Source organism: Blennius ocellaris, assembly GCF_963422515.1.
Source record: "Blennius ocellaris genome assembly, chromosome: 16".
NCBI lineage: Eukaryota > Metazoa > Chordata > Actinopteri > Blenniiformes > Blenniidae > Blennius > Blennius ocellaris.
The window spans coordinates 7,713,027-7,817,594 of NC_137665.1; the positions used below are offsets into that span (position 1 = coordinate 7,713,027).

Sequence of the window (104,568 nt, forward strand, 5' to 3'; positions counted from 1 at the left end):
GTCTCTATATCATGGATTATTAGAAAACAAGCAAATCCTTTGTAAAATCAGATGTTCACAAGCCTATGTCGTCAGAATTATGTGATTTAATGTGATTGTTTGGGCACCCACAGGCAAAAATAAAAATCAGCGCCTCTAACCCCAGATGGAAAACAAGCTCAGGGCTCCACTGAGTCTGTGTGACGCTGAGCTTTTTTTGCTTGTTTTAAATATGAAGTACCTGGTCTGGTCATGTCATAGTCTTGAGGCAATCCATTTTCAATAAAAACTGCAAGGGTTCAATTGGATAGTAATTCCCAAATGTATGCATCATTAACTTCAGAAAAAAATACCATGATTTTTGTCTGTGTTCACTATTAATCTTAATTTTAGTAAACTAATCTGTAAAATGTTATATTTATCTAAAGTTACTCTAGGATATGCAAGAAGCTCAGTCTGAGTGCATAAACAGCATTTTAAAACATGTCGGTCACCAAACTGGAGCTCATTGCAGACTTTGGGTTTGCTGTGAGCAGAGATGATTTCTCCTGTCAAGGGGGCAATGAATGAACTATGTGGAACACGTTCTATCCTCCAACTTTTCCTGTGCCTACTGGACCTTTCATCCTCATTCAGTCTGTCCACAGTCAGAAAGAAGGACTTGGAGAGGGGAGAAACATGGGGGGGGGGGGACTCTGAAAATATTGGAGCAGCTGATCCCACATGCAACCAGGGACACTTGGCAAGAGTCAGGGATTATTATTATCTCTTTCATGTTACAGGAAAATGCTGAAAGCTTCAGGCAAAGTGTAGGAAAAACACTTCATGTAATCCATGTAAATCATTTTGTCCCCTCATCTTCTACAGTTGTATCACATTTGTGTGAAAGTCTTCTTGTCAATTGACACGAGAACTGCCACTAATTCCAAAGCGACCTTTTGACTTGTCACTGAATCTTTTGACAAAGTGATACCTTGAAAATCAGTCAGTGATTATCCTCCAAAAAGGAACAGTTCTGCCACCCGGTGGACATATGATACCATTACAGGCAGTCTTTATGAATTGATTTCTTTCCGCAGTGGTGGGTGATACCTGGTGTAGCAGCGTGTTAGAGTTCTGTTAGCAAAACTAAGACATTTTAGTTTCTGGAACTTCACACACTCGTCCTAACACACACACACACACGTGCGTTTGTGTCTCTGCCCATGCAGGAATGAACTGAGTACGTCTTCGCTTGACCCTGCTGCTCCTCCCATCAACACCCTCAGTTCAGTTATCCATTCACTCTTTACCTGCATGGCTTCAACCATTTGCAGTTGGGGATTATTGATTTACTTTTGAAATCTTTGTAACACATCGAGGTTTAAACGTTTTTTTGAGGACTATCAAAATAAAGACCCACCACACATAAAAAAAAGCAACTGAATGCCTTCATGCTATTTTTTTTGAAGAAGCGGAGGCAAATTGTGACAGCGGACATTAAAATAAAAGAGACAAAAAGTCTTAATGAACCATCACTAACTTTCTGTATCACATGACAAATGTCATCAGTCAGGATTACCAAAAGCTCCTGAAAACATCTCAAACACTGTTCATATACATAACTCACAATAAGGACAAAAGTCTTAATATCATTTAAGTTTTGCTCAATGCAGAACGAAGACTATGCAGCATCGATTGCACACATCATACTCCTTTTGCATGCTGGAACCATTCAGGTCACTTATAATCTCAAACAACTTCTGCACAATGAGCAAAAGAGTCCATAATATCCTTCTGACCGCAGGTTAACTCCGTTTCCATTTATTATTCCATTTGTTTCAGTTGGTCTATATTTTTCCTTTTTATCATTGGTGGTGCTATTAATTTCCTTTAACCTTCAAGTGCTAATAAAGTGTATATCTGAAAACAACCCCGCGTACAAAGCCACAAGTATTTATCAAGAGGACAAAAACAAAAACTATGGACTCTGAAATGTGCTGTCAATGGCTTTATGTTTAGTTAAAATTACAAAAACAATTACACAAACAATACAAACAATATGCATAAATATATCTAGGATCATTATATTATTTAAATTGGGAAATAATATCTATAAATACATGTTGTAATTTCACACAACGCAGGTAGCAGCTTTGCTACGACATACACCAAAGCAAACAGAGGGTGACTTGTGCAGTAATACATTTCAGTGGTCGGGTAAGCATGTAAGTCAGTTAATCAGCAGAAGGCAAAACTTTAGAACCCAGAATGACCTGAGCTTCCTGGCCTCATGAGGGAAATCATCTCAGTGTGTTCTCCTTAGAAAATAGCCAATCGCGTAAAAAGGTGAGGAATAAAAGCTCGGAGACCCGGTCGTCTTGGGCGTGCACACTGAAGAGCGGCACCCCGAGTGCCAGCTGGTGGTGACTGCTGTGAGCGTGAAGTGCTTGCAGGGCTTTATTATTGCAGGATGAAAGCTGGTTGAATTAGATGCCTTGATTGTGCGTGCTTCTTTCATCCTTTCACTCGGTTTAAGCGTGAGTTGGGGGGGGGGGGGGGGGGGGGGGGGGGGGGCTTGTGAGGTTCAGCTTGGTTAGTGTCTCATTGTCAGATGCACCCTCACTCATGTGATCGACTCCATATAATTCACTGCAAATAGGCAGAGAAGGGTTTCTTGCACACTGTGTATGGACTGTGGGAATTTAAAGCACATTTTGCACCAATAAATGTTTAATGCTCCGAACATCATTAAACCACTTTCGCCAACTTTTATACGATTTCACGTTTGGGTATAAAGCTATCCTGGCCATACATACGCGGTCTTCTGGGGAAGGTATTACTTGGGCAGCTCAAAAACATGCGGACTCCCAAAAAGCGTGACGGTAAGAAAGCAGAAGGAAATGAAGGCACAGAGGTGCATTTGCATTTCAAACGCACTCTGGTGGCTGTTCAAGGACTCGAGCAGGTCGTTGGTTAGTTTAAAGGACAAAACACGGCACCGCATGTAGTCACTTTTACCTTAAAATGAATGAGTAAATGTGGCATTGTTTAGATTTACCTTCATGGCATCTCAAAAACATATAGTTCCAAACAAAATACACCTATGTAAGGAAAGTACTGATGGTCGGCTTTTGCAGCTGGTAAAACCTTCGACAGCAGGACAGTGACACAGTTCACCTTTGATTAGCACTAAAGGGGCTGGAAAAATAAACAGCTTGATCAGAAACTACCACAAATGCTGGTTTTGGTTTGTTTTTGTTTTGTTTTTTTCAGAATGCAGACCAAGCCTGTTGAGGCTGCACAAAGTATTACAATGTTCTCATCATTTGCAACACGACTGAATTGCAAAGTATATTTCCATGCACGGTGCATTAATGCCGACAGATTTGGCCAATTAGATGGCCAACAAACTCGACTTCCCTCAATTGAGGCGACAACAAACCGTATTTCACATGTCAATGACTGCCCTGCTTCTGAAGTGCTGCTGGTTGGCACTGCAGATGGGCATCTGAAAAATATATAAATACAATTTTCAAAAGAGGGTCCAAGACTGGAAAAGAGCATATTAACATCACATAATCAAATGTTTGTTTATATATTATCACAGATCATATATTTAACTGGTATCGTGCAGCCCTATCTGTCGTCAGCCAATTCAAATCTGTGGATTGCCGTGAACTGATGTCAGTCCTGCTATAGAGGAACATCCACAACAAGAAGCTAAACTTCTCATCCGGTCCTACAAGCTGCTGTGCAGCGAAATCACGCCAACTCTGACGAAAAGAAGTACTTTCTGAGGAGGCGACACGACGGAGTCGAGGTTGACACAACAGATGAAGACAAAAGGTCACAGGTACAAAAGTACTGTCGACACAGGCATATCTGACTAGAAACTACTAAATAACCCAAAATAAAACATAAAAAGTGCAATATGAAAAAATTATCGATGTTAAAAATGTGTATCCTTCCACCTGCTTCAGATGAAAACCAGTGGTCTCAAACATGTCTCAAAGTGTCCACTCAGCTTAGATCCACTGTAGTCAGCAGCAGCGAGTTCTCAGAAACAAAGACAGCCAGATGAGACGACCTCGGGAAAATATCAGCTATTGTCAAAAAACCTGACTCATTCAATCAGAAAGAACCCCCCCCCCCCCCCCCAAAAAAAAAAAAAACAACTTTAAGATAAAGGAGCATATTATCCTCAGTACAAAAGTTAAAGAACTCAGTTGGACTTATGCATTGATGTGCTCGAGGTATTTTCATGTTGTATGTGGCTTAATCGCTTAGCACTGCAGGACTTTATATTTCAGACTACCTAGTATTTACGTCTTCAAAATGTAAAATAACGCGTCAGAGCTTCAAATGTACTCTACACAATACTTCACCGAATGAGCTTATGTGTTGCAATTATCAACAGACTTAACAAACCTCACGAGACATGAACCTCGCCGACAGTGATTTCCTCCCTAAGAATAGTCAGTTAATAATTTGAAATAGGAAAGAAAAGTAAAGACGTCGGTGCGAGACCTCTCACTGACTGACTACAGTGGAAGTGACCTCAGAAACACTCTGCTGCTCTTTCAGTTTAGACGTTCCTCCCCCCATTGATGACGTTCCCTCCTGGAGGGGCGATGTGAATGGAGTCCAGAATGGGCCGCAGGATTTGGCCGAACGGCCTGCAGAGGGAGAGGAAACATTCCGTTTATTGGTTGATGTTAAAACACATTTTTGTCAGATCACTTTTAATTTAGAACTGGAGAATTTCAAGGCTTCAGTGCGACACTGAACACAGCCATGTGCTCAACTTGGGGGAAAACACAAGAGCTGCAGGTTTTCTGCCGCCTCAACTTTTGGACTTGGTTGTGATATTGTACTCGTTCTTTCAGGGAAGCTTACTTGACTTTTTGTTGGTGATTGTAAACACAAAGCTCTTCCAAACTGGGAACATGCCGACCTCTGACCTATATGCATGTCATGTGATCTCGGTTGCCTGGCTACAGGTATCCTTTTAGCATGAATCAGAACAAGAATTACCCTTTAAAGTCTAAAAATATCATTAAACCTCATACATTTGTCGGTGCATAATAGTGGGAATTATAGCTGCCTGAATATATTTTTGTAAAGGTTTACTTGTATATTATAAATATCTCTTTGTAGGCTTCGAGGTAAGAACAGCGACTTTTAATATTTTAGCAGCTGGTTATGCATATTTATTCAGCACTTTTGATAACTGGTAGAAACATACTGCACGAATCTGCTTTGACTGGCCTTGTGATGTCTAAAAAGATAATGAAGTAAACAAAAAGCAGCTCAGTGCTTTGTCAGACACAGACATAGATTAATTTTGTCTGTGTCTGAGTTTTACGTAACTTAACAGTAGAGAACACTTTAATCTTTTGCTTTGAAAGACTTCTGAGACCGCGTGTTGCTCATTTAGAGAAGAACCGGGTGTGCAGGCAGGGTGTTTCTCACTCACGTGGAGAGGACTTCAGAAGGAAGGTCCGTGATGTAGGAGGGGATGGAGTTGCCCGTCAGGAACTGAGCCACCTCATTGGTGAAAGTGTTGCAGTTGTGCTCAAATAGACGATACCGGTCGCCCCTGGACCAAGAGAACCACAGAAGACAGTCACCGTCTGGATACTCACTCGTATGAGGCGAAAAAGAAAATGTGTGTGCTTTGGAACTAAAAAAAAAACATTCCCAATATAAATTTAGACATCGGTTGCTTTGTGAGAAGGAGGAGGTAAGGAGCCGTTACTCAACCTGTATGTGCTTTCTCCGAGAGAGGAGAGGTAATCCATGAAGATCTCCTCGGATACTTCGGTTTCTCCCAGCTCCACCACCGTGTCTGGAGGACCCAGCATGGTACCACCCTGAAAAAACACACACCAGAGCAACTCAAGTTTCCCAGGGGAGCATACAGAAACTAGTATGAAGAGGCCAGAGCAACAATTGAACTCTATCAAGCGCAATGACAATAAAAATCTGTCACACAGTTCCATTCAGCCACTGTTTCAATTTTGCTTCAGTCAAGTTGCATTATTTGTCTGATAGTAATGATCCTTCAACAACGTGATGTGTTCTCCATGCAGGCCTGTTCAATGAAACCAGAGGACCTTGTGTGGTCTGCAGGCCACACAATCCCTCGGTCTGATGCAGAGAAACACTGAAGCGGCTCACAAGAATAGATAATCTCCCATAAATTGGAAATTACCCTCTAATAAAAGCACAGCGTTATCTGGTCTGAGCACTAGAAACTGAAGCGAAAAATGCATCCTTGTTGACTTCTTACCGGTGAACAGCTGGAGATCCCCTCCCCTCCGAAGAAGAACTCATCACCATATGCCACTATAGCCGTGTGCCTGGAAGAAAGCAACTCTATTAACCCTTCAATGAGCCAGTGAGTACTTTGGGGAACTTTCACATTTCTTGCAATTTCTTCTGAACTGCTACATTGACTGCAATCGGATAATTGATGGTTGAATAGATGTGGTAAACCGTTTTTAAAAAGCACTTATACTCTCAAGGTTCCAAACAACACTGACTTCCATTGTGTTCCTTTGGGAGTCCATATTTTAAAGTCAGCAGATCCCCAAATAACACATGTCACTGGGAAATTCATCTTATTTGGATATAAGCTTAATCTATACATTTCATTTATTCGAGTTTGAGACCTTCCAAGAAATTTAAATTGAAAGAAGTCACATAAAAAGATTTTCATTTCGACTTAAACAGCTGTATTTCCACACTGTGTTTCAATGATTGTTGTCTAAACAGTCAACGACAATATTAAATTACATCCCATTGCCTTTTTAATCAAATAAATCCCGGCAAATTACTCGACTCAAACAAGTTGCAGTCAATAAATACTACATATAAAAACAAAGACAAAAGGACCAGGAGATGCCCACACACAACGTGAGGAGCAATGCTGACACAAACCAGGAGCTCAGACTTACCAAATACCGTCCAGCTGTTTTCCTGTAAACATGAAGAGAAAACATGATAAGAAAACGGTGGAGGAGGAGGAGGAGGAGGAAGAGATAGCAGCTGATCATATAACCCCCACAGTAAACTGACAGGTTGATAACGACGATTTTTGAATGATTTAATCTTTTTTTCTTTTTTTTTGACACAAACGCAAAAGGCTTGCCCATTTACTGCCAAAACCAATGAAACTAAAAGCACCGAAATCAGGAAAAGCCAAAGTCATTGCCCTGCAGGCTAAGCGCTGCTTCAACCGGCGGAATGTGTTTATGTCACTATGTTGCCGAGGCCAGCCTACATCCCTCTACTTACCTAACATGATGGGACTGAGGCTCCGGGCCATCCCTCTGGAGAGATCATAAATATACAGCTGTATGCCGTATCGTGGAACATTCTTATCCATAATTCAAAGCGTATTGCTTAAAATGTTTCTGTTAGCAAGCGACGCTACGGACGTCCAGCCGTAAGTAAGGTGGGGGCTCAGTGTCAGAGCGAGTGACGTCACCACGTATAAATACATGTGCAGGACCGTTTCCGGTGCTTTCAAAATAACACAAACACGACATGAAGCCCCGATAAAACCATCAACGATATTGACCTTATTCTGGAAGTTTGCGTGAGGTAAATCTTATTTTGAAGATCATCCTTTAGTTTCGTTTCCCTCCCCTAACTCTACATGACTTGACAGTATTTCAATAAAACTCGTTGATTTAGAATATTCCAGAGGATATTTTGTGCATTCCTCTTTTTTGATCTCATTTTAACTGCTTTTATGTCTTCCATGAAGTGCCTCTCCCGTCCAATATGACTGGGACGTTTTTCGCAGTTTTTTTGTGATTTATTTGGAAACGACAAGGCGAATCGTTGACAAAAATCTTAAATATCATAGCAACATATTCACGAACATTCCGTAATTTTTAATAGGATTTTTGTGCCTGTGGCTCCAGTTGTGCCGGACTACTTACTCACAGAGAGAAATGGCAGAAAAACAGTAATAATTATAACAATAATAATAATAATAATAATATTAATAATATTATTAATAATAATAATAATAATAGGTGTACATCTCTTATACACCACAGGTGGCGATAGTGATCTTCCAACAGTGGCGGGCCTCCGTCTTTTCCGCAGGCAGAAGAAGCTAGAGCTCCGTGTGTGGACATAAATAGTTTGTGGTGAGCAGCAGCAGCTGACATCAGACAGTGAGAAATGGCTGCCACCGGAGTTCTTCCCTTCATACGGGGAGTGGACCTCAGTGGGAATGATTTCAAAGTAAGCATTTTAAGCACTTTTTTGTCGTTTCTACTCAAGCGGCTGTTTAATAACTTATACGTCTGTCACCGCATGAAGCGTAAGACCGAGCGGATGAAGCCTGAGCTAATATAAAAGACTCGCGTAGCTTTTTACGCCACTAGCATTGGGCGTTAGCCAGTTGTTAGAGTGACAAATTATCAGTCTATTATCAATCTTGGCTATCAACGTAATATCTGATGTTTTTCTTCGTTAAAACAGTTTAGTATTTCTCTTAGTTTGATTTCACGTTGTACAGTTGGTAACGTAGCGTCTATTCTCATCGTCACGAATGCTAGTTCCTTCAGGTTCACTGTGGCTAGCTGTAGCTGTCCTGGTCAAAAAACACAAGTTTCGTTCCCGATCGTCATCATCATTGTTTGGTGTGTTTGAGTTAAGATGATATTGTGGCCAAAACAGTGTGAAGCTGGTGTCACTAACTGAGTGCAGCCATCCTTGTAGAGGTCTCTTATTGTGGGTCACCTCCCGGACGGGCTCAGCAGCCCTGCTGGCAACACTGACAGCTGAACTCCTCTGGCATGACTCAAACAGACACGGCTATTCGTGTACTTAACCCAGGCCGCCAAGTGAATTTAAAAACGTTACAGTATGTATCTGCACCAGTTTATCTGTGATCGAGCGAATGGCTGCTGATTCATGTCTGTTCACAGCCAGTGTGGATGACTTCATTTCCTCTTATTGTTCCCACCGAGTCACTGTAAAGAAATGAATGATTTCTTATCTCCTCCTGTGCAAAAAAGTTTACACTGGGATAGACTCTTCGACTCTGAGTCACCATGTTTCTGCTTAGTTGTGTAGCTGGTTTGTATATCTGTGAAGTCATCTCCACCAGGTTTTATTAAGTGTTTAAATTAATGCACTGATCTAACATTTGTATAAAATGTTTTCCTGCTTATGTAATCAAATTTTCAGATGACTCAGAATTCAGACTTTACAGTTTCACATATACAAATGTCATGTACTATCCAAATATTTGACTACTGCTTTGGGTGATCATGTATTTCTTTACCCCCTCAAACTGCCCATCTGTACTTTCAGGGTGGATATTTCCCCCAGCATGTCAAGTGCATGAGCAGTCTGCGATGGCTGAAACTGAACAGGACAGGGCTGTGTTACCTCCCAGAGGAGCTGGCCTCTCTGCAAAAACTGGTGAGATATTCAAGCCCATTTGTTAGTTTTTAGCGCTGCTATACGTTAGGGTATGACTCGTTCAAGTGGGTGTCACTCGCTGGATTTTATCAAGTTTTCAAAACAAGTTCACTGTGGAGCATTTGTTGGAGTTGCAGGGACTAGAATATGTTTTCTTTGCCTAATCGAGTGTGCGTTCATGAATATAACCTTTGCGTTTCTTTCTCCAGGAGCATCTTTCAGTTAGTCACAACAGTCTCACTACCTTACATGGAGAGCTGTCCAGTTTACCAAACTTGAGGGTAACACACACACACACACACACACACACACACACACACACACACACACACACACACACACACACACACACACACAATGTGTGAGCTTGTCCTAACGGTTTCCTAACATGGATTCATTCTATGTGCAGGCTGTGGTGGCCAGAGCAAACAACTTGAAAAACTCTGGAGTTCCTGATGACATCTTTCAGCTTGATGACCTCTCTGTGCTGGTACACACTCATTTAGTCATGTCTTATCTGTTTACCATCCTTAAAAAAAACAACTCTTTTTACATTTTTGTTATTCAAATTATTACACAACCTTTCTTGTTGTCCACTGTTTTTAGGTTATGCTGTATGTCAGATGTTCTAGTCTTTAATGAGCCTCTGTCTTACCTCCCTCTCGTAGGACTTGAGCTACAACCAGTTGTCGGAGATCCCCCGGGACTTGGAGAACAGCAGGAACATGCTGGTGCTAAATCTGAGCCACAACAGTATTGACGCTATACCCAACCAGCTGTTCATCAACCTGACCGACTTATTGTATTTGGACCTGAGTGACAACAAGCTGGATAGTCTGCCGCCACAGATGAGGCGCCTGGTGCATCTACAGACTCTCATTCTGAACAACAATCCACTGATGCATGCTCAGCTGCGGTAAAATGACTATCTTTCATTTTTAGGCACCTTTTACCAAGATAGTCAGAAATTGTTTGCTTGCAAGTTAGGTCTTAAATGAAGGGCTACAGTCACTGTGTCTGTGTGCATGTGTGTCTGAACAGTCAGCTCCCAGCAATGGTGGCCCTGCAGACTCTGCACCTGAGGAACACCCAGAGGACCCAGAGTAACATGCCCACCAGCCTGGAGGGACTGACTCACTTAGCAGGTAACGCCGCAGAAACTCTCCACCGTCAACTTTGTACACACACCTGTTGTCGAGTTTCTGATCGTCATCTGTCTCTCTTCCAGATGTGGACCTGTCGTGCAACGACCTGACTCGGGTACCGGAGTGCCTCTATTCACTGAGCAGTCTAAAGAGACTCAACCTGAGCACCAATCAGATTTCTGAACTCTCCCTGTGCATCGACCAGTGGACCCAGCTGGAGACGCTCAACCTGAGCCGCAACCAGCTCACCTCACTGCCTGTAGGAGCACCGACCACACAGCTGTTTCTCTCCGTTAGCCTTTATCAGATATTTAGTTTACCTAACTGAAGTTGGAGTGGTGGAAACAATAATCATTCAATACTTTGTTCACTGAAGTGATCTTACAAATCTGATTGATTTTGAAAATCCCAAACCTGGGGAAAACAGTCAACAATGTGTTTCTTTGAGTGCCGAGAATCCCTGTCCAATTTTTCTTTGTGTATATTTGACCAGTCTGCCATCTGTAAGCTGTCCAAACTGAAGAAGCTGTATGTAAACTCCAATAAACTGGACTTCGACGGGGTTCCACCCGGCGTGGGCAAACTGTCCAGCCTCACGGAGTTCATGGCCGCTAACAACAACCTGGAACTCATTCCTGAAGGGCTCTGCCGGTGAGCGCCGTGTTCACGAGGCTTGCACATTGTACTAATTCAATGATCATGTCATCAGATTAACTTATGTGTTTGTTGTCCAGGTGTGGCAAGCTGAAGAAGCTGGTGCTTAATAAAAACCGGCTGGTAACGCTACCGGAGGCCATCCACTACCTAACCGATCTGGAGGTAAAACACTTGAGACGTACTGACATAATATTGAAACTTTTACTTGCACGTCCACTGCGATTAAAAAGAGAGAATTGATGCCAGTTTGGAAAGATTTCACATCGCAATACTCGTCTTCACGACTCTGTCTGTAGATGCTCGATGTTCGTGAGAACCCAAACCTGGTGATGCCTCCCAAACCAGTTGACCGAGGAGCCGAGTGGTACAACATCGACTTCTCCCTCCAGAACCAGCTGCGTCTGGCCGGAGCCTCACCCGCCACCGTAGCAGCCGCAGGCGGAGGTACGCCAGTTTGTGTCCATTTGTGTAAAGGTTTCTCTCTGAGCATAGTGGTAAGCAACCTGCAGCCTCCATTCACGTAGTGGTACGATTCCAGTCTGTACCTTTTGTGCACCGACGTGTAGGAGCCAGCCCCCGGGATCACCTCGCGAGAAAGATGCGGTTAAGGAGACGGAAGGACTGCTCTCAGGATGACCAGGCCAAGCAGGTGCTGAAGGGCATGAGCGACGTCGCTCAGGAGAAGAAAAACTTGGAGGTAAGACATTATTTTCCAGAGCGGCGCTCAAGAAGGTTGGATATTTGGATATACGTGTTGATTTTTGCAGGAGAATGGAGACTTGAAATACGGTGATCTGAAAACTCGGCGCTGGGACAAGAGTCTGGAAAAATCTCATCTGGATTACTCCGAGTTCTTCTTGGAAGACATTGGGCAGGTAAACTCTCTGCGTGTGAACAAGTTTCTCCAACATTGGCTGTAGAAAACACAAGCATGTATTGATAGTCAATTTCTATCATTCTGTTTTATTGCGTTATTCAAGGTTCCGGGCCTAGCAGTGTGGCAGATAGAAAACTTCATTCCTACGCAAGTGGATGAAACTTTCCACGGCAAGTTCTATGAGGCTGATTGCTACATCATCCTCAAGGTAACACATCGTACCTGCGATGAATTACTACACACATTTTCTGAACTCTATTCTGACTAAATGAAAGTGATTTAAATGCAACAGCTTCGGGAACATGTTTTTATAGTTGTGCTTGAGCAGCATCCCTCTGGTTTCAATTACAGACCTTTTTGGACGACAACGGGGCGTTGAACTGGCACATCTACTACTGGATCGGTCAGGACGCCACACTAGACAAGAAGGCCGGCTCTGCCATTCACGCCGTCAACCTGAGGAACTTCCTCGGAGCGGAGTGCAGAACGATCCGCGAGGAGATGGGAGACGAGAGCGAGGAGTTCAGCGCTGTATGTTGAAATATTTAAGGTCCATTCAAACTCATGAGCCAGAGGACAAGTAGATATACACTACATTTTCTTGATAAATAATTGAAATATTCCTGGTGTTTACGGTAAAATAGCTGTCTTCTGTGCTTTACAGTTTAAAAAAAACAAAAAAAACAAGTGTTATTGTATTGATTGAATGTGGTATGGAAACAAGTGTCTATGTGCATCACAGCCAGTCAGCTGCTGCTGTTTCTTGTGTGCAGGTGTTCAACAATGACATCTCCTACATTGAGGGAGGAACAGCCAGCGGATTCTACACTGTGGAGGATTCGCAATATTCCGTCAGGTAGACAAAAGCTCTCCTGTTGAATGTCTCACTTAATCTTCTCCATTTGCTTATTTTATTACACAGAAATATCTTTTGGGTTTTTTTTTTTTCCTCTGTTCATTAGGTTGTACAGAGTCTACGGGAAGAAAAACATTAAACTGGAATCTGTACCTCTGAAGGCCTCCTCCCTCGACCCACGGTGATTCCGACTCGGCAAAACCCTCCAACATGAACGCTCTGCCATCGAAAGTCACTTTCATGCCTAACGCCCTGCTTTCTCGTTCTCCGTAGTTTCATTTTCCTGTTGGACACGGGGCTGGAAATCTTCATCTGGCGAGGGGGAAATGCGACTCTCAGCGGCACCACGAAAGCCAGGTGAGACGCTCCACGGTGGTGCCGCTCGTTTTTGGAAGTCGGTAACTCGTTTTCCACGTTTGTAACAAAATTGAAACGAGCTCATGATTGTCACCCCGCAGGTTGTTTGCCGAGAAGATCAACAAGAACGAACGTAAAGGGAAGGCTGAGATCACGACCCTCATGCAGAACCAGGAGCCTCCAGGGTTCTGGGAGGTTCTGGGAGGACAACCAGAGGAGATCAAGAAACACGTACCGGATGACTTCTCTCCGATAAGACCTAAACTCTACAAGGTAAATGATTTGTCATGAGTCATAAATGAGCATTGCCCAAAACCGTTTATAAAACGTGGTTGTAAATTCGGCAAAAGGAATGTTAACGCATCAGATTTCAATTCATAGTAATGCGTTTAATTTCCAGTTCCAGGCGAGAAGCCATGATTCATGAGTGTTTTCATTGTCCTGCAGGTGGGCCTGGGCCTGGGCTACCTGGAGCTGCCTCAGATCAACTACAAGCTGTCAGTGGAGCACAAAGATCAAAAGGTCAAACTGGACACTCTCCCAGAGCTCAGGCTGGTACGTTTCCTACACGAAGGAAAGGGTTCATGACGTCTTTGTGTTTTGTTTTGTTTTTTTAACCGCCCTCCTCCCATCTCTCCGCAGGTGCAGTCTCTGCTGGACACAAAGTGTGTGTACATCCTGGACTGCTGGTCGGACGTCTTCATCTGGATCGGGCGGAAGTCTCCCCGCCTGGTCCGAGCCGCCGCCTTAAAGCTGGGACAGGAGATCTGCTCCATGCTGCACCGGCCCAAACACGTGTGCGTCACCCGCAACCTCGAGGGCACCGAGGGCCAGGTAGTGATTCCCGCCGCACCCGAGAGATTCACACTTGGCGTGTCTCTCCCCCATCTTGAATTGTGTTCCTTTTCATTCTCAGGTCTTCAAGTCAAAGTTCAAAAACTGGGACGATGTGTTGAAAGTGGATTACACCAGAGCAGCCGAGACCGTCCAGCAAAAGGACAACCTGCAGGGCAAGGTTAACGAATTGGCTCAATCTGAACACACTGTTTTTAAAGTTAATAGTCTTGATTTCTGTGCGCAGCCTGGAGACGTTCAATCTGTTCTCTGTCCTCTCAGGTGAAGAAGGACTCTGAGCAGAAAGACCAGATGAAAGCCGACCTCACGGCTCTGTTTCTTCCCAGACAGCCCGCCATGCCGCTCACCGAGGTCACAACACACACACACACACACACACACACACACACACACACACACACACACACACACACACACACTGTGCTACCATAGACTTGAATATGAAGCACAATGAAAACATTTTATCTTCTCTGTGCAGGCAGAGCAGCTGATGGAGGAATGGAACGAGGATCTGGACGGCATGGAGGGATTCGTGCTGGAGGGGAAGAAGTTTGCTCGCCTGCCGGAGGAGGAGTTTGGTCACTTCTTCACACAGGATTGTTACGTCTTCCTCTGCAGGTACTGCACTGTGTGGCTTTAAGAACAAAAAGTAAAATGGAATAAAGCGCTCCATCTTATATTAATCTGTGTGCTTTTATAGATACTGGGTGCCTGTGGAGTATGAGGAGGATGAGAAGGAGAAGGAGAAGAAGGAGGGAGAAGGCGGTGGAGGAGGTGGAAAAGATGAGGGGGAGGAAGACAAACAGGCCGAGGAGGACTTCCAGTGTGTGGTCTACTTCTGGCAGGGCCGGCAGGCCTCCAACATGGGCTGGCTCACCTTCACCTTCTCCCTGCAGAAGAAGTTTGAGAGTCTTTTCCCCGGAAAACTGAAGGTATAAATAAACAAACATCCGCCGGTCGCTCCTGGTGAGTGTGTCGAACGTCCAATAACTCGACGCCGTTGTGGTGTTTTAGGTGGTGCGAATGACCCAGCAGCAGGAAAACCTCAAGTTCCTGTCGCACTTCAAGAGGAAGTTCATCATTCACAAAGGGAAGCGGAAACAAAAGACGGACTCCGCTCAGCCGTCGCTCTACCACATTCGCACCAATGGCAGCGCACTTTGTACCCGGTGCGCTCACACACAAGCACAACATTGTCCTCCAACGGTGTCTTTCCGGTCTCTTGAGTTAAATTGTACATTTTCTCCCCACAGAACCATTCAGATCGGTACAGATTCCAGCAATCTCAACTCCGAGTTCTGCTTCATCCTGAAGGTTTGTTTCTCACCATCGAGAGATTCTAAGACCAAGTCCGACTCCCGTGGAGTGACCGGTACTCGTCTGTTCCCCGCAGGTACCGTTTGAAAGCACAGACAATCAGGGCATCGTTTACACCTGGGTGGGCCGAGCCGCCGACCCCGACGAGGCCAAACTGGCCGAGGACGTCATGAACAGCATGTTTGACGACACGTACAGCAAGCAGGTGAGGGAGTGTTCACGCGCACTGCATTCCAGCTCAGGAGCTGCGTTGCATGTCAATTTATTCAACGGTGGGAAAGAATCTGAAAAATCCAGACTTATTGAATTGGAAGTGTTCACGTGGCACCAATTCAAGTCGGGATTGCTTGTGTAGCAGCAGGGAACTCGCATGATTTATTCACGCCACTTCACGTCTCGCTATTCGGCTGCTCTCAGCTCTCGCCCGTCAGCACGAACACTGAAAGAAAAGTGGCGAGAAAAAAAAACCTCTTTGAGTTAATTTGAAAAAGTTGCCCTGATGGAAGAGACAGAAATGACTTCCAAGATGTCGCCTCACCGTCGGCACTCTGTAGATGGTGCCGACATCCCCGCTTTTTTTTATACATGAATAAATAATCAGGATCCAGACAACTGATCTTAAAGTGGGGAATGTCCCTTGTTTTCTTTGCTTATGGGAGCCGAACCTATCTGCGTTTCTCAGGTGATAAACGAGGGGGAGGAGCCAGAGAACTTCTTCTGGGTTGGGATTGGTTCCCAGAAGCAGTACGACGAAGACGCCGAGTACATGAAACACGCTCGCCTCTTCAGGTGAGGACACTTAAGTCGTCACGTCACCGCGGTTTAAAAGTAGTGCAGCGTCTCATCGAGCGCCCCGGCTTTTCTTCTCCTCAGGTGTTCTAATGAGAAAGGTTATTTCTCCGTGTCGGAGAAATGCTCCGACTTCTGCCAGGACGACCTGGCTGACGACGACATCATGTTGCTGGACAACGGCAACGAGGTAACGGCGCTTCGCGGCAGCGCTTTCAGAGTTCAGGATCTGGTATTTGTGCGTGACCGACGTGAGTGTTTGTGTTCCAGGTGTACATGTGGGTGGGCACTCAGACCAGCCAGGTGGAGATCAAACTCAGCCTGAAAGCCTGTCAGGTGGGTGAGAAGCCGAGCTTTTAGTCGTACTTGCGTCTCTGTGCCGGGTTGACGTGGACCTGACGCGTCTCTCCCGCTCCTCCAGGTTTACATCCAGCACATGCGCTCCAAGGAGGCGGAGCAGCAGAGGAAGCTGCGGCTGGTGAGGAAAGGGAACGAGCCTCACTGCTTCACGCGCTGCTTCCACGCCTGGGGGGCGTTCAAAACCCCGCCCTCTTAGGACGGGACGCACGTCCGATTGGATTTCGCTGCCATGTAATTTGCCGTTAAAGTAGACGACGACGACGTCCTTTGCCTTCCCCAGCTTTATCTGAAACGCCATCGCAGTGAGCAGGTTATTTTGTATTTCCGCCGCCTAAACAGAGAAATGAGATTAGCACAACATCCTGAAGCGCTGCTACCTGTCCACCAGTACAATATCAACTTTTTCTACAGGCTGTTTGAGCCTCAATATTTCTGTCGAATGGCGAGTGTTCAGAGATAAATGAGATTGGAGCTGCTTCCCTCAACATATCGGTGTGTTTGGCTGCTTTCACGTGCTGCAGACTTGATGGCAGAATTGTTCTATCATGCTTTGTGTTTCGGTGGAGGCAGATGAATGCAGATACAAGATTTTTACAGTTTATTCTTCTTTGAGGGACTGAACAGAAAATCGCACTATAATTCTTTTTTTTTTTCCTGAGGAATGTTTGTTTATATATCTATTTTTGTCATAGTATGGATGGATGGAGTGGTTGTTGGTGTCCCCCTCCCTCGTGCGTCTTTACTTTCCCACAGTCACTTTCAGCTTCAGCTTCTGCACTGACTCAACAGAAAAATGACACTTGGTTTTGGGAGACTGCTTTCAATAGAAAATCTTACCGGACATGACTTATTTTTAGCCATAACATTTAGACAGTCGCATTTATTTGGCCAAAGAAGTGTTGTGGAAGTCGAGGTTGGAAATGTTGTCTGTTTAAATGTGCAATCAGTGGAGCTGAAACTCTAGAACTATACTGTATTCTTCTATATTACAGGCTGCTTTCAACTTGTCAAATCGTTTATTTTCTGGAGAGAACAGGAAAGCGCTTGTATCAAAAACAGCATATTTGCGAAGTAAATGCATGATATTTAAACTCCCATCAGGTTTGAAGATTCAGTTTTCTTTTAAGTGCGTTTCTCTTTTTTGAAAAAAAAAAAAAAAGCCTTTTAATGGGAGATAGTCTGCATCCTTTGGAGAAATATCCTGATAAGTGAAAAGGACTTCTAGTTCTGTTGTCATTAAACCACTTGGAGAACAGCAGCAATAGCCAGCCCTCTTCCGAGTAGATACCTGCTGCAGACCGCAGGCTCTGCATGTCGGTCCGAGCAAAATGTCCACGTACTCAACGGCTGCATCATTTTTGTTACTTCCATTATGTTTTGTTTTTTTGTGGGGTTAATCGTATGCCTGTCGGTGTGTTTGAGGCCTGCACACATATCGGTGTGTGTGTTTGAATATGTGCACGTGCTCCTGATGCCACATGCAGATGCTTTATTTATGTATTTTATATTAAAATAAAATTTCACGCCACATCTCGTCTTGAGCTTCTTAATCTCCATCTACACATTTGCAACGCTGGTTTGATCGAATGCCTCTTACATTATTACAGAACACCTAAACTGACTTGCTAGTCATTTTGTTTTAAATGAAATTAAACTTAAATGACTGTCTGGGTATACTAGATTGGTTTGGCCTTTTTCCTTCATCGGTCAACAGGAAGATAATTTTCTTTTCAGTCGCTGCAGACAACCTACGAAATATGCACCAACTTAACTTCATCACAGATTATCACTGCACTGGACGGTTCGTTTGCCAATTACATAGAACCGTAATTATGAGTGCAGATTAATGTAGAATTACATTTTATACCTTGTTGGTTCCACATCCTGGACATACCACACACACGTACACAACCCCAGGATATCATACAAACAACTAAACAGAAGTAAAGGCTTAGTATTTATATACAGTATAGAAGTATATATAGTGCATGTGGAAAGTATTCACACTGCTAGATGGACCATTTTCCCATCAAAATCTATCACCTTTATACATTTTATTGTTGTGAAATGTCTTTGATGTAAACTATCTCAATTTGGAAATGTGACTCAACTAGTACCTTAAAGGGTTGCCATGTGACTAAACCCACCACAAAAATGTCAATGCTTTGGTCGCCATGGTGATTTGTAGCATCAGTGCCCAAAAGTTTTATTACACTGACTGAATTATCCCTGACGGTTTGTTTTTAAGTTGAAGGTTTACATCTCTGGACTTAAAGAGATCAAACTTGGAACTATGTTAAACCTTTATTTTCCTCCTAAACACTGAAGATGGAGCCTCATGCAGAGAGTAAATAATTTTATTAACATTCACAATTTTTCCATCCAAAATGCTAAATGACCCAATTAATAAATTTCTACACACAAGTCTGGATGACATAATAGAAACAAAATCGTCTGAACCGTGGGGATTAAAAAGGTAAATTGTGCCAGATGTCGCATGAAAGGGTTAATTACATGGTATCGATCAAGAAAAAAAAAGCTACAGTACAAAAAAAAAAAAGGCATTAACATGTTTCCTATCTGTTGCACTACGAGTTAGTGAGGCGTTTTAGATTTGGGGGCTTGTTTAGGCTGAAGAAGCTGGAGGGGAGGGGCACAGGTTCCCGGCTCAAATGTTTTGTTCTATCATTGGTTCACCGTTACAAACCTGTCTTGTGTCCTCAGATTATATTTATATATATCTATATATACCGTATAGATGTATTCTGACACGCCTCTAAATGGGGGCGAAAACAGTGAGGATGGAAACTGTGTGTAGCCAATAACATCCCTCCTTCAGACTGACCTTGGCTGCCATGCAACACTTCCCTGAGTCCTGTAAAGATTCCTGCGCCAGATGATGAAATGTGACGGCTCGTCCTTCACCTTCCAAACTCAAACATGGTTCCCCCAGCAGGCCGCTGAGCCACTCATTTCTCTGGAACTGTACCCACAAAAATACAACTTCACATTCCTTATTGGCACTTAATTCTCCTGGGTCACGTTAAAAAAAAAAATCAGCCGCATGGTGAAGAGCCGACTTCATGCATTACTCCCGTGACTTCCCCAGCGAGCGCCCGTTCACCGGCCACCTTGTTTATACATGAAGACATTTTTAAGACGGATAAAAATATTTCACCCGATTCTGCTCTGATCTCAAAATGCATCCTGATCCACAGCTGGTCCCTTTTAAAGTCACAGCGAGAGGTTGTTTTTTTTTTTTTTCCTCCCCCTCCCACTATATTCATCTTTAAAATATCTTTTCTCTCTTCAAAAGCCATACAAAACATATTTAACAAAGCTTCAGTCTTTGCGATACAAAACACCTTCATTGTCCCTTTACAGAGTTTTTACTTTTCCCACCCAGACTCTCTCAAAAATACTTTTCTGTGTGCGATCCTCTCGATTCACGTTAACGATCCTTCAAGTGATGGGAGCACAAATGTCAGTTCTGACTGTGAGGAAGCCTCCCGCTCGTGACTGGAGACAAAAAAATAAAAGTCACCACCGAGCCTCCTGCGTCGAGCGGGAAGAAAGTTGGACTTGTGTTCGGCTCCAAGGCCGTCCAGTTGTCATGATGTTTACGCGAAGCTCCGTTTCTCCACATGGGAGCAAAATGTCACATTAGCCAAGTAGTTATTTAAAAAAAAAAAAAAAGCTGAAACTGTTCTTCCAGTGGGAGAATCACAACAGGGGGTCTCTCTTTTCTTTTTAACATTTTTGAGTTCATGGTAAGACTTTTCCCTGGCGAACAGGAGAGTGCAGAGTGCTGTCCGGGGCTCCACAGTGGGCTGATGGGAGAAGTTTGTGGTCCAGCACTGAAATCCAGTCCATCAGAGACCACCTGAGCCCCTCACTGGAACACACAAGACAGGAAAGCATAAGTGCAACAGGCCACATGCAATTCAATTCACACTAGATTTGAACAAACCTAAAGAAGAAAGTAATTACTGGAAGTCCTAAAACTTTAGTCAACAATCTTTGGCATGTCAAACATACAGGAGTCAAAATATTTAGCTCCTAAACCATGAAACAGTTGTAGTAAAAACTGAATCCTTTCCAGTTTCCCTTGCATCTTCACCAAGCGCCACCAGGGGGCAGCATACGTTTAAAATGTGAAAGGGCTGAGCTGACAAACAACAAGCCAATAATAATAATAATCAGTTTAGAAGTGGTGAGAATAACACCAAATGTTTTCTTTAGACTCCGGCTCACTCGCAACCCTTCACTCAGCCGCTGCGTACTGGACGGGGCAAAAGCGCGAGTAACGGGGTCCAAAAGAACAGGAACCAGTGAAGAAACCCAGCGAGCGTCTCTGAAGTACAGAGCAAAGCAGTGAGTGTGTTCAGAGCGAAGGGGAAAGAGTGAGCAGGGTTTGTTGGTGGAATGCAGCTCAGACAGAACAACTCTTTGAAGTGTGCCACACTCTGGACTGGCTCCATTAGAAACAGGTGCGTGTGTGTGTGTGTGTCCAGCATGCACTGAACCAGAGAGCTCATGCATCTGCTCAGAAATGTGCATTTACTTGAAAGGACTCAAGACTTTTACTCACCTGTTCAGTTGATGAGGATGCCAGGCGAGCGTCCCTCCTCTTCCTTTATGTTCTTCAGGTTGTTCTCCGCCTCGTCTACAGTTCTGTTGAACACAAACCAACTTCTGCTCCTTAGCGGGGACAAACGAGACGGCTAATTAAAACGGTGTGTGTGCGTGTGTGTGCTCACGTTAGAAAATCCCTGACGTCCTCCACGGTGAGCTCTCCCGTCGAGTCGAGGGTGAGATCAGCACAGCTGAGGGGCGAGTCCAGCGGCGTGTCCAGGACGGGGGAGGAGAGGGAGCTGGGAGTCTCGGCTTGACCTATGGAGGTGGAGGAGCAGACGGCCACGAAACACCTTTTAGCTTCCAGTGCGTCTCTGTGTTTCGCTGGTGATCTGTCCGGGGTGTGCCCTGAACTCTGCTCAACACTCGCCGGACGATGCTCCAGCCCCTGCAACCCTCATCTGGACACAGATGATTGGCAGGTTGACTGAGGCAACATCTGGCTGCAGGACGAAAGATGTCGGAGAAGTTCAAGTCAGAGCTACTTCGATGAGTCGGAGGAATTTCTGCAAACCCATTGTTTCACTTTTTCATTTCATGCACACCGTTTGCTGCTTCCACTGGAGCACACTGCATGGCAGCTGTTCCATTTTGTGTGTATTTATGTGTAAATGAGTGAAGTACTTCGAGACTATCGAGTGGAAAAATCATCATATTAGAGAGGTTCATGTATCGTTGAACTTGCAGTTATTTGTATCCTGGTAAATGACTAATAGCTGGATGAGAAGTAGGGCGCCTCCAGAGGAGCAGTGCTGAAGGTCTGCTGGTGTCTGGATCATAGTTTCCTCCAAGTTAAAGCTATACAATTCAAAATTTCTCAGTTTGTTTTGTCAATACTCAAAGCTTTGCGAATCTCAACACTCCTCCTGTAGAGTTCCTTTCGGTGAGTGTTTTGTGACGGACGTAGAGGCCAGTGTGAGACGAGTGGGAACGCCTGTTCTTAGAGCTTGAAAATGAAAATGAAAATTCCTTCTGCTGCCTGCATTAAAAGTTGTTGATAACAGTCAGGTGAAAGCCCGACTGGTCTCCACAACAACCAGTGTTTCCTGCCCGGGCAGGAGGTGTTGGGCATACTGAATGGTTGCCATGGAGATGAGCGGGATCCCGTGAGGCCTGGTCGGGGTTTTAAGAGGCTCAGAGAGAGGAGTGATAGACGGAGAAATACCATGAGGATAGAAAAACGAGGGGGAGGAGAAAGTTGGTGTGTGTGTGTGTGTGTGTGTGTGTGTGTGTGTGTGTGTGTGTGTGTGTGTGTGTGTGTGTGTGTGTGTGTGTGTGTGTGTGTGTGTGTGTGTGTGTGTGTGTGTGTGTGTGTGTGTGTGTGTGTGTGTGTGTGTGTGTGTGTGTGTGTGTGTGTGTGTGTGTGTGTGTGTGTGTGTGTGTGTGTGTGTGTGTGTGTGTGTGTGTGTGTGTGTGTGTGTGTGTGTGTGTGTGTGTGTGTGTGTGTGTGTTCAGATCTACCCTCAGCGTGACCCATCTGGTTCCTGTGGGTTCCATTGGCCTGCGGCAGCGTCACCGTACCATCGCTGCAGAGACACACGAGTACGCACCATTTATTTTGGCAGCGGACGGAGTATAATACAGCAATAAGCACATGAGTATGATTTCTTGGGTTTCGCAGGCTCCCTGGGCGAGCAGTAACGCAAGAGGAAGCAGCGCGAACAGCAGGTTTAGTGGTTTCCATTGTCATGTCCAGGAAATCAAAGAGTCTCTGACAGGATTTCACTTGGCCCACTGGATAAGTAAAGTTATGTAAAAACTAAGAGCTTTAAACCATCTATGATTCAGTTTCCACCCCCCCCCCCCCCCCACCCCCCTTGTAATATATAATTTACAACATATTCTGATAATGGATACACCTAATATTTCATCACTGGGTTTTTTTCCCCATACTTCACCATCTAAGAAATCTGCTATTCTGACTATCGATTCTGTGAATTACCTGGCGAGTGTGAACTCCAGCGGCCGGTCCAGCTGCACGGAGCACAGCGGCTCAGTGAGGACTTTAGCAGACAGGGAGAACCTCTCGTACTCCGAAGGACTGATCAGGTAAAACCCTGCAGAAAACAACACACACAGAAGCTTGCTGAAAACTGCGGTTCTGGGCTCTCGTTTCCAAACCGCTCAGCCTTGAAACACCGTTCCTGCAGAAGGAGCCGTCAGTGACAGAGCTGAATAAATTATTGCTGCCCTTCGGCTTTTCATTCTATAATCGATTAGGTACACAATTCTGTTGAAGCCAGACAAAATCTTGTGTCAAACTGTATTACATATATATACACACATACATAGAAATAGAGATGATTGTTAAATAATCAATTTGGGCTTTCAACTGCAACATTGTGAAACTTGTTGTTCTCACCCTGTCCATTCTTTGTGAAAACACAGGATGCAATGCCACTGATGTCCTCTTTACGAATGCAGTCATATCGCACCTGAAGAGAAAGATGTGGGGGGGGGGGGGGGGGGGGAGCAAAGAATCACTGTTCCTGCTTTGCTCATTTTCAGACATACACAGGGTGGCACACATGATTCCAGACTTTCAGCCGTACCTGTGGTCGGAGGGCAGGTATGTTGAAGAGGTGCATGTCTCCGAGGTTGGTGAGACAGACGAGTGTGTGTTCACTGTAGTCCTCCTGCACTGTGGAGCTGAAGACCACCAGAGCCACTTTCCTCACCCGACAGCCTTCATGTGCTGTCAGCTTGAACTTGGTCTTGGCACTCACTTTAGGGAGGGAGAACACCTTCAGAAAGTGGAGAAGAAAAAGAAAGCAGGGACTTAAAACTTGTTGCAGCATAGATTCTTCAGCACTACTCCTAATGTGACTCGGGTGTTTCTCTCATTTCACTTTTACTTATTCCACCCATACTATGAATGCAGAAATTCATCTTCCCGTCTGTTAAAAAGTAAAAACGGTCTTCACCTTGAGCTGTTCTTCTGATGCAATGAGGACAGAGTGGGCGTTGGTCATCTCGGGTGCGATGGCGAGGTCCTGGGATGCTTCATAGGGGTCAGGTAAAGGTTTCCCCCGACCGTCCAACACCGAGATGGACACCACAGGAGCTCTGTGCATCAGCTGGATTTCTTTACCCAACACTGCCTCCACACACATGCTGCTCTCGCTGGCTCCGCCCCTCTCGCACGCACGTCCAGAGACCACGCCGGGCACCTCCAGAGCGTAGGCGTACACGCTGCCCGAGTTGGTACCAGGCCCACAGTGTGGGGCCATGGTGTGTACCTGAGGGTGTCCGAGGAATACAACGAGAATTATTTCCTCACAAAACACATTTTTGGCAAACAAAAACATTTGATGACAACACTGATGAGTTGGTAACACACCGTCACGCAGGAAGGTGTCTGCGAAGCACAGACATCGAACCACTCCCGACAGCGAGTCATCAGCCGACCGAGGCTCAATCCTTCTCTGTATCGGCGCAACTTCTTCCTGCTCTGCCAGAGCGGCATTGGCCTCTTGTACCTGCGTTCAACAAGCATTTTCATTTTTAAAAGATAAACTCTGACGCACAGAGATGATTCTGTGTGACAAAAACACTGGTCGGTTGTCAAGACTCTCACCTTGCTGGTGGGTGTAGTGATGGTGCGCTTCTTTCCGGAAACCCGACTTTTGCGGATGCGTCTGAAGCTCTGTCGGAGGGACTTTTTCAAGGACTTCACTCTGGACAGTGGACCCTCCATTGCCAAGGAGTCGTTGGGGTGCAGGGTGCATCTAAGGAAGCAAAAAAAAAACACCAAGCATTGGTAGATTAGCTTTGGCTGTCGAACAGCATTTTGACAATTTATGTCTGGTTTAATGAAACGTTATGTGATCGAAACAAGAGAAACATGAAACAACTTTATAGCCAAGAAAATGTATATAATTCATGATAAATAAAAAGTATCTAAATAAGGAGGAAAGTGATAAAAGATGATAAGGGGATTCAAAAACTGCCAAAAAGCTGAGAAATAGAGTTTTGCGCACATAAAGTAGCCATCACAGTAGAAGCCATGATTCCTCAATATGATCTTCAATTCAAAGAAAGATTTACCAGCATAACATGGAGTAATCTCAAAATAGAAGAACTGACATACTGAGAGTTGTATTGATTGGGATCCTTACAGCCAAGAAAACAAACGAAAGAAATTCAAGTCACTGTATTAGAAATCTTGTTAACATCCACAAAATATTCATGTGCCCTCCGATCGTGAAAGCGTGCAGTATAAATCCTTGAAGTGTTTTTCCTGCTAACCTGGCCAGCACGGCATTCCGTCTGTGGTAGTCGAACAGACCGAAACCGTGACTCGTCCCGAAAGCGATCAGGTTCCACTCGGCATGCAGCGCCACTGCCGTCACCGAGGCTGGAGGCAGGCACTGCACCAGCACCAGCGGCTGGAAGCCAGGGGGGAAGGGGGCGGGTTTAAGGCGCGGCTCCAGCCTGTCGTGGCCCTTCCAGGTGAAGCCCTCCCTGTCCTGCAGCAGATCAACCACCGACACGTCCACCATGTGGTCCGAACGCTCGTCGCTCAGACCCAACACAATCACCTGGAAAGACACAGTGAAGACAGATGCGTTGGGGCCCGGCATATATTCATACACACTGAACAAAACACAAAGAGATCACTTTATCTGATAAATGTTGTCACAGTGTGGGTGTTTAAATAACTTCAGTGTTTAAACGTGTGTGTGTGTGTGTGTGTGTGTGGCTGTTACCTGTCCAGCAGTTCCAGCCACCAGCAGCTTGTTGCTGTATTTGCACAGACTGATCTTCTGGATGCCGAGCCTGGGGTCATCACTGTACGGGTCAAAACAGCCCACCTAAACACACAAAGGATGAAAACATAAAATGAAATGAACAAAAAAAAACTACACACACACACACATCTTTATAGTTTATTTGGAGGAAATGATGCCGGTGCACAATCTAATGCACCAATATCAATTTCAGTGTCAACAACAAATGAGGCTGAAATTCCATTTGTATTACCATTATTCTTGTCACTCACATTCCCACTATGACTCACTTATTTTTTTTTTCCAGTTTCTCTCATTTTAAAGACTGCTCAAGTTAGTTCCGTTACATAACTTGTTGATTAAGTTACTCTTGTGGTAGTTTATGTCAGTCTTTGTTACAAGTCTGTTGAGGACATTTATATCTAGGAATGTCAGTATGGTCACCGTCTATTCGAGTCTCCCTTTCATTTCCACTCTGCCTGTGCATCACGGTGATGTACACCAGCAACGCCAAACATATTTCAATGAAGACAGCACGAGGAGGAGAATTCCAGTATCCTCCCTTGCAGAGCAAACCTGTTCAGACTCAGTGACAAGTTTTCTCACATCGTATGTCTTAGCTGCTAAATAGAACAAGCGCGGCCACCGGTGTCCCTGTGGGAAAGTATTGACGCATCAGTATACAAACACACACACACACATCTTATTCATGTTATCATATAAACTCTCCACCTCTGACTTCCCAAGATTAGCCTTTTCTCAGTTAGAGGCTGGCTATATCTCTTTACTAACCCACTTTGTCCTCATACACGCTCGGTAAACATGGGCATTAATCTTTCACACAGTAGAAATTCCACACAATCCCCCTCACATGGGAGCTGTGTCCTTGGCGAAACAAGAAGTAGAAGTCTGTCACAAAAATGCACATACATGCACAAAGAGAGAGGGAGAGAGAGAGACTGGACTGATAAGTCTGGTTTTCATTACAGCCGAGAAAAAAAGGGAAAGGCTCCTCATCCCATATGAGAGCCGCATTCCTGAACATGCAGCTCTGTTACCACAGGATACATGGGCAGATGAGGAAATGTCGGGGAGGGAGTCGGTGTGAAAAGTAGACGAGAAGCAAAGAAGGATCGGTACTAATTATACCTCCTCATTTGGATCCACAGATAATAAATGCTCATCCCGATCATACGCTGGGAAATATTTCTCACAGGAGAATCATTATTTACATATTCATAAAGCTTAATGTCCCATCCTCTTTTGCCGCCGACTGAAGCCAAATGGCTCAGCCAGATCGCTGAGTTTTATAAATCAGCTCATTTAAATGCAATTCGGCACAGAAAACTGATCGTTAGGCCAGAGTGCGACTGCCGTTCAATTACAGCTCAGATTTTATACAAGAACAATGGGGTAGGCCAGCCAGAGATCCAAACACATGAAAACAATCAAATGAGAAAATTAGGCTGCACATGTAGTAACAGAGTGCATGAGACAGATTGCTTTCATTCTCACAGCCTTTAAAGTGCGACCCCGAGTCTGAACGGGGAAAGGAAACACTTTAATTCTCCTGGGCTACGTTCACACTGCAGACAAATGACCCAAATATGACCTTTTTCCTCTCGAATATGACCTATACATAATTTTTTTATGACCATTTCAACATAACAAATCTCTTTTTTTCCCCTCCCAGAACCAGTTCACTTTCATTTGTGTTCCGTTTGGTTTATACCGAAGCAACCCCGTAATGAATGGTTATATCGCATTTCATCCAACTTTTACATCATTTAAGTGAGACAGGCCAACTCCACAAAAGGATATTGTTCAAATGTGTTCTTTCTCTGGATTTTCTTTCATTAAGTATTTGGTCATGATTTTGTCAGCTCACATTTCAGAGCGACTAAACAATTGATGCAAATGCACAGTGACATGTACAATCCATATTTCATGTACCTTCATAAACACAGCTGGCTGCATGAGACTGCATGTCCTTCATAGAGATCACATCAGGGCCGTAAACTACACACACACACACACACGAGAGCCTGATGCACGATTCCCTACCTTCCTGAAAGGAGGCCATTCCTCCTCCTGCTGCATGTCGGGGTCGTTTCCAGGATCCTGAGGGTCGTCAGTGGGGTCGCAGTCCGTATGGAAGACGTTGGCTGTGCCGAGTTTGTACAGCGGCGTAAGAGCGACGCCTGAAGCGTCCCAGAAACGCACGGTGCCGTCCTCATGACTGTAATGGGATCATTTTGAATCAGGAAAAGGGAAAATGCTGATGTCAAGCATGCATAATGTGTAACATTGCAGCATTTTATGATAAAAAATAATTTAGAACCTCTAGATGATTAAAAACCTTAAAAAAAAAAAACCTGGATTCTCTCAATTTCACACCATTTATATTTTTGCACAGCACAATTTTGTTTAAGCTTCAATCAATTAATTTACATAACTTTAACTGAATGTGGAACATGAACAACATCCTTAACAGTTTTGGGAGCCTTTTTCCTATTGTCACATCAGAACCAGGTCACCTTTAGTGATCCAACCCGACTAGAAAGTATCAGATGACATCAGAACAACCTGTAGTGTGTGTATGTGTGTATTCGCGTGCGGATACCCAGTCAGTAGTAGCTCTTGCTGTTTGGGTGGAGGCGCCAGATTCTTCCCGCCACAGATGGGCCAGCTCTGCACAAACAGAAAAAGATTGAAGAGGAGAAAAAAAAAATCTACATCCTTAGTTTACACCGTTGCAGTGGCACTTGTGTGTGGCCTCACACTGATGGAGACATGATTTATGAATGCAACAGCTGGGTGCCATGTTTCCGTGTGTGTGTGTGTGTGTGTGTGTGTGTGTGTGTGTGTGTGTCACCCTGCCACTAATCAAACAGCTGATCTAAGCTACAAAGCCTCTGCGAAGCCTTTAACGGCCTACACCTGCTCCTAAAGTTCACACCAGCAGTCAGATAGTCACATTCCTGTTTGTTTCCTCTCCTCGTTGTTGACATTGTGACAGTTCAGGCCACAGAATGATCCATTAGCGCCATCAAATCAATTCAAAACATGACCTTGTAGTTATATGGACTACTTTGACAAGTAACAATAATTTGAGATGAAGCCAAATGAAACCCTCCTCCTGTACGATCAAGTTATCTGGCTCCTGTCCATATTATTCAATGTGTTTTCAGGTTAAGCTGCTTACATGTATTTTGGATTTTCTGTAATTGGATATTCATGTTGCTGAGTATAAACCAATTTGCTGAATAATCTTGTTCTCAGAGCCTTGCCAAAAGATGTTTTTTCTTTAGTTACTTCAGTTAAAAGGGTACAAACACATTTCTGGTCTCCAAGGGAGCCACCCGAAAACGAATTATTACAAATCAGCTGATTTGGAGTCACTTACCCTGTGTGTGTGCTGGCGGCCCTGCTGCGCTTTGCCAGCGTTGACCAGCCGCTCCCACAGCTTCGGGGGGACACTGGAGATGTGACAGGAGCAGGTGATGGCTGAGGAGTGAAGAGGAGCAAGGTATGGCGTAGGGAGAGAGGGCCACCCGGGTGTTTGGAGATCAATAACAACCAGCTCCTCTTCTAATAACACCACCAAAGCTGATGGGTCGTCAAACTCTGAGGAGGACAGGCAGAATATGAGAGATTCTTCTCGGACACACAAGAGAAATACAAGGTGGGAACGTTTGATGCTGATCAGGTCTTCACCTTTCTCCTGCTCCACGCTGTGGACGGTGAAGAAGTCAATGACTCGAGACGTGAAGTCCAGAGTGATGTGATCCTTGTCCTGTTGGATGGTCAGACAGTGACGGTCGCCATAGCTGGCTCGGGGCATTCCCCCGCTGTATAAAACGACTGGGGAACTGCCGGGAGAAACGCAAACAGTGTGAAAAGTATTCAAATTAGTTCAATGAATGTTATAACTCTGTTGCACAAACTGATTTGGTGATTCTATTATTGCATTCTTTTGTGTCGAGTCATCTATTTTAATGAAGATAGTATCGGTTTCTCCTTTTAACAGAAGGAGTACCTAAACACTCCTCATTTAGTCCAGACAGCATATCTCGGTGAGTTCCAAGCGGTCATGAAACACTCACCCAGTCTGTGTCGTCCTCCACAGGATCTTATTGATGGCTTTACAGGGGAACGGACCTGTGACAGACAATGACAGAGTGAGATGGTAAAATAAAGCACCAGTTGGTTGTGAGATATGTGAAAATCTTTTTTTTTTTTATGTTTGAAGCTATCATTCTACAAACTATATTCTAGATGATCCCATCACATCATACACCAGACCTGGAAACAATGTCTAAATAAGTGACGAATGCACACATGTAAAGTGTGTGACTCATATTCACTTCTCACCGTATGGGATGGTGGAAGACACTGGCTGTGGGCTGCAGGCGTTGCCGCTGGTAACAGACCAAACCGAATAGCCGCCGTCGTTATGAGAACTGACAAATAAGTTTCCCGAACGCTCCCACACAAGGCTCTCCAGCTGCTGCAGTCACAAAGACGCACAAGTACACGTGAGCGTGTGACAAAGCAGCACAATCAAAGCTAAGATTCCTCAAACAATATTAAACTGTCAAAACCAGCCTCTGCAGTCCAATTCTGTGTGCAGAGAGTATACTGTGAGTACCATCGATCTGCAGCTATTTTTACTCTCTAACCCCCGGGGGTACCTGTTTTCCCAGGAAGAGCTGGTCAGCGTGTCGAGTGCTCAGATCCCACAGGACCACCAGGCCTCGGCTGTAGCCAATCAGAATCTTCCCCGACTGCTGAGGATGTTCCTGAAGAGACTCCACCGGCCCCAAAGATTTCCCACACCTGTAATCGTCTGGCAAGCTGGAACAAAACATTACGCATTATCCCAAAGCTGTCGTCTTACCTGCAATCCTGGAGAGCATAAACTGTCATCATGTCCAGGTCAAAACAAGGTGAGGAAATTTTCTAAGAAGAAGAATTCTCCCATTTAAGTCACTGATTTAGATAAGTTTTATACAAACTAATAAATATAAGTGAAGTAATGAGGTATACGGTTTGAATTTTAGTTTCACAGTCCCCCTGGATTAAAGAATACAGTTCACAAGCCTCTCTACAAGCTCCCTAAGGGTTGAACAGCTCAGCTAAGAGTAAACTTCCAGGGCTACTTTCATTTGCATTTGAACTCAAGGCATGAAGTGGAAATTAGGCAAAAGTGCATCAGGTCAAAGGATCAGTCCCAAATCTTGAGTTGATGATGGGGAGCAAATATAGTTCAGTGAGGACAGAGGTTGTCACAGATACGACTTCATCACCAGCAGAGCAAAACAGAGACAAAAAGCTTCGCGCTCAAACAACTCAAAGCAAAACTCAAGGTGTTAAAACATGTATGAAATAATCTAAACTATCTGTATAAGCCAAGACGACAGCAGAGGCACCACAACAACAATAACGACAACAACAGTGAAATCAACAACATGATGGAGCTCAGCTGCTGGAGCTTGTGAGCTAGACATTCCTCTGAGGCAGCAGAAGAATGTGGAGCAGGACACACCCTCGAGATGTTTGAGGATTCCCTCAGTGAAGGACTGGGGAAAAGAAATTTGGGTAAGAAATCCTGGAGAGAAGAAGCGATGAGGGAAAATAAAAATTGGGAGAAGGAAAAGCAGCACTACTGCTTTCGGGACTCTTTACTAGTGATAAAGCAGACTAGTTTTGTTAAAACCACCACACACACACACACACAGACTTCTCACTGCTGTGGCCGGTGTTCACTGAGGAAGATCCTCTCCGGAAGCACAGAGGCAGAAACATTCCCAACAAAGCATTCCATTGTCTCCGTCTCTCCGTTCATAAGTATTTTTAGGGAATCCAGCATCCTGCTGCAGAGTCCCAGTGATGAGCCCCTGTCTCTGTTTGTGTACGCACGTGTGTCCCCGTGCACGCTGGACCCTCGGTTGAATCACTTCCCCGACCGGAACAGCACGTTTTGGCAGCCAGTACAAAGCCTCACTGTCTAACCCCCCCCCACCCCCCCCCCTCCTCTCCTGAAGCGCGCACACACACAGCCCTTATCAGGGCCCTTGTTAGGCCTCAATTCAACTCTCTGGTTAATGAGGGGTTTGGCCTACCAGTCCGACAGTCAGAGGAAAAACTCCTCAACCTTGTACGTTTATGTCATACAGGCCGCTTTCAATCGTGCAATGTGGTGAATATTTCCATTATAAATCACTGATTGTCATTTCACGCTTTCAATTTGTATTCTGATGCATCATTTTGTTTTCATCGAATACTGAACTCTACTACATCCCAATATGCCACACCACTAAAACAAACACAAACACAGGCAGATGTTTTCCTCAGTGAAACACATTTGTGACCAGATCTCATTTTCATTCTTGATTTTGACCAGTCATGTTGCAAGGATCACATACATTTCTACATGTATCAGAGTTAAGTGATGAACGTGTACTAAATAACTTCATGTGGACTTCATCAACCCACCTCTCCTATATGTCAAGTGATGCGTGACACTCGTACCTCTGCGTGATCTGATCCTGGGGGAGCATTTGGTTGTCCTTCAGTAAGAGGCAGGGCAACTCCAAGAAGTACACTCCGCCTCCTTCTGTTCCGATACAGAGGAGGTCACATGACTTCAACAGGAGGAGGACAGTCACACGTGTGGCACTGAGGAAATGCAGGGAAGAACAAAAAAGGAAGATCATTTTCCAAATAATACATTTTCCTTTAAGAGCAGTTATGGGTTACAGCAACAGAAACTGAGTTACAATATTGGGTACTCCTCTCTAGTATATGAACCACTAATGCAAGTCAAGGTGGTCGTTTATCAAGATTCATTGGACCAGGCAAAGGATTTCCAATCCTGTGCTTTGAGATTTTGATGAGATTAGCTGTAGCAAATCTGCTTCATGTGAGTCCAGAGGTGGTTCTCTGCATGGTCATTTGAGCTGCTGTTAATTCAGTCTGGATCAAAAAGCCTTGTTGATGTCAGGGTTTAATTGAGAACAGCCAGAGAATCACAAACTATCTGCGGTCTGCTCTCTGGAAACCCTGAAGAAGGTGGAGCATAATAATCCGAGCACATACTTAGTGTCTTAAGTACTTGAAAACATTGTTGTGTACCTGCAGCTCTCAATGCCTGGTCTCCCTGGGAGGCTGTAGTTCCCCACTTCGTTTAGAGATACCACACCCTCTTTCTTCACTCCTCCCAGCTCTCTGGGGGGTCCGGCCACCAGCTCCCACAGGTGAATCGTGTTGTCATCCAACAGTGACAGAAGTCGGCCCTGAAGTGGATGCAGAGACATCGCAACGCATTACTCATGACGAAAATGGTGACTGAAATTGTGAAATTCATGAAGAAGCTGGCCTCACCTGACCAGGCAGGAAGTGGATTTGTGTGACAGCAGTGGTGTCTTTGTGCAGTCCTGTGAACTCCACACCCGGAGCCCCGTAGCTGCAAGGATCTCGTCAAGGAAACGCACAAGTCGGCAGAAACGCTGACAAGACTACACACCAGTTTAGCAGGTGTCACGGGCAGCAAACCCATGACCTGTGATTCAACTGCATGTGTAAGAGACGGAAACACACAGGCACAGCAGTCCATCATGGAAATGGGATTTTTTTTCGTTTAAAGACAGTGGAGAATTGTACGCATAAAGGAAAAATGAGCATCATTGTTAGTTCCTAGCAGTCTAAACCAGCACCATGTTGAAATTCAAACGTTTGCAATCCTTTCTGCAATGGAAAATGTCTGAAAATTCAAAAATGTAGATGGGTTAACACGACAACGTATCACAGATCCCTTAAAAATTATCCATCGTGTCCCTTTTAATCATTTGTCCTAAATCTAGGATTTAGGCTGATAGTCTGCTAAAAGAGCCAATAACTTTACCTGAGACTTTTCTGGAACTGGGCAACATTTCTTTCCCTTACATTTTCTCAATCGTCTTCAGACTGCGTAATGTGTTGAATGCGTTAGAGGCTTCCAGTACCAGAGCCACAAAAACAGCCTCAGAACATGATAAAAACCTCCACTGTGCTTTGTTGAATATGTGCATTTCACAAATGTCCTTCACTATTTCCAGTGAGTTTCATGTTCTGGGAGCATTTCAACTGTTCTATGACAAACTAGATTAAGGTTGCAATTAACTTGCTGCCTTGAAAAGCTTTTTGATTTTCCCCAGCATCTCTGAATAGAGAAACAAAATTAGTTAAGAAAATCAGAACGCTCCTTATATGAAATGAAATTGCTTTTGATTTTTCCAAACAGACAAACCTTTTTTGATGGTGAACATAAAAGGTTGAGCACATGCAAGTCCCGTTTATTTATTTGAGGGACTCATTTATTTGTGATCAAATTAATATTTCTGCCCGGTGAGGGGGAAACTGGATTCCATATTTGCATGATAGTTTTCACTGCAATTATTAATGAATACATCTGAATAGATTAATCTCGGTTGTCATCAGTTATACTGGACAAGATTTCCAAAAGACGTCCTCGAGCTGGACAATCTAAAAAAACAACAACATATAAACACACATATCAAAATGGCTTAAACACTGCTGTTGGTATTAAAAACTTAAACTGCAAGGTCTAGACATTTGCCAGCTTCACCTCTACAGTTACGGATTAATGCCAAACTCTGTCCTTCTTGCCAGCATTACCAAGTTTTGCCATTTACCAATATTCTCCATCACTTTTAACTCCTGCAGCAACACATCAGTGCAGCACCCTATGCTGAGCACAGTGCCAGCACATTCAGACTCCTGTCATGCTTTTGAAATGTGCATGACCGGTATGGTAACTGGTAAGACAGCTTGTTTTAACTGTGCCAACCAAACTGCAGATATTTTTAGCTGTCTGAGTAGTTGTGGCCTTATGGGGAAATAATTCCATAAAAAGCATAAATTCAGGTGATAAATCTTTTCCCTCACAATGAAGAGGCTGCATGAAAACGTTGCAGACACCGAGCACCATTCAGCCTCATCAGTCCTTGAGCAAAACGAAACTTCAAAAAGACAAATGCAAAGGTGGAGGAAGACTTTAAAGAATCCCTCCTCCTCCTACAGCAGCCTTTTTAACAACAGACACATATTTAAACCCCACTAGAAGCCAGTAATTGTGAGCCGTTAACTAGAAGACACATACTGTTTAGGTGTAATGGTAGGGGAGAAATTAGAATGCTATAACAAAGCTCATAGCAATTACCATCACCAGATGACGCAGATGCTAGAAACCACCACTGTGTATACGTCTGTGTGAGTAATCCGCAGCAGTATTCACAGTCCTGCTGTTAGAGTAGTAAATGAAGCCGAGCTGATAAAATAAAGACTACTCTCAAGATCTCCGGCAGCACATACACAGCTCTGCTAAATTGAGCAAAAATTGTGATCCGACATCGACCCAGGAAAAGCGTACACACTTCACAAAACACAAACTGTCTTATGAGCAGCACTGACACACTTTAGTGTGCCGATTACATAAGCCTGTAGGAATGTGGATTAAAAATGCAGGAAAATAAAAAGGAAATCTGGGGTTTGTCTCTTGTTTGGAGACGATTATGCGCACAGCTCATTTGCTGTATTCAACCATTTGTTATAGTCAACATCATCTATTGTTTTTATATTTTCCTCTAGAAAAAGACAGCATATCTTTATTTTTCCCCTCATTCACAGTTTCATCCCATTACCGAACAACTCGGAACATTTGTTTTATTTGGATTTATTTAAAGTAACTACACTTCATCTTTCCATCACATCACTCCGAGTGCAAGTTTGAGGAAATTACATATTTTCTCGCTCATATTTCCCACTGCCGTCTCAAAGCCTACAATCAGACTAAAGAGAATACGAAGGTCTTGGGGAGATCAACAAAATTTACGGGAGGTACAGGGGTACACTCCTCTTTCTTCTCCAAAGTTAAATTCCTTCTTATTCTCTCCCAGCGCTGATCCCCAGGAGGCTGATCTCAGTCTTATACTAGCATTCCTGAGTGTTGTCACTTCCCGTGCTCACGTTTTATTCACTGCACAAACACATGCCTGGGACAGCTGGAGGTGGAGGTGTGAGAGGACCACTAATTTACAGGTCATGAACTGCCAGTCCAGATAACGAGAGAGGCTGGAGAACTGAGACACAGCACTGATTTCAATTATTTAAGCCGTAAATACAAGAAAATGAGAAATCCCTCTGGCGTACTTCACCTAAGAATTCAGCCACTGGCACAGTGCATGCGTTTCAGAAAAAAGAGGCGTTGAAATACTATAGCACTGTATTAGCATGCACTATTGTGGCAGGTAGACTGAGAAAAAAATACTTAAGATAACTAAAAGTAAACAGTAAATGTTGGGCTTTTCTGCTTATAATATGGAAATAAGGCTAATAGACAAATGCTTAAATATTCAAGGCAATGAGTCACATTTCTAAAAAGAACTTGCTTCTAAGTCAAATGAAAGAGTTACAAAGGAAATAGATAAAAGTAAAAAGCCTGATGAAAAAGTGATTGAAGAGAAGAAACTGAGAACGCTGTATGAATTTATGATAAAGCAGTGGCCGGACGGATTGACAGCACAAACCACTTGTCTTTTTGTTTCAAGTCGACACACATTTAGGCTGGCAGTGCAGAAAAAAAAAAACCTGTCGGCACATGGAGGAAAAATAGGACCACAAATGACTATTTAGGACTGCGCTTTGACACTTGACAGGAACCAGGACATCACCCTCTCCGATTTCAAAGCGTCAATTTGCAAGAGCCTAAACACAACCGTGTTGCAGGCAGGAGAGCATTCATGTTGTAGAAACTTATTAAAACAGAGCGAGAGAGCAAAATTAAAAGGATCTATTAATAACATCGCTCTGGAAGCTTCAACACCAATAAAGTCCTTTGAAATGGAAAAACCTAAAATCCAAACCAAGCGGCCCGATTCATACACTTCCTGGTAGCAGTGTGTCGGAGGGCAGCTGGTAGCAGGATTCCCACTGATGTCATGACTTCCTCACCAGACAGCTGGAGAAAAAAAAAGTCTTCATTACAGGTTTGTGAGTCCATCTGAGTAACAGATCCCTCCCCCTCAGGGCTAAGCTCATTGGCTAATATTAGTCTTTAATAGCTGAGGGCATGCAAGTGTGCAAATGTGTCACCCTCCCCCTCCCCCTCTGCATCCACATCGTAACGGTCCTAAAATAGCATGGTTAACTGTAATTGTGACACTTAAAATGCTAACAGGATATCCTTGGGAAATTTAGAAAAAGATTGTGAAAAACATTCAGCTCGTGACTCTATTCGATTCTCAGACAAACTATTGGACAATTTAATAGTTGATCATTTTCTCCCAAAATATGTGAGGATTGATTTTTTTCATTATACGCAACTATCGTAAGCTCCGCTTCACTTTATCATCATAACAGCAAGAACTTATTTTGCTCAAGAGTCACTTTTTGTTGACAAATCTATACTGAAATGAAGCTTCAGGCAGCACAATCTAATTAGCAATAAATTGATTTTGGACAAAAGCCAATAAACATCCATCTTCTACACCACCTTATCACACTTGCAGGGTGTACAGAGACAAACCTGGCAAGTGATCAGCTCCGTGTAAACAGAGTGAACTCTAGACATCAATTAACATTAAGTTAGACTTTAAGTGACGGTATGTATAATCACAATGAAATCCTAAGAAGCAATTAATTCTGACAGAGGTTTTCTGTGCAAACGAGGATTATTTAATGAAAAGCAAAAAATGCATATGCTTATAATGGCCTTAAATCCGTGTGTGACAACCACTTATACAGAGCAGTCTGGATTTGTCCCATTTCAGTCCAACAGCATGTAAAAACAATGTCCATTGTCACGACCCAGGACTGATAATTCTCTATTGTCTATTGTAGAGGACAGTGATGCCACGGATCAACTGGAAATTGGCCAAAAGGGAGAAGCTGAAAGAACATATTGCCACTTAATAGAGTTGCCATAATATAAACAATAAATTGATTGCACTCCAGTGAATGTTTACCAGGATAAAGGCAATAGTCCAATTAGCCAAGCTGTGTTTAAACATACCAGAGAAACTGGAAAATGAGCCTGAAATGTACAGAAAACCACTAAAGTAATCTTGTGTTGAAGACGTTAAGCTTTCAGCAACCTGTTGAGCGTCTTTAATCAACGACGTGCACATTCTGACTTTACCATGCAAAGACGTTGCGCTGCTCAGAGAACCTGAAACACAAACAATGAGGGCCTACAGTAACTCATAATCACCGTCTCCTTTCTCCGTTCTCCCTTGCTCTCGCACATGCACGCACACAAACACACAATTGCCCGGTGATGCAGAGAGAGAGAGAGTTAGCAAGGATAAAGCGATTTCACGGTCTGAATACAGACAAACAGAAGGCATTGTCCTCCATGAGCCTACACACCCTCTAATACACACACACACACGCACACACGCGCACAAACATTGACAGTGGATCGGGACGGACAGGAAGGAAGGATGAATGACTCGACCAAAGAAGGATTGTACAAGTTGTGCGCATTATCAAGCCTGGAAGAGATCAAAAAGTTCGGAAAACTTTTGCGATGACGTCAGATGCATTAAACCGCTTTTGGCAGCAAAACTTTAGAAGGCATCATCTGAGAGATGCTGATCCTGTCGCACACAAATCACAAACGCTTCAGACGTCTGACAAAAAAAAGCAGTCTACAACAAGACAAGCTAAACAACTCCTCCCACCCACTGGAGAAACAATCCTGCCTCATTTGCATATTTATCCCTCAGCTGGTACCTCATCTCCTCCCACACTCCCCCTTTTTATGTTTTACCTCCCCCCCATGTGCACACTTCATGATGTTGACAAACTCGAACAAGTTGCTACACAGATTATCAAATCAGAGACAAACCGCTGCTTAGTTACAGGAACATATAGAGAACACGTACTCGAGAAAGTAGTTTGGTGAAAACTGTAAGTTAAAAAAAAAAACTAACCAGTAAATAGAGTCTAATCTACGAACCCATCTAAGACGAACATTTTGAGCATCTGGGTATAATCTAATCGTGGCTGTAATAGTTACTGTGATATATTTAAAAGATCAGTCTTCTTCAAATTAGTTACATTACTTTCTCAGGGTAATATTTGCATTTCCCCGGCCAATGATGTGGTAGCAGGCAAGTAGATGGACAAAACCGGATACCACTCCCATCAATCCCCGCTTTGCACTTTTGTTCTCCACTTTTTTTTTCTGCTTTAATTCAGCCGAGCGCCCCACCTCCCTCAACCTCTCCGCAATCAACTTTGATTTGTCACTTCAGATAAATGTTTTCCTTTTCATGCCTCACATCTCCCATTCAACAACACAGAACCACTCCAGCCAACTTGGAGAGACCACACACCCTTTATAACGCTACACAGAGCCCTTCAACTTGTTGCCAACTGGGTGAGCGAGTGTGGTTTGTCCATTCATCTGTGCGGGTGCAGGGGTGAGGCGGAGGGCGGCACCGACTGAAGTGAAGGAATGAAGTGAGGGTGAAGACCAAGGGAGCAGAAAAACAAAGGGTGGGTGGGATATTTAAAGGTCCTGCAATTCCTCAGGAGTGCTGGCGAGTAGCAAGTTATACCGAGGGGACCGAGAATATTCAAACATGCCAAACGCAGATGAAAAACGACCGAAAAACAAGCAAATCAAACATGATTCAGGAGCTGATGCTTTTGGGTTTTGCAAGTTAGTCTTTTTGGGGCATCTCCACATAAAGAGGCTTTGTTTGCACAAGAGATCTGGGGGATGCTTTTTCCCCACAATGATGCTCTCTTACTATTTGAGAATGAATGTTTAAAAGAAATGAGGGTAGTGCTTACAGACTATAAATACTAAGGGCGGATTAGTTGCTTTAATCTGGCTTTTCAGCACTAAATATACTGCTGGAAAGCTTTATTAGGTCATTTTTGAATAGTGCTCCGTGCATCTGGGGGATGAACAGCACGTATTAACACGTGGGTTCCACACAAATGTTACTAAGATCTTCTCTGCCACTGTCAAACAGCTTTACGGTCCTGCTAATATTGACTCTCCTTTTGGAGCTTGCGGTACCCACATCACCTACCAGACCCACCCCCATGGACACTTGTCCAAGGTAGAGTGACCAAGACAACTAAACTGGCTGAAAAATGCTGGTTTACGGTCGCGATCTTAGAACGTTGATGAGGACCGGCTGGTGAAGGAGGCCACCGCCGAGGATCCTCTTTGTTTAATGAATAAAGTCTTACGTTGCCAATATGTCTCTTTTCTTCAGGCTTATATTATCTACTCTGAACACAAACTTTGATTGTTTTTTTTTTGCAGATAAATCACAATATCAGTTGTGTTATCTGTAGTCTCCAACAGCTATAAAAAAATACTGTATATGAATAAGACATAAAAATCACTGGCATGCCATCAAAATTAAGAAAAGCATGTATGGTGCACATTTTTTTTCCACATTTTTCAGATTGGCATCCACTGCAAGACTCGAGAACTCGTTTCACTGCGAAACCAAGCAGGAAAACAGTGTAATGTGAGAGGTAAAAATATTTTATAGGACAAAGTGAGCAGTGAGAGAAGGCGTCGAGTGGGTGAGAAAAGAAGGAGGGAGGAGGTGAAAGGCGGTCGGCGTGTGAAAGCTTAAATCACTTCAGCTCAACCCACTTGATCTGAACCAAACCACTGAATGCTGGCATCGACTTTTCCATCACAAACACTTAAAAAAAAAGAAGAAGAAAAAGAGTCAAAATAAAACTTACGTAACACATAGCAAGGCATGGAAACAAATTAACATGACCGAGTGAAATCTGGAAACGGTTTAAAGGAAATGACAGGGAAAACTGTAGCCCTGGTACAGTTGTAAAGGAAACGCAGGGCACCAGCAAACACATGAGGAATGCACCGTTTTAACCACAACATTTGTTGACTTTGATGCTCTTATACACAACTGGAGTGTGTGTCAGATTGAGCTGAAACTGTCAGTCATTTCGGATTACCATGAGAAGACATAAAAGGGATAAAAGAGTTTCGGTGAGTTTTCAATCTAGAGCTTGTACACAGTGTGACAGATTGCATGACTCATGGAGTGAATTCCCGAAATTTGAGAGAATTTCAAACAAGACCGGAATCAAAGTGCAACCCTGTGACATCAGCAAACTATAGCAGACCAGTGACTATAACACCAAAAACACAGTGTGCAAATATTAGCTCGTCCTCTGACCGATTCTCAAACCTCATGGCCACAAAGTTTTGATAACGTGCACGCTCGATCGAGAAAAATTTTACTTTTTTTTTTTTATTAAACTAAAAGCCATATACAAAAGGTTACTATCACAATAATAAAGTCTTACACAACCTTTTTACCCTTCAATGATGCATTTTTAAACCACAACTTTGGTGTCTGGTGTGCTGAGCTGCAGACTTCTAAAACCCTCCAATCTGCAGGCACTTCTCATCCTGGGCACTGGTCGTCTTGGAAACCATTTCAAAAGCTCCCTTTATTAAGACTAGACTCGGCAACAAAGCTCTTACTCACCCAATCTACACAGACGCGTGCACGCGCTCACGCACGCACACACACAACAAGGGAGGGTTAACCCAGGGCAGCGCAACATGCATTCCACGACAAGAGACAGACTCGTCGAGATCGCCTCACCACCCCCACATATGATCTTTATCCACGCACGCACACACACGTACACACACACACACACACGAAAACCTCTCCACCACATTGTCCCCCTTCCCTCTGCCGAGCCCCAGCCTGTGGTCGAAGCAGAAACTCTCAGGGTGTAATACGACTCTGCCTTTATAAACACGCAGAGATCGAGAGGAGGAGAAGAGGAAAAAGCAAGTGAGAAACTTGAACGAGAGGCTGAAAGAGAGCCCAGAAGACAGAGAGGAGGAAGATAAATCCTGCCAAGATGGAGAACAGAAGTTTGAACTGAACAAGGACCACAGACTTCGCAGTTTCTTCCCCCTCTTCCTTTTGAAATGTGCCAATAAACTTTGTTTTGCTCTTACTCTTTACATGCAGTGAGAGAGACCAATGTCGACCGCACATCTGGCACCACAGACTGGAAGAGTGTACTGCAGCACAGACAGGTATGCTAGCAAGAACGTCTAGGTCAAAGCAAAGTGTTCTCGACCAGATTATGAAGGGAATGTGAACATACACACACACTTTTCTTTTAGATAAGCCTGTCATCGTCCCCCTACGTTTCTTTCTCCTCCTGCGGCTTTGGATGAACAGTAATTCCACATAAGTTTAATAAATAATAAAAAGTTAATGGAAGTGCTCATTTTCTAGGAATTCTCTAATTCAAGAGGACTTGACAATAATCAATTCCCATTTGGTACCTTTCAATTTTTAGGCTGTTAAAGACCCTAGAAATCCTCACGACGCCGCCGATTATTAATGAACAATCAGTCATCCATACATTCCTGTTCTGCATTAACTCTATTCAACTAAGGGTTACAAGGAGCTGGAGCTCGACCGAGTCCCAGGAGAGCACAGGGTGAACATGCAAACTCACCACGAGCCCAGAACCAAACTCAGTCTTCTAACTGTGAGGTAAGACTGCAAACGACCATCGCGTGCAGCCTATAGTTAGATTTCTCCATAGGAACACTCCATCTTGTTCAAACAAATCAGCTTTGAGTGATGACCTTAATCCATAATATAGGAGTCGAAAAGTCACAAACTAATATGAGCCGGTCTCATGTATTCAGAAATTTTCTTCACGTATTGCATTAGATTTATATTAGTACATTATTTTATACAATCTCCTACTACAACACCGGCTTGTACAGCAGTGACCTTCAGAGTGTCCAGCTCTTGCAGGTGTAGCCGTGTGGTGGAGTTATTCCACCTCCCCCTCCCGTCTCTTTCGCACTCCCTTGTCTTCAGTGCCACCGTTTATCTCCATCCCCTCCCCTCCTCCGTTTCTCCTCTATCCATTCCCCTCTGGGATACGAGTGCCTGGTACCGCCAGTCTCCCTCTCCCTCTGAAAACCACATCTCAAAGAGTTGATTCTTCAGTTTATTGCTTCTGCGCACACAACACACAAACAACAGCCTCTCTTCACACCCCAATAAATGTGTTAAATAACCATATGCAGTGGCTAGGACCTTGCATTCAGATCGACGGCATGTCTGAGGGGATACAGCCGGTGAACATGCGCTCCACCGCAGGTCGCACACTGCCAAAAGGAGCATGCGAGACAAACATGTAACATGTGAGGCAGTCGGGCAAACACCTTTCACTCGAGAGATAAACTATCCAAGACGCCAGTTGCTTTGTCACAGGTTTGACGAAACCTCAGCTCCGAGTCAACCTCCTCACGATGACACAGCGGCTGACCTCCACTCGGCCTGCGAACGCGGCTGCAATCACGCCACAGCCGGCCGATAACAGACCTCAGCAGCGTGTCACAGAGACGTGCCAAGTAGACGCTGCTCGAGCCTCCGAGCTGCTGGAATTTCTGATACAACCAACACCCTTGATCAAATTATGGTTTTGTTGCGACGCATCACCAAAACCTAAGCAATACTTACTTGCAGTCAAGCTTCACTCAATGTTTCCAGCTCCTCCCGGGTTATTCCAACAAGCTGAACCGTGCACAGCCACAGTCTGGGTTGGGGGTTAGATTCCCACTGACCGCATGCCCAAGATATGCATTTGTGGGGGGTTTTTTTTCAGGCCTCCAAATTATGTTGTGATGATGTTTTGTCTTGTGCTTTTCCATATCTTGAAGATGACAGGCCTATTGGCTACAGTGACATCTCAATCAATGGGGCAGTAATTCAAGAGACCAGCACATCTCATAGGTGTTAAACTCAGCTGGAAACATGATCTATTCTCCATGGATCTCTCTATTGGTGAAATGCCAGCTGTTCAAGAAAAGCTACACTCAAAACATTGGCCAAATACTTCTAATTGTTACCATTCATTGCAGCAAATACTCTTGCTTTCAGTTTTTAATCAATCAACAAAATACCAAATGAACGACGTGTGTGCGTGGCCACTCTTCGTCCTTGAAATAGCATTCTTATTATATAGAGGAGAGCATTTGTTTACAACCTGCTGCTTCCCATGCTACATTCTTCTCTAGCAATTACCTCAAACATGCTGATGTGGGGAAAGAATGTTATGAAGTACAGAAGCAATTGCCACAAGTAACAAAACAAAGCTCAGCGAAGCACATTTGTGTCTAATAATGCCAGTTTGGTTGAGCAGAGGAAGACCGATCACTCTTCACATTCACGCTACAGACCGTGCAACTACCCACAGAGACATCACACGCACGCATACACACAGACACACATGCACACAAAATACAGCAGTGCACAATTCCACAACGTTATATAAACAGCTCTTCTGCAATCACGACTGATCAGGATTTCCTCTGCATTCATAAACACTATGAGGAGCCACTAGAAAGTCAACAGGGCTGCAGAGAAATCAGCCAATACAGAGCACGACTCCAAAGCTGGCTGGCCTCACCCCTTGCGACAAGGTGAAGAGCTCGGCAATCCGGGAGGAACTCGAAATTAGGCTGCGTCTCCTCCATACTAAGAGGAGCCACTTGAGGTGGTTCAGGCATTTGATTGAGACGCTTCCCGACTGCCTCAGGCTTGACGTGTACCACGTAGGTCTGAGAGACCCTGAGGGCAGCCCAGGGCCCTTTTGGCAAAATTACATATGATCCTTTCTCATGTGAGACATGAAGAGGATGAGGCTCCATCAGGTGAGGTTGAGGAACCTGCGTGGGAATCGGGGGGGTCCAGGCCTCTCTGCTCACCACATTTGTGCCACAGTCCATGTAAGCCGAGCATGGGAGGAAAAAAAAAAAAAAAAGCATGATCTGTGTAAAGGCCATTCTTTTTATAGATTGCAGGTGAAAAGTGAGTAGCCTTCAAGAGCAGGTGATCAAATGAGCCTTATGGAGTCAGGAAACAAGGGTTTTTTGCTAAAAACACAGCTGAAGACTATAGGTGCACTGCAGAGACAAGAAAAAGACGTAATCCGTGTTTTATGGCATGGTATCCAGCACATTGTGTGATGCCAGCTGATTTTGGGCCAAGGCAGGGTACACTTGGACAGGACACACAACATGTCATGTCAAATGTAGTTTTGGGCTGTGAGAGAAAACTGCTAGCCTTATTTTGCTAGCCTTATTTTGCTGAAGAATATATATATGGAAATAAAAATAAGAATAATTTTTAAACTCCATTTCCTGCAGAATGATCTTCAGAAACTTGAATTTTGAACTTTTGTGAGTTGTCATGCTCTCCTCAAATAGCTGACACCTTAAAAACAGCAGCTGTCAGATGTAAAAGCTCACCAGATGACAAAGGATACATTTTGATGGCTCCTGACTTTGTGCCGATGGCCATGAGCTGCAGCTTGGGGTCAAAGGCCAAAGCACTGGGCTGATGGGGGAACCCATGCTCCACGGTCTAAGAGGGGGGAAAGGAAGCCAGAGGAAAAGAGTGTGAAACACAAACAGAAGAGACAAAGATGAGAGAAACAAGACAAATGCTCATATTTATTTTTCAGACATCCTTCCCTAAAAATACACCCAGTTGCTGTTTGTGTTTCTGCCTGTCAGACTGTGTCATCAGCGAGGCGTCTAGAAGGGAGGACTTCTTTAATAAAGTTAGGTTTTTTTTTTAAAAAGCACTGATGGCAGCAGCTCTGCTTTATTGCATTGCTTTGCAGGCCTTGTAAAATGGGATTAACATAAATTTCTAGCTTTTTCTCCAGCCTATGTCAGGAGATTGCGAGACAGTTGGGAAAGCATACATCTACATAGGGAGACATATACGAACAGTGTAAGAGAGGTTACGAGGGTCCTTTAAGTTTTGTGCACCCCTTATAAGAATAGGTTGAGGCTGAAATTCAAATATGAAGTACACCATTTCCATCTTTAACGTGTCAGTATGATTACACACATAGTCACATCAAAGTAACCCCCCTGCGGAGAGACCACCTCTGCGACCGTTGTGGCAGCTGGTGCCAAACCCTAAAAATGTGTGTGTGGTGTTGCAGCTAAACAAACACTCGATGGACTTTAGACATGCTACACAACTCAGTCAACACATCAAAGTGTCTAACCACCTGCATGCTAGTCTAGAAGCATTTACTCAATGGGCCATTGTTCATTTTGCTTTGTTTGACCAACAGTTCAAAGAATTTACCAACATAACTGGTATAGAAAGGCTTCCAATGCAAAAGGCAGGAATAAAGCAAACTGAGGCTTCTGAGAACTCGTAATAGTTATTCATTCTTTTAGGGTCATGGAGCACCAGGTGACTACGGTTGAAGGCAGGATACACTCTGGACAGGTCGGCAGTTTGACAGGACACACAGTCCCACTAATGCACCTACGAGCAATTTAGAGTCACCAATTAACCTCAAATGCTTGTTTGTAGACCGTGTTAAGGAAAACAAAGTAGTTGTAGAAAACTCCTTAACGAGAACATTCAAACCCCATATAAAAAAAAGCCCCATAGCCTGGACTAAAATCAGGCATTACTCACTTTGAAATAAGAGAGCTAACCATTAAACCGCCATGCTGAAGGATGAAATCCTCTACATGTAAATTAGTTTGAATTAGGAAACGCAAAGCATGAAAGGAGTGCTCATTTCACAACTCATGAGAAATCTCAGTCATGCTACTCAGACATTTGGGAGCAGCACACATCACATCAACTGAACTCATAGTGATTGTTAACAGTACAAAAGAAAATGTAAAAAGCAATGAATATTTGTAACAGTTATGCAACACTTAGTTCGTATCCAATTTTTTTTTTAAAAACTCGTTTCATTGGTCTGTTTATTGAACTGAGGGAGTCGATTTTTCTTTCCAGAACTCTCCACTTGCTGTATGACTTTTGTATTCTTTCACCGACTGTACACTGCAGATTAACCACAGACGTAAAGACTTCCTGTCATCCGTGCACCACTTGCATTACCTGTGCAAAGGCACTTGTATCTCTAAAGCCCAGCCTGCATGTCTGTTTGGATCAAAAGATTTGCAAGATCAAAACACACCATAGATTTACATACATGTCCTCATCAGCTATATTGATGTACAAAAAAAAAAATATGCCACCAAAAAGCATATTAGTTCTGCAACATGCCTAAGTGAGCCTGTCATCTGCTGCGCATAATAAATCAAGACCTTCAACATCAGAAAGTTGAGACAGCCAAGCTCAGTGGGACACTTTGTGAGTGACACAGCAAACACACACATGGCCTCATATAACCTGTAAAAGTTCAAGGCCAAACACTGCTCTGATGGTTTGTCTTTGCACAGTAGTCTAAACAAATGAAGCTGTAGAACATTCGAAAAAGATGAGCTGCAGCTGATAATATATCCACAAATGTCAATACATTATACAATACAGACTGGACGGAAGAGTGTTGCAGATTCCTGTATAGCCCTAAACAGTTTATCAGTAAGTGTGACAAAACGCAACTCAAAGAAAGTGGATCTGAAATTAGTGCAGCTTGTTAATAAATCAGAAAACTGATTTTTTTTTTTTTGTTAAACAGTCGTTTTGATGGCATGAAATCTGACACTTGGTTTCACAAAACGACCATGAAAACTGTAATAATGAAGAAAGTAACAGAAAAGCCCGTCTGCATGTAGTTTCTTTGAGAGTGGGATGAGTTCAAACTGCCATCCCCACCAACATATAATATATGGGCCACTAATTATCCCCACGAAGCATCAAACTGCTGGAACAGTGGGCTTGTCAGCAGAATCTCCTTAATCCGAATCTTGATAATCCCAAACACGTAGATAATCTGGTGTTGATAGCCAATTACAACAATATTTACTGAGCAGAGAGAAGTTTCCCTGCTCGTTGCAGGGGCCTGGGTGAAGTGGGAGACAATTAACACGGCGTGAAGACAACTGACCCCCCCCCCCCAGGACAAGCGTCAACAAAGCGCGCTGCACGTCCCGAGTCCATCCTGCACAACAAACCATCTGCAGCACTTCGGAGCCAATTCATCCCGCTGTCTGCAGCAGGGGCGGCCGGGGGGAGGCTGCGGGCTGCCCCGCTCCAAACGCGGCCCCGTCCGGGGGAGAAAGCTTTAGTTTGAGGAGGATATATCTCCGTCTCTGTCTCCCTCCCTCCCTACCGCTCCTCTTGTCCCGTTACTTTACCTTGTTGAAGGCGAAAAGCTCCTGTTTTATCTTCTCTCTCTGCGGGTCGGTGCCCTGTCGACGGAACCGAAACTTCATCATCTTGAAGCCGGGCGGGGGGAGGAGGCAGGGCCGGGGGGAACACGGAGAGGAGGACCCGGGGTGAACGGCTGCAGGAGGCGGCTCGGCAACGCTAGGCTAGCTAACGGACTAGCCCATGCAGGCTGAGAAGCGGGGCGACGACGCTACTGCTCCGGCTCCAGCTGCTGCGGCGGCTCTCTCCTCCCTCCTCTCCCTCCTGGTGCTGTTTAGGTCGCGGTGGGTTTGACCATAGCCCCCCCGCCCCCCGGTTCACGCGGACCCCGTTATTGTTAACCAATGAGGGCCAAGGAATCTGCGAGCAATTACACAGGAACGCCCACACAGCCAAGCGTTTCTCAGGCAGTGCTCGATTTGTATCACGGGTCATACCGTTAGACGTGCCTATGACAGACACCAGTACGTGGCTACGGACGGCACGTTCTCTACAACAAATGAAGCGAACCAATCGTAGAGCACTACTTTGAGTTAACAAAGCAGTAAACTTGTTCACCTTCAAACAAGTGATAAAAACCGTTATAACTTTAGTGAAAGAATTTGATTACATCTGTTTTCATGGAAAACATACACATTATAAATACTTCCTATAACACTGCAAATGCCTGTTGTGATAAGAATATTCTTAAACTTCTGATGTAAGACAAGAATTTCCCTCTGGTATCAATAAAGCATTTCTCTTCTATTCTCTTCTATTCTATTCTATTCTATTCACCAGTAAGACTTAAGTGAAGTATATGGACTTGTTTCAGTCTCATGAAATATGTGGCACAAAAATTAGATTGCTCCAGTTGCAGCATGTATTTGTAAATATATGTGAGCTCCCAAATCCATTGTAATACCAAGAACAAAATGCTGGGAATAAAAAAAACAATGTATCAAACAAACAGGATCTCTACTTTTTGGATTGTATTTGATGCAGTCATATAGGAAATGCAATGCAACAAACGTGTCACAAACATGTCAATTGTGTTAATTTTTCAAGAACATTTCAGATTTATCTATCTTTTATCACATAGCTGAAATTGATGTATTCAAGATTTTTTCTTAACTGAATCTAATGTAATAATTTCAATAATGTTCACTATTTCACTTGTTCTGCGGTTATAGAAATGAGTTCTCAATGAAATCAATTAATTCGCAACCGAGTTTTTATTATTCTACAAACTTTAATGCCCATCATTATGGACATGCTTGAATGTACAACAACTAGTTACAAAAATATATACACTGTATAACTAAATAATTCATATAGTGCAAACTGTTTGTAAATGTGGCTTAAAACATAATGTGCCAAAACAGGCTTCCTCAAATGTATTTTTTTCCATCAGGACTTTGCCCTTGATTTTATGTCAAAGAGAAAAAAAATGATGGTTATTTAAATCTATAGCTGCCTTTGGTTATTTACATGCAAATATTTATTTAAAATAAAATGGAAAAACAGTTTTCACAAACAATTTCAGCTGCTCTTGCATGCAGTCTCATTTAACAGTAAAAATAGTTAGAAGTAGGATTGCTTTTCATACTCCGTACTGCAGTTAATTATCTTCAAAGCAATTGGTGAAGGCACATCAGGCTGTCTTTTAAATGATCATTGCTAAATAATTTATCTAAAAAACAGTTTATACTCTTGAGACACATGGGACCTTTGAGTGGTGAGACGTTAACTGTATTATTCTCTATGCAGTCATGAACCAGATCTCATAACACTAGAAAAAAAAACTATCAAGATAATAATAGTAATGAGGAAGACAAATTTGACATTTGACATGCCAAATGATTAATTAAGGAAATAATGAAATTGATATATTACCTATGAAATTATTTCAATAAATGGTGTTAGCCACATTTAAAAAGATCTGTCTTCAATACCATCACTATACATTACAACTTTTCATTAACATAACTTTTAAGTATATTAAAAAAATAATAATAATCAAAAATAGAGGTAGATACAGTACATTCATGTAGCACAAACTGTGATTTTCATATAAATGGGTCTACATCTGTGCTAAAGCAGGGTGATTTCACTTGGCGGTAACGTGAGTCTTTTCTCTCTCGCTGACAGCATGTTCTCCATGTGCATGGCAATGACTCGGCAAAGCTCCAGCCCCTAAAACAAAACACAAAAGCACAGATACCACATTTTGCACTTAAGATTAGGAATACTGATGAGATGCAAAGACATATTAAGATGATGATTATGACAAGGCCTTCCTCTCCACATCTACTGTATGTTGCACACACACCTGCTCCAGCTGCAGCTGAGTGATGCGTTGGTTCAGCAGGTCTCCTATCATGATCTCCACATAGGGGTAACTGGAGCCTGACGTTGGTCTCTGAGTACGAGTTGACTGGACTTCTTTGAGAGGGAAACGCACCATGGTCTCCTAATCAAACAAATACAAACATGTTTACAAATGATTATACCGCATGCATGCACAAACACACACAATCAGCACTGATCACTGTTTAAAATAAATATAATTATAAGAATCGAAACAGTGGAAGCACCCAGCAGAGGGAGCCAATTGGTTTTTAGATACTTTCTATATATAAACAGAATAAATGAAAACAGCCTTTTTATTAAATAATTAAACTAACCAGGTGCTTAGTCATGTTGTATCCTCTGGCCTCATTCAGAATCACACAGACTGAATTTGTGCAGGAGCAATTGTGAGCATGTGTCCTTCACGTACATGAGTGTCCTTGTTGAGGAAGTGAAGTCCATTCAAATTGACAGCCAGGATGCACGGAGCGTGGATGGAGGCAGAGCTCGAACTTTGGATGTAGAAGAATGAGGAGCCAAACATGGGGAAGGCACTGACCAGGCCTAGAGAAAAACACACCAAACGCTCACAGAACATCTATTTGGTTGGTTTACTTGTTTGAAGACATTTGAGAAGTTCTTTTGTCAGTGAGCATTCAGCGTATGTGGTTTGGTTCAAGTATTTTTTTTATATTGACAAAAAAAAGTGCAAATGGGTAAATAATTATACATTAATAATGATTAATACAGAAAGAAAAAAAAAGTTACACGTAGCACCATGTACTGAGGGAGTTGCTGTTTTACCGAGGAACTGTGCACGGGCCTGGTGTGGGTTTAAGGGCTGGACCTGCTGCATGTGTTGAGTCGTCATATTCAGCCACTGCTGAGAACCCTGTTTGCTGTAGAACTGTGGAGGGACACACTCCTGCACCTCGCGGCTAAACGCACACATACAGGGAGAGAGAGAGAGAATAGAGCAAAACGCAGTTATCAGTATCTGCTAATTTGTGTAGGTGGATGCAAATGCATGTGTGAATTTTCTGTGCCTGTTAATATGCTTCGATGTGTCTATTGAGATGTGCTATGATATATGTTGGGTTCACATTGTGAGCAATAGTTTAGTATAGATTTACAAGGTGGGCAGGTAGATGGTGTCCTTGGCACGGTGCTGTAAGGCAGCCAGCCTGGTAAGCTGCTGTTGATGCTGCTCGCTGGCCTTACCCTGAGGAACCACACTCAGCAAAGCTTTTAGGTAGTCTGGCAATACCTAGAGAATTGACAAGGGACAAATAAAGTAACTGCGAGAATATGAATTCTCATTTCTGGAACCACCAGAGCTGTATCAAAAAGAATCATATAAATTAGGATATAGGTTGGCACCTGGTTATAGTGCATGGTGACATAGAGTTCATTGTCAAGTTTGAGAGCCAGGCTCCATATGACTCTTCTGAACCAAAGACTGTAGTTGGCGTCCACCGGCTCTGCCTCGGTAGCAATGTCCAGAATGTACTCACGCTTGTTTAGAGGCCTTACATTCTGACCTACACACACACACACACACACACACACACACACACACACACACACACACAAAAACAGCAGTCCAGTAATGATCCAGTTGGTTTAAGCATATTATCTAATTTAACAGCACGCTGTTGTAAAAGCATATGTTAGCAGTGCAAGAGGATGCTTGTTACCTTTATGTGTGACCAAAAAGACAGCGTATTCATCCAGTGCCTCCTCCCTCTGTAGTCCCATCTCATAACAGAGCTCCTCAATAGCATCCAAAGCAACCTAAAATGAATGAAAATTCAGCACGATTGTTTTATGTACGGCATCTCCTGTCAGCCCCTCTCCACATACTATAGGTGTTGCTCGATTTAGAAAAGATTTTATCTTCCTTTTCTCCACAGAGCTAATGGTGCTGCTTTCACAACATGACTATGCCTCAGTGTGAGCTACTTACGGAGCAAGTCTTGATTTTCAAGTGCCGTTCAATCCCACCTGGAAGCAAGAACAGCTGTCTTTTGGAGCTCCGTCCGGCCTGCAAGCAAAAAACCAACCAGAAGGAAACGTCAGATGAATGAACTGGAGTGAAGAGTGTGCGGCTGTTACTGAGGCGAGCTTAAGCAGCTGCTGAACAAAGACACATTTGGGGTTGACGAATGGCACAGCTGTAAAATCATCAGTATCACAGCACATGAATTAACAAGAGATATTTCTTAACAGTCGAAATTCCTGGAAGTGAACTCTTTAAAGGTGTATAAGCATACATCAGAGACGTACATTATATAAGGGGATGAATGTAGTACTTGCCAGCATTGCTTTGAGCTCCATGCTGTTGGGATACTGAATACGTCCGCCATATTGAAACGTCCTCTTCAAATTTTGTTCACAGGCCTTGGCAATACCTATCAGTTAAAAAAGATAAACACATTGGTAGCAATGGACGAATAAATGGCACGTGTTAATTTGATGATCTACCCTGGTACTGCTGCCCAGGACTGGCACAGGCATCCTGAAGAAACACCAGCAGAAATGGTTTCATAACGTCGGAGCAGCGATGGTAAGCTGTCAGGATGTACATCAATCTCCATCCTTTCTGACAACTGTCCCTACAGATAAAACACACAACTATAAATGGAGGCCTCCCCAGTAGACACGCCGCTAATTCCGCACTTGTTAGGAGTGAAAGTCTTACGGTTTGGAGCTGGTGTTGGTAGTGACTTGCTTCATCACTTGGCAGTAGGCTTCATCCTTCATCAAGCCATGATCACCACTTAACTATATTTATGAGTTACATGCATGAAGAGAAAACACAATAATATGAATGTGTAAACGTCTGTTAAGTATCTGTTAAAAACACGCAGGTAAGTGCTGTCTGTGTACCTTTAATATTGTGGTAACCAGGTCCTGTTCAGTCTGGCCTTTCAGTGGGAAATCTCCCATGAACTTCATTATGGCTGAACATAAAGGTAATACAAATTTCATTTAGGTGTAATCACAAACTAAGAACATTCTGCTGCAGAGTGATAGGTCATTCAGCATCAGTAGTGCCATGCTTTTTCTGTATTCTTGCCTATGAAAATGTCAACTGCCACTCTGTTCATCCCATTGTCGGAGAAGTCAATTAGGGACTCTTGGATTGGAGACTGAAAAAAACAAAAAAACGAAACACAAGACATAATGGGAGAAAATTTAGATTGAAATTTTTGATCAATCTTAGAAAATCCAACTTTGAAAAGTGCAAATTCATTTCTAATATCAAGTCAGTTGATGACACATCTTTTATATCAAATGTATGGTGAGTGGAAAATATTGAGCAGCGATCATTTGAGATGGTGTGTTTTTGTAAGGACTGTGCGTACAGTGGGACCACAGAAAGCTGTGGTTCTTTGAAAACAAGTAAAGGTGTAAAGTAACTATTTGTAGAAAACTATCGGCGTGGAAGATAAGATGCGTTTAAACAAGTCCGTGAGATAGGTTGTGACTGTGCAGATGCTCTTTGTTTGGGAGCAATGTTAAACCCACCCAGTTGGATGCTGACTGTACACGTTAAATGAGCAGTTTTTAGGTATATTTCTGGGACATGTTATTACCCAACAAACAACAAGCTTGCCAAGGCTGCAGCAGACAGCAATTTATTCTGTGCTCTGTCAGATAAAATGACTCTTTGTCCCAAAGGAGTCTGGAAAATATTCAGAATAAATCCTATACTTAAATGAAGATCTACTTTAGGTGGCTGTAAGCTATGCTTCTCTGTCTGTGTTCCAAACCAAAGCCCATAGGTGGAATTAGTAATTTATCTTTCTTCACGTTGCGGAGCCTGAGAGCCAGGAATTTACAGCCGCTGTCATCTGTTAGCTGAAACTATTTTGTGACCTGGGAGTACTTAAGGGCTGTTTCCAACAGACTAAAATCAACAATCAACACAAACTGGCAGATCCAAGGCAGCGTTAGAGCAGCAACATGAGGATGCTTAGACTTTAAAAATGTACGCACAAAAAATACGACTGATAAAGTCCTAATGATTTTGACAGATATTGTGATTGGATTCTTCATTTTCCTTTTTATTGAAACTATACTAATGTTTATTTAATGATAAATGTCACCAATATACTCCCAAAGACTTGTGCAGTGCAGTGGTAAGAGCCTCCTCTTTAAGTATTAACATGTTGGGGATTTATTCCCTCTGCTTCTCTGTCCAATTCTACATAAAATTGTTATTGAAGGGGAAAGTCATGACGGATTATATTCAAAATCTGCCAGAAGGGCTGAGCCCTCTCTAATGCTCTGTATTTTGTTGTTTGCAGAGTGACATCTGATATTTTTGAATGTGAAAGTGTATTCCTTCTCCAATCTACTACAAAGTATTGAAAAGAGATTTTAAAAACAACTTCCGCTACCTGGCAAAATATGTTTGGGACTTTTTTAATATTGATTATCTATATTTATGTATTTGAAAACAACAAATTATAAAAAGGTTTGGACGATGTGTAAATGCACGCAAGATCCCGAGATACTACAAATATGATGAATGAATCTGGGAAAAACCATAAATATAACCATCATCAAAAGCCAGACAGTAGACACCATTGTTAACTATACTTGACAGTCAGAGAATCTTCACCAAAAAAGGCCAATAAGGACTTTCCTCTCTGAGGAAACTTTTTAAGTTCTGACTCCATCAGTTGTTAATGATGAATATATTTTATAGATCATACTGGATCTCCACTGAGCTTTTCTATTCTTCGTCTTTTTTGGTAACCTCAGTACTAGGTCAAAAAATGCACTAAGACTAATGGATCAGTACAACGGGCAAATGATCAGTAAGGCTAATGCCATAGTGAGTATATATTTTTAATGAAAAATATATCATTTATGTGAAATGGTGCTATTTTAGTGAGAAGTGTCCAACTCAATTTTAAAAAGCGCATCGGGCAAAAAAATGTTTGCTGGAACAAAAAAGTATTAAATAATGGTTATGTAAAGATGTAATTGTTGCATTACCTTAGAAAATTTGACCATGTCAACAGGGTCTCTGCCCTCTTTCCCTTTTTTAGCTTTCTGATCACTGCAGAGAAAATGCAGACAGCAGTCAGTCATCATACACTTGATTTAACTATCTGACTCTCTGAGTTTTAAATTAAGACGTTTCTGCATTTTGTTGTATATTGTATGTGCGACTGACCTTCTGCTCTTCTGTGCTTCTCTGAAGTATTTCTTGGCAAACTCAACCATGTGGTACTGGCTGCTGTGTAGAGGGAGATCATCAAGTTCGATGCCCGGGCTGTCCCCGTACATCTCATTTACAACCTGTTACACAAACACCCACAGCACAGAAAGACCCCAAGCAAGTATACCAGTTAAATGAATACCAACACTGTAATTATCCAAACAATCTTCCATTTCTGCAGACCAAAACTTTCCAACGTGTGCTACGTAAACTCAATGTATGTGGGTTTATTTTCCAGCTGAACTCTGTTGATTAAGCGTATCATTCAGACACTGTTGTGGAGTTCAAGTTCAAATAAGCACATTTTGTGAACAACAGTCTGTAAATGTTCAAATAGAATCATCTTTCTTGGCACCTCGGTAGAAATGTCAAGCTCATGAGCAGCTACCGCAGAACCCATCGCAACGGCAACAGCGGCCGAGGCGGCGACGCGTCCGTGTCTGTCTCGTGGCTCCACACGATCTGGAGGTAGAAGGAGGAAGTCTGGTGCAGCCACTGGACGGACGTACTCACTGGGAAACACACCCGACTTCCCGTACACAGCCCCGAACCGCCAACCTAGAAGGACACACACAAAACAAATACTTTCTGATATACATCAGTAGGTGCGTGTCTCAATGCTACATGCATAAATCCTCTATACTATATAATACACTAAGAAATAATGTGTTCAACTGTAGAACGAAGAAGGTGAAACACTACTCATTCAAACAGAGCAGCTAAAAAGATGTAAAGAAACAGCATAAAGGCCCCTGACGAAAACACACGCAAAGCAGAGAATCACCCACCAAACTCAGCAGTGTCTCTTTTTAGCTCCTCCAGGAGCATGACCTTCTTTCTCACAACGCAGCCATAATGTTTACCTGAATACAAATACACACAGTAACTGCATGAAGCAAAAATAAGAAAAAACACGCTTCACGTAAGGAGGAAATTCAAACATTTAAGTATGAACTCCACTTGGTTTGATAGTAATTTGCAGTGTGTGTGATGGTGACAAGCATCTCACCGGCCTCCAGCCCGTCCATGTGCTGCAGTCTGAGGATGTCTCCTTTGTGAAAGCTGAGCATGTTTCTGTCCTCTGTGATGTAATTTCTCACCGCCACCACATACTCAGAGTCCTGACAGCAATACAACACATTAGCACTGCAAACTATGATAGGCACACAACCAGAGGACGTGCGAGCCAAGAAATTATGATCACAATTCTTTGTCTGTATAATTCATAGTAGGATTAGACAGGTGGGCTGGGTTCACTTTAAAATGATATATTTTGTCGTGTATATGTTCTCTTTTTAATCATGAAAAGCATTTAACATTTATTTGAGTATGGATTGAGAAAAACCTCCAAAACCTGTGGCATAAAACTATTTAGTAGAAAAGAGAAAAAAGAGATCAAATAAATACACATGGAGGAAGAATACTAAAATTAACAAATGTAGAAATAAAAATATGAATACTAATAAACTATGAAAACAGGGGTAATATATATTGGGAAAAGCAAGTCCTCTCGAAGAACCATTAAAAACAATCTCAATCAATCTGAAGCCGACAGGGAACCAATGAAGAGCGCCTGCATTTGTATTGACATCATACACATTAAACGGGTCCTTATTCCTGCTCCACAATCATGCTTCTCTGACCTTTTTGAGCTCTGTGAGGAAGTAGTCGATCATGTGTTTGACCTGTGGGGCCTTGGCGGAGAACAGGATCAGCTTCTCATTGGTCAGATTGAACTCCAGCATGTTCTTGGACGGGATAGACACAAACAGGATGTCCGAGTAGCTGCGCAGTGTCAAACCAGGATGTCAACTTCAGAGTCACAGTTCATGGAGTTCAACACAGATTACCTAGAGTATCAGAGAAAGCCTCACGGTGGATTTCAACAGTACCGAGAGAATCTCTCTTACTTGGTCGCAGTACTTTGACTAACTGAAGACACAAAATTGCGAGAAAATAATTTTCACTGAACGGCATTCAAGAATTTGTACTTTGTAATTGTCAAACAACTGTTGCAAAAAGGTGGCGCATGCTCGAATTGGCTATATTTGTAAGGATTTTGTATGCATAATGTACAATACTCACCAAATATTTGCCCAACGTTCAGATCAATTCAAAAATATTTGACCTTTGCTTGTGTCTTGCAATGAATACACGCATGCAATAGTAACTCAAAGCTATTGAGAATTCCTGACCATATAAATATTAGGTCTTGCCCCAGTCCAACAAGTCATTATTCTTTTTATTGTGTTTCAGCTGAAGACATGAGTCATTTCTACAGGGCTCACCTGTACGGCCTCAGCACTCTGAAGTAGTCTGAAGCAGAGGAGCTGCTCTTCACCATCTTCAGCAGCTTGATACCTTTATGAGACACGGACAATACCTGCACTCCTGTCCCCACACTGCCCTGTAAAACACACACACACACACGCGCGCACACATATGAACAAAAACAAAAAAGGCTGAATCTGATTGAGGATAACTTCAATCGTAATGTTCAGAAAAACTCACAGACGCTGGAAAGAGGCGGGAGAAATAAATCTCCCACAAGTCTCTGGCCATGATCACCACCTTCTTCTTCACATTTTCATCATGTGTCCCTGAAACTGGATCCACTTTGTTGTCCGCTGTCAAGACGGCAAAACAAGAGCTGTTAGCAAATCGAGACGCTCTCATAAATGCAAGTAAAACTTCATTAAAACACATTTAACAAGCCAACAACAAACCCAAAGACTAAAGCTCTTCAGGGAGTGTATTTTATTATGTTTTTTTTACCAAACATGGTCTTCATCTTCTGCCTCTCCTCCTGGGTAATTCGGATGCAAGCCTCAGAGAAAGTGTCGTGTAGGACCTGCAAAAGGAATATTAATCAAAAGTTGATATTTGAGAGTTCACAACAAGGTAGAAGCCAAGATAATAAATAACATAAAAGTAATCTCCTGGATTGTTAAATGTAAATAAAGGGCATTTTGCACTTCACTTTGCATTTAGATGTTTGTAATCATCTCAGAACACTACACCACCAAAATGACCCAACTTCCCTGCTACAGTGAAGCACAGATTACCTATTTAGAAGTTTAATGAAAACATAAGCAAATTAATTTGAAACAAATCTGAAAACAACTTATTGGATATCCAATATATAAGTAATAAGTAATTCATAACCCAACCTGTCTGAAGATTAGGTCGAGGATCAACGGATTGTTGAAAGTCTCTTTGGGGTAGAAAACCTGTGAACAATGAGTTACAGAGGAATAGAAATTGAGATTGACTTCAGCTCCCCCTGACCTTCAATAGCAGAAAGTAATTTAAAAAAATGTACATTAAAGAGGAAAAAGAATAAAGCTTTGAATTGGACAGACTTTTGCATTTCCATTTAAAATGGTTATAGTTTTGTTCAACAAAATGGAAATTGAATGAAAATGACACACCTCTTTTCTCATGTAGAGTTTCCACGGGACATTGGAGTAAGTGTAATATTCATCGCTGGTCCTGCTGTGGAGTTGAGTCTGAATGATCTCCTCCTCGACTGGCAACTCTCTGGAGACTAAAAACACACATTCATGAAGATTCTCATTGGAGTGAAGAATGTTTGCCAAATTTTCGGGAACCCCCCCCCCCCCCTTCCAGTCAGCTTCATGGGCACTCATGCAATGTGAATGAGACGTTCACCTGGAGGAGGAGCCGGGCCGATGGAGCTGGTGAGGGCTGTGGAGCGAGGCTTAGCTGTCTTGGTGACCTTGACTCCCCCTTCTTCTTTAGGCTGAGACTTTCTCTGAGACTGACACATGGAAATAGATTGAATAGAATTGTGGGTAAGCGCGACTGTGTGTGGAGCTGTGTATGCGTGCGGGTGCACCCGTGTTATGTGTACCGGTTGTGGTGGGTTAGCCATTTGATCTTTCAGAATTTCCATCGCTTCGTCATGAGGATCTGGCTTCCGCCCAAACATCTTTCCGTCACTTTTATTGAAAGTACAAAAGTTCAAATCATTAGAAAAAAAAAAGTGCAATAACATGGATTGAAGGCATCATCATTGTGTCCCAGTGTGTGTGTGTGTTTGTGTGTGTGTGTTTGTGTGTTTGTGTGTGTGTTACCGCTGTGCATTAGAAAGCCCAGTAGAAGATGTTGTTCCTGCAGGCTGATGCTGTTTGATGATGTCTTTGATGTCGTGGCTCGGCTCAACGTGCTCAGTGTGGCTCACGCTGGATCGGGTCACGTCTTCGGGAGGAGGCCTGCGTGTTGAACCTGAAATATGTTTTATTGTTACAACAAAAACAGTAGAAGTGGGGATATTGTGGTTCACAGTTGGTATCTTCACCCTGTAACCCAGCACCGGGCAAGGTTAACCCCTCAATGTGATAGACTTACTCACAATTACTATACTCTTGACTTTTGATTGGATTTGGTCTTATTTTAAACCTCAAATCACCATGTAGCAATGTGTCAACATTTTTCTTTCCATTTCCTTTTGAGTCAGAGACACCACTTATTAAATCATTGCCTGGAGCTCAAGTATAATTGTTACATTAACACCATGCAGCGAAGGCAACATACTTGTTTTCCGCTGAACAGAGGCAGAGTGGGATTTGTGCTGAGGCTCCCCACTCTCTTTGGTCTGCACAGAAACAAGAAGAAGAAATGGGTTTGGATGCTTGCAGCTCCCTCCATCGATGGCAAACTGTTTGCGTACGTTCACTCACAGGACTGGGTGTGTGTGAGCGCTGTGGCAAGTGTGTGTGATGATGAGTGGGTGGTGACTGTGGAGCCGGAGCCACAGGGGGGAATGAGGACAACATCTGCTGCTGGATTGCAATGGCCTGCATGGTCATCTGTTGGGCCTGTATCAGGAGCACACAGTCAGACAGTGCAGTGTATTTATACAACATATTTCTCCCTTATGTCACCATATAATTCCTTCATGTCAGAAAAAAACAAGCACACCTAATATACATTTTTAAATATATAAATGCACAGATTAATTTTATGTCAATTGACCAGCTCATCAGCGATGAGCTGTAAAAGTTGAATGTTGCAGCTACAGGTCTGCAATATTTGATCATTCTGGCTACTAATATGTTTGAATATATCCCCATTCTGTAAATGTAATTATACATCAGTTAACAGTTACAGTGGTAATCAGGTTGTAAGAAAAAAGGGCCTGACCAGAATGATAGCTTGCTGGTTGATGATAGCCTGTTGTTGCTGAGTCAGCATAGCCTGCTCCGATCCTAGAGTACATAAACAATTCAACAGTGAGATGATGCAAGATTAAGCAGCAGTAAATATACACACAGTATTCTGGGAAAAAAAACAAAAAAAACAAAAAAAACAAAAAACACCTTTGCAATCTTAAAAAAAAAAACCTATAAGAAACTACATCAACCTTTGACATGTCTGATCCAAATGTAGCACACTGTTAAACCCGTCATGCCCGCATGCTTCAGGCCAAACATGCTGGAAAACCTAAGGCACACTTTTTTCTGTACCTGGCACGCCTGTCATCACAGGCAAGCCCGGAACCATAGATGTGGCCGGAAGTGACGGCACCCCCGGCAGACCGGGGACACCAGTGAAATGGGACGCTACGTCTGTATCTCTATCGGCAGTGGGGGCAGTTGTTGGGGCAGCAGCAGGGGTGCGAGTGGGAGATGGGGTTGGCGCCACGCGAGTGGCTGGAGGGGTTGCAAAAGAAGTCTGGTAGTGGTAGGGGTGTTGTGGCCGGTTGTATTGGTGGTATTGTTGTTGCTGTTCTTCTTCTTGCCGTTGCTGTTGTTCGAGATGATGGTGGTGGGACGGGATTGGCATGGCCGGGATGGGAGGCATCATTCCGCCTGCTACTGGAAGCACTGGCACCGCTTGAGGAACAGCAGGCAGGGGAGATGGTTAAAGTCAGTCAGTACCAGTGTCACTGTTGGCGTGCCACTGTTTGTTTCAATGGACCGAAATAGAAGAGTGTCCCCAACCAGGCTGACCAAGATCATCATTTATTATTGCTGAATTCACAAATAGGAATATTTGGTCGATGTAATTTCTTCCACACAGCATTGACTTTCCTCTAGCCACACCATGAAGTTATCACATTTTCAAAAACTGCAGAATTGTCTTTAAATGTGAAATTTGACATCAATGGTTTAATCAACTAATCATAGAATGTAAAGCACTGGATGATCCACTAACTTGTTGCTGTCATTAAAAACATTTAAATGCTTGAAATGTTGACATTTTCATTATGTGAATCAGCTTTGTTCAAAACATAGCAGCAAAGAGGTGGATTTTTTTGCATAAATAAAGTTTTGGGTTTTGATTTTCATTATTTGATCTTGATAGTCCCACTTTATGGTGCATTGGGTGAAATGAATGTTTGGGTGAAAACCCTTGGTGCGAATTGGCAGACAACATATCACATTATATTCGAATGGACTTTTTTGTATCCTGCAAAGATTGCAAAACTACGTCAATCAAAAATAAGACAGTATTCACAGTAATGCAGCATTTCTGGCATCGCAACTGCTACTCTCTCTAATATACATTGGGCATGAGTAATCAGGTTGAAGTTATGAGTTTAATATGTTATTAGCATGATGCACAACATGAACATATTCTACACATTCAGATGCTTGGTAAAAGTTGTGTCCTTTTTCCAAAAGTAGAAAACAGGTGTGCATTATTGAATACAGAATCTAAGTTTTACCTCTAAGTTGTGTACATTCACAAATACACCTGCAGCGACAAACTCTATTACATGGTTGGGTTCTGGGTGGAGAGTGATAATAGTATGTGTGCTGCAGGTGGAAGAATTGGAGTGGCAGGTGCCCACAGAGGGTAAAGGAGTCATGTGTGGTTACAGTGAATGGCTATTCATGCATTATCCATGAGGCCAGACTGCTCATTACAGCCTCTAAATGGTTAAGCGTGGTGAACTGTAGCATCTGAACCTTTAAACCTCTGTCCTTTTCATTGTCGCTGAACGATAAAACTAACATGTTAATGCACCTACAGCTTCTTCGTTCCTTTTGCTTCTCTCTTTGTAATCAAATAATATCCTTTTATTAATGTATTGGACATATCAGATGTTTCCCTTTTAGTTGCTTACCGAATAGGTAGAGATGTATTATACATCTACACATATAATAATCCCAACATTTAAAACTTTGTTGTGTTTGCAGCTTTCGGTGAAGGTTATAAAGGTGAGAAAGAGGCCACAAGTACCTGTCAACCGGAGAATAATAGCAAGGCTTCAGAAGAACATTAATTATTAATGTCAGGAGGGACAAGGATTAAAAAGAAAACAAAAATCACAAACAAAATTGAAAAAAAAAAAAAGACTAACACCAAAATGCAGTTGGAAGTAATTAAGACTAAAACTCCACAGAGAGACAGATAATCGGCACTGACTCATAACAAGGAAGCACACGCCACTCCAATGTTTTACCTCCTGGATGTATTCCCGGCGGATAAGGCCGGCTGCGAGCCATTTGACCACCCTCTTCTCTTCCTCCACCTGGGGTGCCTATACCTCCTCCTCCCTTCATCCTTGCTGACAAACTTCCAGCCTTTTCCATATCCTGGTGAGCAGAAGGGAGGAGGTGGAGAAAACAATGAGTGCAGACGGTGAGAGATTGGAAGAGACCTTGAAGACTGACAAAATGCAAAAGAGAGAGGGAGGGAGGGAGGGAGTGTAGTGTATTGGTTCAGACCCTCTCTGACTGAGTTAGAGCAGCAGGAACTGAATACTCCCCAGGAAGTACCGTACAAAGTGTACGACATGCACCAGCACACATGCACACACAAAACACATAGAAAGTAGTAAGTTGGCAACATAAATATTAAGACACAACAGATAGAATACAACAAAATACAGTGATACATGGAGGAAATCTAATACCAATAACAGAAAGCAAGAAAAAAAAAACATAGCTTCAATATTGAGCACATACCCTCAGGGTCAGTACTACAGGCAATACTGAAGAAAATGTTGACAAATATTTCAAAAATGCAGCAAAATATTTTGTCTTTGCATAATATGTTGGGAGGATACAAGTCAAAGCCGAAAATGCACCGGATTCAACAAAGCTGCTATTTCCCAAAATGAAAAACCAAACTGCAGAGCTGTCCGTGACACATTTCCCTCAGAGGAGTTTATATCACTGCCTACTGGTACGTTCAATACGGTAGATCGCTCAGTAACCTAATCACCCCCCTGTCTGCCCCATTCATACCCAAACAGAAAAGGCGGATCACATGTTCCATCCATCGATCATCACTCAACTCCATTCGCACTCACGTGGTGGGTGACGTGGAGGAAGCATGTGTATGCAATTCAGAACGAAGGCTACGGATCATTTCTGTCTGAATGGAACTATTTTTATTTGCTCAATTTACTACAATGACATTGATCTTTATCGGATATGTTTTGATTTGACTTGATTTGGACTAGAAAAATATTGTCAATTCTCCAATTTTTCATTTGATAAATGATTTGACAAATAAATCGCAATCAAAAGTCTCGCGATCATATAATAATTTAAGAAAACAACATTCCATCCATCTTCTTTGCCCACTTTCGGGGGTCACAGAGGGCAGAAGCCTATCCCAGCTGACAGTGTAAAAAGAAAATGTTTGGTTAAAACAATGCAGTTTGTGGTTAAAAAAATGTGATCACTCACTATGCTGCCGTCAGACAGCACTGGATCAAACAGACTGTCCAGGTAGCGGTCCATCCCTCTCTGAGTCTGGCCGTCACTGAGTGCATCCGACTCTACTGAGCACAAAGAAAAAGTCAAAAAGATTGAAGCATGTTCCATACTTGCCAAAGTAGATCATTTCCACAAAATCCGAGACATCCGGTTTATTAAATAGAAAAGGGACCATTTTGTTGAGAACCTTCAGATGTAATTGTGTGTTTGTGTACCATGGCTGAAGTATCCATCAGAGTCGGGCAGACTGTAGGCTGGCCTCCCACTGTGAGGAAAGGAAGAAGGAAGCTCCTCATCTGAGTCAAAGCCACTGCCAAACAAGGTACTGAGGAGAGGAGACGAGTGGGTTACTGCTTGATGGTACGCTCTGTACGTGCTGATGGTGTGTGTGTGTGTGTGTGTGTGTGTGTGTGTGTGTGTGTGTGTGTGTGTGTGTGTGTGTGTGTGTGTGTGTGTGTGTGTGTGTGTGTGTGTGTGTGTGTGTGTGTGTGTGTGTGTGTGTGTGTGTGTGCGTGTGTGTGTGTGTGTGTGTGTTGGGGGTTCTGCACACTGACAGGCTAGCATTGGCTCTGACTCGAGTTGGGTTGTCAGAGCTGATGATGAAGTAACTCTTTTGCTTCGGGAAGTCCACAGGGAGCTCAAGGTCGGCAATCAGGTCCATGACATAGTCGTGACCGGCTAACTCCACCCACTGGCCTTGCTCCCTCATCAGAATCGAACTCCCCTTCCACCAGTCAGACACCCCCCTATAAGGATGCGTAAAATTGACCAAATGCTTGTGACACAATGTTGCTCTGGCAATCTTTTGTAACCATTAATACCAAGAGGTTAAAAAAAAAAAGTCTGGTTATGAAAGAGAATTTTAAGACCAATTTATAATAAATGCATTTACAAAGTCATGGTATTTTCTGAATAAATAAAAAGCACCTGTGACGCAGGATGTCTCCAGCTAAATCCTCTCCACTGGTCCAGGAATGGACCGGACACAGGAATGACCCTCCTGCACAAAAAAACAAAAAAAACCAACATCCAACACTTTAAACGCTTTGTTTCGGTTATATTTCTGAAATCTGCCAATATTTCGTTTTATATGTAATATTTTAGCAAATCAGTAGGACAAAACTACATTTCTAGGTAGAGCAAAGGGGCAGGACCTTGAAAAGGTACGATGCAATGTCGAAAAGTCAAGCTCTATCTCACCATCCAAACAGTGCACGTGCAACACCATGTTAGCTTTTTTTCGATTGGCTGTCCACTCGAGGAGTGACAGCGGATAGGTCCGAGCAGTCTCAGCTGCAGAGCCCGAGCCAATCTGTATCTTTTGATTGGCTTGGATGAGTCTGTGCTGCAGCAGAGCCTGAGCACCAGCGGGAGCATGGTCAGACACAAACCTGGACAGTAAAGGAAATTCACGTAAGACATTTCTATGTATTTTCTTTGTACAATCCAGTGACCGTCTGTGTTGTGTGACATATGTTCACAGATACGACGGAGGATTTCTTACTTCAACAGATATTTGTCCATTTTAGGGGAAGGGCTAAAGCTGCAGACACATGCCAACAGCAGCAGCCAACCTCTCTCTGCATTGTCAATGTTTACATTCCTCCACACCTGGTTAACAACCTGAGCGAGGATCTCATCTCGCAACCCAGGAGATGACAAACCCCTTTGGATAATGTAATTTCCAAACATGTTTTCCTGGGCTCCGTTCAGGTGAGGGTCCCCCATGAAGCGCAACACCTGAAGAAGCAAAAGTGTAAACGAGAGTAAAGTCAATTATCAATTATGTAGCATCAATCTGTTAAATATAATAAACAGTCTCACAGGACAAGCAATCACTTGATAATAAGAATATTAAAATTAGCATTGAATAAGGTTCCTTTTTAGTGGATTGATAGATTTACTACATTCTTACAGCATCCCTGTTTTTGACTGTTTTTCAGTTAGTATGCAGTAATTGCTACCTAAATGTTGCGCAGGACTGATCCGGGCTACATTGATTTAGTAAAACTGCATCCCTTTGATTACCTAGTTGTAGTTTTTATGCTTTTATATAGTGATGTTCTGACAAACTGCACATGGACCAGCCCTGTGGTACTAGTATAAGCATGTCGTCATGACCTGGGAGAGATAAAGAAAATAATGAACAGTGAATCCCATCCCAAACCTAATCAATCCCAGCTTACTTGTTTATGAAATTATAACATGATAGAGACATAGGTTTGGCTTGGCAATGACAATGCCAATGTAACTGGATTAACTATTGGAAACCCTGTCACTGTTCAAAACTAAGGTTAATTAAAAAAAGTTTACCATGATAAAAACTTCCAGAGCCTCAGGTCTCAGATCCTCTTCCAGTCGGGTCAGTGGCCACTCCAGAGGGGCCATCAACATCCCAAACTTTGGCTCCTACAGAGAATATTTACAGTTTGTTTCATCCAATCAACTTTAAACTTCGGGATGCATACTGAGACACATATATGGGCTGTTACAAAGCAAGTTTCAAGCGGTTTGCTTTCCATGAAGCATACTTGAGTTTGCACATCTCACCCTGAAGTAGATCTGGACATAGCGATAGAAAGGGTAGTTGTTGATGTCCAGGGGTAGAGTGAGTTGACCCTCTTCCTTGATATGGGGAGTTTGCAGCAGAGCCAAACAGTCTGAGTGCAGCTCCCTGCGGACTGAACAGACAAACACAGAAGAGAGAATGAGCAATCAGACTAAATTCACATCCCTGAAAGTCCTTTAATATATGTTACGACAAGAAAATAACACAAAAATAACAAATATGAAAGTAGTTGACCCCCTTATACAGGTTTTTTACTTACTGTGGAGACACATATCACACAAATGTTTTAGAACTTTGCAATCACAACATAAAAAAAGTCATTATCTATTCATGGACTGCTTTATTTATTCACTGATGCCACTCATGTCTCTCTGTGTCAGGAGTGTTTCAGTCACTTCTAAATTTGACGCTGTGAGCGCTGATGAGAGGAGACATATTCAAAGATCTATGCGAGAAGCCGTCAGACCTTTGGTACATTAATGCACCTTGTGATGAGCACTTATAGTGGAGGACAGAAAGACATTTACACACCTCCTGCTGCCTGGAGTAAAGTACCCAGTTCTGCAGGGATCACCAAGTGTGTGACATTCACCACCTCCCGCCTGGTCAGCTCCTGGAACAGGGACTATTTTTAATTAATCTGAGAAGTGAAACTGCATTCAGACGATCTTTATTTCAAACAGGAGACAAAATAAACGTGCCTAAATTGTGTCAGCCACACTGTGAGAAAACCTCACCAGTATTTTATACATTTTTATTACAAATAACCCTAAAGGTTGTCATTATATAAGCACATTTCTTTCTATTTTCTTTTCTACTGTGGAGTGTGACTAATATACCATTGTTGTGTTTCTCATTTCAAATGAGGTAGAAATCAAAAGGGAATATGTGTAATTCCAGAAAAGCCACTATTGAACCCGACCCCAAAATACATTTCATTCTTACATCCTTTTTCATGGAAGTATGAGTGTACTATAGTATTGCCGTGGTTAGTACTCCTGCCTCACAGCCAGAAGGTGAAGTGTTTCAGTCGAGGCCTTTTTGTGTGGAGTTTGCATGTTCTTCCTGTTTTCTACAGACACTCGATTCCGTCCAAAGACAGGCCAAAATCGACGATAACCGAAAACTGCGAATGTGACTGTGTTCAACTGTCTGTCTCTCTGTTGTTGACCGACGACCAAAATAAAAGGAGACATTAATCTGTGGTGGCTTGAGTTTAGTGCAGTTTAACGTTGATGTCAGTTGCTGAATCGTGATCAGGAGGTGTGTGGGCTTTTTTTTTTTTAAACATCTTATGTCAGCTGATTCTGGCAGTCCAAGAACATGCTCGTTATGACGGTCCAAACGATCTCCTCCTTACCATCTCCCTCTTCCGCCGTTCCTCTTCTGCTCTTCTCTGAGCTTCAAACTTAATCTGCCAACATGACACAGAAATCGTGTTTGCCGATGTGTAAAAGATGTTAAAGCACACAGAAACAAATCTGACTGATCTACAGCTACATCATACAAATAGAGAAACTTCTCGAAAATAGAACGTTGAAAAGAAAACTCCATGTACCTTGATGTACTGCTTGCGGTTCACATACATGTGGACGAGAGAGCGGAACTGGACCAGACTCTGCCTCATTTTTACATAGTGCTTCCTAAAAGGTAGAAAATAAACTTCAATTTTAGTCTGGCTGTCCGTTGCTCACAAACACACAATTCACACACGTGTATTTAAACAGCTGATGGGTCTTGGGAGATTTTACACACTCAAATCTGGCCCTCATTGAATACAGTTCACTGAGATTTGACCTGAGTTCTTACCTGACGAGGAATCCTCTGCAGTGTGCCTGAAACCTGATGATTTTGTAGCGAAAAGAAACGTAGCGCTTCCTGACGAAGAACATGCGGGTGTAACGCTGCAGGGTGAGTGCGGCAAGTTGGCGGGAACGTTCTCGTTTACACTCCAAAAGCTGGTAGATGTCCTCCTTCAGAAACAACTGGTAAGCGCGCGCACACACACACACACACACACACAGATATGCATCAATGATAGAGAGTAGCAACATCAAATCAGTGGCATCCTAATTTCGTGTTAAAAAAAATCGATAAGCAGTGTGTTTGGATTGTACTGGAGATCATCTTTAACGTCTCACCTTTGTGACTCCAACATGGTACAATCCTGGTCGGAGGGGACACAGTTTGCTGAGCAGTGTGACACAGTTCTCTCCATTTGCTACTGGAAGCTGTTGTATCCCCACCAGGGATTTGTATCTGACAATGGAACATATTTACATGCATATGGAAAAAAAACAAAACACAACAAAAGAGTGCACAAGTGCAAAATAAGCCTTACGGATGATTCACAAATGTTTACTTTAGGGCACAGGGAAGGTTACATTGGATGGATTCAATCACTGCGTGTGTTACCTGAATAGGAAGGCGTAGAATGGCATTCGGATGGGATATCCCTCCCTGCGGATCCTGATGGTCTCCAGGACCCCAGAGTGTCGCAGCTGGCTGCTCACCAGGTCGTCCTCAAGCACACCTGGTTGCTGACCACACAACGTATCGTCTCAGAAACATCAGGCTGACATGTCTGTCAATGATCATAAATGCTGACGGTGCAAAGATCTACCTTCATGTTATTTGGCTTAATGCAGCGAACAAAAAAAGGATTGCACCTGAAGAATACAAGACAAACATGTGAGTGAAAAGGAATCAGTGTATAAGCATTGTAAACTGTGGTCTGCAGCAAGAGGACAAAACACACCTCTCCATCTTCTCCACCAGCTCAAACAGGGACTGCTGGAACTTGTTGCTGACGGTCGGTGCTTGGTATTTTCTGGTGACTGTACTGCTCTTCCTCATGTGTCCTCCTCTCCGCTGACCCGTGACCTCTGCGTGAACTAGGAAGAGGTTCGAGACCATCTGTGCATACACATAAATCGACACATTCACAAAGAGCATTGACACTTATGCCTTCAGCTGCTTTTTTGTTTTGTTTTTTTTGCATCATGTGCATTAAGTATTCCAAATTCGAGGGACCTTGTCTCCACTCACTTTGTTTTTGCTCTGGATGAACAGATCCAGGACATCCTGTCGGACTTGGTCGTAATTTTTGTCCAAGAACTTGTAAACCTGAATGAAAAGATTATTAATATGACCATTTTGGCTTGTTTATGACCTCAGTGCATTCATCTGGTAATAGGTATGAACAAAAATACTGAAGGATGAATCTTTATCTTAATTCTGACAAACAAGCAGGCCTTTCTATGACATTTTAACAGTAGGCCTTAAGCACTGAGGAGCTCAATACCTGATAGTTGACCCGACCAGCAAAGTGCTTGATGGTGAACTCTGGGAGGGGCATCTTTGGCTTCAGATACAGGGGGTTGTTGCCATGGTGATAGTGACACTTTTGAAGAAAAGTGTGATCTGTTGCCTGGTGAGACATTTTCTGACTCTCAGTAACATGTACTATTCTCATCTGTGTTCATGACAGGTGTACTCTGTTGATCCTCCTTTCCTCACCTGAGGGAAACTGCTCTGGTCATCCAGAATCCTCAGTATCCCATGAGGCTTTGCTGCAATGAGGTCAATGCAGGGCTGGTTGTCATTGAAGTTGATGTCCTGCCAAGGGATCTGTTCCCTGCTGTACTCCTCCTGCAGATTTAGTCATTGCATCGCTTGAAGTTTATCAACTATAATGTTTGTAATTATAAAACATCTGTAATTTATCTGTGTGCGCGCGTGTCTGTGAGTGTGTCAGTGTGTGTGTGCATGCACGTCTGATCTGGCAGGTGTGATCTGGACTCACCTGCTCTTCTCTGAATACAATCCGGTTGAAGAAGAATTGCAGGTACTCGTTTGCATAATTGATGCAAAGCTGCTCAAAGCTGTTAAAGGCCAGGTCCTGTTGCTCCCCAACACACACACACACACACACACACACACACACACACACACACACACACACACACACACACACACACACACACACACACACACACACACACACACACACACACACACACACACACACACACACACACACACACACACACACACACACACACACACACTGCATTTTTCATGTCCCAAACAATGAAAATCCAGTTGTGTCTCTCTGCTGTGTAATACAAGAAAGTGATGAAAAAGTGGAAAGGATGACTTCCCATGTTCCGGGTGTGTGTCTCCCTCTAATGGTCATAATCTGTATTTGTTCTGACAGCTAATGCAAATACGTCAAGCACACTAATCTGCAACTTTTATTACCAAAAGAGAAGATTTTTCTACTTTTCACCAAATGAAAAAAATCTGTATGGAGCCAGAAAGTATTGAAAAAAAAATTGAATAAGTGAAACTTCAAAGTGAGGAAAACAGAGCTTTCTAAATGTACCTCTACATACAAAACTGTAGAGTGTACTTGCACGTATACTTGCAAGCTATTATCACATTTTCAGCTGCTATACGTTTTGTACTTGGTTCAAGCAGTACTACCTTTGAAGCAATAGGATTTATTGAAAATATTTTTTTCTCACCTCAAATCCATAAATGTCCAGGATAGAGATGGAGAGAGTGTGTTGGCGAGGGTAGACCTGAGCATTGATCCTCTCTGTCAACCAGTGGAAGAGCAGCGAGTACAAGATCTTGGCAATTGCATCTCTGGAGAACAAAGAATCGTGTGGTGGACAGAGAGCGAGAAATATTAAATTTCTAGACATTTGACTGATATGAACATAGACTGATATGGCTTGAGCTTTTCATGGATGAAGATGGAAACAAATCTGCAGTTTCTGTTTCAGGATATATTATCAATAATATAGGACCAGGACTGGTGGGAGGGCGCTTTCTCAGGTGGAGGATTTAAAATAGCTTGAGGCCTTTTTTTTAAAGGATTGTGATCCATCGTCCACACATTCAGACAACTGTGGGGAGGCCTAAAGAACAGCCGAAGAACCCACCGGTCGGATTGTATCTTTCTATACTCTCTACACTGCCGCTGTGATCCCAGCAGGAGAGAAGATGAATGCATGGCTGATTTTTGAAGCAGTACATTTTATATAGTTGTCTCGTCTCCTACCTGGCATCAACAGCACTTTCTACAGTCAGAGGAGTGTAGATTTTGTCCCGCATGGTCTCCTGTGTAGGCAAAAACAGAAAACAAACACAGTTTAGACTTTAGCGTAACAAAAAACTATTAATATTCAGGAAAACAAACAATCATGGTGACAAAACATGATTCATTGACATCTGTCACACACAAAAAAACTATAATATATAAATACAAATTGTAAAAAAGTATCATCCATTACAACTACTGACAATTGCTGTATGAAAGTTAATTGTCTTTATTTTTATTGGTAGGTGCCCAGGGTGTCGACAAGGCCTGAAGACATGTTTTTCAGAGAATGAATGTGTAACTCGGGCACCAAGAGCTGTACGACAAGCTCGGAGAAACAACGGGCAAAGTTTTTATAAGAAAAGTAATTAAAAGTTTTCCTTTGTTGTTAAACTGGTAGAGAAAGATACAATCTTAATTTTTTTTTGTCATATCATTTCCCCCACCTTTACTCTTATTCCCAATTAGTGCCTTGCCTGTGTATCTTCTTTCTCTTTATTCACTCTATCCCTCAGTCCTCTTTGCTTTTCTCCTTCCTCTCCTTCCACCTTGTTATTCACTGACGTGACAGTCGGAGACTTGATGTCTGACCAGATAGAGCATGCTTTGAGACTTGAGATACTCTTGTCTCAACGCAAGTGGTTATCACACACACACGCACACACGCACGCACGGAGAGGAAGTGAATGGGTACGACGGGCTCCTCTCCGGTTACATGGGCACCTTTATAATTAGAAATTCAATTCTACTAAGGGCTCTTGCATTGTGTATAAGAGCGCGTGTATGTAGACGATATAAGGTGTGCCATGATTAAATGTACTTCTAATGTATTCTCAAGTCTCTCTTATTTGGCCTCGTCACCTCCGTTGTCTGTCAGAAGCATCACAGGACAAGTGAAAAAGCCCCCTGAAGCGGTCGGAGGGACGAGCTGTTGCCCAGTCAGAGACTGACGCATGAAAGAATATGGATGAAGAAGGATAAGCAACATGAGAGGGAATTCACTCGTGAGAAATAAGGATATTTTTGAGGATTTCCATGTTGTACGATGTCAATCAAACAGCAAAGGAACTGCTGCACAGGGACATCTGGAACTGCTGTTTGGGGAACTGGGAAGTGCTGACACAAAAATGAATCATACTTGGTCGGATTTCCATTTGGGCTTTTATTCTTGGACTTTGAACGGATTTGTATTTTCCTTACTTCATGAAGAATGAATATAGATTTTCTTTTTCCATGATTAAGTATGATAAAAGGATCTGAAGGAGGCACAAGGGAAGATGCAGTTAGAATTTGTTTTTGTCTTATTACGTCCTAAAGTTAGTCTGGAGAACTCAAGAGGTATGGTGTTTGGTGATTGATCGAATGTGAGATTCCTTCTGAAGGTTGTAATTTAGAACAACAATGCTCTAAAGAATGCTCAGGGCTGACTATTCTTTCGTTTTTATTCATCATGAAGGAAATTACGCTCTGAAGCCTGAGTATATTGTGTGACCCGGAGACGAAAAATCCACAGAGCAGAGAACTCCAATAGAGGCTTTATATTATGTATTGAAGATAGAAACTACAACTACTAAAACTGAAATTATTGCAAAAACAACACAAAATATTAAACTTGCAGGTCGTACTTCAAGGTACTAGCTGAAGATATATACTTATACCTATAGATTGAAAACAAAAGGAAGCTTTCATAGTGAGAAATATTGTTATCTAAAATAACACACTTTTATAAATATGCATTAATTTTCAAGTACTGTTGAGTGCCTGCATATTGTAGATGATTGTAGATGTATTCCAGATGAGCCACGTTTAAATTCAAAGCTGCAGTTACACAATGACTATGTTACCAAACTGAAACAGAAGCAGATAATAAATCACAGCTACTAAGTGTTTTTATGATACCAAGCAGAAATCCAGACATTGATTAGCAGGAAAGAAAGCAACATTAAAAAAACAACTAATTGCTATTTAAAAAAATTAAATGATTGTGTATATTATAATCTCAATTTAGTACCCTCAACCAAATGGAGTAGTCATAGCGTAATGCCTTGGTAAATGTAAGAAAGATGTGCTTTTTTTGTAATATAAATAATTGTCACAATGTTAGAATCAGATGTAGTTTGTGTCTAACCAAAATCCACAGTCATTACATGTGCTTTAAACTTGTGGTTTACTTATTATTGTACAGGCTGAGACACTCATATAGTCTCTTTTCTTTTGTCCACCTCATTTAAATTACAATAAAATATGTTCGATTTACCGCACTAGCATTTTTTTGCGACTCAAACACTCCTTAGACTTCCTACTATTTTCTAACATATATTTTTTTCTCGGTTTGAATCTAATTAAAAGAAGCTAAAAAGTCACCCTAAATTAGATAAAGATAAACTAATGGAGCCATTTATTACCTTGTAGTGAGTTGGATGCCTAATCTAGAAAAAGAAAAAGAAAAAGAAAAAAAACCAACAGGAGTTTTATTTTCCCATCAGGGAAATTGATGTGTGACCATCATAAACAAAGAAGACATAAATCAAACATTAAAAACACAAAGAAATAAGCAAAATGCAGATAAAACAAGGACAACCTCAGAAATATTTCACTCAATTAATAAGTCAGAATGTCGAAACTTCTTCCACTATTAAACCGGTCTCCTCCACTTGTAATGCTCCAGCAATCAGATATAATGTTTCTCACTCACCAAAGAGGACACACGATTAATTACTTACTAAACCGCTATAATGATTCAATAGGCCACTAAAGGAAGACAGGCAGACAAGGCAACTATCCAGGTGCATCAGTGGCAGCATTTCACCCCTCTCCTGTCTTTCTTTCTTCCACTCTGTGTGTGGGATCAACACGTGTCTCCTTTGTGTCTGAGTAAGTGACACTGAGGCTAATACAATGCCTTTAATGTAACTACATGTGTGTAAGCAAGACGGAGATGCTGGCATACAGCCGCGGTACCTGTCTGTCAACATAAGGCTGAGCTCAGTGGCCAATGTATTGGAAGTGAACTCTCAGCCAATCCAGGAAGGACTTTAACTGTGACATGATTTTTTTTTGTGTGTTTTTTGTTTTGTTTTGTTTTGTGGAGATGTCAACATTCATGCACACTACCACATGCTTGGACACTGACTGTGACTTTGAAAGTGATGGCTTTCTGCAGTCCTTCTGGTGAGATCTGCAGCAGCTCCGCAACCACTCGGATCTCCTGAGCGCTCACCACTGATGCCACCTCTTGGCCTTCAGCCTGCATTGCAAAGGAGAAATAAATGAAATGAACATTTATACCATTTGTCCGTCATGCAAGGAACAAAAAAAACAAAACACGTCAAAGGTCCTGATTTACAAAGGCCATGCATGGAGAGTGCTAAATTGCATGCTCACATTACTGGATTGTGCTCTCAGTTTGCACATTTTACAAAGAATCACGAGTGACCTCATGTGGTGCAAACAGGAGTGTTTAAAAGACAGTGTGTGAGCATTAGGTCCCCTTACACAGGAAACATGTTCTGGAAATGGTATCAATCAAATCAATCTGAACTTAGAAAAAAAAGAAGAAAAAAACAATCAAGTGGATGATCTGACAAAAAAAATCTAATTTAACAGAAAATATGTCATAATAAACCTTGCAAGCAAAACTTATGTCAAGTCAGCTTGTCATCACTATAACATCAGCTTATTTGCTGATGTCTGAGGTGGTTGGCACCACTTTTTGAATCAGTAAAAACATTTTTTGTTGTAGTTTTAGTTGTTAGCATCCATTGCTCTCAATATTTTTGCATATTTTCGAAGATTCGTCTGATATTCCATATTCTTGAAGGCAAACACACTAAATGGATACTTGCTTTGTGTTGTGCGCTAATTGAACGTGCAAAATCAACACAGCACTCAAACCACTACGCTACCACTGTTGTTGTCATTGTTGCTGCTTTTTATTTGTCATTGTGCTGTTGACATTTATTTACTAAGTGAATATTTAGGGTGATTAAAGTATAGCCTAAATAAAGAATGTGCTGAGCATGAATGGACACTAATGGTAATTTTCTGTTTTGTTCTGAATTAGATAACATAGAAATGTAAAAAAAAAAAAAAAAAGACATAACCTCAGACATTATCTCACTTTACAAGGTATTTAAAGACAGTTTCTACTATATTGTTGATCAATTAAAAAAAAAAAAAAAAGAGCCTCATTATACCTCATGTTTGTTAAAATAGACATTCCCCACGTGCAGGATGGACGAGAGCACTCGAAAAATGGCTGACTGGTCGTCTGGGGTGAAGCGAAGGGTTTCCATGGCAGAACACAGACGTAGGAAATCCTCTCCATCGTTCTTTCCCATGATCCCACAATCACCTCCCTGTGCAGAGAAAAGGAGAGGGTTGAAACAGTAGTTTGTGCAGCCATCTCCGAAGGGACATTTTACTGCACACGGTGTTCATATTTAACGTCTACCTGGTTGAGGTAATAGTAGGTCTCAGCTTCCTGCAAATAGAAAGCCTGTTTCTGCTGAGAAGGAAGACCTGCCAGCATCTCGTAGAAGATGTGGTAGTTCCTTTCATCTTTGGCCTAAAGTAGAAGCAGAGATTTACCCCAGCATGTCCACAAACAAACAAAAAAGAAAGGATGTTTAAGACAATGCACTTATCTGTAAGTCACACCTGGAAGACAATACGGGACTTTTCCAGCAGATACTGAGAGGTTATGGCACCGCTAATCACACCACTGTATGGAAAAAAAAAAAAGCAACAGAAGAAAAGACAAAAACAAGAACATACGTAAGATGAGATTGAAGTGAGATGAGAACAGCCTCCAAAAATGTGTTTATAATTTCATGTCATACTCACTCCTCCAGAAAGACCTCTATGTATTTCCCAAAGCGACTGGAATTATCATTTCGTACAGTTTTGGCATTTCCAAAAGACTCCAGCAGAGGAGCTGCCTCAAGTATCTATCATTTAAACAGAGGAAAAACGCAACTTATATCAGGCTGGTCACTGATATGGTTTGGTTATTTCACTTACTGCAATGTACTGGATCATAATTTCAATCAAATCATACGAACAAAAAAATCTATATCAGACAAAAAAAAAAGATTTTTTTGAATCTTATGAATGGTTTGTGAGGATATTCATTACTCAAAAGCATATCATCACACCAAATAACAAAACCCAACAATTTTTTATTCCTATGGCCAAGAATGTGTAAAATGTAAAGCACAAAACATGCATGAAAAACCCACTACCTCAATCTGCTCCGTAGGAGAGCCACAAAAGACACAGAAGAGAAGATGCAAGGAGCCATAAGTCATCATTAAAAATAGAAAAGTGCATGTGCAAACATACGTACAGGGATATGTGTGTGTGATACTAACCTATTGGTAACAATGTCCCCATATCAGACAGTAATACATGGTGAGGTAAAGACATGTTTTGATGTTGGCTGGGGTTAGGTTACTGTTAAGTTTAGAGCCGGACAATTGATAGGTACACCTGAGTTTAAAAGGGATTATTGTGTGCGCGTGTGTGCATGTGTGTGCGTGCGTACATGCAAGTGTGCATACCTGTTGTGCAAGATTGCATTTGTGGTGTACTGCTGCCAGGTAGCGAAGGACGAGCTTGGTGGCTTCTGTTTTTCCAGACCCACTTTCCCCACTGAAATACAGAAAAAAAGACACTCACTGGTCACAAGCAATTCATTTGAAGAAATCTGTTGAAAACCTTTGATAAAAAAAAAAAAAATGTAAAACGACCTTCAGAGATCACGCACTGTCTTTGCAAATCAAATATACATATATTCAAAATGATATTATTATAGAACAGTGTTCTGACATACCTCAAGAATCTGTTTTCTTATCAGCCAAATTTTGTAAATTCCACTGTTAATTTCAGTCCCAGGAGAAACTCACTAACAGTCTAGTTTTATTAATCACTTAGAGTGGCCATTATTTGATCCTTTTCACCCCACTGCTGGCACATGTGGACTTTTTGGCTTAAATGACTGAGTGATGGGAGACCAGGCTAATCTTGCAGTGGGCAAAGCCTCAGTTCCCGCGTTTGCGTTACACCACCTGCAACAGTCTCACACAAACACCCGTGCACACATCCAGCACTTTACCGCTGCCAACCGCTTTGGACTAAATACCATTATTGTGTAAGCTTGGCCAAAGCTGGGCAGTGTGTGTGTGCAATTGTGTGTGCAATTGTGTGTGTATTTAGGGACACCAGCACCTCGACCACATTCCAGCATAAGGTTTCAGCTCACACGCCGCTTAGCTAAAAACCTGGTCACTGTACACCAGACCTCAGTTACCCCTCAACATGCACTCACTGACACACACAAACACACAAACCAAGTTTGTGCATTTAGACACACACACACACACACACACACACACACACACACACACACACACACACACACACACACACACACACACACGCTTCAGAAACACTATCTGCGCCTGGCCCAGACCTGGCTGGGCTTTCCTTACAGGTGTCTCCTTCCGAGCTCGGGTAGAGTGTTCCAGGTGTGTGGGAGTGAGTGGGTGCGCTTAGTGTATTATGTGATTGTTTCAAAGAGCGCACGCCAGCGTATGCGCAAGGTTGTGGATGCATTACGCAGGTTTAACGTGAGAACTGCCAGTGCATGCTTCCAGTTGTTAAAAATGTATTGGTGAGTGTGTCTTGTTCCTCTTAAAGAGCTTTTCTGACACAGCGCCTTGCACTGCTGATGAACTAGGGGGAACGTGACAGACGTGTGGGATGGGTCTGTCTTAAGGCTTAAGATTAATACAACAAGACCACACAAAGTTGCACCTTGAAAGATTTTGATGAAATGCTGGCAACTACAACCATGTGACACATACTGTGAATTAAATCGAACATTTAAACTGTGAGATGGAAAGCCTCTTACCTTATTATTATGACTTGATTGTGTTTGGCATCCATCAATGTGGAATGAGCAGCATTTGCTATGGCAAACAAATGCCTGAAAAACAAAAATGCATCAAGTTATCAGACCTTGTGTGAGACAACTGCACCGAAGAAAATAACTTCCATTCTTTAATTCTCTGTCAATGCTTTTCAGCATGGATTCACTGACTTTTGTCATCAATTTCAACTCACTGTCTGCACTGTACGAGTTCATATGTGACTTACGGAGGATTTTCCCCAAGTGCACGACCCTTGTAGAGCAGCACCACGTCCGTGCCATAGATGTTGTACAACTTGTAGGGGTTTACAGAGACCAGAATACTACCGATGTACGTCTGAAGAACAGAAGTGGGGGCGTGGGGGTGGTGAAATAAAGAGATAAAGAGGTCAGAGTTGAACAACTCTGTATTTAAGAATCACAACGCTGACAAACACACATGTAATTTGGGTATTGTACACTTACATATATAAGCTCTCTTTCAAACCTTTTTCTCATATTTAGCAGAACAGCTCCTTCATGCATCTCCCTGGAAACAAGCAACAGAACTGAATTATGCATTATAACAAGGTAAAATACCTACAATTGCATGCCATTACATCACCAAAGGGCTGGATCAAAACCTCACGAACAGTGGATCTAAAATAGGGTACACCTCCACACAGTTACACCTGAGGACAATTATTACAATTATTATTAAAATTGGAATACTCAGAATAAACCTATAGATAATTATGGAGAACATGCAGCTTCCATAAGATAATTTGAACCATGGTTGCCTTGTTGTGCAATGTACGACTGTGTGGACTTCACTGGAAATTGTGTGATTGTTCTTTGACTTACTCCAGCTGTGTCATATCTTCTACACCATCTTCTTCTCTTTGTTCCCGGTGAGTCACATTAGACAAGCTTCTTATTGAATACATCTAAAACATTCTCACGCACGCACGCACACACACACACACACACACACACACACACACACACACACACACACACACACACACACACACACACACACACACACACACGCACACACACACACACACACACACAGAAATTAGAAATGAGAAAATAATATTTTTTTAATGCACAGTAAACCAATGCACATTCCCTGAAAGGAAAATTGTAAATTGCTTTTTTCAGGTACTTTATGATTGTTTTAATATTAGATGTGGTATAGTAACTCATTTCTGATTATGTAAAAGCCCTGCACAACAAGCAACAGCAGCTTTCCCCACTACTATTACATTGATACATTGAGACTACAAGATTACAGCACAAACAACTTCTCAGGTTCAGAGTGTATTGAACATTCTTATGTGATTATTGTTAATTTAATAACTATTACCTTGTCAAACCAGTTGCCCTGTGGTTCCCCCTCCCTGCTGAGATTCCACTCCCCCGGATTATGAGTGGAGATTCCCTGTGTCATCAGACTGTGGGGGTCCAGCAGTTCCTCATCTCTATACATGGACCATTTACTGAGGTTTTGGACAGTCCCATGTGGTAGAACCCTCTCTGCTCCCCATACATCTACACCTCCCTGCATTGCTGAGGCATCAATACCCGAACCATGTGCCCAGTGCTGTTCTGGGCCAGATCCCTGGACTTGGGGTGATACTACAGCATATGAAGAGGGCAAGCGGAAGGAGGCACCCCGGAGGTTAGTGTTCTGCAAAGCACCAGAGAGGTTGAGAGAGCGTGGTTCAGGGGTGCTAGGGGCACCAAGACGTGTCATAATGTTATCACCTGGAAGACGATAGTTTGCCCCCCGAAGGTTTGGGTTCTTTGATAAAGCATTAGACAGGTCGAGTGTTCGGGATGTTGAAGCAGGTGAAGGGCGGGTCATGACAGTGCCATCTGGCAAACGGTATGAGGCAGATCTAACATTCTGATTGCGGAGAGCGTTGGAAAGGTCAAGGGAGCGTGACTCAGTGGTTTCAGCAGATCCAGGCTGCCTCAATAATGATGAGCTTGGGAGCTTGTAAGCAGCACCACGAATGTTCGCATTGAGCAGGGCACCAGAAACTTGAGGACCAGAGGGGACTTGAGGTTGATTTCTCGAAAACAATGATGTTCCTTCTGGGAGCTTAAACTTTGCTTTACGTAGGTTAGCATTCATCAAGGCACTTGAGAGCCCAGCTGATGACAATGTACTCTCAGCCCCCTGTGTCTCATCTCTTGGATGGGTCAGAACAGAGCCATCTGGTAGTCGATAAGAGGCCTGACGGACATTAGAATTGAGAAGAGCAGAGGAAAGTACTGAGGAGGAAGGTGTGGCTGACTCAGGTGTTGGCTCATTTCTTGTAACCAAAGTTCCATCTGGCAGCCTGTAAGTGGCTTTACGGACATTTGGGTTTAGCAGTGCAGAAGAAAGCAAAGAAGAGGAAGGAGAGGGTGCATTTGTGGGCTCTGTCTTTGTCACAAGAGTTCCATCAGGCAAACGATATGTGGCTTGTCGCAGATTGGGATTGAGTAAGGCAGAGGACAACATTGAAGAAGATAGTGGAGATGGATTACTAGTTACTGGAGTCTCAACAGAACTCCGGGACATTGTCAGTGTGCCATCGGGAAGTTTGAACATGGATCCCTGGATTTGTGAAGTGCGCAATCGACCAGAGAGAAGTGGGGAGGTACCTCTTATACCTCCTTGGTCAGGTATGGTGGAAGAAGGAGCTGGCAAGGAAGAGAATGAGGGGGACATGTGTTGCTGAAAAGGAGATGTAAAAGAAGCATTGCGCATCTGTGATGTAAGCATTGCTGAAGACAACTGTGGAGAGGAGAATACTGAGGGGGCTGAAGGGGCTTCTGCCTGAGGGGGTGTTAAAACAGTTGTGTAGAGGTTGGCATTGCGTTGTAAAGGAAACGAGTAAGAGTTGTTGCGTAAGTGGGAGCTCTGCATCAATGCATTGGATAGCCCAAGTGAGGCATAAGGGCTTGCTGTTTGGTTCTGCTGGGCATTTTCTAATATTTCCCTTTGTACCGGAGAAGCACCTCTGTGCAATGATGCAGTGTTGCTGACATCCTGCAAATATGGATTCTGGAGTGGACGCCCTTGATTAGGTGATAATGGTGCAAACTGAGGGAGACTTTGAGAGTAGGGTTGCATTATAGGAAGAATTGTCTGCTGTACAGGAGAAGCATAAGCACTGTTGGAAAAGGGAGCACCTACAACCTGTGGGTGTGGTAAAGCATTTGAAAGCATCGGGGAGGGCCCTGGCTCCATTAATATATAGTCATACTGAGTGATAGTTTGTGAAGGTGGGAGATGGCCATAAGAAGGACTGGGATGAGGTTCTGTAGGTTGAGAAGGTGTTGGCCCCAGACTATAAGGACTTACTGACCTGTGAGGCAGGGGAGAAGGTGGGTGAGAGAACTGGTGCCTGAGAGAGGCTGAACGGGAGGGCAGAGGAGATGAACGTTGCAGTGGTTGTGGAGATGGGGATCTATTCTGCAGCCGACGCACCGAAGGCTGTGGAGAAATAGGGCCATTCTGTTTTAAAGGCTGTGGAGTGCTGGGAGGCACTGGAGGAGGACCTCTGAATGACTGCCTGGACTGAATAGAGGACTGATTCCTGGGCATTCGCACAAGTGGCTGCCCTCTTCCTACAGGTCGGTGAAAGCCTCTTTGTTGAATACCAATTCGCTTGGAATCCCTCATGCCTGTTGGTCGCGAACCAGCTCTGGCTAACATGGGTGTTGCCCCTACGGTCCCTATCTGTGAAGGAGGAGGTGCAGGGCCACTGCGAATAGATGATCTGAATGGGGCTACTTGTTGAGTAACAGGGGGGCCATGTCTGCTGCGTCTTTGTAAATAGGGGTTGGCTGGAGAAGGTTTCACAGCTCCCATGGGAACATGAGTACGCCCTCCTAAACCACCTCTTAGCCTACGGGTAGAAGAGCGGGTGGGAAGGGGTCGATTAATGACATGAGATTGGGAAGGAGAGGGAGAACGATGGGGAGAGGTGGGACGGAAGGAAAGTGGTGGTGACTGAGGTCTTTCTGGATGAGGTGAGCTTCGCCTTTGTGGGGATGGTAGAGGAGGAGAGGGAGAATGCCTCATCTGTTTTCTTCCTTTGAAAGCATTTGGTCTGGTAGATGGCAAAGGCACTGCATCAGGAGGGGGCTGCTGTCTGAAAGAAAGCCTAGGGGAAGGTGGTGGGCTTGCTCTTTTTCTCAGTGATGCCCGCGGAGAAGCTGTGGGACTAGATATTGGAGAATGAGGTTGGACATTTGAGGGAACCCTGTGCAACCCTATTCCTCCCCTTCCTCTTCGTACGGATGGTTCTTCTCTCATTGACATTTCTCTCCTTGAGTATAGTGGAGAAGAAGGGGGGCTGGGGGATCTTCGTCTGTCAACAAGGGGAGTATGTCTTTGGCCTACCATTGAGCCTCTCTGAGAGTTTCTCTGCCTGTGTAAGTGTGAAGGAACGTGTGGGTCTGACTGGATTCCTGTTTGATAATCAATGTGATATGCTGAGAGGTGGGTTGAAGGCATTGCCCTTCTCCTAACTGAGCCCTGTCTGAGGGATAGCTGTGGGGATGGGAGGGGACTCATTCGTCTAACTGGTCTCGGTGAGGCCACTGGTGAATGCAATGATGCATGTATTGGTGGTTGCATTGGTGGGACCATTGATGACATTTGACCCAGCTGGAGTACCTGTGAGTCTTGCGGGAATGGTGCGTGGTATACCTGGGCGGAGAATTCAGGTGGTATGTGAGGCTGTGCCAAGTAGCTTGGAGAAACTGAAAAAGGAGGGTGAATTGGCTGAGGGGGCAGAAAGTGCTGTTGAGTCTGTGCCAAGTAGCTTGGAGAAACTGAAAGAGGAGGGTGATTTGGCTGAGTGGGAGGAAAGTGCTGTTGGTGAATGCTCATAGACATTGGCAAGGGTGATTGTCCTGGAAAAGTTGGGGTCTGTTGATGGTTCATGCCAATATGGTATTGGGACTGTACAGGGATGTAAGTGGGAATGGACTGATCATATAGTGTATCTGATGCGATTTCCAGATTGTTGATAGCGAGAGCTGGGGACGGAGGGGGAAATACTGGTGATGAGGGACGGGAATGAAGAGTAGGTTGAGGCAAGGTTTCTACCTCTAGTCTGTCTTTTCCAAATAGCCTGACCTGAGGCCTTGGGACCTTGAATTGCTCTGCTGAAAGTGGCTCAGCTAGAGGATAAGACAATTGTTCTTGTCCAAAAACCTGTCCCATCTGCAATGGATCGAGCCCAACATCCATAGAGATAGGTTGTTGAAAATGGTTATAAATAGAGGCAGGCTGTGTGTAATCCAGTATTGGCTCATGATATTGGCCAGAAACAACAGTATACCCACCACTCATCATACCAAATTGATCTAACAAGCCATAGTTAGTACCCATATTGTGTTCAAAACAATCTTCATACAGTCCAGAGTCAAATGGTTCATAAAAACCCTCTACAGAATCACCATAGTAACCATAGGATTCTGGCTCCATTGCATACAACATCCCATCTTCACCATAGTAATACTCAACGTCTTCATTGCCATAGTAATCTTCATACTCATCATCATAATATCCATAAGGGTAACCATAGTAATCCACATCATCATTATAGTACAACTCATCATCATAATAAAAGTTTCCCTCATCATCATAGTAACCATATTCATCTTCCCACTCTTCATCATCATAGAAACCCATTCCTTCTCCATAGGGGTCATATGGGTCATATCTTCCAGATTGCCATTGAGCAGAATCTTCCTCATAGCCATACTCATTATCGTCATACTCATATGCCTCATTGTAATATTGTGTCTGTCTCCCTCTCGTGCCTCTGTTAGCAAATGACAGTGTCTTTCGCCCGCGTCCTGCCCGTGTGCCAAGTCGACCTTGTCCCTTGGAAGTCAGGAACCTGCCAGTCAACCAATTTGTTGCTGCAGCTATTCTTCCTACCATCCAGCCTTTATTCTTCAATGTTGGTGCTGATTTCTTTTTCCCAAACATCCCTTTGAATTTTCCTCCCAATCCCTTTGCCTCCGTTGCCATTTTCCCCTGACCGCCCAAGCCAGATAGATTTATTGTCTTTTTTGGTGGTGTGGTTTCCTTTGGAGGATCTTTTTTATTAAACAAGCTGAAACCAGATAGGCCTGGCTTTTTGTCAGAGGAAGCAGTTTTTGCTCCAAAACCAGAAAAAAGTTTGCTATTGCCCAGAAGGGGTTTGCCATCAGCAGTAGGTTTCTTTTTCTTGGAGAGTCGTAAGAAAAGACGAGAGGTGCTTTTGAGATTTTGCTTTGGTTTTGCTTTCTGTGCCTGCTGCTGCTGTTTGGAGGGCATGCTGAAAGGTGAAGCCTTTCCTGTGATGCCTGAGAGGGCTTTGGAAGCTCCTTTCAGGTGAGATCTTGCATCTACTGTCTTTTGTGCTTTAGCCGCTCCTTTCTTCTGACCTTCTGAAGCAAAGCCCATCATGGCCTTGGAGGCTCCTTTAATGTGGAAATCGCTCATCTTCTTCAGATTTATAGCACCCATACCTTTCTTAAGTGGTGCCTTTTTGTCTTCCCCTTCATCTTCATCAGGTGGTGAGTGTTTGGGAGGCTTAAAACCCTTCACAGCCACAGCCTTTGATGCACCTTTTAGAGCTGCTTTCCCTTTTCCTTTATCAGGCTTCTTGGTTACTATTTCTTCTTCACTGTCAGAATCTTCTTCACTCATTGTTTCATCCTCTTCTTCCTCCGACCCATCCTCTGACTCACTGACAGGCTTCTTTCCTTTTCCCTTTTTTCCGTCATCCTTCCCCTTTCCTTTCACAGGTGGTTCCTCTGCCTTCTTTCCTCCTTTCTTGTCATCCTTCCCTCCCTTTTTGTCATCCTTTGCTCCTTTCTTTGGTTCCTCCGACTTGCCTTTCTTGGCTGCTGATTTTGAGTCACCTTTTTTGGGTGGCATGATGTATCCTAACTCAAATCATCCTTGACAAAATGAAGAAATTTCCAAAAGTGAAAAAACACAGTTTCGAAGTCAAAATCAGTGCAGAATGGAAGAATGAAAATAACAGCTCGAATAACAGCAACATGCTTTTTGAGCCAGTTGTTTTGAAGTCTTCTCTCCTTTTACTTGTATCTGATCCATCTACATGACACCCCATAAAGACCCTGAAGTACACTTGGTCCAGGTTAGTTGCTCTATAACGGACACTGAGACAAACACAAACCACAGTCCTCTAAAGTCTGAATCTCAGTCATCAGTGTTTGCTCACAGTTAATCCTCATGTGTAAATGTTCATCATCAGCATCAGCATTTACATCTGAAAAAGATCAAATCCTGTCTTAGAGTGTTAAAAGAACAGCAGTGTCACATTAAAACTGAAATATTACATTTGAATAGAATTTATCTTACTGGTTAACGTCTCTCTGAGTTTTACCAACTTGCTGTCACAAGCACATTGAATCTTTTTTACTGAAATCCATAAAAATGTGGTGTCCACCATGGCATAGGAATCCCCAGAATTTGTTCCTCGTGTAATAGTTGTAGGTAACTTCCACGGGTCACGTGATGAATAAAAGACCTCTCGATCCGATTGACAGAGGTTGTGTAGTCCTTTGTAAGCGTGCTATTGTTACTCCATCCTGTGAGTCCAGCAGTGAGTCCACATCTTGGCCGCTGCACAAACTTTGGCAGGATGTGCCCCCAACAAGGAGAGCCGACGTGAATGCGTTGGTGTGAGTCTCCGCTCTCGGGGATGTCCTTCTCTTTGTCTGAGAGCGAGTGTGCATTTGTGTTGCATTTGGGGTTGTATCCTCCCACATACACGTCAGCTTGCCTTTGTGACCTCCTGCAACCTTCTGCTTCTCTCTCTGGTTACTGAAACCTCCATGCCCTCAGTCACCTCAACTTAAGGAATCATTATATGCTCAATGCATATCCAAGTACATTTGAGAATATGTATTCTATTTATGTATGTATATGTGTATCTGAGTGAGTATCCCCCAGTTATAGTTGCAAAGGGCAGATTAGTGTGCCAGCTATACTGCCTTGCAGTAACACTATCTGCTGGCTCACTTCTGTATGAATAATGCAAGATGGCTGAGCTGTTGCTAAACTGTGTCTGAGAGGCAAAGCCACACAGAGCCAAAACACATACACATCAGTAACAGCAAGGACCACAGCCGTGAGTGATGCAGACCATTACGCTCATAACAAGCATGCAAATGTTGACGCACAGATCAACAATACATACAGTAGTTTGATATCAAGCAATTCAAATTAAGCCTTTACCTATTCCATTTTTGCAAGGTTTCACAAATATTGCAAAGATCGAAGATACAAAATACCGAGACATTGTTCTGAGAATGAAGCAGACATCACAACCAGACACAAATATTGTCATGTCTTTTTCCTTAGCTATTGATGAATTGAAAATGACATTAATAACTGCAATAAGCTAAATGTGGCAAGATTTATGAAAGAAAAAGTGAAAAAGTATAGACAATCTAGAGCCTCCTCAGTATCATGGATATTCACAATACATGTGACACACAGGCGTATGTGTCTGGCCTGTTAAAGTAAAAGTGCATCATGTAACATAGAGCGAGCTACAAGTGATGGGCACAATGGCAGTACATAAATGGCTGTTGTAAATTCATTGAGGACTGCCTGATGCCAGCTCATTGATGATGGCCTGATGTTAATTCATTGATGACGGTTTGATATTCCAGGAGGTCATCTCAGTGGCAGATATGAATGTTTAATGATTGCCCTGTGTTCTTCCTACGCAGCATGGATAAAACATTCATTGCAGGCTCCTCTAAATATATCACAAAGGGTCAACCCCACCCTAGCCTTCTCTCCAACCAATGTATTATACATGCCGGCTGGTGTCAGAGGTTAACAGCCAAACACCACAGAGTAAATGAAGGGTGACAGCAGCAGCAAACAAAGTCTTTTTCCTATAGAGTATCAGCATCATTGACAATTATCTAAACCCATAGGTCATATTACAGTCATTGAATCATTTAAAACACAATAATCTCACAGATATCTTTCAGATAAACTCAACATTTTCATTTCGTTACAGTTATTGAAGTTGGAAAGGACTAATTTCTTTGACCTAATATATGATCTGAGTAGAAATCTGTATCAGGTGTCACCGGGGGCAGCCACCATAACTAACCTCTAAACTGTCTGCAAGCTGCACAGCAATAAAAAGCACCAACAGCGGCTGGAATCATCTAACTGCATAGATGAGAAGATAAAGATGGTGACAGGACTCAGAGGGAAGTCCAAAGGTTTTTACATTTTAATGAGATACACACACCTTGAATATTTCTATTTATCAAACAGGTGGAAAGACATAGAAATCTGTTTGATACAAGTGACACTGGCTGTGTGGCTGAAGTGCTGAGTGATGACAAAGATGGATGAAGTTGAGAAAGAGGAGAGGCAAGAAGGAGATAGCTGCAGAGAGAAGTGTGTCACTGAAGTGCTGATGAATGATTTGCTGATTATTTAAACCCTGACTGACTCCAAACAGCAACAAGCAGACCGAATAAGAAGTGAAATATGGAGATTGGGATGGAGAGAAATGGAAGAAACTATTGAAGAGTTCTTCAGGTAAAAAAAAGGCAGGAAACTATGGAAGCAAAGAATCAGACGGCCAAATAGAGAAAGTGAAGGTCAAGAGAGGGAGACAAATGATGGAGTGATACTGAGGGATAACTTATGAGAGCAAGTGGGTGGCCGTGAGAAGAGGGAGAGAGTCTTTTCTTCTGTGTGCCAATGACTGACAAGATGCTGTCAGCAGGCGCACTTAGTGACACGAGATTAATAAAGGAAATCACCTGAGGGGGGCAGCACAGCCAAAAGGCTCCTCCAGTCTCTCTCTCTCTCTCTCTCTCTCTCTCTCCCTCTCTCTCTCTCTCTCTCTCTGTCTCTGTCTCACACACACACACACACACACACACACACACACACACACACACACACACACACACACACACACACACACGGCCATAATGTAGATTGCATGCGATTAATGTGATTACTGACTCACCTAAACAATCCAGACATTGACAGCGACAGTGTACACATTAATTAGGAAATTGAAAGGACTCCTCAAGCCCGTCAAAATACTGCACGCCGTTAATACACTGCACATACCGCACAGCAGGCCGCTTCAGATAAAAAGAACACGATTTACATAATTTATACTCATTTACTGAAATAGTGCCATTTTGGTGACACACATTCATATCCACAAATGAGACCCGTTTTAAGCAGACATTTTTCACGTCTGATGGTACAAATATCTGAATAAAGCTGGAATTTATGGCGCCTCCATTAATGGAACAGTTTTCATGTTAGATGCCATCCACCCATCCATATATCTTCTATGCCACTTTATCTCTGACTCAGCTGCATGTGATACCGCTGCTTATGTGTTTTTAAAGGTGGGAGCTTCAGATGGGTGATATTGACACTTCTTCAATATATTGAGAGATTGCAAAATGAATCATCATAAGACAAAACTTGCATGATAATAAAAAGTACAAGAATTTTACTGCGTGAGACTGGAAGTTCATCAAAATCTTATGAGATATTTCTTTTTGAAAAGAGATTGTTCTTAATGAGCAAAATTGAGAAGTACTTTTTCATATAATCCCTTCAGGAAAACCCACATCTGTGCTAAAGGCAGGCTACGCCTTGGACATGACAGCAGTCCATCCCTCAACCAACACAGATAAATAAACACAAGAACGGCAACATGTTCACTACAGAGAAGCACATTAATTATTCGAACAAGCTTGACTTTGAACTGTGCAGGAAAGTGCAAATCTGATGCAAATACCATTTCAGGCACAGGGACAACATGCAAAACCTACACAGAAAGCCCTTATGGCCCAACAGGGGCACCACTGAAGTGCTGACTGAAGACTGTGCTGACCAATTCACCAACTAATAGTCATTGCTTGGATAATATTTTTCATACTAGCAAGAGTTATCGTGGTAGACAGTCAAAAAAAAGAAAAGAAATGAAAGCTTAAAAGCTCTTAAATAGCTTGACAATCACACTGCCTCGGCTTACAAAGAAGAAACAGTTGTGATTTACTGATTTGATTACACTAATTAAAAACAATAGAAATACTACCCTACAGCATGCCATACTGTAATGATTGTGAAATATAAATCTTTCAATATATGATGTATTCGGCTCTTATCTTACCTTGTTTAATCATAAGAACAACAATGGTTGAACTGTAAAGATGTTTTTATCCACATATGTCCATCAAAGCAACAGATAAATCCAACAAAAAGAGAAAAATCAGAGTCTGTGGCATCTGCGTGACTGTGTTGAGTCCTCACCCCCCAGCGTGTGTTATATACCACACACACACACACAGACGCACAATGGGACCTGGGTGATAAACAGAGACCTCAGTAATTACCCGAACATGAACAGAAGAGATGTACAATAGTGAGCAGAGAGTGTACAGCTGGGTTTCAGGTATGAGGCTTTTTACATTAATCCTTGTGTCCCTGATGCAGTGATTAGGTTTCTCAGTAAACATGTTGCACTTATACACATCTTTGTGCGACACCACTTTGCTCCAGTCTCTCCACGGGTGCCTAAATAAATGAATGGGCATGTGGGCTTTGTGCTTTTTACTGGCAGGATTACATGCACATGCATTTATCCAAACACACACACACACACACACACACACACACACACACACACACACACACACACACACACACACACACACACACACACACACACACACACACACACACACACACACACACACACACACACACACAGAGAGCTATCATCATCCCACACTTGTGTGCCAACGTCAGAGCCGACAGAGTGACTCGTTATAAATTCCACCCATTGACAATAGCTTGTGACTCATTTGTTTGTTTGTGTTGGGGTCTCCTTATCAGAAGTCCTCACACACAGACACAGACAGACAGACAGACAGACAGACAGACACACACACACACACACACACACACACAGACACACACACACACACACACACACACAGACACACACACACACACACACACACATGCAAGGAGAGGGTAAAGCTTTGATAGCTGTGACCAAATTTCATTGTTTTTAGATGTGAAACAATTGAAAATTAGACCTGCCGCGCTGAACTAAAAACCTGAAGTTCAGGCTGTTTTCATAACAGTCATCCATCTGGTTTCTGTTCTTGTTCACATATTCTAATATCTACCATGTAGAGGATTAAGCAATGGATTTGTTCTTTTATAAAGCCCTGATTCTATGATAATGATAACTTGTTTCATAAAATTTACATATGCACATATATTCCCAATCATATACACATTTCATGAATAAATGTACCCCCATATGCTTACAGATATACTGTCTTTAAATCCACCCATATCAAACATACACACATATACATCTGTATCTACACCAATAGCTGTATTTTGATTTTAAAAGAAAAGTGAAGTGAATTCGACCACGTGGAAAAGGCCTTCAAATAAATCATCTAAACCCAAAGGCACTCACAGCAAAGCAGTCTGATAATAGTTTGTTCATTTCTACTTCATGCACTTACCAGGGTAAATATCATCAGTATATGTACACAGTCAAAAGGCCTGGTATTGAATGTTTGTGAACACTATGGAAAACAAACTCCACATGGCATGTGGATGCTGTGTCTCTTATGTAACTGTCCATGGAGAGATTTACTGCATGTAAGAGTGGTTAAATATGATTTTACTTTTATTGTTTAATTAGAACAGCAGCATTTGGTGTGATACCAATGAAAATTTCCAATAAACATGTTGCTGGTGACAAAACGGGGTACATCTTTTTTTTTGGTTCCTAAATTGACTTTTACCCCATCATATTATTTAAACTTAACTATTGGTCCATCTTAATAGAAATGTCAAAGCAGCATGTACTCAATAGATTTTTAAACATCGGAAGATGAGTGAGGCGTTAGCTGTTCTCTTTTCTGACTATGGTAGAGTTTATATACTGGACTGTTTTCCAACCACAGCTTTGTGTAATGAGAACAGTACAACAGAAGAGGGCAGAAGAGACAATATAGTCAGGGCCCTGAGGTTATCAAATTATCCCGAACAGGATTGGTGCTGTTTTGAATTTTAATTTTCACTCATTTGCTGAACTTTTGTTCAACATATATGTTGCACTTTACAAAATACATTGCATGTCATATTTGCTGAGGACCCGGGGTGGTGTGAATTTTATCGACCTTTACATCGTCTGTTTCTTATATTTGCTTCTTTATCCTCTATCCCACTTAATCAAATTTAGTACATCATGGTCAGATTATGGAACAAAGAAAACAGGTACACAGATAACTAGGAGAGATTCACGAGTCAACCTTTAAAGCATGTTTTTTGGGAAATGAAGTGTCCAGAGAAAATCCACATATTCACAGGGAGAACATGCAAACTCCATAGAGAAGATCCCCAAGCCTGGACTTGGTCCAGGGATATTCTCACTGTGAGGTGAGAGCACTAACCACTACAGGCTTTTTTTCCCCCTAAAACATCCTGTTTTGTTCTTTTTACTTAGAGTATTGCCATGTGTAATATTGTGATGAGAATAGAATAGAATAGAATAGAATAGAATAGAATAGAATAGAATAGAATAGAATAGAATAGAATAGAAACCCCAGCAGTGCCTAAAGCTTAATTTGGTTCAGGTTTAATGAGGAACTTTTTAAAATATTTATCATCCCTTACTTGGACATCCTAACAATCCTGACAAAATGCTGTTTAAAAAAAAGATTATTATGAAAGTAGTAGCTGTACTTGATACAGAATGGTCATGCGCTCGCTTGTCTAATTTGAAATACTATGGGAAATATGCTACATAATCAGATTTTCATTGTATTGTGGAAAACAGAACTGTTTAAAACAAAAGTACTTGAGTTCATCTCAAGAAATCTGCAGGTAATACTTATACCTCTGAAAGTCACAGATAAACCTCCAATCCAGCCACGTTACATCATTACTAAAAGGAGATATATTGGTGACAGACAGTATAAAAGACAATCCACAATTAATGCTATAAAGCTATGATAATATAAGCAATATTATTTCAATGAAGGTATTCCTAAATTGACATTGTGGATTACAATTCTCTGAAACTGGAGTTGACCACCTTGACTACAAACTCTAAAGTATTGTCTGCCTTTTCGATGCAAATCTACTACTTGGATCCATCAATTCTCTCAGGCGTGAACAAAGTTTGCCCTCAGAACGCATACAGCAACAGGAGAACAGAATGTATGCTGCATACTGATGACACACAAATGCACACACCAACACACACTCACACACACTCACTCCATGCCATATGGAGCCACACAGCATCAAGTGTCGTGCCTGCTCCACATGATACACACCCAGCCAACAGTACCTTTGTCTCTTCTTTGGCGCCACGATACTATCCCTCCATCTCGTCTCACCTCTTCAGGTTATTCCAAAGCAGAATCTCTCCATCCACGACGCGCTCTGTTGAAACATCTTTAAGTCATCTTTAAGTTCAACCGTGTCAACTCACAGCATCTCTTTCTCTCGGCCTCTCTTGCATGAAGCCGCCCACTCCGTGCCCCCCCACCCCCCTCTCTGAGACTGAAGAGATGCTCGTGAATTTTTAATGGCACTATTGTGCTCGTGTATGTGCGAGTGAATGGGGTGCATTGACTGGGAGTCCATACTTCCTGAAAGAAAAACAGTTGGAGTTGCCCGGGAGCGTTGGAGAGGATGATACAAACAGCTGGACAGTGCACAGAGAGGTGGCAAGGAGGGGTCAAAGGTGACTAATCCCCCCTCATCAGGATGAAAGGGGTCGACAAGTTCTCTCAAGTGGTTTCACCAAATTATCTATTAATAAATGTATTTAATCTTGCTTGAGGCACAGTCTTATAGGGACTCTTGGCTTGCAGGATGTGACACTTGAAGAATGATTCACAACATTCTAACATGTCACCATAAATGTGAGTTTCCTCAGGATAAGCCAGTCACGGAGGAATCCAATTAATGAAAAGTCTTTAATGAAAATGAAAGGTTTTATCTGCTTTCGCTGCCAATCATGTTGGTTTAGCTGTATGTTTTAGAAATTAGTTAAGCACAGAACGATTTCGGTAAAAGAGATGCAAAATGGCCAAAATAGCTTAATCAATTGAATAAAACACCACGTGACAATCAAAATGGCTTTTGTCTTGTAAAACCTGTTACAGTAAAGTACTGAAACTATATAGTTATGGTGGATTTTCTTTCTATTGTACTCAGGTTTAAAAAAAAGTGTGTAAAATTGGATAAAGTATAGAGGACAGAAGAATAAATAACCCACTATCTTTAAACTCTCCCACAAGTCAGTAGTTGATTAACTGACAAATTGTCTTTGTCTTGTTTCGTTGACTCGTATCCCCCTTAAATTACAGACAAAAGTTTGTTCTATCTATTTTTTTAAACCAATTAATTCGGGACCAAATCAGATTATATTTCATTTATTCAAGTAACATGTTTTGTAAAAGAACATCTTTTACATGGGATATATTTACTTTGTTTTTGACAAAGCACAAATTGAAACGTACAGTAGGTTTGGTAATTGTACGGAGGCATTGAGCATCTGAGATAACAAAATATTATTTCAGAAATTTGTGAAGAATCTGCCCAGTTTCTTAATTCTCATTTACCTTTTTATCACTGAGATTCATGCCAGCCTTACATCTGAAATAAAAAATTAAGGCTTTAAAAAGTTTTTTGATACTGTACTTTTTAAAGTATTAGACTATATAATCATGCAATGTCATTTCTTGCTTTAATTCAATATGATTGAAGTTATCAGGTCAATAAATATACAAAGACATTAAGTGTTGTAAAATGCTTTATTGATGTTATTCCTCCTGGTTTCACTCTCTGAGACAGTTTCTTGCTTACTTTTTTTTTTTCCCCAAATCAAAAAGAAAAACACACCAACTTCTTTCTGTCCACATTCAGCACGGTTAGGATCAGTCTCTTCAGATCATTGGTTTTTGTTAGATTTCTTATACAAAATAAGGACGGGGGTTATATTTCTTTGCTGTATATATACAGAAGAGTTTATCCATAGCCCCTCCTGAGGTCTCTCATCTGTCCGAGCAGTGGCTTGAGTTACTTTTTAACAATCTGGATGACGTCCTCGTGCTCCATGATGTGCGTCAGGCCCACTCTCTGAGGGCTGTACTTGGTACTGGTTCCCTAAAACACCAAGGGACAAAACGGCTCAGGTCAAAATTACAGCAAATGTATGGAGAACACTCATTCTGCTTTCATCTGTTGTATTGAAACTGCTTTACATTGTCAATCAGCTTCAGTCATACAACTACAAGCCCAGTGGCGACTGTAGTTCCTGTGGAGGCTGAAGAAAGCTCGATATAGTTTCTACTGCACGGTGTGGTTCTCCAGCTGTCCAGTGGAGAACAGAAAGGACCTGCAGCAAGCGCCAAATAAACACACCAAAATCCTCCCCCCTCAAAGTATTTACTTTAAAGTGTCCCTGAAATGTTTTTCAGATTTCATCTTTAGAAAGAAGAATAAATATGCTTTCGAAAGGTATATAACATTCCCAGATAAAAGTCCGAATTCCGACCCTTTTAATTGACTTTACATGATGCAGCAGACGACGGTATATTTGCGGGCCATAAATGTGAGCCGCCTGAGCTAGACCGGATATGACGTACGAGGGGTTATATGTCCCAGCCAAAACAACATCAGCTGATTGAAGAATGGAGGGGTTTGGCGATACAGAAGCACCTAGGAGCGATGTTAGCGAAGATTTAAGTGACGTATCGTTGGTTTTGGACGAAGATGAAGGAGAGGAATCATCGGAGGAAGAATTAGAAGAAAATCAAGGCGTTCAACCATACATGTTTGAGCCGTGAGTACATATTGTGCGTGACCGGGTATTTACCCGTGTGCACATATTGTGCGTGACCGGGTATTTACCCGTGTGCACATATTGTGCGTGACCGGGTATTTACCCGTGTGCACATATTGTGCGTGACCGGGTATTTACCCGTGTGCACATATTGTGCGTGACCGGGTATTTACCCGTGTGCACATATTGTGCGTGACCGGGTATTTACCCGTGTGCACATATTGTGTGTGACCGGGTATTTACCCGTGTGCACATATTGTGTGTGACCGGGTATTTACCCTTGTGTCAGAGTGGGTGTTTTGCAAAGTTTATTGGTCTATTTGTCTTAAGTTTTAGCAGGTTTTAAAAAGACTTACTGAAGGTTGGGTTTAAAAATCCGTTAAAAAGCCGTTTAAAAATGGTGGGGACAGAACCAGGTTTCAGGATACGTTTCCTCTTCACAGCAAAACCAAGTGACTCTCGGATTGCGGGTGCTGTTTCGTAACAGTCATCTGTGAAATGTTGACTGCAGAGATAGGAGGCCTCTGTTGGTGTCCAGTTGGAGCGAGTGCGCTGCACTTGTTTTGTCCATAATCTCCTCAAAGTTTGATCTTTTGGGAATTTATGGACACTTACAGACGGACTGGGCATTTGGGAACACCCAGCCGCAACACAACGCTTAGGCATGGCTCTAAAAAACTGCTAAATAACGCGATAATGCAGAGCACATGTAAACAAGACGCTACGATCAGCTGTTGTGGGCGGAAGTAAATAACCCCTCATACGTCACAGCGCAAAACTACGGCAAGTTGGGAAAACTAGGTCAGATTCACAGGGCGGGAGATTTAAAGGCATATTTAGACGTTCGGCGCTCAAGAGCAAGATAGTGGTGTGATTGTCATTGGTGTGTCATATATCATTCGAAAGGGGGAAAATAATGCTAAATACTGGTGTATTTTAATAGAATTATTTCAGGGACACTTTAAAGCATCATTTACTCTCACAGCAAAAGAGACAGCTGTGTGAAGCACCACACCCTCCCTTGACGTCACCTGATATTCCTGCTGCTAGCTTGAAGACGATACGGACTCTTTAAAACCTCTAACAAATAGACCACAGACCAGCTTTTATCTCAAAGTGGCCATCTTTCCACCAAAAAGTGGTGAGATGCAGCAGAGTATAATGCAGTCAACGCTGTGGGGAAAAAAGCCATTTGTTTCCCACTGAAAAGACAAGTATTAGAAAGAGAAAATAGCCACTGAGTGTTTAATGTCTTATGACCAGGACCAGTCTGTTTACTGAACTAGATCATGTTTCTCTTTGTTCCTTGAACTAGAAGCGAATATATAGTTACAGAACGTCAAAGCCGAGGAAAAATGACATGACTTACCCAAACCAGAGCGTATTTGAACTGACTGGCTAAGGTTCTGTGGATTCGATGGCACTGCGGGTTTAAGGAAATAATATTAAGATATGCACATACTGATTTATTTCTAAATTCAAACAGGTATATATCTGCATATCACTTACCACATGTTCTACAGATGCTCCTCTTCTCATGATGATGGCATCATTGAAGTCAGGGCGCTCTAAAAACAGAAAAACAAAATGAAGGAGGAATCGTCAAGGTGACAGTCTCATGACTGAATAAGGCTAAACACTGATGTGCGTGCGCTGATACCTCCTCTTTTCTTGGTGTAAATGCAAATCAGAGCCAGGTATTCCCACAGACTCTCCAGAAGGTAGTCCAAGTTCAGCTTCATCCCACAACTGATAGAAACGCAGACAGAAAAGCAGGTAAGAAAGATGAAAACACACGTACACACACACACACACACACACACACACACACACACACACACACTTCTAACCTGATGACGACACTGTGAGGTCTCCGTGCCAGGCGGTCCACCTCCTCAATGGAGATTTGATCCACTTTATTGTACACCTGAGAACACAAGCAATCAATATGAGAGGAAGACAGATGAACACAGGATGAAAAGCTGACATTAGCCAAAAACCAGGTATCACCAAAAACTCTTGATGTTCTCACATTGTAAATGTGTAATCATTGTTTTTATGGGCTGGAAACTCCCAAAAAATGCTTAATAAACTTAAATTATTATTAAAGAATAAAGAATGTTTCAGAACTGCTCTGGGAGGAGAGATTGAAGACATCAACTCATCACTGATATCTGTATTGACATACATATAGGCAAGGCATGTAAACTCGGTTCCCCACGATGACGTCGATGAACTCGTCTGGTGTGCTGTCCTCCCTGAAGAGGACTTCAGCGTTAAAGATTTCTGAGAAGGGAGGTTAAGGAACGAAACTCTATCAGCAAAGGGAATACATTTTACAGAGAGCGCGAGAGAGCGAGAACAATGTAGAGATGAGAAGGATACTGTATTCATGTAGAATGAGCTGGACAAGCTTCTCTGAGCAGTGAGTGAGAGGAACTGTGGAGTTGTAGGACAAACCACCACCTTTCTTGGGCTGCAGGAAAAGACAAACAAACAATTATTATGACTTTGTCCAGTCCCTGTTTGCCTGTGAAAAGGTAGATGCCACATGTAAAACGCAATGCAATCGCGACACGGTTCTTCACAACAGAGGGAATTTTACCTTGAAATAAATATTTGGTTTTAGCCTGTTGAGTCTGATGCCCACTGACTCCAACTCTTTTTCTAGAAGTGTTCTAGACAAAGAAAACAAAAATAAGACTCAAATATGTGGGACACCTTGACTGAGACATCAAACTTGTCCACACTGACAATGTGCAACACAAACCTCTGAACCTCTCCTTTGGTGGCGTCCAACATCATGATGACGACGTCTGCGGTCCTGGCGACAGCGATGACCTGTCGACCTCTTCCTTTACCTGTAACAAGACAAAGAGTTGGAATGTCACAATCATTACGGTGCAAGACCTTTCCGCTTCGGCGTTTCAATCGTAACATTCTGCATGACTAGATTTCCAGCGACTGCTTACTGAATTTGAAAGCAAAGAACAGACATACCTTGGGCAGCGCCTTCAATGATTCCTGGCAGATCTAAGAGTTGGATGTTCGCCCCTTTGTACTGAAAAATAGTAAGCAACAGAGTTACAAACACATTGTTACATTTTAAGTCTCCAATGTGTGCATGTGTGAATGTGTCTACCTCGATCACCCCGGGTATGCAGGTGAGAGTCGTGAACTCATAGGACGCAGCTTCACTGGCTGTTGATGTCATCAAGCTAAGGAAGGTGGACTGCAGGACACAGCAGAGAAATAAATTAAAACATCACATCTTTACAGAACTGAAACTGAAATCCGCTAGCTAAAAATAAATACATTGATCTGATTCATATCCAGAATACCAACCCGTCATCCACCATGGCAACGTACCTTACCCACAGAGGGAAAACCGATGAGAGCAACTCGAGCATCTCCTGATTTCATAACATCGAAGCCCTCGCCTTTGGCCCCCGCTGACTTGGAGGGCTCTAGTAGCTGAGATCTGTATTTGGCAAGCTTGGCCTTTAGCAAACCCAGATGGTACTCAGTGGCTGAAGAGTCAAGCGAGAAAAGGAAATAAACAATATTGTATTGTAATGGGATTCATTCAGTTATGTGACACAACTCAGCAAATGCTGCACAAAAAGAAGAAGAAATCCACAGTCACATTTTTAGCCAAAACCTGCAAAACATGAACCAGCTTGGAGGAAAGAGTCCACAGTGGAGGTCTGTTTGAAACTATAATCATTTCTCTATGTTACCTTGTTCACCAAGCAAGATAGAAGATAGGAACTGAACATTCTAGAGAGTTTCCACAAAAAGAGAAGAATTTTTTTCTGACATCAACATTTGGAGTATTCAAGGCTAGATTTATATGGCAACTGAGTGAAATCACAACACTAAATGGCAGAATAACGTAATTTACCTAAATGTGATATTGCCACAGGTTAATAAATCCAGTATACCATGGCAAATGTGTGTGTGCTGAGTCAGTTGTCTTCTTTTGAACTAGTACTGAATGCAAAATGAATCATTAATGCATTGGGACTTGGGTATTTTAAACATAGTTTTGATTCTGAGATGAGAAAAAGGTTCAAAACCAACAACAGAAGACCAGCCTGCCATGTTAACTTCCACAGAAAAACAATCTACTTTCTGAAGTTGTCATTGGAGAGAATAATAATTACGATAAGTCAGACCCTGGCGTTGTTATCAGCTTTCATTATTCTTCTTTTTAAGGTTTTGCTGGCTGGATGAGTAACAGTACACTCGTAGCTATCGATTTCAGTTCAAGTTGCTAGTCATGTATAGCTAGCGGGTCCCTGTGAGAAAACTCTCTCCCACCTTTGTTTTTCTGTGTCCGAGAAATTTCTTTCTCTATTTCTGAGATTTTCTCCAAAATGCCCATGGTGGCAGTTGCGGTGAGCTTCAGCTACCCTATAGTGGAGAGAGAATAGAAACAGAAACGTGTCACTCCACAGATGTTAGCCCTGTTAGCCTCCCGGCTAACCTGAAACAGTGAGGGAAACGCTTTAAAAGCAGCGTGTGAACACACACTTCTCCGACCGAGCACCCGAATACAACACACACAATGACATCGGTTTAACAAGATCGAAGGATAAAATATGTTTGTACTTTGACAGCGGCTACTTTCAGCGGCATGCACAGGTTACTGACATCAGCAGGCGGATACTGTTCCGCTCCCGTTAATGGTCCGTGTGGAAACTAAGATGTTCCGGTAAGAACAATTTTTTTTTTTTTTTACCCCACGATTACATATGCTTGCATCATTGAGGAAGAGTGCAGTCCGACCGCATGCCAGGGTAAATATTGAAAAGCAGTAATGTAAAGTAAAGGTCAGAGACAGCAGGGTTTCAACAGACTGACATCCCGCGGATCGGTCGGTTATCTGTCAGTGCAGCAGCGAACATGGCTGCGCCCACCGCACCGAGAGGAGCAGCAACCTCCAGCCCGCCCGGGTTTGAAGGTTTCCCCTTCCCAGTGGCCGGCAGACCCCCGGAGGACAGCTCCGGCAAGGAGCAGGAGCACGGCGGCGATGGCAAGAAGAAGCCATGTAGGGCTTGTACGGACTTTAAGTCGTGGATGAAGCTGCAGAAACAGACGCCAGCTGCTGCACAGGTGACCTGAAGACACACGAGCTTTCATAGTTTATGTCCGCTTAACTTTATGTTTTGACCCACTGGTAATTGTTTTCTCCGTGCAGCAGAGATGACACCCCGAGCCTCCAGTTATATTTGATGATTATTGAGTAAAAAACACAACATGACACGGAGCTAACAGTAGATTATTACATAGTCCATAAGTTGTTATTGTTGTTGGATATCTGAAAATAAACAGATGCCAATCAGTTATTGCCCTTGTAGCTCAATTGCCCAGAAACAAACTGATCGACAATAATTTGCCCCAATACAGGACTGAAATGAGCATGTGGTTAAGATCTGTTTATTCTACAACCTGTGACGTAAAAAGTACCTAGATCTTCTAAACTAAACTGCATTTCTTGTGTAGTTGTCATTACGTGTAATATGTATGCACTAATCAGTTGTATTGCACATAATGTTACCTGTCTCCTGGATTGTTGAATTGAATAGTGTGTCTCTGTTTAAATGTCTTTTTTGACCCCACAGGAGACCCCTGCTGCTGAATTAGAGTCACAACAAGACCCACAGTGTCCACTGGACAGAGAGGAGTTGGGGCGAAACACTTGGTCCTTTCTGCACACCATGGCAGCATATTACCCTGATAAACCGAATTCCAGCCAGCAGCAAGAGATGGGGCAGTTCATCAACCTTTTCTCTAAGTTTTACCCCTGTGACGAGTGTGCAGAAGACCTGAGAAGCAGGTCAGACCACGACGCGCTACAAGTTTTCATATACAAGCCAACAATTGCATGTCACATTTTAATATCATGAAAGCAAGTTGGTTTGAATTAACGTTGTTGTTAGTCATAGCTTGTTTGCTTGCAGATTTTTCAGTAATCGTATGTAAAAAGTGTCAGTCAACAAATGTAGTTTGCGCTCCACAGATTGAAAACCAATCAGCCCGACACCAGCAACCGCAACGCCCTCTCTCAGTGGTTCTGCCGTCTTCACAATGAGACCAACGTCCGTCTGGGAAAGCCCGAGTTTGACTGCTCGCGTGTGGATGAGAGGTGGAAGGATGGATGGAAAGATGGGTCCTGTGACTGAGGGATTGTGTTCGCATCCTGAGACACAAGTGGGGAAATTCCTCCAGTCTGTACAAAACAACGCAAACACTTTTGCCTCTTTCTTTCCATTTTTTTGGGGGGTGGGAACTGTTTTGTGGTGTGGATGATTCATGTTCACTAGCTTTTGTTGTGTTATGTAACTAATCAATCGGGTAATAAGATTAAAGAGAAATAATAAAAAGCTTTTGCTGAGAATGTCGGATAAACTGTAATTATGGGGGCGTTAAATTGGTTTTAAATTAAGTGTTTAGAATTTTTCTTTGTTACACTCTCCCCTATGTTCAATTCTATCAGTGAGTCATTTAGAAATTACATAAAACTGTGTGTCTTGTTACTTTGGGCTTCAGCACGTTGTAGCCCAAAATCAGCAATGCTGAATATAAGATATATATATAAGATATGGAGCTATATGTCAAATAGATGTATATTTATATGATGTATATTTATATGCTACCAATTGATGTTTGTTTTCCATTTTTAAACCACCCTCAATCTGTGTGCGCCATGTGAGATAGTAAAACTGCAGTGTAGTAATGTATTTGCATAATTTTATATTGATCGTGGAGATGATTTAATTTTCTAATAAAATCCTTGAATAAATGATCAGTTGCTGTTGGCCATGAAGTAGAAACCAAATATTTCATTGATAGCAGCTTCTCAATTTTCAAACCACTGTAATCTATTTTCCTCTGTTGCTCTGAGAAGGACTAGCCTTTGAAAACATTATTTTTAGCAGTTCATTAAACATTCAATAAATATTTTGTAGATTCAGAGACTGTGTTGGAAAACATTGCATATTATCCGTGTCTTTCGAGGCTTTTATTAGTCAAGGACTTCTGAGATAATCGCCTCAGCCATATGATATTCCAGTGAATAATAAACACTAGTATTTTGAAGTTACTTGAACGGTCGGTGCCGACAATAGACATACATCTAGTGTTTCACATGTCAAAGGAGCTTCACAGTGTGTTCACCTTTCATTGGAAGTACAATTACTACATATGACACATGAAGTTTGAAAGGTTGACATCTAGTGGTTTGATGCATTACCGTACTGTACTGTATATGAGTATATTCAGCTGTCATCTATCCCCTGTACCACTTTGTGCTAGTCAGTGCCCGTGGCTGGAGCTGATCCCAGCAGGATGCAGTCTGGAAAGGTCAACAGTCCATCACAGGTTCATATTTTTGAGGAGTTTACTTTTGGAATTTGTCCTTTTATTATCAATGGGTCCCTGTTGCTTGTGTACAAGGGTTCAGTACTATTGGCCCCTCTGGGTATCAGTGGTGAAAGTCAGTGATATCCTTTATTTCGTGGAATACCATTATGTAATTGCACAATAGATCATGTGAGTCGTCCATATTTCCGGCGTGAATCTTTGCTCAGAAAAGATTTTCTTGTATTTATGTGAGTTTTCTAAATGCATCATTACAGCTGAGTTAGCTGATGTTTATATTTATAAATTCAACTTAAATATACTCATCTGTCTCCGCGAAATAAAAATAACAGAAAGGTTTCACATAGCAGTAAAATTATTGCTGTCATGCCAATAAGGTTTATTTTATGTTGATAAACTAAAAAGCTTTGTCATTATTGAGTGAATAAATGACACTATTTAACTGGTGAGTAGGGTTTATGCTCTACGCTGTATTTGGAAGCCTAGGTCCATGTCTGTGGAAGTTTATATAAGCAATCATTCAAAGTTTTGAGTTCTTAAAGGCATTGTTTCCTATTGCATTTCTTTAATGCAGAGAAAAATTATTTTGATTCTTGTGTTTGTGTGCAGATATTCTGTTATGTTATAACCTTATGTCATGGATACACATGTATCCATGACATACTGTTATAATATTCTGACTGCTACAACAGCTTATTGTCATAGCTGGAAGAATGAAAAAAGTAGTGAGAAAAAAATATATTTTAACAGAATGCCCCTTCACAATAATGATAAAGAACCATTAAACCAGCGTCACCCATATTGCCTAAAGCCTTATTGCTCCACATTCCACAAAATTCAGATGAAGAAAAACTTCCACAACCACAAGAAGATCAGGGGCAAAGAAGTTGAGAAAGATTCACTTTAAACTCGTGAAAACGGTTCAGAGAGATTTACTATGGCTAATGTGGGAGAATCTGAGGTTTGAAAAAATAATTACCACATCATTATCGTTGAGATAATCTCAGCTCTAGTTGAACATTTTCCAGATTGTAAATATTCACTGAATATTAAAACCTGATGGCAGATTGTCATGAACCTTATTTGTTTCGTGTATACAAGACGGCATAACCAATTTTCTCGTCGTTGTGTGCGGTTTAGTGCTTTATTCTAAATCCCACATTATCGTTATCCTTTTATTG

At 42.5% G+C, this 104,568-nt stretch overlaps 7 protein-coding genes across 8 annotated transcripts; 2 read left to right on the forward strand and 5 right to left on the reverse strand.

Annotated features, from left to right (window-relative positions):
• Window positions 1-4,192: 4,192 nt before the first annotated feature.
• On the reverse strand, window positions 4,193-7,391 carry desi1a (desumoylating isopeptidase 1a). The gene is made up of 6 exons (XM_080511669.1): window positions 7,261-7,391; window positions 6,921-6,942; window positions 6,254-6,323; window positions 5,725-5,834; window positions 5,438-5,560; window positions 4,193-4,637 (listed from the first exon to the last, which is right to left on the reverse strand). Exons 1-6 carry the CDS (start codon window positions 7,349-7,351, stop codon window positions 4,547-4,549), a joined length of 507 nt encoding a protein of 168 aa, XP_080367795.1. The 5' UTR covers window positions 7,352-7,391; the 3' UTR covers window positions 4,193-4,546.
• A 721-nt stretch (window positions 7,392-8,112) lies between these two features.
• On the forward strand, window positions 8,113-18,152 carry flii (FLII actin remodeling protein). Its single transcript, XM_080511997.1, has 31 exons — window positions 8,113-8,223; window positions 9,301-9,411; window positions 9,621-9,692; window positions 9,821-9,901; window positions 10,080-10,327; window positions 10,453-10,556; window positions 10,640-10,815; window positions 11,050-11,207; window positions 11,291-11,375; window positions 11,510-11,657; window positions 11,780-11,910; window positions 11,981-12,088; window positions 12,194-12,298; window positions 12,442-12,621; window positions 12,864-12,946; window positions 13,053-13,127; window positions 13,220-13,303; window positions 13,405-13,576; window positions 13,751-13,858; window positions 13,946-14,137; window positions 14,220-14,318; window positions 14,420-14,509; window positions 14,637-14,776; window positions 14,859-15,090; window positions 15,173-15,327; window positions 15,412-15,472; window positions 15,552-15,680; window positions 16,158-16,264; window positions 16,349-16,454; window positions 16,535-16,600; window positions 16,686-18,152. Exons 1-31 carry the CDS (start codon window positions 8,161-8,163, stop codon window positions 16,818-16,820), a joined length of 3,804 nt encoding a protein of 1,267 aa, XP_080368123.1. The 5' UTR covers window positions 8,113-8,160; the 3' UTR covers window positions 16,821-18,152.
• An 855-nt stretch (window positions 18,153-19,007) lies between these two features.
• On the reverse strand, window positions 19,008-48,451 carry llgl1 (LLGL scribble cell polarity complex component 1). Its single transcript, XM_080510734.1, is given in 25 exon segments — window positions 19,008-20,519; window positions 21,216-21,298; window positions 21,385-21,517; window positions 22,721-22,785; window positions 23,202-23,316; window positions 23,622-23,694; window positions 23,812-24,003; window positions 24,184-24,468; window positions 24,470-24,498; window positions 24,600-24,738; window positions 24,837-24,987; window positions 25,508-25,800; window positions 25,969-26,073; window positions 28,054-28,228; window positions 28,613-28,680; window positions 29,396-29,616; window positions 29,707-29,861; window positions 30,096-30,150; window positions 30,364-30,499; window positions 30,684-30,846; window positions 32,524-32,670; window positions 33,127-33,287; window positions 33,376-33,457; window positions 45,379-45,476; window positions 48,197-48,451. Coding segments are annotated over 24 exon segments (3,201 nt in total). The 5' UTR covers window positions 48,278-48,451; the 3' UTR covers window positions 19,008-20,519; window positions 21,216-21,219.
• Window positions 48,452-50,282: 1,831 nt separating this feature from the next.
• myo15aa (myosin XVAa) lies at window positions 50,283-80,011 on the reverse strand (the record flags this gene model as incomplete). Its single annotated transcript, XM_080510917.1, has 63 exons — window positions 50,283-50,384; window positions 50,521-50,661; window positions 50,971-51,104; window positions 51,345-51,478; window positions 51,674-51,807; window positions 51,921-52,081; window positions 52,238-52,334; window positions 52,507-52,584; window positions 52,857-52,951; window positions 53,025-53,155; window positions 53,242-53,324; window positions 53,430-53,503; window positions 53,620-53,692; window positions 55,551-55,614; window positions 55,732-55,856; window positions 56,132-56,334; window positions 56,565-56,639; window positions 56,786-56,897; window positions 57,420-57,561; window positions 58,065-58,183; window positions 58,288-58,403; window positions 58,552-58,627; window positions 58,947-59,006; window positions 59,208-59,323; window positions 59,449-59,557; window positions 59,651-59,738; window positions 59,874-60,024; window positions 60,334-60,394; window positions 60,480-60,617; window positions 60,943-61,007; window positions 63,212-63,344; window positions 64,446-64,537; window positions 64,691-64,800; window positions 65,030-65,221; window positions 65,403-65,475; window positions 65,676-65,866; window positions 65,980-66,215; window positions 66,789-66,884; window positions 67,026-67,156; window positions 67,576-67,657; window positions 68,405-68,458; window positions 68,603-68,687; window positions 68,854-69,029; window positions 69,186-69,303; window positions 69,460-69,584; window positions 69,668-69,713; window positions 69,803-69,960; window positions 70,093-70,170; window positions 70,349-70,474; window positions 70,564-70,695; window positions 70,850-70,945; window positions 71,574-71,697; window positions 72,116-72,174; window positions 75,288-75,401; window positions 76,351-76,512; window positions 76,608-76,721; window positions 76,814-76,877; window positions 77,000-77,103; window positions 77,716-77,806; window positions 79,068-79,142; window positions 79,313-79,422; window positions 79,551-79,614; window positions 79,929-80,011. 63 exons carry the CDS (start codon window positions 80,009-80,011, stop codon window positions 50,283-50,285), a joined length of 6,951 nt encoding a protein of 2,316 aa, XP_080367043.1.
• A 3,222-nt stretch (window positions 80,012-83,233) lies between these two features.
• LOC308141706 (uncharacterized protein) lies at window positions 83,234-86,010 on the reverse strand (the record flags this gene model as incomplete). Its single annotated transcript, XM_080511915.1, has 3 exons — window positions 83,234-83,293; window positions 83,782-83,834; window positions 84,537-86,010. The coding sequence occupies 3 exons, from the start codon at window positions 86,008-86,010 to the stop codon at window positions 83,234-83,236; spliced, it is 1,587 nt and encodes a 528-aa protein (XP_080368041.1).
• An 8,946-nt stretch (window positions 86,011-94,956) lies between these two features.
• On the reverse strand, window positions 94,957-100,775 carry drg2 (developmentally regulated GTP binding protein 2). 2 transcript variants are annotated; one of them, XM_080510757.1, is made up of 14 exons: window positions 100,658-100,775; window positions 100,325-100,417; window positions 99,371-99,531; window positions 99,144-99,233; window positions 99,002-99,062; window positions 98,772-98,862; window positions 98,607-98,679; window positions 98,387-98,477; window positions 98,190-98,287; window positions 97,852-97,928; window positions 97,662-97,750; window positions 97,511-97,569; window positions 97,371-97,424; window positions 94,957-95,322 (listed from the first exon to the last, which is right to left on the reverse strand). In XM_080510757.1, the coding sequence occupies exons 2-14, from the start codon at window positions 100,386-100,388 to the stop codon at window positions 95,236-95,238; spliced, it is 1,095 nt and encodes a 364-aa protein (XP_080366883.1). In that variant the 5' UTR covers window positions 100,389-100,417; window positions 100,658-100,775; the 3' UTR covers window positions 94,957-95,235. The 2 variants fall into 2 exon arrangements, with proteins under 2 accessions (XP_080366883.1, XP_080366882.1); XM_080510756.1 differs by having other exon boundaries at window positions 100,616-100,689.
• A 126-nt stretch (window positions 100,776-100,901) lies between these two features.
• gfer (growth factor, augmenter of liver regeneration (ERV1 homolog, S. cerevisiae)) lies at window positions 100,902-102,714 on the forward strand. The gene is made up of 3 exons (XM_080510758.1): window positions 100,902-101,119; window positions 101,629-101,843; window positions 102,027-102,714. The coding sequence occupies exons 1-3, from the start codon at window positions 100,910-100,912 to the stop codon at window positions 102,187-102,189; spliced, it is 588 nt and encodes a 195-aa protein (XP_080366884.1). The 5' UTR covers window positions 100,902-100,909; the 3' UTR covers window positions 102,190-102,714.
• Window positions 102,715-104,568: the final 1,854 nt, after the last annotated feature.

Excerpts from the sequence above, each read along its gene's own strand:
- desi1a (XM_080511669.1), bottom strand. The coding sequence starts at position 7,351 with ATGGATAAGAATGTTCCACGATACGGCATACAGCTGTATATTTATGAT. Across the intron at positions 6,324-6,920 it reads AAACAGCTGGACGGTATTTG|GCACACGGCTATAGTGGCAT; the intron begins GTAAGTCTGAGC and ends GCTTTCTTCCAG. Across the intron at positions 5,835-6,253 it reads GGATCTCCAGCTGTTCACCG|GGTGGTACCATGCTGGGTCC; the intron begins GTAAGAAGTCAA and ends GTGTTTTTTCAG.
- flii (XM_080511997.1), top strand. The coding sequence starts at position 8,161 with ATGGCTGCCACCGGAGTTCTTCCCTTCATACGGGGAGTGGACCTCAGT. Across the intron at positions 10,328-10,452 it reads CTGATGCATGCTCAGCTGCG|TCAGCTCCCAGCAATGGTGG; the intron begins GTAAAATGACTA and ends GTGTCTGAACAG. Across the intron at positions 16,265-16,348 it reads AAACACGCTCGCCTCTTCAG|GTGTTCTAATGAGAAAGGTT; the intron begins GTGAGGACACTT and ends TCTTCTCCTCAG.
- drg2 (XM_080510757.1), bottom strand. The coding sequence starts at position 100,388 with ATGGGCATTTTGGAGAAAATCTCAGAAATAGAGAAAGAAATTTCTCGG. Across the intron at positions 98,863-99,001 it reads CATTGAAGGCGCTGCCCAAG|GTAAAGGAAGAGGTCGACAG; the intron begins GTATGTCTGTTC and ends GTCTTGTTACAG. Across the intron at positions 97,570-97,661 it reads TTACACCAAGAAAAGAGGAG|AGCGCCCTGACTTCAATGAT; the intron begins GTATCAGCGCAC and ends TTCTGTTTTTAG.
- gfer (XM_080510758.1), top strand. The coding sequence starts at position 100,910 with ATGGCTGCGCCCACCGCACCGAGAGGAGCAGCAACCTCCAGCCCGCCC. Across the intron at positions 101,120-101,628 it reads AGACGCCAGCTGCTGCACAG|GAGACCCCTGCTGCTGAATT; the intron begins GTGACCTGAAGA and ends TTGACCCCACAG. Across the intron at positions 101,844-102,026 it reads GCAGAAGACCTGAGAAGCAG|ATTGAAAACCAATCAGCCCG; the intron begins GTCAGACCACGA and ends TGCGCTCCACAG.